The sequence below is a fragment of the Nicotiana sylvestris genome, chromosome 4, assembly GCF_000393655.2.
Source record: "Nicotiana sylvestris chromosome 4, ASM39365v2, whole genome shotgun sequence".
In the NCBI taxonomy this organism is placed as follows: Eukaryota; Viridiplantae; Streptophyta; class Magnoliopsida; order Solanales; family Solanaceae; genus Nicotiana; species Nicotiana sylvestris.
Window position 1 is genome coordinate 180103030 of NC_091060.1, and position 110147 is coordinate 180213176.

The 110147-nt window shown below is 37.5% G+C and overlaps 7 protein-coding genes across 10 annotated transcripts; 5 read left to right on the forward strand and 2 right to left on the reverse strand.

The window, feature by feature from the left end:
* Positions 1 to 1436: 1436 nt before the first annotated feature.
* Positions 1437 to 1925, forward strand: LOC138890607 (uncharacterized). The gene is made up of 2 exons (XM_070174007.1): positions 1437 to 1684; positions 1730 to 1925. The coding sequence occupies exons 1-2, from the start codon at positions 1437 to 1439 to the stop codon at positions 1923 to 1925; spliced, it is 444 nt and encodes a 147-aa protein (XP_070030108.1).
* Positions 1926 to 10124: 8199 nt separating this feature from the next.
* Positions 10125 to 20179, forward strand: LOC104247590 (uncharacterized). The gene is made up of 13 exons (XM_070172432.1): positions 10125 to 10629; positions 11614 to 12712; positions 14388 to 14603; positions 14691 to 14911; positions 15662 to 15736; positions 15891 to 15962; positions 16110 to 16208; positions 16603 to 16674; positions 16779 to 16893; positions 17314 to 17382; positions 17506 to 17806; positions 18745 to 18817; positions 19339 to 20179. Exons 1-13 carry the CDS (start codon positions 10510 to 10512, stop codon positions 19768 to 19770), a joined length of 2964 nt encoding a protein of 987 aa, XP_070028533.1. The 5' UTR covers positions 10125 to 10509; the 3' UTR covers positions 19771 to 20179.
* An 11731-nt stretch (positions 20180 to 31910) lies between these two features.
* LOC104223162 (uncharacterized) lies at positions 31911 to 32699 on the reverse strand. The gene has a single exon (XM_070174008.1). The coding sequence runs from the start codon at positions 32697 to 32699 to the stop codon at positions 31911 to 31913; it is 789 nt and encodes a 262-aa protein (XP_070030109.1).
* Positions 32700 to 55913: 23214 nt separating this feature from the next.
* On the forward strand, positions 55914 to 85811 carry LOC104243145 (uncharacterized protein At5g43822-like). 3 transcript variants are annotated; one of them, XR_011407019.1, is made up of 9 exons: positions 55914 to 56127; positions 56387 to 56538; positions 56632 to 56750; positions 57431 to 57610; positions 58108 to 58164; positions 58434 to 58501; positions 58869 to 59041; positions 59150 to 60087; positions 85327 to 85811. XR_011407019.1 is itself a non-coding variant. In XM_070172433.1 (7 exons), the coding sequence occupies exons 2-7, from the start codon at positions 56407 to 56409 to the stop codon at positions 85368 to 85370; spliced, it is 600 nt and encodes a 199-aa protein (XP_070028534.1). In that variant the 5' UTR covers positions 55917 to 56127; positions 56387 to 56406; the 3' UTR covers positions 85371 to 85811. The 3 variants fall into 3 exon arrangements, 1 of the variants encoding a protein (XP_070028534.1); XR_011407018.1 differs by having other exon boundaries at positions 58869 to 60087; XM_070172433.1 differs by lacking the exons at positions 58869 to 59041; positions 59150 to 60087 and having other exon boundaries at positions 55917 to 56127.
* Positions 85812 to 87117: 1306 nt separating this feature from the next.
* LOC104234470 (U-box domain-containing protein 44-like) lies at positions 87118 to 92912 on the forward strand. Its single transcript, XM_009788035.2, has 4 exons — positions 87118 to 87409; positions 88178 to 88745; positions 88873 to 89182; positions 91021 to 92912. Exons 2-4 carry the CDS (start codon positions 88191 to 88193, stop codon positions 92595 to 92597), a joined length of 2442 nt encoding a protein of 813 aa, XP_009786337.1. The 5' UTR covers positions 87118 to 87409; positions 88178 to 88190; the 3' UTR covers positions 92598 to 92912.
* A 307-nt stretch (positions 92913 to 93219) lies between these two features.
* Positions 93220 to 96286, reverse strand: LOC104234469 (F-box/kelch-repeat protein At5g42350-like). The gene is made up of 2 exons (XM_009788034.2): positions 95977 to 96286; positions 93220 to 95241 (listed from the first exon to the last, which is right to left on the reverse strand). Exon 2 carries the CDS (start codon positions 95230 to 95232, stop codon positions 93493 to 93495), a length of 1740 nt encoding a protein of 579 aa, XP_009786336.1. The 5' UTR covers positions 95233 to 95241; positions 95977 to 96286; the 3' UTR covers positions 93220 to 93492.
* A 4401-nt stretch (positions 96287 to 100687) lies between these two features.
* LOC104234468 (uncharacterized) lies at positions 100688 to 106267 on the forward strand. Of its 2 annotated transcripts, none has more exons than XM_009788033.2 (9): positions 100688 to 100860; positions 101203 to 101229; positions 102283 to 102362; positions 103472 to 103544; positions 103728 to 103785; positions 105314 to 105365; positions 105471 to 105495; positions 105621 to 105712; positions 105899 to 106267. In XM_009788033.2, exons 1-9 carry the CDS (start codon positions 100747 to 100749, stop codon positions 105948 to 105950), a joined length of 573 nt encoding a protein of 190 aa, XP_009786335.1. In that variant the 5' UTR covers positions 100688 to 100746; the 3' UTR covers positions 105951 to 106267. The 2 variants fall into 2 exon arrangements, with proteins under 2 accessions (XP_009786335.1, XP_009786333.1); XM_009788031.2 differs by having other exon boundaries at positions 100689 to 100860; positions 105896 to 106267.
* Positions 106268 to 110147: the final 3880 nt, after the last annotated feature.

Below are 110147 nucleotides of genomic sequence, written 5' to 3' on the forward strand. Positions count from 1 at the left end.
AATATTAATATTAAAATAAATATTAATATTAAATCCTCCAATCCGTTTTTCAGTTGTGTAACTAAAAATTAAACTACTCTCTTCAATTATCCCTCTTTATTGTTGAGTAAATAGCCATTTATGTAATGACATTTATGTTGTGGCCGTTTTGCATAAACAACCATTTGAAGAGTCGCACCTCTTCAGATTTAAGCCCAACTTTGGCCATAAATACAAGGCTATTCTGCTTAGAATTTCCATACGATTTTCTGAGTTTCTCCTCCTTCTTCTGCATAGTTTAAACATCAAACAAAGCAATAGTAAGTGTGATTTGCTACCGAACTTTGTGTTCGCTAAAACACTGGGGTTTGAAGTACCACTACACCAATGTGTAATTCGTTCTATCCAGAGAGGAAATAATCCATAACATTGGGTATTAGGAGGGGATTAAATTCCTTAAGGAAACACTGTGAATTCAGTGGGCTCGGATTAAAATTCTGTTTCTGTTTTTCATTTATGTTTATGTTCATTTATATTTTCCAGAATTATTTTACAAATACAGTTTACTAACAAGCTTAAGGAATTTAATATATTTTCTGTATTTGTACTTACTGTTTCTGGAGAGTAAACCTTTGTGGTTTTGTACTCTATTAAAATCTACGTGATTTTAACGTTTGTGTCATTCTTTTACAGAAATGACTAATGATAATGTGAACCAAGTTGTTCCAATGGTGACTGCCAATGCCTTAACGAGCCGAACAACACCGGCAGCATTGGCATCGGCGGAGAAACCCGAAAAAAATTTCGGGACTAATTTCAAGCGCCGGCAGCAACAGATGTTCTTTTATTTGACTGCTCTAAGTCTCCGGAAGTTCATCGAGAAAGATGTTCCTGTGCTGTTCGATGAAACTCCAGAAACTGAACGCTTTCTCGTGATTGAGCCGTGGAAGCATTCAGATTTTTTGTGCAAGAATTATATTCTAAGCGGGCTGGAAGATGCTCTGTATAACATCTACAGTGGCGTGGAAACGTCAAAGGAACTGTGGACTGCGCTTGAAAAGAAATACAAAATCGAAGATGCCGGGTTGAAGAAGCTCGTTGCTGCAAAATTTTTGGACTAAAAAATGGTAGATAGCAAGTCTGTTATTACCCAAGTTCAAGAATTGCAAGTGATTATTCACGATCTCCTTGCTGAAGGTATAAATCAAATTAATACTAATATTGAAAGTAGTAATCTTAGTATTTTTACTAACATAAATTTCATTGAAAGTCTTGTCATCAATGAAGCATTCCAAGTAGCAACAATGATTGAGAAGTTGTCTCCATTGTGGAAGGACTTCAAAAACTACTTGAAACACAAACGCAAGGAGATGTCCCTTGAAGATCTCATTGTTCGGTTGAGAATCGAAGAGGACAACAAAGCTGTTAAAAAGAGAGGCCGTGGAAACTCAACAATAATGGGAGCAAATATTGTTGAAGAGAACAAAAAGAGAAAGAAGGCTTCTGGACCAAAATATAATCCAAGTAAGAACCGGTTCAGTGGAAATTGCTACAACTATGGAAAAGCTGGACACAAATATATGGAATGTCGTGCTCCGAAGAAAGACAAGAAGAAGGGTCAAGTAAACATGGTTGAAAAGCATGATGATGTTGATGACTTATGTGCCATGCTTTCTGAGTGCAACTTGGTGGGCAATCCAAAAGAGTGATGGATTGATTGTGGAGTCACTCGTCATGTTTGTGCTGTTAGAAAAACTTTTGCTACTTATGCTCTTGTTGGACCCGATGGGACGATTTCTATGGGAAATGCTGCAAAGGCCAAAATTGAAGGATGTGGGAAGATATTTCTCAAAATAACTTCTGGCAAAGTGGTGACTTTGAATAACGTCATTCATGTTCCCGAGATTGTAAGAGGCTGTTGTTTGATGAATAATTCCATATTCTAAACATATTTGTTCAAAAGGAGATTCATATTCATCATCCCTATCACTTCTTTTCATTTTGATTTTCTTGTTAAATTGTGTTTCAACTCCATTTTTTTATTGCTTGAATGCGTCTATTGCTTCATCTTTACTATTAAGTAAGTAAACATAGCAATATCAAGTACTATCGTCAATAAAAGTTATGAAATACTTCTTTCCACCACGGGATGGTATTGACTTCATGTCACAAATATCTGTATGAATTAAGTCTAAAGGATTTGAATTCCTTTCAACTGACTTATAAGGATGTTTAACATACTTAGATTCCACACATACTTGACATTTTGATTTGTCACATTCAAACTTAGGCAATACTTCCAAATTAATCATTTTCCGCAAGGTTTTATAATTGACATGACCCAAACGTATATGCCATAATTCATTTGACTCAAGTAAGTAAGACGAAACTGAAATTTTATTATTATTTTCAACAACCATTACAATCAGCTTGAAAAGGCCCTCAGTAAGGTAACATTTTTCCTACAAATAACTCGTTCTTACTTATTACAACCTTATCGGATACAAATACACATTTAAAACCATTTTTAACAAGAAGTCCAGTAGAGACTAAATTCTTTCTAATCTCGGGAACATAAAGGACGTTATTCAAAGTCACCATTTTGCCGGAAGTCATTTTGAGAAATATCTTCCCACATGCTTCAATCTTGGCCTTTGCAGCATTTCTCATAGAAATCGTCTCATCGGGTCCAACAGGAGCATAAGTAGCAAAAGCTTCTCTAACAGCACAAACATGACGAGTGGCTCCAGAATCAACCCATCACTTTTTAGGATTGCCCACCAAGTTGCACTCGAAAAGCATGGCACACAAGTCATCAACATCATCATGTTTTTCAACCATGTTTGCTTGACCCTTTTTCTTGTCTTTCTTCGGAGCACGACACTCTGTAGATTTGTGTCCGGATTTTCCACAGTTGTAGCAATTTCCATTGAACCGCTTCTTGCTTGGATTATATTTCGGTCCAAAAACCTTCTTCCTTTTTTTGTCCTCTTCAACAATATTTGCTCCCATTATTGTTGAGTTTCCACAGCCTCTCTTTTCAGCAGCTTTGTTGTCCTCTTCGATTCTCAACCGAACAATGAGATCTTCAAGGGACATCTCCTTGCGTTTGTGTTTTAAGTAGTTTTTGAAGTCCTTCCACAATGGAGACAACTTCTCAATCATCGCTGCTACTTGGAATGCTTCATTGATGACAAGACCTTCAATGAAATTTTTGTTAGTAAAAATACTAAGATTACTACTTTCAACATCAGTATTAATTTGATTTATACCTTCAGCAAGGAGATCGTGAATAATCACTTGCAATTCTTGGACTTGGGTAATAACAGACTTGCTATCTACCATTTTGTAGTCCAAAAACTTTGCAGCAACGAACTTCTTCAACCCAGCATCTTTGGTTTTGTATTTCTTTTCAAGCGTAGTCCACAGTTCCTTTGACGTTTTCACGCCATTGTAGACGTTATACAAAGTATCCTCCAGCCCACTTAGAATATAATTCTTGCACAAAAAATCTGAATGCTTCTACGCCTCAATCACGAGAAAGCATTCAGTTTCTGGAGTTTCATCGGATAGAACAGGAACATCTTTCTTGATGAACTTCTGGAGACTTAGAGTAGTCAAATAGAAGAACATCTTTTGCTGCCAGCGCTTGAAATCAGTCCCAGAAAAGTTTTCGGGTTTCTCCGCCAGTGCCAATGTTGCCGGTGTTGTTCGGCTCGTTGAGGCATTGACAGTCACCATTGGAACAACTTGGTTCACATTATCATTAGTCATTTCTGTAAAAGAATGACACAAATGTTACAATCACGTAGATTTTAATAGAGTACAAAACCACAAAGGTTTTACTCTCCAGAAACAGTGAGTACAAATACAAAAAATATATTAAATTCCTTAAGCTTGTTAGTAAACTGTATTTGTAAAATAATTCTGGAAAATATAAATGAACATAAACATAAATGAAAAACAGAAACAGAATTTTAATCTGAGCCCACTGAATTCACAATATTTCCTTAAGGAATTTAATCCCATCCTAGTATCCAAGGTTATGAATTATTTCCTCCCAAAATAGAACGAATTACACATTGGTGTAGTGATACTTCCAACCCCAGTGTTTCAGCGAACACAAAGTTCGGTAGCAAATCACACTTACTATTGTTTTGTTTGATGTTTAAATTATGCAGAAGAAGGAGGAGAAACTCAGAAAATCATATAAAAATTCTGAGCAGAATAGCCTTGTATTTATAGCCAAAGTTGGGCTGAAATCTGAAGAGGTATAACTCTTCAGAATGGCTGTTTATACAAAATGGCCACAACATAAATGTCATTACATAAATGGCTATTTACTCAACAATAAAGAGGGAAAATTGAAGAGGATAATTTAATTTTCAGTTACACAACTGAAAAATGGATTAAAGGATTTAATATTAATATTCTGTTATTAAAACAAATATTTAATACCATTTCTGTTAATGTTTTACTATTAATAAATAAATTTGGTCCAAAAAATTAATCAAACGATCAGTTGACCAAATCTGAAGCCGAAGCCGAAGTCGAGCCGAGCGACAACGACGGCGGCGCGAGGTTTGCCTTCTTCTCAACTCTTTAAGAGCTATAAGAAGAGCAATTGCTTATATACCCATAAAAAACCTCTTCCTCTTCCAATATGGGACAATGTTCCTTCATCAAGGAGGGAATCTCAAATGAAACTCAAATGATACTCGCCAAAGCCAACCACTCACTTCTCCTTACTGGGGCATTCGGGCTTCTTCTCTGCATGTGCCCGAACCATCTGAGTTTAGCTTCCCGCATCTTGTCATCCATCAGAGTCACACCCACCTTCTCCGAAATATTTTTATTCCTAATTTTATCCATCCTAGTGTACCCGCACATCAACCTCAACATCCTCATTTCTGCTACTTTCATCTTCTGGATATGAGAGTTTTTAACCGGCCAACACTCTACCCCATACAACATGGTTGTTCTAACTACCGCTCTATAGAACTTACATTTGAGCATCAGTGGTACTTTTTTGTCACATAGGACTCCAGATGTTAAGCTCCACTTCATCCACCCCACCCCTATATGGTGCGCGACATCCTCGTCGATCTCCCTACCCCCTGGATAACTGACCCAAGATACTTAAAACTGTTTCTCTTGGAGATGACCTTTGATTTAAGGCTCACGTCTACGCCCGCTTTCCTCGACTCGGCGCTGAATTTGCACTCCAGGTATTCTGTCTTGGTCTTGATCAACTTGAAACCCTTAGACTTAAGGGCCTATATCCAAACCTTCAGCCTCTCGTTAACGCCACCTCGCGCCTCATCAATCAGAACAATGTAAGCGCATATCCTTGGTGCAACCTCATAACAACCAGAAAATGCTCTGAGTCGCCTCTTACTGTCCTAACCCGAGTCTTAGCTCCATCATACATGTCCTTAATCGCCCTAATGTAAGCAACCCGCACGCCTTTCGCCTCCAGACATCTCCAAAAAACCTCCCTAGGTACCTTGTCATACGCTTTCTCCAGGTCAATAAACACTATTTGCAGACCCTTCTTCCTATTCGTGTACTGTTCCACCAACCTCCTAATAAGGTGGATAACTTCCGTAGTTGAACTACCCGGCATGAACCCGAACTGGTTATCGGACATAGACACAGTCCTCCTCACTCTCACTTTCACCACCCTCTCCCAAACTTTCATGGTATAACTTAGTAACTTGATACCCTATAGTTGTTACAACTCTGATATCACCTTTGTTTTTCTCGTATGAATATATATGGATTATATGACTTTTAGAAGTACAATAATTTGAGTTGAACAATCTATTGCGCTATCACAAGTAACTTATTTCTTCCTAATTTTTTCATATACGAGCAAAAATCAACTAGTTCACTTTGAGAAAAAGTTGATAACTCCCTTTTATTTTGTTGTCCGTAATCTCATTTATTATTTTTTCTTCGAATGTGTTTTCTCTTTTGTAGTATAATTGTTTTTCTCTCGTTTGTTAGATGTTGAAAATATTATTTTGAAAATAATACAATAAAACTTAGAAGATAATACTAGCATATGTCAATGGATTCTCACTTACACCACCAATGTACATAGTTCAAATTAATCATTTTAATACCTTACTAAATAACTAGACTTAGGGTACGCACTTTGCGCGTGTTTTCCATGTCAATGAGTAGATATTTTTTAAAAAATAAGATAAGTATTGAATAATGTATTTAAATTAAAAAATAAAATAACTATTAAGTGTTTGCAAACTGCGAGGGAATTTTACTCATTTAGAATATATTTTTACAATTATTGAGTAAATTTTACTCATTTAGAATATATTTTTATTTATATTGTACGTGATTTTTGAAGGTTGAAATAATTATTGACTATAGTCGTCAAATATTACACAAACAAATCAATAAATAAAACTTTAGTTGGTTTTAAAGCTCTAAATATTAAACATATTAACATTAAAGATGTTATAATTAGAAAAAAAAATAGACTACACTTTAATGGCATTAGTTTATTTTTCAAGAAAATAATTATATAAGATAATGTATATACGATAGTTTATTTATTTAATTTGAGAAAAAAAATGTATATTGGATGGAACTTTGAAATGCTTTATACAAATATGATATGTACATTCCTAATGTGTATCTACTTACAAAAAACAAAAAAAAAGTATGGAGGAAAAGAGCCGAAATAAGCAAAACCTCTTTTTTCAAAATTATTTGATTTATCTAAGATAAATTTTAGTGGATTTTGATATCCTGAATATTATGATTGATTTACTATGTAGTAATTCAAGTAAGAAAAAATTTAATAAGAAAAGTTTTAATTGATTTCAAAGTGATAAATATTAGGAAAATAATAAAATAACTATTTTATCCAATATAAACTCTATTTTAAAAAAGACGAACAACAGTTCGCTAAGGTATTGAATTTTAACTAATTAGTTAATTCACATACTTAATTATTTATTCTCAACGGTAAGAAAAGTATTGTTTTTTTCAATTCAAATACATAATATTAGTACATCACAAATTTCAAATTGTTTAACTACATCTACACTAATGTTTAATCGTAACTATACTTTTTTTGGTAATTAAACTGTAACTATACTTTTATGTAATAAGAATTTTATGTTCAAAAGATAGAAAAATCGGTTTGAGGTTCACTTGGAATTTTTTAGGTTAGTTTAAAGTCCTAATATTAGAAATATATTTTATATTCTTTTCAATGTAATCTATTTTAAACCATAAAAAATCAACCAACATTTGGTTATATTAAATTCCAAAAATTAATTATTTCTTTAATCATTTTATTAGAGTGTACAATTTTGAATTTTAATATATAAGAGTAAATACAAAATTGATAAGAATAATACAACAAAAAATAGAAACCTTAAGAGTCACAATGTCAGCATTTATATACGTTTGGGAAACTTTAAATATAGTTTAGAGTGTGATAATAATCCTAAATATTAGGATCTCTTACCTAGTTTAATAAGGAAAGATTTAGTAACAAAATATTTAATTGATTTTAAAGTTTTAGATGTTAGAAAAATAATATAAATTACAATTATGTTCAATGTGAAATATAGTTTTAAGGGGTAAAAAAGGCGAACTATATTTCGTTAAGGGCCTTCGTGCTTTTAATATATACTAGTTTTACCATCCGCGCATTGCGCGTGTTCTTCGTGTTAATAAAAATAAATTTTTAAATATAATATAAAAAAATTCAAAAGATGTATTTACATTATAATATAAAAATTAATAAAAATTTGCATGTTTCAAAGTGATAGATATTAATCATATTTAGGAGTTTGATCCACTCCATTCTATCCATACGTTTGTAATCATACTAGTTTTAGCGCACGCGCGTTGCGCGTGTACCTTTAATACTACATTTATTTTAAAAAATCTTACTTTCTTTAACCTACATATATATAGTGGTTTGAAGAACGGATAAGTTTGGACGTGGAAAGAGTTATATTGTGTCCTTCACATATCAAAGTTCCAAGAACAGTGTTTTCTTCTTTCAGAAAATGCAGATTCTTTTTTGTATTTTTTGTTATTAAATAATATTACATGAGTTTTAAATTGTTGACACTAAAGATGGTCATATTTTAAAAATTAATAATTAAACATCATATATATTTACGGACCTAGGGTTTGAAAATCTAAATTTTCTTGAATATGAAAGAGTGGTAACTGGTTTATCGACTTTAGTAATAGTTAGTTCTTACTTATTCTTTGTGGACTTTAATATTTTTGATCTCATTATATTTTGGCATTTTTTTTTTATAAAATTACTACTTTATACAATTCAACTAAGGAAAGATTTATATAAAATATTTATATTAGAAATATTTCAAATAAGAAGTATTTAATGCATAATATTTAGTTGATTTAAAACTTCTAAATGTTAGGAGGAAACTTAAACACAAGAAAATTTATTCAAAAGAAAATAGAACAAATAGTTCTAAGGTGTAGTCACTATATTTTTTCAATCGAGGGAGATAAGTACTTCAAATTAAAGTGGCAGAATCATAATATTACCTAGTTCTATCTCCTACGTATTAATTAGTTTAAAATCATCGATTAACTAAGAAATTATTTTTGATATCCAAAATCATAAAACAACTGTTTTAACTCTAACAAAATCAAATATAAACAAATACTTGTAGAGAAGAAATATTCTCAATTTAGAATTACGGTAAAATAAAGTTCATTAATTTAGAAGGTAAATTTTTTTATAGAAAGTAAATCTAACTTTATTTTAGTGTCCTAATTATTAGGACTTTTTAGGTGACAAATTAAATAAGGAAAATTCTGATGAACAAAGTTTTAGTTGATTTCAAAGTGTAAAAATATTAGGAAGATAACTTAAATTACTATTTTGTCCGGTATAAAAATATATTTTTAAGGTTAAAAAAGACGAACGACATTTCGCTAAGGGCCTTCGTGCTTTTAATATAGTATAGATAGGCATCCAACTCAATTATTATTAACAGTTCTTGTAAAGTATTAGCTCGATCGTTATTTTATACTACCCATAATTTCTTTCTAAAGTACTTCTTTTACTCGAGACAATTACATATATGCTTTGTTTTCCTATTCTTTTTCCTTTGTACGAAATAATAATCATTCTTTTATCGTTTATAATTGATTTTACATTTAAAAAAGACTATAATTTGATTATTTTTCAATATTTAAACAATAAAAGTGGACAAAGAATTTGAGCATGTTCAAAGAAAAAAGAACGTCCTAATTGCTCTTTAAAATCTAAATCCATGCCTCCATGTTACCTAAAATATGAATTATCGTTAATGCTTTCATATTTTATTAACCAAAATTATATTTATTTATGCACTTTTTTTAATGTTCCCTTTTAACTATTAGCATAAAATTGTAGGATCAGTTATTTACTCTATGATTATATCTAATAGTACTATTTATTGGAATGTAAAATTATTTTTGTAATACAAAAATATTGCAGGAATAATATTCGATTGAAGAGTAAAATGATCTTTGAAATTTTCATGGACATTTAGATCTATCAACTGATTCTTATAATCTTCTTACTTTGTATAATAGTAATTAAATAAATAGTGAATAAATTTCTTATTTTATCTTTTTTAAATAGTTCTTTTTTTACCATTTTCTCTAGATAGGTTGATGAGTTGGTGCTTTCTCTGTACGAGAAGTTAGAATTTCAGTTGGTGCCCTGATTCAATTGGAAAAGTGAAATTGTTTGTAAAATTGATAATTAACAAATTTATCAAATATAATATTCTAATTCCTAAGGATATAGAAGAAAAAAAAAAAGCAGAAAAGAGAAGGTGTGTAGGACAACTAAAATACTGCCGAATACAAATGTTTTGAAAAGTGCAATTAAATTTAATGTTATAATATTTTACATAATTCAAATAAGGAAAGATTTAATAATTAAAATTCTAGTTAATTTCAAACTCCTATATATTAGGAAAATAATTTAAATGACTATTTTGTCTAGTGTAAAATCTATTTTTAAGTGGTAAAAAAGACGAACGACATTTCGTTAAAGGTCTTCGTGCTTTTAGTATAGTATAGATATAAATATAGATAACGTAAATAACGAGAAAAACGGAAAAAAAAAAAACATGGGGTGGATCTGTAAAGTTTTGATTACTAAGGGAGTACATGGAACAAAATGTACAGTAATATTCTTCAATTTCCTAATCTGGAATTCTAGATCGGGTAAAACCTAGCATAGCAAAATCAGACCCGATTTCTACTCAATTTCACTCTATAGATCTCCAAAATTCTTCATAATTTTCACAAGCTATTCATGCTTAGCTTCATTTATACAGGATTTAATCTTATACCCGTCGAAAGAAATCCAAATTGAACAAAAAACACTATCATCAGTTTTTTTTTTTTTTTTTGAATCGAGGTTTTATTTGAGTCTTTGAAGCCTAATGTGTTGATCTGTGAGTTTTGTGTGTGATTGGATTGAAGAAAATAGCGCAAGGAGGACCAAATATGGACCAATTTGAAGCTTATTTTCGTAGAGCGGATTTGGATCAAGATGGAAGAATCAGTGGTGTTGAAGCCGTTGCCTTTTTAAAAGGATCTAATCTACCTCAACCTGTTCTAGCTCAGGTAGCCTCAATTTACTTGACTATGTACTTCTCTTTTTGCTGTTGCTATCTTAATGTTTATAGTTGTACTTGTGCTTGAATTGTGTATTGTAATGATCTCAAAGGACTCAAAACAGTTAAATAAATAGTCCGAGCGATATAAATGATCTCAAAGAATACAATTGAATCAATCGAGGGTAAAAAAAATACATTTACTTGGTAATGTTAATAATTGTAGCATGAATTATAAGGGATTCAGTTATTCACCTTATTATAAACCTCCTGACCACATTTAGACAGTAAACTAGTGGAAAAAATGATGTGCTGACTATGATGAAGACTCATGGCGGTTATTGGGTTCTTAGTTGACATGATAAGATGGACTTCGATCACCAATCACCAGCAGTGCGCCAGTGCCTCAATAGATTTTAAGAGATAAGTTACTGAAGGTAAGAAGAATGAGGAGAGAGGTCGAGAATGGGGGAAACAGAGATAGAATAGGAGAAAGGTGAAGAGAAGAACGGGAATTGGTTGGCATTCTTGATAAGTCATCCGACTTTTCGACTGTGGTGGTTGACTAGTTTTTGGTTTGTTAACTGTTTGCCAGGGGTTTAATTACTGTTTAATGGTAAGATTTCTGCAGCTGGTGTGTTTAGAATTGTAGGATATTCTAGACAAGTTCTTTCTAGGCAGTAGAGTTTTCTTTCAAGCTACTTTTAAGTTTTATGCTGTGATTATTCAGATTTGTTTCTTTGACAAACTTGCAGGAGGACTGGAAGTTTTACTTTGCAATCTCTATATTTCTATAAAATGTTAAGTTAATATATTTCCATTTCTCTCTTTTACTATGCTTTTCGAATGTGTCTTTGCATTCTGTAAATCTCACAAGTCTCCTTGGATAAGCTAGTTATGACTAGTTCTCTTTAAGTTTCTACAAATTTTACCTCTTCCATGGTAAATATCATTTCTTCAACTGTGCGTGCACATTGTGTTTCTTCGATTGCAGATATGGACACATGCTGACCAGAGCCGTACTGGGTTTCTTAGCCGACCAGAGTTTTATAATGCTCTTAAACTTGTAACAGTGGCACAGAGTAAACGAGATTTAACACCAGATATTGTGAAGGCGGCTTTATATGGTCCTGCTTCTGCTAAAATCCCTGCTCCACAGATTAACCTTGCAGCGATTGCTTCTCCCCAGTTAAATTCAGTTGGTGCTGCACCTGCACAGCAGATGGGTGCTGGAGTACCAACAGCTTCTCAAAATCACGGCATCAGAGGACAGCTACCTCCTACAACAGGTATGAACCAGCAATATCTCACTTCTCAAGCCAGCCACTCAGTGAGGCCACCTGTTCCAACTGCAGCTACTGCATCACGTCCCCAGCAATCTCTTACTGGTATGGATTTCCCCAGGGGTGGTAGTTTGACAGGTCCTGGTCTTCCAAACTCGAACATTTCACATGACTATCTAGGGACCAGACAAGCAGCAATATCTGCTGGACCTACTATGCAGCCTCCCAATAGAGGAATGAGCCCTTTGGTTCCTCCAGTTACGCAAACTCTTCAGGGATCTCTTTCACTACCTTCCATGACAGTAGCTAATACAAAAGCTACTGGAAGTTCTGGAAATGGTTTTGCTTCGGACACAATGTTTGGAGGTGAAACCTTCTCTGCAAGCCAATCTGTACCCAAGAAGTCATCGTCTACTCCAAACTTAAACTTTTCTGTGAATAGTGCACCAACCTCTTCAGCTATGGTTCCAGTAACCACTGAGTCTCAAACTTCATCCACGCCTGACCCCTTTGCTGCATTCAATACTATTACAAGGCAATCTCCTGCGAATCAGCAGCAAGTAACCCCATCTGTGTCCAAACCTAATCAACAGGTTTCTGGTCAGAATAGTTTGCCAGTTTCATCATCTGGAACTCCAGTGGGTTCTGTCCATCCAGCTCCTGAGCAGTCACAAGTTCCTTGGCCAAAAATGACAAGAGCAGGCGTTCAGAAGTATGCAAAAGTGTTTATGGAGGTGGATTCAGATAGAGATGGAAAAATATCCGGGCAACAAGCACGAGATTTATTCTTGAACTGGAGACTGCCAAGAGGTAAATGAACTTCTTTTTGCAGCCTTTACTGTCTTTTTTTGTTCTGCTGACAAGCTAGCTGTCATCAGAATTCTTTATTTCTTTTTCTTTTTCTTTTGACTTATGTACTTTCAAGGAATCTTACTCACAACTTCGCGGGTATAACTATGAGTACCTTCTGTCGTTTAGCTGAGCATCCGATTCATTCACTGAATTTCATCCTATAAACTCTACTACAAAGACTCAGGTTATTGACTTGAGGAGTATAGGATATTTTGTATGTTATAGGACTGTGTTTGATAAATTCATTCACTGGATTTCATCCTATAAACTCTATTACAAGACTCAGGTTACTGACTTGAGTAGAATAGGATATTTGTATGTTATAGAACTGTGTTTGATAAACTCACTAGGGAGGACATCCTGCTTGTAAAGACCCTCCACCTACCATAATGTTAGTGTTCGAGTCAACAAGGAAGCAAAGTGGGAAAGGGCCATTGTTGGGCTTCTGGGAAGTAGGGTCCGGAGGATGGTGTTTACCATATCAAAAACTAAAATTGTGAAAGTTTGAAAGAGTAATTTTTTTTCTCGCTTGGACAAAAAAAAAGTGGGAGTGGCCCCCATGGAGGACAAGATGCTGGAGTCGAGGCTGAGATGGTTTCGGGCACGTGGAGAAGAGAAGCACAAATGCTCATGTTAGGATGTGTGGCCATGACGGGTCTGAGAAGAGGTAGAGGTAGGATAAAGAAGTAGTGGGGAGAGGTGATTAGACAGGACATACCGCTACTTCAGCTCATTGAGGACATGACCCATTATAGGAGGGTGTGGAGGTTGAGAATTAGGGTAAAAGGCTAGTAGGTAAGCGAGAGTTCCCCTTCGATCTCTTCGTTTATCTTATTTCCCTGTTACTACTATTTAATGCTACTTTTTCTTTTTCGTCTTCCCCTTTTTCCTTATCGCCGTTTGTCTTCTTCTTCTTTCTTCTTTCTTCTTCCTCTTTCATCTTCTTTCCTTTTTCCTTTTTCACCTTTTCTTGAGCTGATGGTCTATCAGAAACAACCTCTCTACCTCACTAGGTAGGGGTAAGGTCTGCATACACTCTACCCTTCGCAGACTCCACTTGTGAGATTATATTGGGTATTATGTTGTTGTTGTTGTTGGACAAGTTTAAAACTTGAGAGAAGTCCATTTTTAAACTAATTCATGCAAATTTGGGGTCCAGAGATTCTTTTGTGTGTTCTAATCATTCTTTTTTACCACCTTGGTCATCTTTGATCTGTGAGGCACAACCACAATTGCAAACATCCTTATTCTTGGTTCACATGCTCTAAATCGGATTGCTGCCACAAATTTCATTGGAGAGTGATCAGAGATGTTTTATTTAGGTACCTCAGAACTTTTGGATTTTTTTTCCAAATTGTACATGTGATACTGATGAAGTGTCTACAAGGAAAGTTTCATTTTGGAGAATTCTCTAATTTTGAGGTTTTGGAATTTGGATGTCCTGACCTAGATACAAAATCATTTTCTATTTTCGCACTTACTTTTTTTGCTAGATTAATACTAGGACTCTAAATTATTTCCCCTAAAAGTATGTCAAACCGTGTACCTAGTTGTATTTTAAAGTGTCATTTGGAGCTTGTTGCACATTCGTAATGCTTCGTAAATTAGTAATATCATTTTTGGTCTCTGTCAGAGGTCTTGAAGCAGGTGTGGGACTTGGCTGATCAAGATAATGACAGCATGCTCTCTTTGAGGGAGTTTTGTATAGCTCTGTATTTAATGGAACGATATAGGGAAGGTCGCTCTCTTCCATCTACACTACCAAATAGCGTTATGCTTGATGAGACTTTGCTGGCCCTGGCAGGTCCGCCTGTTACTTATGGAAGCACTGGCTGGAGCCCTGCTTCTGGTACTACCTAAACAGATTTTGGATTGTTTTAAGTTGTCAACCACTTTGTTAGTATACTAAAACTTTCATCACTCATTTTATGTTCAGGCTTAAGACCACAAGGGTTGCCTGGTGTACAGCCAGGTGCACATCCTGGATTAAGGCCTCCTACACTGAGGGCATTCCCTCAGCCTGACCGATCGATGCAATTTAATCAGCAAAATGCTAGAGCAACATCAATGGATAATTCTCATATGGACCAACTAAGTAATGGGGAGCAGAATATGCTGGAGCCAAAGAGAGAAGATGCGGTAGCAGGAGAGGAAAAGGTATTATTTCCTTCATAAGGTAGTTCATCTCCTCTCTAGGTTTTTTCTGTAACTGGGTTGCAGTTATCTTGAGTTCTATTCCCCGATACAATTTATCATTACCTACTGAATGAAAGAAAGATACTGATTACAACTCCCTCACCTCGAGGGCATTGTTAAACTCAAGACTGTCCCGGAGTAAAATCCAGGCAGGTAGTGATTGCGTGCAGCTATATGGGAATAGTGATTCCACCTCACGAAAATAAAATCAAACTATTGACAGGAGTGCGGCCTCACCTAGTTTCCCCATGCCCAGAAACCAAAACGTCTCTAACAACTACTCCCTCCGGTCCACAATAAGTGGTCATTTTACCTTTGACACACCCATTAAGAAAATACGAACTCCTAGAGAAAAAAAGATGTACCTTGACACATTGGAATATGTAAATAAGGGCAAATTTTGGAAAAATAAAATGAATTCCTTCTTGATGACGTAAATGGACACTTATTTTGGACGAAAATAAAAAGGTAGTATGGTCACTTATTGTGGACCGGAGGGACTACTGTTAAGCTCTCACAATGCCATGTCATCTGATACATTTTCGAGATTTAGTTGATTTAATTGTTACAGATTTAGTCAGCTAATTAGCTATGAAGAAGTCTAGGACCTGGACATATCCAGGTTGGAAGCCGTTTGCATGATGAAAACTTGGATGCTATCTACTTCATGATACTGTTGATGTAGTAAACCTAATTCCTTTGTTTGATAAGGATGAAAGCAAGGACAATGTGCTTCTGGATTCCAGGGAGAAGCTTGAATTCTACCGCACAAAAATGCAGGATCTTGTGAGTAGTTGCCGCCTTTAATGTACAGCATTGTCGCATTTCTATTATTTCCAGTTGCTTTTGCTTCACTGTCACCTGCTCTTTACTTTATATTTTATCTGTATATTTTTTTCAATCTCATCCATTTTCTTTTGTTCATTGGGTTTTCCTCCAGGTTTTGTACAAAAGCAGATGTGATAATCGACTTAATGAAATCACTGAAAGGGCATTGGCTGATAAACGCGAGGTACCACTTTAGCTGTTTGATCTCTCTCTCTCTCTCTCTCTCTCTCTCTCTCTCTCACTCACTCACTCACTCACTCTTTGAAGTTCATAATTTGTTGCTTTCAATTTATTCCTTATTATGCACTTTTTCAATCGATGGGTCTCTTAGGCTGAGATGCTTGCCAAAAAATATGAAGAGAAATACAAGCAAGTTGCAGAAATTGCTTCTAAACTGACAATTGAAGAGGCATCATTTCGTGATACTCAGGTGAGATTTTGCTCCATATATTCTTTCGAATGTTTACTCTAGTTATATATCCAAGCTCTTTCAATTGTGTTCTCTAGTTATATATCCTAGCTCCTTCATAAATCAAAAGATTGAGTTTATCACTGTACGATGCTATACATAGGAATATAACCATTTTCTCCTTGCAACTCAATGAGTAGACTTCTTCCTGGTTTCTTCTAATAATCCAATGCTTTAATTGTAAAGCTGGCTTGTTTATGGGCCTTTTCTGGCTTCTCATTTGTTTTACATATTCCTCTATGGATTATGTATTCTTCGCTTCTTGCAAGTATTAGCGCTTGTTGATTTGTTGGATGCTGGAACCATATGAGTTTTCATTTTCTTTGAGATAAAAGAAAAAAGTTCCTTTATTCAGGAGAGGAAGCTGGAGTTACAACAGGCAATCATTAAAATGGAACAAGGTGGCAGCGCTGATGGTATTCTTCAGGTGAAGATAACAGAACTTATTAATTTGATTTCTCTGGAAAAATATAGCGAAATGTAAGTTTCGTTAGGAACTTATGCTATGTTTTTGCGCTTTTGGTTTTCTAGGTCCGTGCTGATCGCGTACAACATGATCTTGAGGAGCTACTGAAGGCCCTGGCCGATCGTTGCAAGAAACATGAGCTTAATATTAAGTCAACTGCTTTAATTGAACTACCCCCTGGTAAGTTGTTTTTGCCCTTGTTTTGCTGCGTCTTGTCAATTTGTTCCCTTTTGTTCTGTTTCTACTGTTCCCACCGAGTCACTTTTCTTCTCTGAACATCTGGGTAAGGAGTCAATCCAAATAATTTCATCTGCATATTGTGCAGAATGTCACTTGAATTTTTGAGGTCCATTTTCTGTGTTTCTTACTCAGAAAATACAATTGGAACTCATTCTTCCTCAAGTGCTGGAGTTATTACTGAAAATTGATTCGATTGAATATGTTTCAATGGGTTTTCGATTACTGTGTTAATGTTGTTTATAAAATCTTGTTCTTGGAAATTTGATGATAGCTGATTAATTTTAAATTATTTGCATCACAGTTTATTATATTTTCCATCTAACTTCTTTTACCTCTTTGGTCCGGTATGATCTTCTCAAGGCTGGCAACCTGGAATTCCGGAGATATCAGCTGTTTGGGATGAAGATTGGGATAAATTCGAAGATGAAGGTTTCCTTTCTTGAATATATCCCTCTGTCTTTTCCTGTTCTTCATCAGTTATCTTTCTGACACCATCGTTGAATAAGTTGCAAAATGTTTGATGTATGTGCATCCCTATGTCACTTTCTGCAGGATTTTCTTTTGATGTAGCTGCGCCTGCAAATTCCAAATCCACATCTAATCAGAAGGAAAGTTCTCCAATTCATGGAGATTCCCCTGATTCCCTGTCAAATGCTGATACCAAGTCAGAAAACTATTCTGCTAAAGGAAATAATAACAATTTTGAGACTGATTTGATGTATATGCATAGCGACGAGGAGTCAAAAAGTCCACAGGGAAGTCCAAGAGAACAGACAGCATTTGATAGTCCATCCGGTGAATACTCTGATAACCATTTCGGCAAGAGCTTTAAAACCGAATCTGAAACTGATAGGTATAATGTGGCTATTTCGTGCAATATCTTCCATCTGTATTTCTCTATTTCGATTAGTTCCAAGTTTTAATAGTTTATGAAACTTTTGGGACTTTGATGTCCAGCACAACACCCATTTAGATCCAGGGAGACATGCTTGATGGACATTTCACTAGGTCTGAATCTTTTGGCCAGTTTGTTTGACCACTGCTCACCAGTGTCCTCGATGGATGCTTAGATATGTCTTGCATCTGTCTCATTAGTTTGTAAGAGTTAAAAACAGATTATCGCATTTTATGTTCTGAAAAGTAAAGATGAAATGTACTGTTAATTAATCATACCTCCATCAAGATATAAGCTACGAATCTCACCTCCATTTTGGTTTTGAGTGTTAAATAAAGATCCTTGTTTTGTCTCTGTAATTTTCTTCATTCAGTGTATTTCCCATAAAATGATGTTCTCCAAAAAACAGATCCCATCCACGGTAAAATAGAAAAGCATCCCTAGCTTCTCTCATTCTTGTATCACCAGAGTTCCTTGGAAATAGAAAACAAAGTTAGGAAAATACTCAAGCCTTTATGATAGACAGATGATTGGCAATTTACCTTTTGCTTCTGTGTCCTTTTAAGGCTCAGAGAATGTTTTTGCTTTAGGGGAATAAACAACCATTTGCTTGTAATGGCATTTTACACACGAAAGTTGGCTCTTTAATTGGATTGTGTATATTAAAAAGGTGAAGATACCTACTAGTACAAACATGTTTCTTCAGTCCCCTGATTGAGTAATGTCCAGCAAACTTTTATTTTAAATCCTTCTGCATGTCCTTGCTCTTGTTGGACATGCTGTATCCCTACTTGTGCACAGGTCTATAGTTAGTTTTGATTAACGTTTTTTTTTGAGAATGAATAGTTAGTTTTGAATAATTAATGTCTTCTTCTTCCCTTTCATTGGATAAACAGATTTGATGAACCTGGCTGGGGTACGTTTGACAATAATGATGATGTGGATTCTGTTTGGGGTTTCAATGCTAAGGTTAGTCGGCAACCCCTTACTTTTACTCCTGTTCTAGTGTTATTAGATGTCGCCTGTCTTGTTATTTCAAGAATGTGCAAGTGTTGACTCTTCCACTGGAATAATCTGCTGTATAATCTGTGAGCTAAAATGTTGCTTAAAAGTTTATAGCAAAGTGGTAATGCTACCTCCTTTTACCATTCTGATGATAATTGATAACTTCATTACTGCTATTATGTGCAATGACATCATCCTTCAAATAAAACAAGATAATCCTCGTTTATCTTTTATACGGAACTTTTTCTTCCGTACCCTCTTATTATTTGTTTATTCTTGACTTTTCCAGTTCAATAGTTACATTTTGTATCTTGGTTGCGCAATTAAGAAAATTCCTGTGTCGCCCTTGTACAAACCCGATAATGATCTCAAGCGCACAGCTGGATTTTGCTTTTTAAATATTACCATATGTTGATGATGATAGAGTGCTAGTGTGCTCTATGTCGCAAAGTCTCCCTATACATTGACTAATTATTATCCTGCAGGAGTCGGATCATGTCAAACATGGAGAGAAGCATTTCTTTGACTCAACTGATTTTGGTGCAAGTCCTATAAGAACAGACTCTCCTGGGGCTGAAAGTAGATACCAGAAAAATAGCCCATTTGGCTTTGAGGATTCAGTTCCTGGGTCACCACTTTCAAGAGCAGGAAATTCTCCGAGGTATAGTGTAGGATCAAAGGATCCTTTCTTTGATAGTTTCTCAAGGTATGATTCCTTCAGTACACATGATCATGGATCTTCTCCACGAAAGGAGACTCTCACGAGGTTCGACTCCATAAGTAGTACCAGTGGTTTTGATCATAGTCGAGGATACTCGTTTGACGACTCTGATCCATTTGGTTCCAGCGGCCCATTTAAGGTCTCATCTGAGAGTCAGAATGCAAAAAAGAGTTCAGATCATTGGAGTTCTTTCTAGCTTGTGGCAATGATTTGCTATATTTGATTACCACTGGGCCATTATTCCTCAGTGTTTTTCGTGCCATCTATTTGCATTTATGTGTGTTGTATAGCCTAGGAGAGATAAAATCTTGGTAAGATACAGTTTGTATTGGTTTTGTTCCAAGAATCGCGGTGTAGTCTGGTCTTTATGACATAATTTATTTTTATTTTTTGGGGAATTTTCTTTCTTTCTTAGTCTATCTTCTTCTGCTTTTAGGGGAAGAGATAAAGGGAAAATGAGAAAGGGAAGGGGATGAATGGTTTGAGTTTTGCAATTCATTTTATGCTGCTGTACTGTAAAAAACTGCAACATATTTGTATCACAATTTTCGTCTGATATACTTACTGTATTAGATGTTTTGCCACTCAATAATTTTTTTACTGCTTATGGGTCGTAATGGGAATTTTGATTGTCATTCTTTTGTGTTTGGAATTGTTGTGTCCTTTATTTTGCAGCACTCCTGATTTAATGAGCCATTCGCAGTTTCACAGTCTGAATTTGTTCGTACTTACTGTTACGCAACGCCTTCCTGATGATCTTTGGAAGGGCAACGCAAGGCTAAGCAACCGATGTCAGTGCGGTTGCTGTCCGCCAATGAGGTCCTCGCCGCACGCTAGACTAGATTGTCAGTGCCGTGCGGGAAAACCAATGTCGTGAGCAATTGCGGAAGCTGAGAGAGAATTGGGTTTTGAATGCTGATGATGATTTTATTGATGACTGAAAATGATGATTACAATGATGTGGTGTCGAGGGGGAGAGACACCAGAAAATGCTGATTGAAATGTTTGATTGTTTGGTCCCCCTTAATAATGCTTAAAAAAAATAAACCAACATTACAAGACTAGTCCTAATAAAGCTGTAGAAGCACACTGAAATGAAAATGATGAAAACTAGTCTATGATTACAATGAAAAGGACTTAGATTATTACAAGGAAAAACTAAGTCCGATGGCAGCATCTTTGTCTTGCGGGTCTGCGCGCGCGTTGCTGTGGGCGCGCGCGACACTTGATGTGCTGGCCTGAGGCTGGGCACTGGTGCTTGGCATCAGGGTCTGTGCGCGAGGCGCTGCTGGAATGGGCCTGCAGCTGGGCGCTGGCGAGGCATCAGGATCTGCGCGCGCGACATTGTCAGGGAGCGCGGCGCTGTTGTCATTGGCCAGCCCTGGGCGCTGGCGAGAGGCATCGGTGGGGCGACAGAGGCACATGCGCGCTTGTCACTTGGCGCAGCCAAGACCACGGGGCCGACCATGGCGCTAGGCATTGTGAGGCTTGCTAGGCCGTCATGGGGCGCGGTCAAGGGGTCATGGGGCATGTCTGGAAAGCAGCCCATGACATTCACATGCATGGCTTAATCTTTGAGACAAGCATATGACTACTGGCAGGATCAACCAGGTAGCATTCCTTATTGACGCCGGCGTCGCATGAGCATGGCCGACCCAAAGGGCACCGCCAAGTCCAAGACGAGCACGACCATCATTTGTAAGGAGCATTCTTTGGGCAAATAGGAGCCAATGAAGACCCCATGCCTATTGCGTTTACCGAATCCGAGAGTCCGAGCATACTAGCCATGGACCAAGCCCCGCACGTCGAACGCGAGGGGCGAAAGGCGACCGATTGTGCTTTTAGGTATGCAACACAGAAAACCGACGCCAAACAAGCCTAATTTGCGCGTGTGCTATGACTGAGATGGCATGCGGGCTAGGATGTCGCTGCAAGTATATAATCTGCCTAATCCAATTATTGCTAAACCGATGACCTCCTTACTCCTTAGCAATCAAATGGATTGCACAAGCTTATAACTTCTTATTTTGTTTTTTCACGTTTCTCTATTAACCTTTTCTGACAAAGACACCAAATAAAATAGTACTGTACATCTTTTCTTTTTTAGGTTTGATAGGTCCTCATATTCATATCGGGCACAAGTTTTCAATAAGAGTTAAACTAAGAAGGCATGTAGTTAAAAGTACTTATATTTATCTTGTTGTGTTAAACTAAGGAAAATAATATATAATAAAATATTTTACGGTGAAAAAAATTTAATAAATAGTTCTTGACATGTTACACGATTATAGTTTGCACGTGTTTCTAGTTTCGTGAATTTTTAGCTAAAGATAAAATTATTAACAATGCAACTTAATTTGTTTTAACATATTATTCAATCTTTGGTCATCAGCACAAAGGCTCTGCTGGAGCCATATTTATAGTACGAAAACTTGCAAAAGGAAGTGTTCTAGTAAAGGTTGAGGGGTTGAAGTACACAAATAACCTTTAAAGTGGATGATGTTGAATTTTTATTCTCACATATTTCGTGACACAACTTAAAGTTTAATAAGTATTTTTACTCGCTTGTACACAATACCTTTAATTTTTGACCTTAAAGTTATCCTCATAGGACAGGCGGGGTCAAAAGTTAAAAGACAACCCAATAAAATGTTACATTTCTGCAATTTTTTAAAGGCCGGGTATCTTCTAAAAAACTTTCTTAATTTGTTGTAACCATATTCGAACCCGTTTGGATTGGTTGACCAGCTTTTAAGCACTTTTTAACTTTTGGAAGTGTTTGACAACCAAAAAAAAATAGCTTTAAAACTACTTAAAAAAAGGGAAAAATTAAAAAATAGCCAGATTTACAATTGGTCGTTCAAAAATAGTCCAGTTTCAAAAGTAATCGAAATTTAGCCACTTTTCATGTAAAGATAAATCTGAGCAAAAACACTGTTCAAAACCTGAAAAATACGCCAGTATATTATACTGGAGTTCCAGCATAAGTATGCTTGAACTCCAGCATATTATACTGGAGTTCCAGGATAAGTATGTTGGAACTCCAGCATAATATGATGGAGTTCCAACATAAGTACACTAAAACTCCAACATAATATACTGGAGTTCCAGCAAGTATAATTGTCCAGTATAATATACTGGAGTTTGGAGCACCGGTGCTCCAGTCTCCAGTATATTATACTGGAGTCAGCAAAGTATACCGGTCCAGCATAATATGCTGGAGTTCATACACAGGTGCACCAGACTCCAGTATATTATGTTGGATCGGTCTCTGTTGTAGCAAAATAGTGGCTATTTTTCATTGACTTCATAAACAATGGCTATTTTTGAATGACTAGTCCGAAACTGGCTATACCGTGCTATTTTTACTAAAAAAAAAAAAAAGCCAAAAGCAACAAGTTGGCTAACCTCAACTTTTTCGAAAGGAATTTTTACATTCCTATGTCATATAGTAAACTATTACCCTCCATGCTTAACTTTTAATATAATTACCTTCTATATACCTAATTACCATTTATGTACCATTTTAGGATTTTAATGGTATTAATTAGTCTCCTAATTTTACTCAATTGTATATTCCCACTCCCTCAAGTTTCTCTCTCCAAATCCCACCACCTCACTCACGTATCAAACCACACCCACGATTTCCTCTTCAATCACCCACGATTTCCTCTTCTAAAACCAACGAAAATCTGTAACCTCTCCACCATTGACAATCATTAAAAAGCTTTGAAGCTTTGAATTCGAATTTGGGTTTTCAAAAGACATTGTTTGTTTGGATTGGATGTTGTTGCAAAGAATTGAGAATTCTCTCTACGTCTCTCTCTATCTCTCAATCCCAAATTTCAGTAATATAAGAGGAAAGGAAACGAGAGCAGCAATTCCACCATTGACAGCCATTAATAAGCTTTGAAGCTTTGAATTCGAATTTGGGTTTTCAAAAATCATTATTTGTTTGGATTTAGTGTTGTTGCAAATAATTGGGAATATGGTTTGGAGTTTATATCTCAATTTTGAGAGGTTTTGGTGAAGATTAGACTTGGTTTTGGCTGAATTTCAGAGTGAAACTCGAAGAAGAAGAAGAAGACATGACGTACACTATATTGCAGAAATTGTAGAAAAAATGTATGTGTTGTTTATTTGTTTTTCTTTTATTCATTTAGCTATTGTATGAAAGTTGAAGAACATTGTATAAAAATTGTATTTAAGTGGTATTATATTGTAGTTGTATATAACTTAATAGAAATAATGTACGAAAATTGTAGATGATTTGTATAATATATAATTAGTTGTATGAAATTTATTTTTACTATGTATAAATCAGATACAAAATATACAAAAGACATATTGTATAAATTTTGTATAAAATTTGTATGTAAATTTTATGTTATTGTAGTTGTATTTAACTGGGTGAAAATAATGTGTAAAAATTGTAGATAAGTTGTGTTCGTCTATAACAGGAGATGTTGGCATATCAAGCAACTTTAGTGTTCCAGACAAACATGCATGAAAATAAAAATAAATTCTAGTATGACCAGTTTGTAGAAATTTTGTAGATATTGTGAAAATTCATACTGATATATATATTTACTCTGACATGTAGTTTATTTGTAGATAAAATGTAGATAAAGTGTAGGACATTTATATATAACCAGAATTTGATATAAAATGTAACAGCACAAACATGCAACTGTGTTCTCATTGGTGATACTCAATTCCATATTGAAATTGCGAACAATTATACATAGCGGATATGATCCTAAGTTTTTATTTTTTCAACTTTCATACAACAGTTAAATGAATACAAGAAAATACATAAACAACAGAATACAATTTTTCTACAATTTCTGCAATATAATGTATGTCATGTCTTCTTCTTCTTCTTCTTCTTCGAGTTTCAATATGAAATTCAGCCAAAACCAAGGCTAAGCTTCACCAAAACCTCTCAAAATTGAGATATAAACTCCAAACCATATTCTCAATTGTTTGCAACAATACCCAATCCAAACAAATAATAATATTTGAAAACCCAAATTCAAAATTCTCTAAATCTCCCATAGCTATCTCAATTCCCATTCAGTTGTAGCATAATTGGGATTTTGGACATAATTGCGTTTGTTGCAGAAGAATTGTAGAAGATTTAATCGTTTTTGATTTGTGAAATCAAAAAAAATGATGAAACATGAAGCGGGATCGTCCCATTTTTGTTTTCTAAGAAGTTAACTTGTCAAAGAGAATTAAGCTGTTGAAAAAACATTTAGAACTCAGCTAATATGTGAACTGGGATAACGAGAAAAACTTAGCACCTTAGCGATTCATGTGTCATTGAACACGTTTTTGGAAATTTGCAATGATTAGTTTAAGCAAAAATAACTCTGAAACTTTTCAAATTACACCATGAAAATCGAAATCTCGGCAACATTTGTGGTTTTGCGACTCTAGGTTTCTTGATAATTGATTTTGTTTGAAACTTTCAAACTCCATGAAGGAAGAAAAATAAGGAAGTGTACAGATACAATGATTCCTTATTTAATGAATTATTTATATTTTGTAAAAATACTATTAGCATGGCGGATAATATGTAAACTATGAACATATTTGGTAATATAGTTTCCTATACGAAAATTTTCCTTTTCGAAATTGGCTTAAAAGATATTTTGGTTTGACCAAAGATTTTACTTTTTTATCCATTATAATTTTTTTATTTTCGAAATTAGCCCTGAGTAAAAAAACCCTAAAACATACGATTTCTCCTCTTTTCTCCATTCTTTCAGCCACTCCTTTCTTCTTCCTCTTCTTCCATAACCTTCACCAATTAAATTATTCACAACTAATAATTTAATTGCCTGCATTTTCTGTACGATTCTCATGACTCTCATTAGGACGCCTACCACAAGATGTAACGAAATGGGAGCGGGTGATACGCCTACCACGAGATGTGAAAAGAAAGTGAAATCTGTCTTTGTTTTCCTTACTCTTGTTAGTGGTTGGATTTTGATTCCTTTATAGTTCTTGTGATAATTTGTTCTTACCTGTTATTCCCCGAAGCATGTTCCCCTCTCCCATCATTACTTGTTTATTTCTGCTTTACTGTCACAACCCATTTTCTAAACAAGCCGGGACCGACACTCGATCACTAAACATGACCGAGCGAACCATCTCTGCTTATCAAATCTATTATAACTCCAAACTTTATATGCAACAAGGCAATACTCTAACCAAATACTTTTGATTAATTTAAATATTTAAATAAATCAACTCCAAAACTTTATTCGTAGTAACTACTGAATTACTGCTAAGTTATTATAAAAAACATCTAAATCTTGACCCAACAACTATGTCTATGAAGCCTCTACTGATAAACTGACGCACTGCTCATGACTTGAGATTTCCTGGCCAGTTCTCTAAGTAAACAAAGAAATAGCTAAATAAAAATGACTATAGGAATACTCCACGAACAAAAGCGGAGCTCACCAATAGCACTGGAAGAGAGAAAGTCCTAACTCGTAGCCTGCTCGCCTACAAATCCGGTTCCTACGTTGTACCGCAGACTAACGTAGGTTCCCAAAAGAGAACGTCAGTACCATCTATTGTACTCAGTGAGTCTCAACAACAGGGGGCAAAACTTTAATAACATATACATTACGAGCAAAGGTTCTAAATGCATGTAAAATATAAAGCTTATAAGAATAATTCTAAAATAATTGCATAATAGCAGTTTATGAATATTCTAAAAGAAATTCTTTTCTTTTTCTTTCTTTAAAAAAATACTTCACTTTATACTTTGGGAGTTCCAACTATCCTGACTTAATTCTGTCTCAGTCACCGTGTGATCGGCACGGGTTCGATCCCAACCTGATCGAATAGGTCCAATCCACGAGGTGCCACTCGTTTCATGGTTCTCAGCGCTCATGTATCATCCCTTAGCATGACTAAGTAAATTCTCAGCAACGAGACCCTCGGCTCGTGTGCTCCCTACTCTGGCACAAGTAGTTTTAGGAAGTCAACGCCTTGGTCAGGACCCTCGGCTTGTACGATGACCCCATCTCAGAATAAAGGATACTCCCAAAAAAAATTTCTTTCTAAAACTTCTTTTTGTGACTTTTCAAGTCTAAATCTTTTATTTATAGAACAACATGTACATGCTTATGTTGGTGTCCTTAAATGTAAAGCATGACATAAGAATGAAATAAATATGTAAAAGTATTTCTAAAGATTCTTTCTTATTCATAAATTTTCAACATGAAAATAACATATAAGAATAACGCAAAAATCTGAAAATTTAAGCACACATATCATAATAAGTCATCTAAAAATCTGATCTTTGACTTCCTATGCAAAGCTTACCAAATAACAAACCATTTTGCCTGATTGAAATTTCAACAGAAACACTTGGAAATCCCTCTATTCTCCATGTAAAATAAGAGTACACTAAATTTATACTTACAAAACTAGAAGATGCAGCAGGAATGGACTTGCTGCCATTAGGCGCGAGAACACTAAATTTTGCTAGAACAATTCTAAGTTAATAAGTACTCACCCGCTCTAATTAAGTAAATATAAACTCCTTTAAGAAATTCATCAAACACCTTGTATGCGTGCTTTTGTGAGTTAAACCACTGTAGTAAAGGGTTATATCAACTCACCTCAAAACTTCTCGAGCCAATACGTAGGCCCCAGTCCAATTGACACCAGTTAAACAATCGATTCTACAACAACCAGTGCATTTCAATCAATTTTAAAGTACTACACCTAATTATGAAATTTATTGATGATATAGAGGAAGAAAGGAATTAGCTATTCAATTCTTACCTATTACTACTGTAGGGTAATTGACAATAGGGGATTTTACATACCTGAGTTCAAGAATAAGTGAGTTATGAAGAACCCTAGGATTTTTCTTTCCGTTGCCTACGTGCTCTATTTCGTGAGCGAACAGAACTTAGTGTTCTGTTTTTCGTCTAAGGCAAAAGCCTTCGCCTTTTTGAAGAATTAGAACGTGGGTTCTGTTTCTCTTTAAGGCTAAAAGCCTTTATTTTCCAATAGCCCTTTTATGGGTTTTTAGTCCCCTTTCCTTTTTTTAAACTAATAATTAATGATGCCCACATTTAATATAATAATAGTAAAATTATTAATATTTTTCTAATTGTATATCCAAATATATATATATATATATATATATATACACACACACACACACATACACACACACACACACACATCACTATAGGCAAGATAAAAATAATAAAAATAGTAATAATTTAGTTTTATAGTTAGCGTGTCTCTAAACTTTTATAAATTTGAGGTTTGAGGAGTATTACAATCTTCTCTCCTTAAAAACATTCGTCCTCGAATGTTGCTAGGGCCTTATTCTTAAGCTAACAATCATCCCTTAGGTCCTTGAACCTCTTAAATTTTTCTTAGCACTACTCACTCTTCCAACGGACTCAAAATTTTGGCTAACTCCCTAAATTTTCAAAAATTTCGGCAGCGTTTCCCTGTAAAGTGGACTATCCAAAAAAATATCCATGTCACAAATACCACGACTATGTCAACAACAACCAAATATACCATAACAGGCCATTCATAGGCACCATACGCAGCTCATAAATTAATTACTCACACTCTGGCAAGGAAGTACCACAATAACTAACAAGAATCTAAAGCACAACAACTTTAGCACAAGTAAATCACTTTATGAATTAAATATACTACGGCATAACTAAATTACTACAACAACTAAATATAATCTAGGAAGGACATAAATACTTGCTAACTTGTATTTAATAAATGAAATATAAATGTCAATCCAAACCTAGGTTCACATACCCTTTTCCTCAAATAAATATGGATATTTCTTTCTCATATCTTCCTCGATCTCCCACGTAGCTTCTTTTGAATCATGATTACTCCACAAAACTTTTACCGATGCTATATATTTTGTTCTCAACTTTCTTACTTGTCTATAGAGAATTTTTATAGGTACTTCTTCATAAGTCAGGCCTTCCTTAATTTCTATGGTATCGACAGGTATTATATGTGACTCATCATGGATGTACTTTCTAAGCATAGACACATGAAAGACAGGATGAACAGAGGACAACTCAATGGGTAGCGCTAGCTTATAAGCCACGTTTCCTTTCTTTTCTAGAATTTCATAAGGTCCGATAAATCTAGGGCTAAGTTTCCCTTTCTTACCAAACCTTATAACTCCTTTCATTGGTGAAATTTCAAAAACATCTTATCACCAACCATGAACTCTAACTCACGATGCCTCTTGTCAGAATAAGACTTTTGATGACTCTGAGCCGCTTTAAGTCTTTCTCTAATTAGCTGAACTTTCTCCAAGGCCTCACAAACAAACTCTGGACCAATCAACGGCACCTCTGCTAGTTCAAACCAGCCCACTGGAGACCTACATCTCCGCCCATACAATGCTTCATAAGGAGCCATACCAATGCTGGCCTGATAGTTGTTATTGTAAGCAAATTCTATAAGTGGCAAGTGATCATCCCAGTTACCTCTAAAATCTATAACACACGCACGCAGCATATCTTCGAGAGTCTGAATGATTCTTTCTGCCTGTCCATCGGTCTGTGGATGGAAAGTAGTGCTTAAATTGACCTTGGTACCTAATTTTTTCTGAAATGCCTGCCAAAAATTCGTTGTAAACTGAGGGCCTCTGTCGGATATGATTGAAACTGGAGTACCATGCAATCAGACTATTTCTTTGATATACAACTGCGCATACTGCTCTGCGAAATCTGTCGTCTTTACTGGTAGGAAATGCGCGGACTTTATCAGTCGGTCTACAATAACCCAAATTGAATAATGCTTATGGTACGCACGAGGTAGACCTACTACGAAATCCATATTAATCATCTCCCACTTCCACTGTGGTATCTTTATATCTTGAGTTAGGCCACCCGGCCTCTGATGCTCGGCTTTGACTTGCTGGCAATTCAAACATTTAGCCACATAATCTGCTACTTGTTTCTTCATTCCTTTCCACCAATACAACTCTTTCAAGTCTAGATACATTTTGGTAGCACCTGGATGGATAGAGTATCTCGAACTGTGAGTTTCTTCCATTATGGCCTTCCTAAGACCATCTACATCAGGCACACATAACCGATCATTCAACTTCAAAACTCTGTCACTTCCTAGAGTGAAGGCAGTGATTTCTTTATTTCTGACTCCTTCTTTTAACTTCAATAAGTACGAATCTTCATCTTGCTTAGCCTTAACATACGCAACAAGGGAGGATTGTGCTAAGGCATAAGCAGTTATATCTCCTTCTTCGGTCTCATCCAATCTAATTCCATCATTTGCTAATTTTTGAATTTCTCGACCCAAAAATCGCCTTTATACTACAAGATGGGCCAAGACACCCATTGATTTCCTACTAAGTGTATCTGCTACCACATTAGCTTTGCCCGGGTGATAAATGATATTGATGTTATAATCTTTCAATAGCTCGAGCCACCTTCTTTGTCTCAAATTTAGTTCTTTTTGCTTGAAAATATACTGGAGACTTTTGTGATCTGTAAACACTTCAGAATGCTCACCATAAAGGTAGTGTCGCCATATTTTTAATGCAAACACCACTACTGCAAGCTCCAAGTCATGTGTGGGGTAGTTTTTTTCATGATTCTTTAACTGCCTGGAAGCATAAGCAATAAATTTTTCATTTTGCATAAGAACACAACCAAGGCCCACTCTGGAGGCATCACAATACACTATGAACCCACCCGAACTTGTCGGCAAGGTTAACATAGGTGTAGTGGTCAACCTCTTCTTTAACTCTTGAAAACTCTGCTCACAAGAGTCTGACCATTGGAACTTAACTGCTTTATGAGTCAACTTAGTTAATGGAGCTGCAAGTAACGAAAACCCCTCTACAAACCTTCTATAGTAGCCAGCTAACCCCAAGAAGCTCCTGATTTCGGTTGGCGTTGTCGGCCTAGGCCAGTTCTTGACTGCTTCTGTCTTCTGAGGGTATACTTTTATTCCTTCGCTAGATACCACATGGCCTAAGAATGCCACTGACTGCAACCAGAACTCACATTTTGAAAACTTGGCATAAAGCTCATTCTCCTTCAAGGTCTGCAAGACTATTCTAAGGTGTTCTGCATGTTCTTCCTTGCTCTTGGAGTATACCAAAATATCGTCTATAAACACAATAATAAAGATATCCAGGAATTGCTTGAAAACTCTGTTCATGAGGTCCATGAATGCAGCTGGAGCATTTGTCAACCCGAAGGACATCACTAGAAATTCATAGTGCCCGTAGCGAGTCCTAAAGGCTGTTTTAGATATATCCTCTTTTCTGATTCTCAACTGATGGTACCCCGACCTCAAGTCTATTTTTGAAAAGTACTTTTCACCCTGGAGTTGATCAAATAAATCATCAATTCTTGGCAGTGGGTACTTGTTCTTAATGGTAACTTTATTCAACTGCCGATAGTCAACACACATTCTGAGAGACCCATCTTTCTTCTTGACAAACAGGACCGGGGCACCCCACGGTGAAACACTCGGTCTGATGAAACCCTTGTCAAGAAGGTCTTTCAACTGTTCTCTCAACTCATTAAGTTCTGCTAGAGCCATCCTATAAGGAGGTATAGATATGGGCTGAGTGCCTGGCATGAGATCAATGCCGAAGTCTATGATTCTTTCGGGAGGAAGTCCGGGAAGGTCATCTGGGAAAACTTCTGGAAATTCTCTAACAACTGGCACTGACTAAAGAGCTGGTGGTTCTGATTCTGGATTAATAATGTGAGCCAAATAGGCGAGACACCTTTTACTGATCATCCGTTGTGCCTTAAGGTAAGAAATAAACTTACCTACAAGAGATGTTGAGTTACCCTTCCACTCTAAGACTTCTTCATTTGGAAATTGGAACCTGACTATCTTGGCATGACAATCTAACATGGCATAACAGGAAGACAACCAATCCATACCCATGATCACATCAAAATCCATTATTTCTAACTCTATGAGATCGGCTTTGGTGTTGCGACCTTAGACCGAAACTAAACAACCTCTATAGACTCTGGTGACTTTCACTGACTCGCCAACTAGAGTAGATACTAGGAATGTCTCACTAAGTTGTTCAGGTTCTAGTCCGAGATTAATTGCAAAGTATGGAGTCACATATGAAAATGTTGAACCTGGATCCATTATGGCATAAACATTATATGAGCAGACTAAAAGTATACCTGTAATAACTTCTGCAGATACTTCTGCACTCTGACGATCAAGTGTAGCAAACAATTGGGGTTGTCCCCCTACCTGAGTAACTCGGTCTGCACCTCTACCTGCTCCATGCCCGGTCTAATTATGAGAACCACGAGCCTGAGGGGGTGCAACTGCAGTAGCTGAGGAACTAGAAGGACGAGTTGATACACCACTGAAATTACGTCGCAACTTTGGGCAGTTGGCCTTTATATGACCAATGTCTCCACAATGGTAGCAACCATGAAACCCGAGCTTACACTGACCTGCATGTTGTCGCTTACATGTTCCACAAAGACTTTGCTGGTGTGAATGTTGCTCAGTATGACTCTGGCTATGTGAGGATGATGTCCTAAAATTTTGATTCTGGCGAGACTGATTTCCATAACTCTGAGTACGTCTGAAGGAAGGCCCACCACATGACTGATGACTGGACTGAGCTGGTGCTAATGACTCCTTATTAGTGGAATCCCTTCCACTTCCACTGGATGTACCATTAAACTTGACCATTGTCCAGGCTTTCTTGTTATGCTCTTTTTCTTCTCTCCTTAGTTGTCTGTCTTTCTCTAAGTGCTTGGAAAATCCCACAACAGAGGAGAAGGCTTCCATCCCTACTGTTGTAGCTGATGTCATATCCTTAATGTGGTAAGCTAAACTGCCAACAAACTTGCGAATCTTTGCTTTTTCAGTCTTCACCATGTGAGGAGCATGCTTAGCTAACCTTATGAATTCCATGTAGTATTCTTGCACACTTTTATTCCCTTGCTTGAGCTGTTCGAACTCTGTAGCCTTAGCTTCTCTATCCTCTTCTGGGATAAAGTTCCATGAAGGCCTCTTCAAATCCCAAGTAGACAGACCATCATCTTCATCTCTTTCCTTTTCCCACATCTCAAACCAAGCGCCGACCACATCTCTAAGCTGGTAAGCAGCTAGCTCACAACTTCATCATCAAATGCTTTCATCACTCGGAGGGCTTTCTTAACACCCTCCATCCATAACATTGGATCTTCATCAACTACAGAACCATGGAACACTGGAGGACTCAACTTCAAAAATTCATTCACTCTTGATGACTCAGAATTGTTCTGTCTATTTGATTGAGGTGGAATCTCATCTCTTCTCTCGTTCTGGTTGGCCATAAAGGCTTTAAACATCTCCATAGCACTGTTGACTGCATTAAACATCTGACCCACATCCGGGGATACAGTTGTTTGAGTCGAAGCTGCTATTGGGGGTGGCGTTGGATCCTGAAGTACTTGCTCATCATGCTCCACCCCTTCTACATGTTCAACCTGGGGTACTTGAACACCCTTTGTGGATTTACCTCTCCTTTTCTGAGTTGAAGCCTTTTTAGTTCTGCCTTGAGCTACAATAGTAGCAATAGTTTCTTGAGCAGCATCCTGAGTGTCGGTGTCAGAGTTGCGAGTACGAGCCATTTCTGCGAGTTGTGGAGAACGAATACATTAGATAATTTCATAGAGGTATGATCTACTGCACGATCTAAAGTATGACAAAAAATGAGATTTTTCCTAAATGTTTGTAGCCTCCTGTTTATAAGTATGGTGCGCTTCATATCCATAAACAAGACTCTACTAACATGGCTTCATAGACCCCTAGGACTCCATAAACCTGAGGCTCTGATACCAAGTTTGTCACGACCCATTTTCTGAACAAGCCGGGAGCGACACTCAATCACTAAACATGACCGAGCGAACCATCTCTGCTTATCAAATCTATTATAACTCCAAACTTTACATGCAACAAGGCAATACTCTAACCAAATACTTTTGATTAATTTAAATAAATCAATTCCAAAACTTTATTCGTAGTAACTACTGAATTACTGCTAAGTTATTATAAAAAAAAACATCTGAATCTTGACCCAACAACTATGTCTATGAAGCCTCTACTGATAAACTGACACACTACTCAGGACTTGAGATTTCCTGGCTAGTTCTCTAAGTAAACAAAGAAATAGCTAAATAAAAATGACTATAAGGAATACTCCACGAACAAAAGCGGAGCTCACCAATAGCACTGGAATAGAGGAAGTCCTAACTCGTAGCCTACTCGCCTGCAAATTCGGTTCCTACATTGTACCACAGACCAACGTAGGTTCCCAAAAGAGAACGTCAGTACCATCCATTGTACTCAGTGAGTCTCAATAACATGGGGCAAAACTTTAATAACATATACTGTAGACATGTGATTTTTGACCCTCCCCAAGATTTTTTATATTTTAGCATGTAGATATTTAATTTAGGCCTAATATAGCTATTTTAATTAATTTGACTCTTTTACTTTATTTATTACAAGAAAATAAAAATTACAAAAAATAGTTTTATTAATATTTTTGTAGTCATTTTTAATCTTGAAAAACACAAAAAAAATAGTTTATTTTAATAGTCAGTCTTATTTTAACAGCTATTTTACTTAAGTAGGACTAATTAATAAACGAGGTCGTATTTTATTCTTGTTCGCGGAGAAAAGAATAAAACTTGGACTCAAGCAACTCATTTCTAGGCCTAATTTTGGACCTAGCCCATAATTTTCAAGCCCATAATTCCTAGGCCCATAACTCTAACCTAATCTCTACCCCTATATAATATTACCTAATGCCTAAATAGTGACCTACACCTAAAAACCTACACAAAAAAAAACTTGGATCCGCCGTTTTTTTGGGACTGAGACCCTCCCCCCCCCGGTTTTCTTTTCTTCTTCACAGACTTGAAGAAAGCTTCAGCGGCCATAAACGACCCCATCCCCACGTAGCTTCTTCATCTTCTTCATGACAAAGCCAACGAAAAAATCCAAACCACACCTTTAGAGAAGCTAGCGGCTGAACCTTCTCCAAACGACCACCACAGCCGCTACCAGAGTCCGCCAGAAAGCAGTAACAACCAACGTCATTCTCGACTAGCTCCATCGGCGCGGTTACTGTACCTCTCCCTCGTTACTGTCACACACCACCCCCTTCTTCTCACTCCCTTCACCTTACAGCCGCTGCTCTGTTTAAGCTTTCCGAGTTGGATCTGAGGTTTTTTCCGGCGAGTTTCGAGTGCGGTTTGGAGTCGAGGTTCGAAGCTCCGTCGAGGCTATTTGAACTCTATCCCGACGTCATGTCCGCCTTCAAGTTATAGCTGGCACCATCCTTCTGTAATTTGAACTTGGAAGAATTTTATATCAATAAACTAAAGAAAGTTTATTTCAAAAAGGTGTGTCCTGTTCTTCCTTAACAATTCGTCCGTTGATTTCCATGATGCCTCGTATGTCAATGTTTTAGTCATTTTATTTTTGATTTTAATGTTTTGTCCTATCTGATATGTTTATCCATGTTAGGAGAACTATTGTTTATTATTGTTATTTGTTTCATTAGAAATTTTGTCATTTTGCTTTTCTCGTTAGATTCATCTTAGGAGCCGTAGAATAATGGTACGAAGGAGCTAAGGTCAGATGATTGCTTTTTAGAGATTTTCTTATGCATGAAGTGTCACGGAAGCTAATGGTTCACGGAAGATTTTCTTGACTTAGAAATTTTCAGGTCAGATGTGTCACGGAAGATTCAGGGCGTGTTTTAAATAATGTTGAATCTTCCTAATAATTAATTAAAGCGGTTATAAAGTTAAAATTGAACCATAGGTTAAAACATGTATTAAAATTAGATAATAGACCGATTATAACGGTTGAGCGACCGTGCTAGAACCACGGAACTCGGGAATGCCTAATACCTTCTCCCGGATTAACAAAATTCCTTACCCGGATTTCTGTGTTCGCAGACTGATATACAGAGTCAATCTTTTCCTCGATTCGGGATTTGAACCGGTGACTTGGGACACCATAAATTATCCCAAGTGGCGACTCTGATTCTTAATAAATAATCCCGTTTCGATTGTCACTTTAAGTTGGAAAAAACTCCCTTATTATACACCCCTTCCGGGGTGTAGGAAAAAGAAGGTGTGACATATACATTACAAGCAAAGGTTCTAAATGCATGTAAAATATAAAGCTTATAAGAATAATTCTAAAATAATTGCATAATAGCATTTTATGAATATTCTAAAAGAAATTCTTTTTTTTTTCTTTCTTTAAAAAAATACTTCACTTTATACTTTGGGAGTTCCAACTATCCTGACTTAATTCTGTCTCAGTCACCGTGTGATCGGCACAGGTTCGATCCCAACCTGATCGAATAGGCCCAATCCACGAGGTGCCACTCGCTTTATGGTTCTTAGCGTTCATGTATCATACCTTAGCATGGCTAAGTAAATTCTCAGCAACGAGACCCTCGGCTTGTGTGCTCCCTACTTTGGCACAAGTAGTTTTAGGAAGTCAACGCCTTGGTCAGGACCCTCGGCCTGTACGATGACCCCATCTCAGAATAAAGGATACTCCCAAAAATCTTTTCTTTCTAAAACTTCTTTTTATGACTTTTCAAGTCTAAATCTTTTATTTATAGAACATCGTGTACATGCTCATGCTGGTGTCCTTAAATGTAAAGTATGACATAAGAATGAAATAAACATGTAAAAGTATTTCTAAAGATTCTTTCTTATTCATAAATTTTTAACATGAAAATAACATATAAGAATAACGCAAAAATCTGAAAATTTAAGCACACATATCATAATAAGTCATCTAAAAATTTGATCTTTGACTTCCTATGCAAAGCTTACCAAATAACAAACCATTCTGTCTGATTAAAATTTCAACAGAAACACTTGGAAATCCCTCTATTCTCCATGTAAAATAAGAGTACACTAAATTTATACTTACAGACTAGAAGATGCAGCAGGAATGGACTTGCTGCCATTAGGCGCGGGAACATTAAATTTTGCTAGAACAATTCTAAGTTAATAAGTACTCACCCGCTCCAATTAAGTAAATATAAACTCTTTTAAGAAATTCATCAAACACCTTGTATGTGTGCTTTTGTGAGTTAAACCACTTTAGTAAAGGGTTATATCAACTCACCTCAAAATTTCTCGAGCCAATACGTAGGCCCCAGTCCAATTGACATCAGTCAAACAATCGATTCTACAACAACCAGTGCATTTCAATCAATTTTAAAGTACTACACCTAGTTATGAAATTTTATTGATGATATAGAGGAAGAAGAGAATTAGCTATTCAATTCTTACCTATTACTACTGTAGGGTAATTGACAATAGGGGATTTTACATACCTGAGTTCAAGAATAAGTGAGTTATGATGAACCCTAGTATTTTTTTTTCATTGCCTACGTGCTCTGCTTCGTGAGCGAACAAAACTTAGTGTTCTGCTTTTCGTCTAAGGCAAAAGCCTTCGCCCTTTTTGAAGAATCAGAACGTGAGTTCTGTTTCTCTTTAAGGCTTAAAGCCTCTATTTTCTAATAACCCTTTTATGGGCTTTTAGTCCCCTTTTCTTTTTTTTTAAACTAATAATTAATGATGCCCACTTTTAATAATTAATAATAGTAAAATTATTAATATTTTTCTAATTGTATATCCAAATATACACACACACACACACACACACACATCACTATAGGCAAGATAAAAATAATAAAAATAGTAATAATTTAGTTCTACAGTTAGCGTGTCTCTAAACTTTTATAAATTTGAGGAGTATTACATTTACTTTCCGTTGTATATCATATAACTGCACAGGTTTATTTGGTAGTCTGGTCCTAACCTCGTCACTACTTAGCCGAGGTAAGGCTAGGCACTTACCAGCACATGAGGTCGGTTGTGCTGATACTATACTCTGCACTCTTTTGTGCAGACCCAGTGTTGTAGACTTCGGACCGTAGTGAGATTACTGAATCTTGTTCATCAGGCGACCCGAGGTAGCCCTGCAGGCGTTCGTAGGCCTTGGCGTCTCCTTCTATCTACCTTTCTGTTTCTTACATGTATTTCTAGAGACAATGTTGTATTTAATTCTTTCAAACCTTTATTTGTAGTATTCTTAGATCGTGTGTGAAACTGTGACACCAGTTCTGGGTAGTTGAGACTGAAACAGTTGTATTAGATATTCATGTTCAGATAGCTTATTGTTTCTTTCTTCCGCTCGTGTTAAATTCCGATGTTTAAATGTTATTATTTCGAAATTGTTAATCAATATAAAATGGGTAAAAAGGTAAATTGTGCAATTAATTGGCTTGCCTAGCTCGCACTAGTAGGCACTGTAAGCACGTGATTTTTGCCCTATATGAGAATTAATCCCAAAAAATTCAAAATCAAATGATTTTCCTTGGTGTGCAATTTTGTGAGATTTTGTGATATTTTCGGATAATTATTTGTAGTTGTCTGTGTTTGCTTATTTGTTAAATTAATAAAAAATACAAAAATATGTCGCATTTTGCATGTAGGATTTAATTCTACAATTGTTAGTAATTAAATTAGTTTTACAAAAATTAAAAATTACAAAAATAGGCATCTTTTGCATTTTTAGCATTTAATGTCCAAATGAACAATTTTATGCTTAATTATTACTTAATTGTGCGTTAATTGTTATTGGGAGTTAATTTGCGCTTTTATAACTTAATTTAGTTCTTAATAATAATTTAAGTATTTTTATAATTTAGTTTTAGAAAATAAAAGAAGAAAAGAGAACAAAAATACAAAGAAAAATCGGATTGGGCCACTTCTTCAATTTTCAAACCATAGGCCCAAATAATTGCCCAATCTTCCCCATGACCCAGTCCACTTCAGACCGGGTCGACCCGGTCCGCCCCATTAACCCATTAACCCAACACCCACTCTTCATTTTTGGCCTAACACAAAGCAAAACACAAAACAAAAACCTTAAAAAGACCTAAGCCTACCCGCCCCCCTCCATCTTCTTCCTCTCCAAACCTTCAAACTCTAAGCTCCCAACCATGGCTGCCCGTTCCCCCGTCATCGAACCTCCCTAGCTACACCAAACGACCCCTCCTTAGCTACACCAAACGACCTCTCACGCCTTCATCTTCTTCCTCACCTCCAAATGACCTCTCTAATCGCCGGAAAAACCAACTTCCCCCTCGCGTCTGCCATTGACGAGCAACCTGCTACTGCTTCTGCGTCGTCAACCACGAACCACTCTAAAGCCATCGCCATTCTTCTCCACTATTGGCACGCGTAACATTTCGTCGCAAGCACAAGAAGGAGTTGATAAGCCAACGTGCAAAGCTGGGAATGCGAGGAACCACTGGTGAATCCTGCGGTGGTAGTAACCACCAACATATCAGTCATACCAGCGCTGTCCGCCGTGAGGCACCACCGGACGGAGGGTTGGTTTTATCGCTGCAAGGAGAGCTGGTCGTTTCCATGGCCAAGCTGCTGCCGCTCTGCGTCGTCACTGTAGCAGCTGCTGCGTCCAGCCATAAATCGCCATCGCAGTTGTTGTATCTTCCTCGCACTGCTGCCACCATTTCGAGGGTGTCCCATCGCCTTCGCAATCGCCATCGCCAGCATTGTTTGGTCGAGCTCGTCGAGCGTCGTTTTGAGTTCGTCAAATTTAAAAGGTCGTTGAGCTCGTCGTTGAGTCCGGACAGATTCATTCCCATTCGAGGTTCGTCAAAATAGTCCGTACATATTTCTTTCGATCCGGTTAGTAGATTTTGAGTTTTATGTTTGTCCGTATTTCGTTTTGATATTTCTCGAATCTAAAATCGGTAGATATTTGATTTTTGGTTTTGTTCATGTTCATATGTTTTGTTAAATTAATTTTCAGATTTCAAAATGGAAGTTTAATTAGTTGTTTTTCATGTTTATTTCATGTTTGTATTATTGTTTAAGTGAATATTTGTTAGTTTAATGCTTGTTAGATTCAAATTGAAATTTAATTAATTATTTCTTCAATTTGTTTCATGTTGTTATGTATTTTCCAGAAATTATTAATGTTGTTTGAATCGTTTGAATCCGTCATGTTTGTTGTTTAAAAATAGATTTAGTTCATGTTCATCTTTGTTTGAAGTTCATGTTGAATCCAGTGATTTAATGTGAGTTTATGTTTGTTTTTGATTTGTTGATTTAGTTTGAATCATGTATTTTGTTGTTTCTTTGTTCATTCATTTTTTGGTCTAAGTTAACCAGGATTGGTTCCCGATATGGTTAATTTACTTCCATTAATTTTGAGTTGTGTTGTTCATCATGTTCGTGTAATTTGTTGTTGAAGATTGTTGAGAAATTGGTCATCTTGACTATATTTTGGTTAAGTTATGATTAATTGATTGTTTAGGGCTGATGGGGTAGTTTGGTAAATTGCAATCCGTTCGGGGGTAGAATGGTAATTGCAATAAGGTCGGAGGGGTATTTTGGTAATTGAACATTATTATAATCGTTTATGTAGGCATGGGAGACAAAATATAACGGGGTGGTGTTTGATATAATTGTTTAACATAATAGGACAAAACATAATGTAGTGGAGGGGAATATTGTATTTGTTTATGTTAGGCATGTGGGACAAATTATAATGGGTTGGGGTTGATGTATTTATTTAATGTAGGCATGGGGGACAAGGTTTAAAATAAAGAAAACATTAAGTAGTGGGTACAAAACATGCCATTGGGGGAATAATTTGGGGTTGGGAATTGAAGACTTGTCTTGCTATATATACAGGGTCATTTGACACAAAAAACTTAGACTTGAACATTGAGAGAAAAAGGGTGGAGATTATTGAGAGATTTTTACACTTGAGAGCGGACAGACTTGAAACATTTTGAGAGTAAAAGAGAAATGCAATTTTAACTTTCACTCGAATAAATTCAGTTTGCTTTTCTTCGAGTGTTATTCAAAAATCAGAAACTACTGCATCTTGTATCTTTTCTCTCCTCTGCTTTGATTGTGATTGCACTTTGGTATTGCTGAGTTTTCAATCTGTTACTGGGTTATTCTACTGGTTGTTACTGGTTTGCGGTGTTGCTGAATTTGCTGTTGCTGTGGTATTATTGCTGTGACTTCTCCTTCTTTTGTTCTTGTACTGCTGTTTTCAGGTACACATTTGTACAATCTCGGCTTGAAGCAAAATATGAAATATTAATCAGGCTTTGTTCCTGTTGAATTCCTCCTGTTTAGATTTGTGGTTGAATATAATTTTTCTTTCTTTGTATAAAGATGTAGTTGAATGATTAATGAGTAATGAGGTTGCATATGTATAATTTCTTCATCTAATAATGTTAGTTTAAATTAATCGGAGAATAATTAATCTGTTTTTGGTATTATTGTGTATCTATCTCATGTTATAGCATTAGTAAATAATAGAATGTAGAATTAAAGCAGTTTTTCTTGTACAAACGCGATCGCAATGTTCCGTTCACATTAGTCGTAACTTAATAACTAATAAGTTACGTTTTTTCAGCATGTAAATAATTTAAGAGATTTTCTTTTATTTTAGAGACGAACTTAATAGAAAACATAGTCATTGTAGGTTTATCCTTTTAAAGACAATGAGACGAGCCTCGCTAAATAAAAATGCAAATCGCGGGGCCCTCAATAATTAGTCATAATAAATACTTAGAATTTGGGATGGACTGTTTAGTGAATTTCACTGTCTTCCCCGAAGATAATAACGCGTTAGCCTCTTTAGACGCGATTTAATTAAATTACTTTCTTAAATTCGGGTGCACATTTATGTGACCCAAATCCAAATCTCAACGGAGTTGAAATGTGTCTCTGATCACGGGTACATTGATTGTGACGTGGTTCGAGATGCATGTCCACGGCGTTGCAAATTCCTTTTAAAAAAAATAAGAACGAGATGAGCCTCGCCGAATAAATATACAAAATTGCGGGGCCCTCAGTAAATATTTACTTTAACATTGCTTAGACTTCGGGATGGACCGTTTAGCAAAATTCCACGGCCCTACTCAAAGTAAATGATACGCTAGTCGCTTTAGCCGCGCCTTTAATAATTTAATTTTCTTAAACTCGGGTGCACATTTATGTGACCTAAATCCAAATCTTAACATAGTTGAAATACGCCAACAACCACGGGCGCATTGATGTGACGTGGTTCGAGATGTGTTTCCACGATGTTGCAATTCTTGATAAAAATAACAGTAAATGATAAAAGCGGTTAAAAGTTAAATTTTTGCACATAGGTTCAACATGTATTAAATCAGATAATAAAGTCGAATATGACAGTTGAGCGACCGTGCTAGAACCACGGAACTCGGGAATGCCTAATACCTTCTCCCGGGTTAACAGAATTCCTTATCCGGATTTCTGGTACGCAAACTGTAATATGGAGTCATTCTTTTCCTCGATTCGGAATTAAAATTGGTGACTTGGGACACCCTAAATCTCCCAAGTGGCGACTCTGAAATAAATAAACCAATCCTGTTTCGATTGTCCTTTAATTGGAAAAACTCCCTTGTACCCTCTCGGGTACGTAAAAAGGAGGTGTGACAGCTCTGGCGACTCTGCTGGGGAATAAAAGTTTGAACCCATAACCACTGGTTCAGGGTTAGAATTCGAGCTTAGATAAATTGTTATATTTGGTTTTATCTGATTTTTACATATTTGAGCCTAATGTGCTAAATGCTGCTTTTACCGCTTTGATATTATTTGAACTGTACATATAAACTGTGCCGAAACCTTTCTCTTCTTACCTCCGGGGAGAAGCTCGCTGGTCGAGGCTCCCTATTCTGTTAGTGTCAATACCTGAAATAAGAAAGAGGACGGATAAGTTACGAAGCCGGATGGCCTTTTGGTTCCCGGTAAGTTGCCCCCTCCTCGACTCGAGTTGTCCGCTCGGGTACACAGTCTAGAACATATACCCAGGTTATAAACCTAGTATAACGAAACCTCATGCCGGATCCCTAGTAGGAACGCTTATTTGCATCACGTTGCATTTGACTTAGGGGACTCAACACAGGGGTCGGGTCTGTCTAGGACAGGTGTACCAAAAATGAAAATGACCATCCTGATGCATCTTACTTGCTACTACTTGCGCATTTATTTGATTCGGACTTGCGTGTTGACTGACTTGTGAATATCAGGAATAATATTTTGAAATTGAAAAAAAACGAAATAGCGGTTAGGGAATTGATTGTTTATTTTTGAAAAGAAAACAAATGCCCAAATACTGTCAAAACTCTGCCGAAATTTTAAGAAAATGAAAAAAAATGTCTTATTAGTTTGTTTTATTAAAAGCTAAGAAAAGAAAAAAAGTCGTTGTTCTGTTTTGTTTTTCAAAAAAAAATATATAGTTTGTCTTGCCTTGAAAATGAAAATGAAAAAGAGTCTTATTTTTAAAATAGTTTTTTATTTTTATTTTTATTATTTATTTGTTTATGAAAATGCAAAAAAAAATGCAAAAAATAAAAAAAGAGTCTTTCATTATTTGTCGCAAATATATATATATATATATATATATATATATATATATATATATATATATATATATAAATCCGAAAGTTTTTTTTTATTTCCAAAAAGATATATATATCTTTATTTGTTGCAAAGAGTATTTGTCTTGCCAAGAAAATTCAAAGTAAAATTCCGAAAAGATATGTCTTGCAAAAATATATATAAATATCTTTATTTTCCATTGTTGATAAAAAAAATGTTTTCTTTTAAAAAAAAACCAAAAATATTTTGATTCTTCTTTCAAAATTGAAAAGAAAATTCAAAATTCAAAAAAATATTTTTTAGAAGCATTTCTTTCATTAAAGATAAAATTCCAAAAAAATATTTTCTTTTTTTCTTTAGAATAAGAAAAAAAAATGAAAATTCAGAAAAAAAAATATCTTCCTTTTACTTTTGAAATTCTCAAAGTTCAAATCAAAAGAAAAGGAATTCTTTGAAGTCTTTCTTTCAAAAAAATAAAATCAATAAAAAAATCCAAAAAAAAAGTACTTCCTTTATTCTGTTAAAGCAGTTCTTTCACGAATTCAAAAAAAGAATAATTTAAAATTAGTTTATTTACTTTATTCATGACCACCCGAACTACACGAGTTTGATTCTCACCGGATGTGAGATACGTAGGCAGCCCTCCTCGGGTCCAACCCACTCTTTTGCTAAAAAGCCAAAAACAAATAAATAATAATAAAAAGATGTGTCAAAATTTTAATTCTGTCATTAAGAAGTCGGGTGATGCTGTTTTGTCAAAACATAGCCGAATGTTCCCGAAAGGGATGCCAGAAGGCTAACCTTGCATAAGCAGCCACTCTTTGGGTCACGTTAAAGATTTGGTCCAGTTGACCCCCACAGCCTTAAAAATCTTCGCCCCCGAGACGTTGAAAGGCCGTGTTTGCAATATTGACTTTTCTAATTCGAAAAACAATAAATAAGTCAGGTGATGCTGTTTTGTCATAAATAGCCGAATGTTCTCGAAAGGGACGCCGGAAGGCTGACTTTGCATAAATAGCCACCTTCGGGTCATTTTTCAAGATTTGGTCCAGTTGACCCTCACAGCCTTAAAAATCTTCGTCCCTGAGGCGCTGAAGGGCCGTGTTTGCAACACCAGGTTTTTATTGTAATTTGAAAAAAAAAACAAAGAGTCAGCGGTCAGGCGAATACCGTTTGAATTTTTAGTCAAAAATAAGCCGAGCCAGCTTCGACAGTGTCTTAAACCGTTCTTGCCAAAATAGCCTTAGAGTATCTTTCAGTTGTCGAAAGGTTATTTTCGTAAAAGAACGGACAAGTTTGTAAAGTGTCGTAAAATAATCCTCCCCGGCCTCAAAATTCATGTGAGATTGGGAAGGGGTCACATTTGCAAAAATAGTCGTTTGGTTGCATTTGTCAAACGGGGAAAGGAAGCTGGCCATTTGTTTTGGAGTTTGTAAATCTTTTAATTAGAATATGTGGGTTGTTTGATTTTCAGTTTGTAGGTCATCTTCAAACCTTTGAAACCCAGTTTGTTTTAATATGAAAAATTGAAAAAAAAATGTTTAGTATTGCTTATCTTTTAGTGGTCCGAACTACGCAAGGTCTGATTCATGCGGGGGCATGATACGTAGACAATCTCCATAAGATTCGACCACAACAAAAAAAAAAAAAAGAAAAAAAGAAAAAAAAAGTGAATAAATAAAAAAGGCACAAAGAATAAATAAAAAAAGGGTGGAATGAAGGGTTTCACGCGGGAGGATGCACGCGATAGAAAAACAAACATGTTAGAAATGGTTAACTGCCTAAGAATATTGTGTTCCCCAACATGCAATTGCAATATCTGTTAAAACTTTAACGCTAACAAGTTTGTTGTTTGTCCAAATCCAAACAGTTAGTTGTTAAAACGTACTGGCACCATACCATTATCAAACAAGATCAAAAGGGATTATACCAGAAAGCATGACTGGCTCAGAAAATAGTGTTGAGTCGGAAGGGACGGCACATCAGATGCTGAAGGAGGCGATGGCCAATATAGAAAAAATGAGATTGGAAATGCATGAAATGCAGCTAGCCATGGCTAAGGCGCAAAAGGGGCCCGTACCACTCGTCACTCCTACTTCCCCATCGGGACACACACCGGAATACCCTTTACCCGGCCCTTCAACGAGCTTCCCTGTTGCCCAATACTACCAAGGGGATACTTCCTATAATCCCCAAGCTCCACCACCCAAACAAAACCCTCCTCCGCCAATCGTCCCCGTCATCGGGGCACCTCCGCCAGCCACGTTGCAAAGATCCTCCAGCGAGCCGTTGTTTCAGGCTCACGATACGCAATACTATCCCCCTGAGCCCACATTTTATGCCCTCGAACCACATGCCTACAATCCGCACTTGGAGGTACCGGCAGAGATTGAAAAGCCGGTTAAAGCCCCTGAACAGGATGAGGTATTGAGGAAGTTCAAAAGCCTGGAGCAGTCCTTCAGGAACCTGCACGGATTGGGCAACCAAGTCAGCGTGGCTTACAAAGATCTATGCCCTTTCCCGGACGTCCAACTCCCGGCTGGGTTCAAGATGCCTAAGTTTGATTTATATGAAGGGCACGGTGATCCCATGGCACATTTGCGGGGATTCTGTAGCAAAATGAGAGGGGCAGGCGGCAAAGATGAGCTGCTGATAGCTTATTTCGGCCAAAGTCTGAGCGGATCTGCACTAGAATGGTATACCAGGCAGGATTCCAGCAGATGGTACACTTGGGATGATCTGGCGCAGGCTTTCGCGGGTCATTTCCAATACAATCTCGAGATAGTCCCTGACCGTCTCACATTATTGAGGACCGGGAAGAAACCCGGGGAAAGTTTTCGCGAGTTCGGGTTCCGCTGGAGAGAGCAAGCGGCCAGAGTCGATCCTCCCATGAGAGAGGGAGAGATGGTGGACTATTTCTTGCAAACATTGGATCCAACCTACTTTGGTCACTTGGTGACGACGGTTGGAAAATCCTTCAACGAGGTGGTGAAGATAGGGGTCATGATAGAAGAGGGTCTAAGGTCTGACAAAATCCTGAATTACTCAGCACTCAAAGCAACGACCCAGGCTATTCAAAACAGCACGGGAGGTGCGCTGAGAAGAAAGAAAGAAGAAATTGCCACGATCGAGGCATGCAGTTGGTCCGGGTCTGGCAAGCCACACTACAACCAACCCAGACCTCACAGGCCAAACTACCCATACAACCCACCACATCACTACTATCCACCCCAAGAACCACACTTCTCCGTGCACCAAGCCCAAACATACACTCAGCCTCCGGTTCGCCCGCAATGGCGAGCGCCGGCTCCCTAGAACACACATACACCATCGCAAAACACCTATCCACCGCCAAGAGCTTACAGGAACCCTCAAGGGGCAGGTTTCCGGGGAAATCAGGCTTTCAGAAATGAAAGAATACAAAGAACATTCACTGAGTTGGGAGAAACCTATACTGCCGTGTTCCACAAATTAAGGCAGTTAGGCTTGTTGAGTCCTGTTGAGCCCAGATTGCCAAATCCCCTTCCCAAAAATATGGACCACTCGGTAAGCTGTGAGTATTGTTCGGGGGCTCCCGGACATGATACCGAGAAGTGTTGGAAGTTGAAACATGCAGTACGAAATCTTATTGACACCAACAAGATTGAGGTTCAGACACCAGAGGCGCCCAACATCAATCAGAACCCGTTGCCGGCACACCTTGAAACCCACATGATTGAGCTAGTGCATGAAGGAGGGGAGCTAAAGAAACCCTCACAAACAGAGATGATAATCCGTGTCGGTTCAAAAGAAATGTTAACCAGTGGAAAAGCGGTGGTATAGTTGGAAAAGGTGGATGACAAGCCAGTTATGGTGTTGGAAAAGGGTCCAACGAGGCAGATGTGCAGTTTGTGGGGTTGAAAGCAAAAATCAACAATTGAATGGCTACTCCTCTTCCTATACGAAGGGAGTCTTGGTAGTGGGCTCTGATTTTCTTTTTTGTTGTCTGGATTATTCCAGGGTTGTAATCCAGATCTTTTCTTGTGCTCGCCAAAGTGTGAAACCTTGTTATCCCGTATTTTAATAAAGTGAAAGTTTTTTTTCCTCATTCCTTATTTTGTTTTAATTTTTCTTCTTATTTTTCTCTTCTGAACAGTTCTCTTTATACTGGTTCTAATGACATGGCATGCACGACGGATCTTCAACCTAGTCTAAAAAAATCAATCTGATTTCGAACTTATAGTACAAGATTGTGATGATAAGTCGGAATACGATAAGGATGAAGCCTCCGAAGAAATTAACAGAGAGTTGAGCCAATTTGAATTTGAAAAAAGAGCCCAACTGACACGGAAGCTGTCAATCTAGGGGATGCGGATGACATCAGGGAAGCTAAGATAAGCGTCCATATGGAACCAAACATCAGGGAAGAACTAATCAAAGCACTTACTGAATTCAAAACATTTTGCATGGTCATACGACGACATGCCGGGTTGAAGCACCAATTTAGTGGTTCAAAAATTGCCCACTGACCCGGCATTTCCCCCCGTCAAGCAAAATTGAGGAAGTTCAAAACCGACGTAAGTGTGAAGATTAAGGAAGAAGTAACCAAACAGCTGAATGCTAAGTTTATTCGGGTCGCTCGATATCCTGATTGGTTGGCTAATGTGGTGCTAGTGTAAAAAAAAAAGGGAGATGGAAAATCCGGGTGTGTGTTGATTATTGCAATCTAAACAGAGCAAGCCCAATGATGCTTTGTGATCAACAAATATCGAAGGGAACTGCGTCGACATGGCTATCAATTCTGACGCAGTTAAGAGATATTATGTATGATTGTAATTGTTGTTTGTTTGTATTTAGCATTTATCAGAGAATGAAATGACGGAGGCAATTCTTTCTTCTATCCAAACACTTTAACCTTTGCTTCCCCTTTTGAGCCTTATTTATTCTTTCATGCCCCTCTTTTGGAATCAGTAATGAAAATGAAAGAAAAAGAGAAGAAAAAAAATTAATGATAATAAGAACAAAAGAAAAGTCACAAAAAAAACAAAAAAAAACAAAGGAATTGGGAACTACGTTTGACCTGAATCCTCAAAGAAGGATACGTAGGCGCCTCACGGCTCGGTCATAGTGTAACAAAAAAAAATCCCCAAGCAAGAAAAACTGGGGCAGAAGTTGATTCCGAGAGTTGTAATGTTTTACCCATCAAAATCATTTTGAACCTCTTGTTACCCCTTTTCTTTTAACCCATATTGACGTCCAAAAAAGACCTCCCGATCAGTATCCGAGAAGTGTTAAATCAATGTAAATGGAAGTCGGGAATAACACTTTGATCCCCAGCAGGGAAGAAGATCATAAGCTGGAAATGAATTGATAGCCGAAAGAATCCCCAGCAGAGAGAGTCATATCGGCAGCACTCCAATCCCCAGCTGGAAAATAAAATGAGAGAGTCTTATCGGTGAAAACCTTCACAGGCACCATAAGGCGGTGAAAGATGAGAGAAAATAAAATGAGAGAGTCTTATCGGTGAAAACCTTCACAGGCACCATAAGGCGACGAAAGATGAGAAAAATAAAATGAGAAAGTCTTATTAGCGAAAACCCCTCGAAGGGCACTATGAGGTGAGAAGACAAGATTGACGGAAAGAATCTGCATTTGGCAAAGAGTTGAGTACCTGTTTATCCCCAGCAACATGAGGCCGTCCAAAAGGTTGATTGATATAAATAGACTGGGTTGATTAATCCGGAATGCGCGACATGATCGTTGGGATCAGTTATATCATTCAGATAAGTTCTTTTCTTTCCTTTTCCCCAGCATTTGTTCAGGAAGATTTTTTTTGTTTTTCTATTTTTTGAAATCATCACTTTTTCATTTTTTGGTTTAAAGACTTTACCTCCCCAGCAGTTTGTTTTTGAAAAGGACTTTCAGAGCTTACTACCAGTTGCCAAAATGATGCAAAGCAAAATGCGAATAGGACAGGCTAAAGATAAGGCGATAAAAAGAAAAGAAGTTGGTCGCAAGACCAAATGTTGAATGGGTCTAGATCCCAAGAGGACCAAATTTCCAAGGGAAGTTGGAGAAAAACAGGAAAACAACAGTTGAGAAAAATTGTGGACCTAATTCCAAGAGGGTCCCCAACAGATCATCAAGATGTGGGGAAGGAAAATAAAAAAAAAAGGAAAATTCATTCCCAGCAAAATAATCCCCAGCAAGTTTTGATAGCGTAATGAAGCACAGAGCGGGGAAGAGGGAAAAGGAAAAACCATCCCCAGCAGGAGTGGCACGACCACTCACCATGTGTTAAAACTAACAAATTTTCTTTGATTTGAAGCAGGAAAAGAAAATCTTGTTATTGGCGAAAAAACATGCCACAAGGAAAAGCACCAAAACTGGGGCAGAAAATTTTCTGCCATTTGTCGAAAATTTTCTCGAAGGAACGAGGAAATCAATTCAAGTTTTAAGAGATAGCAAGACAACACGATTCTAAGAAAGACAGTCGGAGGTAAGACAATTCCAAGTTTTTGAAGATGGGTTCATCCGCCCTCGAATAGGATATTCTGGGTTCATCCGCCCTCGAATAGGATATTCTGGGTTCATCCGCCCTCGAATAGGATATTTTGGGTTCATCCGCCCTCGAATAGGATATTTGGGTTCATCCGCCCTCGAATAGGATATTTTGGGTTCATCCGCCCTCGAATAGGATATTTTGGGTTCATCCGCCCTCGAATAGGATATTTTGGGTTCATGCGCACTCGAGTAGGATATTTTGGGTTCATCCGCCCTCGAGTAGGATCTTTTGGGTTCATCCGCCCTCGAGTAGGATATTTTGGGTTCATCCGCCCTCGAGTAGGATATTTTGGATTCATCCGCCCTCGAGTAGGATATTTTGGGTTCATCCGCCCTCGAATAGGATATTTTGGGTTCATCCGCCCTCGAATAGGATATTTTGGGTTCATCCGCCCTCGAATAGGATATTTTGGGTTCATCCGCCCTCGAATAGGATATTTTGGGTTCATCCGCCCTCGAATAAGATCTTTTGGGTTCATCCGCCCTCGAATAAGATCTTTTGGGTTCATCCGCCCTCGAATAGGATATTTTGGGTTCATCCGCCCTCGAATAGGATATTTTGGGTTCATCCGCCCTCGAATAGGATATTTTGGGTTCATCCGCCCTCGAATAGGATATTTTGGGTTCATCCGCCCTCGAATAGGATATTTTGGGTTCATCCGCCCTCGAATAAGATTTTATTTTCTAAATTGTTGTTGAAGACAGGCGCCCACCTGAATAACGAGAGGAATACTTTTTGTCTGTTCATTTCATATATTAGGCGCCCACCTGTATAACAAGGGAATACATTCCACGTCTTTACCAATAGGAGACACACTTCCTAAGTTTAGTTTTACCCATAAGAAAGGCATTTCCTCCTAAGTTGTTGTTTGAAGCCAGGCGCCCACCTGTATAACGAGAGGAATACATTCGGTCTTTACTTTCAAGCATTGAAGTTGGGAGCCCGCCCAGATAACAGAGGCATACATTTCAGTCTTTATTTTTCAAGTGTTGAAGTTGGGAGCCCGCCCATAGAACAGAGGCATACATTTCGAGATCAAGTCAGAAGACAATAAAACAGAGGGTTCCAACAGGAATCCCCAGCAGTAAACAATAAAATCCCCAGCACCGGGAAACAGAAAGGTTGCAACAGGAGGTCCCAGCACAAATTCAGGCGCATGAGTCAAAAGGAAGAAAAGACGCGTCTTGAAAGAAGCAGCTGGCGAACATTAAATCATGCCCAGCATAACAAGTCTGATGAAGAGAGCCGTACCCACCAGAGGAACCGCCGAAAAGCTTGATGAAGAAAGCCATGTCCCTAGCGGACCGAGCAAAATGATGAAAACTGGTGTTCAGAAAAGCAAAGGGCCAGTGTCATTCCCAAATCCATGAAAGAAAAGCACCGAAAGAAACGCAAGCAGACAAGAAAGCAAGGCAACAAGAACAAGTTACAGTGTAGCCTAGCTTCTTGTTTTCTTTTAAACGCGGTGTAACAAAGAGATCGGTACGCAGTGATAACAGCATGCAACAGCAGTAACATTGCAGTCCCACGGTAGTCCCAGCTACCAAAACTTCCCGAACTACATTAACCTGATTCCCCTTTAGCCAGGGATATGTAGGAAACCTTTGAAGCAAAGGTTCGGTTAAATCTTTTTCAAAAAAATGCTTCACACGGAGTACTCGGATGGGTAAAAATCGCTCGCTTTATCTTTGCACGAAAACCCTTCGTGTCTTTGGGCAAAGAGGGGCAGCTGTAAGCACGTGATTTTTGCCCTATATGAGAATTAATCCCAAAAAATTCAAAATCAAATGATTTTCCTTGGTGTGCAATTTTGTGAGATTTTGTGATATTTTCGGATAATTATTTGTAGTTGTCTGTGTTTGCTTATTTGTTAAATTAATAAAAAATACAAAAATATATCGCATTTTGCATGTAGGATTTAATTCTACAATTGTTAGTAATTAAATTAGTTTTACAAAAATTAAAAATTACAAAAATATACATCTTTTGCATTTTTAGCATTTAATGTCCAAATGAACAATTTTATGCTTAATTATTACTTAATTGTGCGTTAATTGTTATTGGGAGTTAATTTGCGCTTCTATAACTTAATTTAGTTCTTAATAATAATTTAAGTATTTTTATAATTTAGTTTTAGAAATAAAAGAAGAAAATAGAACAAAAATACAAAGAAAAATCGGATTGGGTCACTTCTTCAATTTTCAAACCATAGGCCCAAATAATTGCTCAATCTTCCCCATGACCCAGTCCACTTCAGACTGGGTCGACCCGGTCCGCCCCATTAACCCATTAACCCAACACCCACTCTTCATTTTTGGCCTAACACAAAGCAAAACACAAAACAAAAACCCTAAAAAGACCTAAGCCTACCCGCCCCCCTCCATCTTCTTCCTCTCCAAACCTTCAAACTCTAAGCTCCCAACCATGGCTGCCCGTTCCCCCGTCATCGAACCTCCCTAGCTACACCAAACGACCCCTCCTTAGCTACACCAAACGACCTCTCACGCCTTCATCTTCTTCCTCACCTCCAAATGATCTCTCCAATCGCCGGAAAAACCAACTTCCCCCTCGCGTCTGCCATTGACGAGCAACCTGCTACTGCTTCTGCGTCGTCAACCACGAACCACTCTAAAGCCATCGCCATTCTTCTCCACTATTGGCACGCGTAACATTTCGTCGCAAGCACAAGAAGGAGTTGATAAGCCAACGTGCAAAGCTGGGAATGCGAGGAACCACTGGTGAATCCTGCGGTGGTAGTAACCACCAACATATCAGTCATACCAGCGCTGTCCGCCGTGAGGCACCACCGGGACGGAGGGTTGGTTTTATCGCTGCAAGGAGAGCTGGTCGCTTCCATGGCCAAGCTGCTGCCGCTCTGCGTCGTCACTGTAGCAGCTGCTGCGTCCAGCCATAAATTGCCATCGCAGTTGCTGTATCTTCCTCGCACTGCTGCCACCATTTCGAGGGTGTCCCATCGCCTTCGCAATCGCCATCGCCAGCATTGTTTGGTCGAGTTTTAGTCGAGCTCGTCGAGCGTCGTTTTGAGTTCGTCAAATTTAAAAGGGAGTTGAGCTCGTCGTTGAGTTCGTCGTTGAGTCCGGACAGATTCATTCCCATTCGAGGTTCGTCAAAACAGTCCGTACATATTTCTTTCGATCCGGTTAGTAGATTTTGAGTTTTATGTTTGTCCGTATTTCGTTTTGATATTTCTCGAATCTAAAATCGGTAGATATTTGATTTTTGGTTTTGTTCATGTTCATATGTTTTGTTAAATTAATTTTCAGATTTCAAAATGGAAGTTTAATTAGTTGTTTTTCATATTTATTTCATGTTTGTATTATTGTTTAAGTGAATATTTGTTAGTTTAATGCTTGTTAGATTCAAATTGAAATTTAATTAATTATTTCTTCAATTTGTTTCTTGTTGTTATGTATTTTCCAGAAATTATTAATGTTGTTTGAATCGTTTGAATCCGTCATGTTTGTTGTTTAAAAATAGATTTAGTTCATGTTCATCTTTGTTTGAAGTTCATGTTGAATCCAGTGATTTAATGTGAGTTTATGTTTGTTTTTGATTTGTTGATTTAGTTTGAATCATGTATTTTGTTGTTTCTTTGTTCATTCATTTTTTGGTCTAAGTTAACCAGGATTGGTTCCCGATATGGTTAATTTACTTCCATTAATTTTGAGTTGTGTTGTTCATCATGTTCGTGTAATTTGTTGTTGAAGATTGTTGAGAAATTGGTCATCTTGACTATATTTTGGTTAAGTTATGATTAATTGATTGTTTAGGGCTGATGGGGTAGTTTGGTAAATTGCAATCCGTTCGGGGGTAGAATGGTAATTGCAATAAGGTCGGAGGGGTATTTTGATAATTGAACATTATTATAATCGTTTATGTAGGCATGAAAAACAAAATATAACGGGGTGGTGTTTGATATAATTGTTTAACATAATAGGACAAAACATAATGTAGTGGAGGGGAATATTGTATTTGTTTATGTTAGGCATGTGGGACAAATTATAATGGGTTGGGGTTGATGTATTTATTTAATGTAGGCATGGGGGACAAGGTTTAAAATAAAGAAAACATTAAGTAGTGGGGACAAAGCATGCCATTGGGGGAATAATTTGGGGTTGGGAATTGAAGACTTGTCTTGCTATATATACAGGGTCATTTGACACAAAAAACTTAGACTTGAACATTGAGAGAAAAAGGGTGGAGATTATTGAGAGATTTTTACACTTGAGAGCGGACAAACTTGAAACATTTTGAGAGTAAAAGAGAAATGCAATTTGAACTTTCACTCGAATAAATTCCGTTTGCTTTTCTTCGAGTGTTATTCAAAAATCAGAAACTACTGCATCTTGTATCTTTTCTCTCCTCTGCTTTGATTATGATTGCACTTTGGTATTGTTGAGTTTTCAATCTGTTACTGGGTTATTCTACTGGCTGTACTGGTTTGCGATGTTGCTGAATCTGCTGTTGCTGTGTTATTACTGCTGCTGACTTCTCCTTCTTTTGTTCTTGTACTGCTGTTTCCAGGTACACATTTGTACAATCTCGGCTTGAAGCAAAAAATGAAATATTAATCAGGCTTTGTTCCTGTTGAATTCCTCCTGTTTAGATTTGTGGTTGAATATAATTTTTCTTTCTTTGTATAAAGATGTAGTTGAATGATTAATGAGTAATGAGGTTGCATATGTATAATTTCTTCATCTAATAATGTTAGTTTAAATTAATCGGAGAATAATTAATCTGTTTTTGGTATTATTGTGTATCTATCTCATGTTATAGCATTAGTAAATAATAGAATGTAGAATTAAAGCAGTTTTCCTTGTACAAACGCGATCGCAATGTTCCGTTCACATTAGTCGTAACTTAATAACTAATAAGTTACGTTTTTTCAGCATGTAAATAATTTAAGAGATTTTCTTTTATTTTAGAGACGAACTTAATAGAAAACATAGTCATTGTAGGTTTATCCTTTTAAAGACAATGAGACGAGCCTCGCTAAATAAAAATGCAAATCGCGGGGCCCTCAATAATTAGTCATAATAAATACTTAGAATTTGGGATGGACTGTTTAGTGAATTTCACTGTCTTCCCCGAAGATAATAACGCGTTAGCCTCTTTAGACGCGATTTAATTAAATTACTTTCTTAAATTCGGGTGCGCATTTATGTGACCCAAATCCAAATCTCAGCGGAGTTGAAATGTGTCTCTGATCACGGGTACATTGATTGTGACGTGGTTCGAGATGCATGTCCACGACGTTGCAAATTCCTTTTTAAAAAAATAAGAACGAGATGAGCCTCGCCGAATAAATATACAAAATTGCGGGGCCCTCAGTAAATATTTACTTTAACATTGCTTAGACTTCGGGATGGACCGTTTAGCAAAATTCCACGGCCCTACCCAAAGTAAATGATACGCTAGTCGCTTTAGCCGCGCCTTTAATAATTTAATTTTCTTAAACTCGGGTGCACATTTATGTGACCCAAATCCAAATCTCAACATAGTTGAAATACGCCAACAACCACGGGCGCATTGATGTGACGTGGTTCGAGATGTGTTTCCACGATGTTGCAATTCTTGATAAAAATAACAGTAAATGATAAAAGCGGTTAAAAGTTAAATTTTTGCACATAGGTTCAACATGTATTAAATCAGATAATAAAGTCGAATATAACAGTTGAGCGACCGTGCTAGAACCACGGAACTCGGGAATGCCTAACACCTTCTCCCGGGTTAACATAATTCCTTATCCGGATTTCTGGTACGCAGACTGTAATATGGAGTCATTCTTTTCCTCGATTCGGGATTAAAATTGGTGACTTGGGACACCCTAAATCTCCCAAGTGGCGACTCTGAAATAAATAAACCAATCCCGTTTCGATTGTCCTTTAATTGGAAAAACTCCCTTGTACCCTCTCGGGTACGTAAAAAGGAGGTGTGACAGGAACCATCACGACTCCCGAGGGTGGGAATCGGGGTCGTGACATCGTTTGGATTGGTTGACCAGCTTTTAAGCACTTTTAAACTTTTGAAAGTTTTTGACAACAAAAAAAGATAGCTTAAAAACTACTTAAAAATTCAAAAGTAACAAGTTAGCTCACCCTAACTTTTTCCAAATTGACTTAAAAGCTATTTTGATTCGACCAAAGATTTTACTTTCTTATCCCTAATAGTTTTTCTTATTTCCGAAATTTCCCTTACTAAAAAACCCTAAAACATAGGATTTCTACTCTTTTCTCCAATTATTTCAGCCACTCCTTTCTTCTTCCTCTTCCATAACCTTCCCCAATTAAATTATTCACAACTAATAATTTAATCGCGTGCGTTTTCTGTACGATTCTCATGACTCTCATTAGGACCCTTTGTTCATCTTCAATTTCTATTTGTTTACGTGAGATTCATTTAGCATATGTACGTCAAGAGGGATTTGCTAGGTGAATAGGTACAAATTCAAAATATCCCAATATATTTGGAATATCTAGAGGAAAATCTGTTTACTTCTCTCTTGTTGTAATCTAGTAGTGTTAAAAGATCAGCTTAGAACATATTACAGTGGATTAATTTGGAATTAAATATATTCTAGTAATCCGTTCATTTATAATGTTAACAACTTTACGCATATCTCTCTTTCTCTCTCTCTTATCTTTATTTATGAACGTCTCAGCTGATGTTTTTAATGGTTTTTGATTTATTATTGATAGTCTTTAGGTAAATTGGAGATATGGAAAGTATAGTCAAAAAGTATCAGCAGAGATTCAGGAAAGTGAAGGAAGAAATGGACACGTGGAATGATCTTCAATCTCGATTGCTTTCTCAGTTCACTAATGCTTCTTCTATCATTCAGAGATTACAGGTAAGTTACCCAGCTCTTTGTTTTACTACGTTCAAATGGGCTTTTGAAATTCGCTTATTTTTGCCCTTTATAAGGTACCTTTTTTTTGTGCAGGTTCTTCAAGATTCTAAGAATTATGGTGCCCTGAGATGTGTTGAAGGCATTGAAGAAGCTATTTTGCTTAAACAAATGGATTCTCTTCAAACTATCTTGCTTTCTATGAATCAAACTCTGTGCGTCTCTTTTTTTTTTTAATCTTTGTATTTCATGATTCTTAACTAGTTGGGGTCGGCTACATGAATCCTTTTAATTCGGGCTCATTTCATTCTAATACCAAATATTAGTCTTTTAAGTTAAACTAGAGGTTATTTGAAATACTTATATGCAAGTCTCTAACTACAGAAAAGATAACTAGTGCAAACACACACTTTCCTCACTGAAGAGGCGGACCCAGGATTTGAAGGTCGCTGGTGTTCTTTTTGATTAAACCAATATTTGCTTTGTATATAGTGTGCCCACTATTAATATATCACTATTTTCTAAAGACATATACATGTATACATGTAATTTTTGCCGAACTTTACCGGTGCAAGTGACTCCTCTACCTATTGCATAGGTCCGCCTCTATTCCTTAGTTATAAAGTCAAATATTTGTCATTGCCCTTTCGAATTTTTTGTTTTGTTTTTTTGTTGATAATTGATTATGTTAGCAAAAGTAGGCATTATTTTCCTTGTTTTTGACTTTCTTAAAACTGTGGGATGAGTTTTGTTGTACTCCTTTGTAATGTTATAGAGCAGTAAGTGAATTGCTTCTGCAGTATACTTGTGCGTTTAGTTATTGGAGCTAGATGTTGATTATCAACTAAGAGGGTTATTCTTTTTTTCCCCTCTTTCTGTTTGGTTCAAAATCTAGGGAAAAATTTCGTTCTGTCGTGTTATCGCTTGAGAAGATGGTTCGTGATGGTAGACAGCTCGTAAAAGGGGGATCCACTCAGGTAACTGTGAAACAGCTGCAGCAACATGTTGGGATAAAACCAAGTATTGCTGATTGCTTGGATGGGCTAAAACTTCTCTGTGAGATGCACCAATCCGAGTATGCATAGCTAAGAAAATATTTTTTTTCTTGTTTCACTTTCCTGCCTTGTTTATCTTAAGTAGGAAGTTTATTGTCTTTTGTCACTAGTAAATTCCATTGTTGAGCCTTTATTAGCAGAGAATATGTTGTTTCCTAGTAATATAGCTGTACTTTGGTCTTTCTTCCTATGAATTAGATATTCATATAGTTATCCACAAAAAGAAAAATGCTATATAATCACGCAATCCACTATCACCTCCTTAGTTTCATTAAGTTCACTTCCTGCATCAGGGGCTTTTTCTCTTTACTATGAAAATGATATAGCTGTGCTATTTGCTATGGTAGGTTAACACGAACAAAAGTTTGAAATCAAGTTACCTCTTTCTTCTCTTTCATCCAGGTCACCTTGAATGGATTTGATATAGGTTTCTTTTGCTATAGGAACTAGTTCTTATCCTTGCATTATTATGCATCGAACACTTTATGTTACTGATTCCCTCAGTACATTATTTCAGGTACCGTCTTAAATTATCGGTCATATCAGCAATATCAGCAGTTGCCTTAAAACCCAGGTATCATATGACACAGTTTTTTGCCTCTTATTTTCCTCTGTATATCTCACTGGCAGATCTAGGGTATAGGTGGTCAATGTCCTGTCAATTTTTTTTTTCCTGTTTTGTTGCCTTAATCTCCATTTCTGAGTCAAAAATCAAGCTCATGTTGTTTCGTTTTGTGAAGAGCATTGGGATATCCTGGGATTTCATTCTAGTCTTATCATTAGGTTCCGTTTCTCTTTCTTTCTAAAAATTTATGCACATATTGAAGCTTGACTTCCCTGCAGTGCAACTGATGATTTAGGTGCGCTTCAGCAACTGTTGGTTGATCAGCCTAACATCCCCAAAGAGGAAGGTGAGTAAAAATGAATGTAGTAAAGCAATTCAAGTAACTTGCTAATCCCTATGGCATATGGTGGGGGTTTGAATTTGTGCAAGTCGCAATGTGAACGAAACTATCCATCTTTATTCATCCTAAAAAAAAACTAGAACGATAAAAGCGGTGTCAGTATGAATCAAATAGTCTATCAGACAGTTATTCTTTCCTGTGAAATGAACATCTTGTTATCAGAACAAACTGTTATAGCATGGCAGTTGTAGCTTTGCACTTTTATGAAGAGAAGAACTGAAAATGTATTTTGGTTTTGTCGAAGAGAATTTTGTATTAGAAGGACCAATATGTGGGTATACCATTCTGACATGAGTCAATAATATTCTGTCAGACACGAGTCTAGGACAACCTGAAATCGGAAGACAGACATTCTTTTGGTGCAGCCTGAAATAAAGAGATGGATGTTGACTTGATAATGCATGGAAAGTTTGTTATGGAAGAAGAAGAAAAAGTTATATATTGCCTTGGATTACAAACCTCTACGTTTACAGTCAAACCTATAACGTAGGAGTTACTTATGAGATTATAAACATTGAATTGCATCAAAGCATACAATTTCAGGGATTCAACTTTTTGGTCAAGAAGCTAAAGTTAGTTCAATGTTTTTTGCAGAATTTCTACTCTAGTCTAGTAGAAGAGTAGATTATCGGTTACATCTTCAGCATGTCTAAGACGTACACGAGGTTAATTACTATTTTACTTCTCAACTGGTAAAAGACCCAAGTCCTTCAAACCTTCAGCCTGTTTAAAACATAGATCAAAGCTAACTGCTACTAGGATTTGGCACCTGCTTGGTGCCAACTGTAAAATATTAACGTCCTTCAACTTTTAATATGTAGAAACATCAAATATATATATTAAAATGTGACTAGGCCTTTTCTCCTGCTTTTTTCTCCCTGCGGCTATGTTTATTTGTGGTGTCTTAGTGCATTTTTGTGTTACTGCCAACCTTGTCAAAAGGAGAAGTCGGTGTATGTGGTTTTTGAGCACTGTCTTGGAAAGTTAATGTTGTATATACAGACCATATCCTGCATCAACTTACCTCTTACAAATGATCCTGGCAATGTTCTTAATCTTGTTTGTTCATGTTGCATATGCTTGATTATACTTCTCTGCTTTATTTTCTGGATTTTAAGAAATTTGCATTACTAATTTGTGACAGTAGTTATATATTTTGAAAAAGAGGTGCTGATAGTATATAGATAACATCCCTCCTTCTTCGTACATAGATGGAGTTTACATAGCATTGGGGTGTTGATTACTTTATTATTATCTTTTTGACCACTCTTTCGTTTTATAGTGCCAGGTCTATTTACTGGTTACTGCTATTGCTTTCATCTATTTTCTGGCTTTATGTTGCTGTTATTATTCCTTTGGTTTCTGTTGATAATACTGATATATTTCTCTTCTCGTTTTATTGAGCCGATGGTCTTTCGGAAACAACTTCTCTACTCCCTCGGGGTAGGGGTAAGGTCTGCGTACACACTACCCTCCCGAGACCCCACTAGTAGGATTCTACTGGGTCGTTGCTGTTGTTGTTGTAGTCTCAGGCATGTAGTTTTTCATGATTCCTCCTCTTTCCTTTGCGGTTTAGTTATTAAGGCAGCTGTTACTCACCGTAATGTTGTTTAAGTTACTAATGATGTGTAACTTCTTGCTAATGATGTTACTCACCGTAATGACAAAAATTCTAATCCTATAAACTTTTTCTCTCTCTCTTGGGAAACGTGAAAATTTTGAAATATTTTCCGATGGTTACCTCCGATGACCCTTTCTGTTAAATTTCTCTTTCTTCATGGAAAAGAAATTGTTCTTTTTAGCTGGAGAAATTTTTTTTGAACTCTTAGACATTAGTGAGAATGTTAACAGATGGTTTCTCCTGATTGAAAGGGGACGTCGTTTTACAAGTAGACTGAAGATTGACGAAATCTTCCTCAGATGGGTTTGCGAGCAGCTTCAACATGCTTCTCTGGGATCTGGAGACCTTTGCAGGAAATGGGGGAGAAAAATACAGGCATATACATATTGGGTGTACCAGAATTTCAATGGCTATGGTCGATTCGTGCGGATAGAATCGTGGATAGGAGACAACAAGAAGGCTTCAATCATTATCCCAGAATTTGGATATAATACAGGATGGAGAGATATTGCTGGGAGAATTCTTCAGTTCCTAGGCAAACCACAAATCATTTTGCGACGCACCACGCCAGAGTTATCATATACAAATGCCGCAATGATACAAGAATGGCCGGAAAGCGGTCTAAATGTTGCAAAGGTGGTGGATAAAATGGTCAGAGTTAATCCAGATGCAAACAACAACAGCTCAGGTTTCCTTTCTAACTGTTTGATTGGGACCTTTAACGACCCATTCAGTGCATCACCAAAACCAAAAGTGATTCAAAGCTGGTTCACAAAAAGATGGCAAGTCACAGCCGGTCTCAGAGTTACACATCTCTCTCACAATCAATTCCTCTTCCATCTTCCTTCAAAACAAGAGGCCACAAGGATTAAAGAAGGTGAATGGTTCTGGAATGGGAGAAGACTTTCACTGGGATGGTGGTCTCCGGTGTCCGGCACGCAGATGAACAAGGTGAACTCAGAACATGTATGGATTAGAGCCTTGGGTGTTCCTCTTCACGCATGGTCAGAAGGTACTTTCAAAGCCATCAGAGATCTTTGTGGTGGGTTTGTTGGAGTGGATGTTGAAACGAAAAACAAATTGAATCTGTTTTGGGCTAGAATATGCGTTAAAGTCTCTCTCTCAGAACCTCCTTCTAGGGTGGAGGTAGAAGTTGGAGATTGGAAATATTGGGTCTCAATTGTGCCAGATGATTTTTGTAAAATTAGCAGAAATGGGGTCGCCGGAGTTCCAAAGACGGTGGATACAGAGGTGGGTACCTCGATGTGCAAAAAGCCAGTTGTAGTTGATGATAGACACGTGAGAGGCCACGTAGGTGTCACTCGAAACCTAAATTTTGAATTAGGTCAGAGAACCGGTCCTTTAGTCAACCAACCCCGGTCCAATTGCAAATTAAAAAGGATAGTTCTGGACCCTCTAAAACAAAGAACATGGATTGGGCCTATTACTCTAAAAAGCCCAAATGTTTTAAGAGGGAGCAAAGGAATGAAAAACAGGCCCAAATTAAACAAGGCAAGCAAATCTGGAAGGCAAAGGGCCCTTTTAATTCTAAACCCATCACTGCTATGCCTTCCCTGAACATTAATACGAGGCATGACCAGCCAGCAACCTCTGTCACACCTCCTTTTTCCGCCCCCGCTGGGGTACAAGGAATTTTTTCCAATTAAAGGACAATCGAAACGGGATTTGTTTGTTTATTTCAGAGTCGCCACTTGGGAGATTTAGGGTGTCCCAAGTCACCAATTTAATCCCGAATCGAGGAAAAGAATGACTCCATATTACAGTCCGCAAACCAGAAATCCGGATAAGGAATTCTGTTAACCCGGGAGAAGGTGTTAGGCATTCCCGAGTTCCGTGGTTCTAGCACGGTCGCTCAACTATCATATTTGGCTTGTTTATCTGATTTTATACCATTATGCGCTCATGTGCAATTTTAACTCTTTACCGCTTTTATTATTAGATTTTTTTTAAAAAAAAAAAAGAATGTGAACATCATTTAAAACATGTCTTTGGATTACGTCACATGAAATGCACCCGCAATTTGGAACACATTTTTATTCAATGTTTTGGGATTTAGATTTGGGTCGCATGAAATGCGCACCCGAATTTAAGAAGGTAATTTTATTAGAATTGCGTCTAAAGTGTCTAATGCGTCATTATCTTTTGGGAAGGCCGCGAAATTCGCTAAACGGCCCGTCCCGAATTTCTAAGTATTTCGATAACCAATTATTGAGGGCCCCGCATTTTGTGTTTTCCCGAGCGAGGCTCGTCTCATTTTTATTTTAAAGGAATCATCCTGTAGTAACTATGTTTTTCTATTTCCGTTCGTCTCTAAAATGAAAGAATATAATCCTAATTAATTACATACTTGAAAAGGTTATCACTTAGTAGTTATTAGCTTGAGACAAATGTTAGTGAGAAAGAATATTACTAAAATTGAAATCACAAATAAAATATGGAATTGACAAGTATTATCAAAAGGAAACCAATTATCCTATAACTAATCTAATTCACATTGTTAGATGAGTTGAACCATTGAAATAAAACTTTTACAAATAACTAAAATCAACAATCAACCTTGATTACTGATGCTTGCTAAGGTTTACTAGACTTAATCATTAACTCAACTCGTTTGAACCCAAATTGTGTCTATTGGATTAATGACTTCAGTGATTAGTACCACGATCGTAACTTAAAATGTAGTGTGTCTACAGATTCTATGGAATTACTAACCATTTTTTTTTTAAAGATTTGGCAGAACTAGACCAACCAAACCCCTTTTCAACAAATAAACTGCCTAAAAGCCTAATTCACAAAAAATTAGTTCAAACCCATGCCTTATCTTCATATTTAAGACTAATCTACCTTTTCAGATACCATCTCCAACTATGATTACTTAAACTTGTTCAAATCCAACAATTCAATATACTTACAACGAAAAGAAATTCTAAATACCATGTATTTTTTAAACAACTAATAATTTACAAATTTGCAGTTTACGAACAAAAGATTAATGATTAAGTCTAGTAAACCTTAGCAAGCATCAGTAATCAAGGTTGATTGTTGATTTTAGTTATTTGTAAATTTTTTATTTCAATGGTTCAACTCATCTAACAATGTGAATTAGATTAGTTATAGGATAATTGGTTTCCTTTTGATAATACTTGTCAATTCCATATTTTATTTGTGATTTCAATTTTAGTAATATTCTTTCTCACTAACATTTGTCTCAAACTAATAACTACTAAGTGATAACCTTTTCAAGTATGTAATTAATTAGGATTATATTCTTTCATTTTAGAGACGGACGGAAATAGAAAAACATAGTTACTACAGGATGATTCCTTTAAAATAAAAATGAGACGAGTCTCGCTCAGGAAAACACAAAATGCGGGGCCCTCAATAATTGGTTATCGAAATACTTAGAAATTCGGGACGGGCCGTTTAGCGAATTTCGCGGCCTTCCCAAAAGATAATGACGCTTTAGACGCGATTCTAATAAAATTACCTTCTTAAATTCGGGTGCGCATTTCATACAAACATTTGTTGAAATACAAATAGACTAGGATTTTCAAACCAAACTAACACAACACAGAACTCAACGGAATCATTGAAACTGAATCATAATCACATGTATGCAGGGATTAAACTAACACAATTCTAAGTCAAACCTATACAAGAATGCAGGATCATTGTCAGCATATTGACAATGCCCTGAAGCTAAGTGCCTAAAGATCAGTACATACAACATTCGACCTCAAACCTTTGATGACATTTATGCAATCGACTATACAAATTATAACATATAATAGTCAACAACAAGCAAACAGAATAAAAATAAACCAACAAGGTGATTCGAGTTGTTTTTGACAGAAAACAAGAAGCTTAAGGAAACTAATTAATCGACGAATCTACTTACGTTGATTATATAATTTACAACATATACTTAACGATGAACAGAAGAGAGCTCAACCAAATAAAAGGGTCTGATTTGAGAAGAAACAGAATAGTCGACAAAAATCGAAAACAATTCAAAATAACGAAATAACAGATATTAATAATCCAAGAAAAAATAAAAAGAAAAAAGAAAGGAAAATTACCTCTGAAATTAAAATTCAGACGAACTCAGGACCAAACTCGGACTTGGACTCGAACTTTTGGGGTTGAACGGACTTTAATCGCGTGTTCTCTACTGAGAACACTTCGACTAAGGTCAGTTAAAACCCCAAATTCCTCTTAATCTCGGACGAAACCTCAATTTTGGTTTTACAGGGTTCTATGGTTCTAATTGGGATTCGAACGGCTCTAAAGTGATTCCAACCAAGCTAAGGGTGTTTTGGGTTTGGGCGGAGGTCAGGGGGTGGTGTGGTGTGAGTCTGGGGGGGATTGGGTTTGGTGCCGCCACCAGGGAATTTTGTGGCGGCGCTAGGGTTCTTGGATTGAAATTAAGATTTGATGGATTCCAGGTTGGTTCGAAGGAAGCTGGTAATGGTTTGGGTATGAGGGTGGTCTAGGGGTCAACTGGCGTTGATTTGGTGGTCATCGGAGAAGGTGAGGTTTCTGGCTAATCTTCGATTTAAGATTCGAAGAATTCTGGGGTGATTCGAGGTAAGCTATGATGATAGTTGGAACGGGGAGGTTGAGAGGAGTTAAGGCGCTCAAATCAAAATTGTGGTGCACAGATATGTACATTAAAATAACCTTGGACACATTGATGAAATAAAATATCAGTGTTATCCCCAGCATTTTTCAGAGGAATAAAACACCAATTTTGAAGGAAAATTGTTGAAGTTAGGAGCCCGCCTGGAGAATGGAGGTGATAAAATTTAAGAAGTTATTGAAGTCAGGAGCCCGCCTGGAGAATAGAGGTGATAAAATTTAAGAAGTTATTGAAGTCAGGAGCCCGCCTGGAGAATGGAGGCTGAATTATTTTAAGTTGTTGAAGTCAGGAGCCCGCCTGGAGAATGAAGGCTGATTTATTTTTCAAAGTTAGAGAAGTCAGGAGCCCGCCTGGAGAATGGAGGCTGATTTATTTTTCAAAGTTAGAGAAGTCAGGAGCCCGCCTGGAGAATGGAGGATGAATTATTTTAAGCAGTTGTTGAAGTCAGGAGCCCGCCTGTAGAACGGAGGTTGCTATATTTTAAGTGGGAGAAGTCAGGAGCCCGCCTGTAGAGTAGAGGTTGTTATATTTTAAGTTAAAGAAGTCAGGAGCCCGCCTGGAGAATGGAGGTGTTAAAATTTAAGAAATTATCGAAGTCAGGAACCCGCCTGGAGAATAGAGGTGATAAAATTTAAGAAGTTATTGAAGTCAGGAGCCTGCCTGGAGAATGGAGGCTGAATTATTTTGAGGAAGATGTTGAAGTCAAGAGCCCGCCTGTAGAGGTTGCTATATTTTAAGTGGGAGAAGTCAGGAGCCCGCCTGTAGAATAGAGGTTGTTATATTTTAAGTTAAAGAAGTCAGGAGCCCGCCTGGAGAATGGAGGTGTTAAAATTTAAGAAATTATTGAAGTCAGGAGCCCGCCTGGAGAATGGAGGCTGGATTATTTTGGGAAGTTGAAGAAATCAGGAGCCCGCCTGGAGAATGAAGGTCTTAGAATTTTGAGGAAGATGTTGAAGTCAGGAGCCCGCCTGCAGAACAAAGGAATACATTTCCAGATCAAACAGAAATCGATAATCAGGAGGAGTACAACGAAGATCCCCAGCATAACAAGCTTTAATATAAGAAACAGTTGTCCGCAGCAGACAAAACGGAATAATAAAGCTTATGCTCAAAAGGCAAAAGGCCAGTGTCGCCCCCAGTAGTTTTCGAAAGAAAGGCACCAGGGGAAAACACAAGCCGACAAGAGTGAGGCAACCAGAGCAAAGGGAAGACAGATAAGATTTTGTAATTCCTAGCTTAGTCTAGCTTTTTATTTTTCTTTTGACACGGTGTAATAAGGAGATCGGGAGGCAGTAGCAACAACAAGCAACACCAGTAAAAGCAGTCCCATGGTAGTCCTAGCTACCAAAATTTCCCGAACTACATTAACCTGATTCCTTTTTAGCCAGGGATATGTAGGAAACCTTCGAAGCAAAGGTTCGGTTAAACCTTTTCGAAAAAAAAAATGCTTCACACGGAGTATTCCAACGGGCAAAAATCGCTCATATCCGCTCACTTTATCTTTGCACGAAAACTCTTTGTGTTTTCGGACAAAGAGGGGCAGCTGTGAGCACGTGATTTTTGCTTCACGAAAACTACTCCAAAAGAAATCGGAATAAAACAAATTTCTCTTGATGTACAATTTTTAGGATTTGCGTGGCAGTTTTTGATAATTATTTTTGTTTTTGTCCGTAAATGTCTACCTTTTTGTAGTTAATTGAAAAATACAAAAATACATGTTGCATGCATATTTAGGATTTAATTATGCATTTAGGAATTAATTAAACCGTCATTTGGCTCTAAAAGGAAAATCACAAAAAATAATATATATGCGTTTTTCTATTTGTTGTCATTTTGTGATTTTATTTTAAAGTTTTAATTTGTGTGTTAATTATTATAAGTTTCAATTAATGTTTGTGTGGTTTTATTTTATTTTATTTTATTTTATTTTATTTTATTTTTATTTTACAAATTAATTAGGGATTGTGTTTAAATTAGAAAATTTAAAAAGGAAAAGGAAAAGGGTTCAAAAATGTGAAGAAATGCGGATTGGGTCAGTTTTAAAAGAAAATCAGGCCCAAAATCACAGCCCATACCCGCCCCAATCCAGTCCAACTCAGGGGTAAACCAAACGACGTCGTTTGGTCACTTTTCATCCAGGCCGTTGGATTAAATCAATCTAACGGTTGAGATTCAATATCCTTACCCGTAACCCCCTACCCGACCCATTACCCGGTTCAGCCCGACCCCAACACTAAACCAAACGACACCGTCTTATTAAGAACTTTGATCCTATCCGTAGATTTTAATCGATCCAACGGCCGGGATTAAATCCCTCACACCGTATATATTCCTAAAAACCTACCCCAGCCCCCCTCAAAGCCATACCCCCCCTTCCCACCTTCGTCTCTGATATTCAGAGACCGGATGAACCCCGCCTGCAACCACCGTCAACCACCCACCGGAAATCGCCTCACGGCGGTTCCGGTGGTCCAAATGACTCCATTTTAACACCCTTAACTCCTCTCAACCTCCCCGTTCCAACTATCATCATAGCTTACCTCGAATCACCCCAGAATTCTTCGAATCTTAAATCAAAGATTAGCCAGAAACCTCACCTTCTCCGATGACCACCAAATCAACGCCAGTTGACCCCTAGACCACCCTCATACCCAAACCATTACCAGCTTCCTTCGAACCAACCTGGAATCCATCGAATCTTAATTTCAATCCAAGAACCCTAGGGCCGCCACAAAATCCCCTGGTGGCGGCACCAAACCCAATCCACCCCAGACTCACACCACACCACCCCCTGACCTCCGCCCAAACCCAAAACACCCTTAGCTTGGTTGGAATCACTTTGGAGCCGTTCGAATCCCAATTAGAACCATAGAACCTTGTAAAACCAAAATTGAGGTTTCGTCCGAGATTAAGAGGAATTTGGGGTTTTAACTGACCTTAGTCGAAGCTTACCTCGAATCAATAGGCCATGGTTTAAAGTGTCACAGGATAATTGGTTCGACAATTTGGACATCCATGTCTGCCGCTAATCGCAAACCCAAAATGCATGCCTCATACTCAGCCATGTTGTTGGTACAATAGAAACGCAGTTGAGCTGTAACAGGATAATGATGTCCTGTTTCAGAAATAAGCACTGCTCCTATTCCAACTCCCTTCGCATTTGCGGCTCCATCAAAGAAAAGCTTCCAACCTGGTTCCTCAGGTAAGTCCAACTCATCTATATTTATTACTTCCTCGTCAGGAAAATACGTCCTCAACGGCTCGTATTCTTCATCAACAGGATTCTCAGCCAAGTGATCTGCCAACGCTTGGGCCTTCATGGCTGTCCTCGTCACATAGACGATGTCAAACTCCGTGAGTAATATTTGCCATTTTGCTAACCTTCCTGTGGGCATAGGCTTCTGGAAAACATACTTTAACGGATCCAACCGGGAAATGAGATAAGTAGTATATGAGAATAAATAATGTTTCAACTTCTGAGCCACCCAGGTTAGGGCGCAACATGTCTTCTCGAGTTGAGTGTACTTAACCTCACATACTGTAAACTTCTTGCTGAGATAATAGATGACTTGCTCTTTTCTTCCTGTAATGTCGTGTTGCCCCAACACGCAACCAAAAGAATTCTCCAAGACCGTTAGATAAAGAATTAATGGTCTTTCCGTCTCAGGGGGAACCAATACAGGTGAATTTGATAAATATTCTTTGATCTGGTCGAATGCCTCCTGACAATCCGCCGTCCATCCTATTGCAGCATCCTTTTTTAACAGCCGAAAAATGGGTTCACAGGTTGCTGTGAGTTGAGCAATAAATCTGCTGATGTAATTCAATCTTCCCAACAGACTCATCACTTCTGTCTTGTTCTTTGGCGGTGGCAACTCTTGGATAGATTTGATCTTTGATGGATCCAGTTCAATACCTCGCTGACTGACGATGAATCCCAAAAGCTTCCCAGATGGAACACCAAATGCACATTTGGCCGGGTTGAGCTTAATATCATACCTTCGAAGTCTTTGGAAGAACTTCCTTAAGTCTGCTACGTGGTCTTCCTGATGCTTGGTCTTTATGATCACATCGTCTACGTACACCTCAATTTCTTTGTGAATCATGTCATGAAACACAGTGGTCATTGCTCTCATGTACGTTGCCCCAACATTCTTCAAACCAAATGGCATTACCCGGTAACAATAAGTTCCCCACGGCGTAATGAAGGCTGTCTTTTCCGCATCTTCTTCATCCATCAGAATCTGATGATACCCAGCATAGCAATCCACAAAAGATCCGATCTCATGTCCGGCACAATTGTCGATCAAGATATGGATGTTGGGTAAAGGAAAGTTGTCTTTAGGGCTTGCCCTATTCAGATTGCGGTAATCGACACACACCCTGATCTTTCCATCTTTCTTTGGTACCGGCACCACATTAGCCAACCAATCAGGATATCGAGTGACACGAATAACCTTTGCTTGCAGCTGCTTGGTTACTTCTTCTTTAATCTTCACACTCATATCTGTTTTGAACTTCCTCAATTTTTGCTTGACGGGAGGGCATGCCGGGTCAGTGGGCAATTTATGAACCACTAAATCTGTGCTTAACCCCGGCATGTCATCATATGACCATGCAAAAACATCTTTGAATTCAATAAGTGTTTTGATCAATTCCTCCCTGATATTTGGTGCAATGTGGATGCTTATTTTAGTTTCTCTGATATCGCCGGCATCCCCTAAATTGATGGCTTCTGTGTCATTTAAGTTGGGTTTGTATTTTTCTTCAAACTGGCTTAACTCCCTGTTTACCTCCTCGAATGCTTCATCCTTATCGTATTCCGATTCATTATCATAATCGACCTCTTGTATGGTTAGCTCAGAATCAGATTGATCTTTTAGACTAGGTTGAAGATCCGTTGTGCATGCCATGTCATTAGAACCAGTATGAAAAGAACTGTTCAGAAAAAGAAACGAAAGAAACAAAATTAAATAATAGAAAAATAAGATAAAAAATAAAGAAGAAACTTTTCGTTTTATTTATGGGATAACAAGGCTTCACACTGTATTCGATATAATAAAAAGAAATCTGGATTACAGCCCTGGAATAATCCAGAAAACAGAAAAGGAAAATCAGAATCAACTACCAAGACTCCCTCCAAGTAGGAAGAGGAGTAGCCATCTAATTGTTGACCTTGACTTTGGGACCCACAAACTGTATGTCTGCCTTACTGGTGCCCTCTCCAGCTTCTATCATGTTGACGTCGGCAAACACTCTTCCAAATCTCCGTTTGGCCCCATCAGAGGTCCAAGAACTTCCGGGACTGGCAACTTTCTGCATCCTGCTTTGACAAATGATCTGGACAGGCGTGGGACTGGTTTAGGAAGGACCCAAACTCTTTTCTTCAATTTGCGGGCTCGCTTCACATCCGCTGCGGTAGGCTTGAATCCTAACCCAAAAGTTTCCAGGTTCTTGGGCAAAGAAACTGGCTGGATCATTCCCTGCAAATCAACCCCCAGACCTTTCCCTGGTACAAACCCATTATTCAACATTTCTGCTGCTATCATGAAGGCTGCAGCTGTGATTCTGGGAAGTGGAAGGTCCTCGCCCTCAGGAATTTTGTCTACCGAGACTGCATCAAAAACCTGATAAACCCACGGGCCCTTATCATCATCGGTTTCTATGAAGGGCACAATAGCATCACTGATGGCGTGTGTGCCATCATCCCCGTGTATCACAATCTCTTGTCTATCCCATTCAAATTTGACCACTTGATGCAGTGTAGAAGGCACTGCCTTAGCTGCATGGATCCATGGTCGCCCCAACAAAAGATTGTACGACACTGCCACATCTATTACTTGAAATTCCATGGTGAACTCGACTGGGCCAATGGTTAGTTCCAGTACGATATCACCTACTGTGTTAATGCCGCCCCCATCAAAACCTCGGACACAGACACTGTTCTGGTGGATCCTGTCATCAGCAACCTTTAGCCTTTTGAGAGTAGCCAAAAGACAGATATTAGCACTTGACCCGTTATCAATTAATGCTCGAGTGACCACTGATTCTTCGCATTTTACCGTCAGATAGAGTGCTTTGTTGTGCTCAGTACCCTCTACCGGTAACTCATCATCAGAGAATGTCACTCGGTTTACTTCAAAGATCTTGTGCGCTACCTTCTCTAAATGGTTTACTGAGAGTTTGTCCGGGACATAGGCCTCGTTCAGAATCTTCATTAAGGCCTGACAGTGATCGTTTGAATGTATTAACAAGGATAGCAACGAAATCTGGGCTGGGGTCTTTCTCAATTGCTCTATAATTGAGTAATCCTGCGCCTTCATCTTCTTCAAAAATTCCTCTGCTTCCTCCTCTGTTACAGGTTTCTTTATTGTTTCAGGATTGACCCTTCTCAACTCTGCGGGAGCAAAACACCTTCCCGATCGAGTTAACCCTTGTGCCTCGCATACGTCTTCTACAACCTCCTTCCCCTTATGCGTCACCGTCACTTGACTGTAGCTTCACGGCACAGCCTTCTCACTTGTTATTGGCAACTGTATGACAGGCTTGATAACAACTGGTCCCACATGGACCCCTTTTACTACCAACCTTGGTTTGTTTGCTACTCCCTGCAGCACTGCTCTGACCGACTCTGGCCTTTTCGCAGTAATAGATGGCCCTTTCCCTGCTATCACAAAGGGCTTGTCATATACCTTTCCCGACTGTACCACTGCCTTTCCACTGGTCTAATCTTCATTAGTACTGGCGCGAATCATCATTACCGTTTGTGAGGGTGTTTTTGGTTTCCCTCCCTCGTGCACTAATTCGATCATGTGGGCTTCATGGTGCACCGGTAACGGATTTTCATTGATGTTGGGGGCCCCTGGTGCCTGAATCTCGATCCTATTTGTGTCAATAAGATCTTGTATGGCAGTCTTCAACTTCCAACATTTCTCAGTATCATGCCCGGGAGCACCCGAACAATATTCGCAGCTTACAGAATGGTCCAGATTTCTGGGAAGGGGATTTGGCAATTTGGTTTCAACAGGACTTAGTAGGCCTATCTGCTTCAACTTGTGAAACAGAGTAGTATAGGTTTCTCCCAACGGAGTAAATGTCCTTGGCTTCTGCATCCTTTCGTTTCTGAAAGCCTGATTTCCGCGGAAGCTTGGCCCTAAAGGATTCCTGTAAGCCCTCGGTGGCGGATATGTGTTTTGGGGAGGTAGATATGTATGTTGGGGAGCAGGTACACGCCATTGCGGACGAGCCGGAGGCTGGGTGTAAGTTTGGGCGTGATGTATGGAAAAATGTTGTTCTTGTGGTGGGTAGTAGGGTTGTGGAGGGTTGTATGGATTGTGTGGGTAGTTTAGATGATGGGGTTTGGGTTGGTAATGAGGGGAAGGGCCTTTAGATCTGGACCAATTGCCCGCCTCTATTGTCGTGACCTCCTCTCTCCTTTTCTTTCCGAGCGCACCTCCCGTGCCGCTCTGAATGGCCTGAGTTGTTGCCTTAATTGCCGAGTAACTCAGGATCTTATTGGACTTAAGTCCCTCTTCTATCATACTTCCCATTTTCACCACTAATTGAAGGATTTGCCAACTGACCGAAGTAAGTCGGCTCTAGAGTTTGTAGAAAGTAATCTACCATTTCTCCTTCTCTCATTGGAGGATCAACTCTGGCTGCCTGCTCTCTCCATCGGAACCCGAATTCCCTAAAGCTTTCTCCGGATTTCTTCTCAAGCTTTAGCAATGTGAGACGGTCTGGGACTATCTCAAGGTTGTATTGGAATTGTCCTGCGAAAGCCTGTGCCAAGTCATCCCAGGTGTACCACCTGCTCGGATCTTGTCTTGTATACCACTCCAGTGCCGACCCGCTCAAACTCTGGCCAAAGTAAGCTATCAGCAGCTCATCTTTTCCCTCCGCTCCCCTCATTTTGCTACAAAAGCCCCGTAGATGTGCCATAGGATCGCCATGCCCTTCGTATAAATCGAACTTGGGCATTTTGAACCCTGCTGGTAATTGAACGTCAGGGAAAGGGCATAGATCCTTGTAGGCTACGCTGACCTGGTTGCCTAACCCGTGTATGTTCCTGAAGGACTGCTCCAGGCTTTTAAATTTCCGCATCACCTCGTCCTGCTCTGGGCTCTTAGCCGGCTTTTCAATCTCCGCCGGGACCTCAAAGTGGGGATTATAGGTATGTGGCTCGGGTGCTTTGAATGTGAGTTCAGGGGGGTAATATTGTGTATCGTGAGCCTGAAATAGTGGCTCACTAGATGATCTGTGCAATGGGGCTGGGGGAGGTGCCACAAAGACGGGAACATTTGGTGGAGGAGGGTTTTGAGTGGGTCGTGGAGCTTGGGGATCATAAGCCTCTCTTCCCTGATAATAGTGATGGCTTGGGAAACTTGTTGAAGGACCGGGAGAGGGGTATTCTGACGTGTGTCCTGGTTGGAGAGTAGGAGTAACAGGTAGTTCCTGCCCCTTTTGGGCTCTAGCCAAGGCTATCTGCATTTCATTCATTTCCAGCCTCATTTTTTCCATCGCCTCCTTCAGCATCTGATGTGCCGTCTTTTCCGACTCAACACTGTTGTCTGATCCAGTCATGCTTTCTGGTATAGGACCTTTCGATCTTGTTTGATAATGGTACGGTGCCAGTACGCTCTAACAACTAACTGATATTGATTGGAAAAACAACAAACTTGTTAGTGTTAGAGTCTTAACAGATATTGTAATTGCACGTTGGGGGATGCAATGCTCTTAGGCAGTTAATCATTTCTAACATGCTTTTGCTCTGACCGCATGCATCATCCCGGCTTATTTTGTTCTGACAGATATATATATATATATATATTATATTTATTTTTTTCATACTACGGTCGAATCCTATAGAGATTGCCTACGTATCGTGACCCCGCACGAATCAGACCAAGCGTAGTTCGTGCCATAAAAATAAAGACTCAATTTTAACTTTTATTATTACAAATATGCTATTACAAGCCATCATTAAAAAAAAAATACAGACTCCATACTTTTCTTTTTAAGAACGTTTGAAGAGAACATAAGGGTAGCCAACTAAGTTTCCTAAGTACTTAGAATAATGTCTAAGAAACTTAGTTGGGTTACTAGACATTGTTCCAAGAGGGGACATTATAAGGGCGCTAATCTCATTCTGGGACCCAGCACACAATGTATTTCATTTCTCAGACTTTGAGCTCACACCGACACTGGAAGAGCTGACAGGGTACATCGGGAGTCCCTATGAGAGAGCAGTATCTTATCGCACCAAGGACCGGGACCATACACAAATTTTTAGACACCGTGAAGGTCCGCAAAGTTATACACAACCCAGAATTATCTGAAGGTTTTTGTAGTTTTGCATTCTTGTACGACAAATACGGTCATTTTGGAGGGTTCAACAATCCCGAGGGAAAGATCTGCAGCGGGGAAAACCAGCTGAAATGGGAAGGACATAGGTGTATTGCTTTCATGGTAGCCTTTCTGGGCCTTCTGGTATTCCCTAGAAAAGACGCGAAAATTAACATACAAGTCGCTGGGGTCGTCGGCACTTTGCTCAAGCAAAACAACAGCACTCTGGCGCCAATGATTATAGCAGACATCTTCCGCGCTCTCACTGTTTGCAAAATCGGAGGAGGTTTCTTTGAGGGTTGCAATGTACTACTGCAAATGTGGATGATAGAACACCTATGTCATCGCCCTCAGTTCCTGAAATATGAGTCGTCACAAAAGACTTGTATAGAAGAGTTTTCCACAAGGGTCAATGGGTTTAGCCTGCCAGAAGGGGTCGCCGAATGGGTCACTTTGTTGCGTTCAGTCTCAGCAAACCAGATAGAATGGGCATTTGGGTGGCTACCCATAGATGAAGTCGTACACATGTCAGCCACCGAATCTCATTTGTTGTTGATGGGCCTCCAAAGTATCCAGCCTTACGCACCATACAGAGTGTTGAGACAGTTGGGGCGATACCAAATAGTCCCAAAGGAAGAGGATCTCAGTGGCCAGGTAATCGAAATCGGGCCTGGTGGGCAGTTCCCTGAAGCAGTCGTTCGGAGAATCTGGAATGAATGTCAAACCCTGAAAGTAGATACTCGTGTACAAGACCGGGCCAAAGGCGAAGTATCGCCAAAATACCTCACATGGTACAGAGGAGAGCTTGAGCACCAGAGACAGACTAAGAGAGCTCACGTCCAAGACTTTGTAGAATCATCGCGAGCACAATGGGGTTGGCTAGCAAAAGAGAAGGAATATCGGGTCGAGATTGGCAAGTTAAAACAGCAAATTGAGGGGCTAAAATACCAAAATAGCTTTCAAATTGATGCTGATACAGGAGAGAAAAGCAAGTTGATTCAAGAGAACAAGGCCTTGAGAGCCCGAAATCTCCAAGTCAGAAAGAATGTCGGTAACCAACAGAAAAGTCGGTCCAATGAAAGGTTGATAGCAGAGTTGAGGAGTCAGGTCAACAAAAGCCAAGAGGATTTGGAGAGATCCGAGGCTTGTATAGCAAGAATGCGGGTCAGGTGGGCAAAAGTTACAGCAGCGCGGAGAGAGCACCTATGGCAAGCAAAAAGGGACTACGAAATGAGTGTCGCAACATTGAGAGAAATAAACTCCATTCTCAATAATCGGGTCCTTAAACAAACCCGGGATGCTAGAACAGATAGAGAACGCTGCTATGAGTCGATAGCCCGGATGGAAGAACAAATGGAGAGGTTCCAAGATCAGCTCATTGACAATACTCGAATATTGGGACTAAAGAATCAACGGATAGAACAACTGTGCATAGAGAGGGATAGAATCAGAGGTAGGATCAATGAGATAGGGCGCTATATCACCACGAAGTGCCTAACATGTGAAGAGATGCCCCGTGATATCCTTTTTGCCTCAGTCATGGGTTATGTCCACCGGATCATGGAGGAACTAAAAAGCTTGCAAAGAGGACTGGCACCAAAGCCCGCGGAAAGGCGAACGATGCCTCGCGGACACCAAAATTCAAAGCTTTAATGTATCCCTAGCTCAATCTTGCATTTGTTTGAGTCGGTTGTCTACCCTTATGTTCTCTTCAAACGTTCTTAAAAAGAAAAGTATGGAGTCTGTATTTTTTTTTAATGATGGCTTGTAATAGCATATTTGTAATAATAAAAGTTAAAATTGAGTCTTTATTTTTATGGCACGAACTACGCTTGGTCTGATTCGTGCGGGGTCACGATACGTAGGCAATCTCTATAGGATTCGACCGTAGTATGAAAAAAAAAAATATAATATATATATATATATCTGTCAGAACAAAATAAGCCGGGATGATGCATGCGGTCAGAGCAAAAGCATGTTAGAAATGATTAACTGCCTAAGAGCATTGCATCCCCCCAACGTGCAATTACAATATCTGTTAAGACTCTAACACTAACAAGTTTGTTGTTTTTCCAATCAATATTAGTTAGTTGTTAGAGCGTACTGGCACCGTACCATTATCAAACAAGATCGAAAGGTCCTATACCAGAAAGCATGACTGGATCAGACAACAGTGTTGAGTCGGAAAAGACGGCACATCAGATGCTGAAGGAGGCGATGGAAAAAATGAGGCTGAAAATGAATGAAATGCAGATAGCCTTGGCTAGAGCCCAAAAGGGCAGGAACTACCTGTTACTCCTACTCTCCAACCAGGACACACGTCAGAATACCCCTCTCCCGGTCCTTCAACAAGTTTCCCAAGCCATCACTATTATCAGGAAGAGAGGCTTATGATCCCCAAGCTCCACGACCCACTCAAAACCCTCCTCCACCAAATGTTCCCGTCTTTGTGGCACCTCCCCCGGCCCCATTGCACATATCATCCAGTGAGCCACTATTTCAGGCTCACGACACACAATATTACCCCCCTGAACTCACATTCAAAGCACCCGAGCCACATACTTATAATCCCCACTTTGAGGTCCCGGCGGAGATTGAAAAGCCGGTTAAGAGCCCAGAGCAGGACGAGGTGATGCGGAAATTTAAAAGCCTGGAGCAGTCCTTCAGGAACATACACGGGTTAGGCAACCAGGTCAGCGTAGCCTACAAGGATCTATGCCCTTTCCCTGACGTTCAATTACCAGCAGGGTTCAAAATGCCCAAGTTCGATTTGTACGAAGGGCATGGCGATCCTATGGCACATCTACGGGGCTTTTGTAGCAAAATGAGGGGAGCGGAGGGAAAAGATGAGCTGCTGATAGCTTACTTTGGCCAGAGTTTGAGCGGGTCGGCACTGGAGTGGTATACAAGACAAGATCCGAGCAGGTGGTACACCTGGGATGACTTGGCACAGGCTTTCGCTGGACACTTCCAATACAACCTTGAGATAGTCCCAGACCGTCTCACATTGCTAAAGCTTGAGAAGAAATCCGGAGAAAGCTTCAGGGAATTCGGGTTCCGATGGAGAGAGCAGGCAGCCAGAGTTGATCCTCCAATGAGAGAAGGAGAAATGGTAGATTACTTTCTACAAACTCTAGAGCCGACTTACTTCGGTCAGTTGGCAAATCCTTCAATGAAGTGGTGAAAATGGGAAGTATGATAGAAGAGGGACTTAAGTCCAATAAGATCCTGAGTTATTCGGCAATTAAGGCAACAACTCAGGCCATTCAGAGCGGCACGGGAGGTGCGCTCGGAAAGAGGAGGTCACGACAATAGAGGCGGGCAATTGGTCCAGATCTAAAGGCCCTTCCCCTCATTACCAACCCAAACCCCATCATCTAAACTACCCACACAATCCATACAACCCTCCACAACCCTACTACCCACCACAAGAACAACATTTTTCCATACATCACGCCCAAACTTACACCCAGCCTCCGGCTCGTCCGCAATGGCGTGTACCTGCTCCCCAACATACATATCTACCTCCCCAAAACACATATCCGCCACCGAGGGCTTACAGGAATCCTTTAGGGCCAAGCTTCCGCGGAAATCAGGCTTTCAGAAACGAAAGGATGCAGAAGCCAAGGACATTTACTCCGTTGGGAGAAACCTATACTACTCTGTTTCACAAGTTGAAGCAGATAGGCCTACTAAGTCCTGTTGAAACCAAATCCCCTTCCCAAAAATCTGGACCATTCAGTAAGCTGCGAATATTGTTTGGGTGCTCCCGGGCATGATACTGAGAAATGTTGGAAGTTGAAGACTGCCATACAAGATATTATTGACACAAATAGGATCGAGGTTCAGGCACCAGGGGCCACCCAACATCAATGAAAATCCGTTACCGGTGCACCATGAAGCCCACATGATCGAATTAGTGCACGAGGGAGGAAACCAAAAACACCCTCACAAACGGTAATGATGATTCGCGCCAGTACTAATGAAGATTCGACTAGTGGAAAGGCAGTGGTACAGTCGGGAAAGGTATATGACAAGCCCTTTGTGATAGCAGGGAAAGGGCCATCTATTACCGCGAAAAGGCCAGAGTCAGTCAGAGCAGTGCTGCAGGGAGTAGCAAACAAACCAAGGTTGGTAGTAAAAGGGGTCCATGTGGGACCAGTTGTTATCAAGCCGGTTATACAGTTGCCAATAACAAGTGAGAAGGCAGTGCCGTGAAGCTACAGTCAAGTGACGGTGACGCATAAGGGGAAGGAGGTTGTAGAAGACGTATGCGAGGCACAAGGGTTAACTCGATCGGGAAGGTGTTTTTCTCCCGCAGAGTTGAGAAGGGTCAATCCTGAAACAATAAAGAAACCTGTAACAGAGGAGGAAGCAGAGGAATTTTTGAAGAAGATGAAGGCGCAGGATTACTCAATTATAAAGCAATTGAGAAAGACCCCAGCCCAGATTTCGTTGCTATCCTTGTTAATACATTCAAACGATCACTGTCAGGCCTTAATGAAGATTCTGAACGAGGCCTATGTCCCGGACAAACTCTCAGTGAACCATTTGGAGAAGGTAGCGCACAATATCTTTGAAGTAAACCGAGTGACATTCTCTGATGATGAGTTACCGGTAGAGGGTACTGAGCACAACAAAACACTCTATCTGACGGTAAAATGCGAAGAATCGGTGGTCACTCGAGCATTAATTGATAACGGGTCAAGTGCTAATATCTGTCTTTTGGCTACTCTCAAAAGGCTAAAGGTTGCTGATGACAGGATCCACCAGAACAGTGTCTGTGTCCGAGGTTTTGATGGGGGCGGCATTAACACAGTAGGTGATATCGTACTGGAACTAACCATTGGCCCAGTCGAGTTCACCATGGAATTTCAAGTAATAGATGTGGCAGTGTCGTACAATCTTTTGTTGGGGCGACCATGGATCCATGCAGCTAAGGCAGTGCCTTCTACACTGCATCAAGTGGTCAAATTTGAATGGGATAGACAAGAGATTGTGATACACGGGGATGATGGCACACACACCATCAGTGATGCTATTGTGCCCTTCATAGAAACCGACGATGATAAGGGCCCGTGGGTTTATCAGGTTTTTGATGCAGTCTCGGTAGACAAAATTCCTCAGGGCGAGGGCCTTCCACTTCCCAGAATCACAGCTGCAGCCTTCATGATAGCAGCAGAAATGTTGAATAATGGGTTTGTACCAGGGAAAGGTCTGGGGGTTGATTTGCAGGGAATGATCCAGCCAGTTTCTTTGCCCAAGAACCTGGAAACTTTTGGGTTAGGATTCAAGCCTACCGCAGCGGATGTGAAGCGAGCCCGCAAATTGAAGAAAAGAGTTTGGGTCCTTCCTAAACCAGTCCCACGCCTCTCCAGATCATTTGTCAAAGCAGGATGCAGAAAGTTGCCAGTCCCGGAAGTTCTTGGACCTCTGATGGGGCCAAACGGAGATTTGGAAGAGTGTTTGCCGACGTCAACATGATAGAAGCTGGAGAGGGCACCAGTAAGGTAGACATACAGTTTGTGGGTCCCAAAGTCAAGGTCAACAATTAGATGGCTACTCCTCTTCCTACTTGGAAGGAGTCTTGGTAGTTGATTCTGTTTTCTGGATTATTCCAGGGCTGTAATCCAGATTTCTTTTTATTATATCGAATACAGTGTGAAGCCTTGTTATCCCATAAATAAAACGAAAAGTTTCTTCTTTATTTTTTATCTTATTTTTCTATTATTTAATTTTGTTTCTTTTTCTGAACAGTTCTTTTCATACTGGTTCTAATGACATGGCATGCACAACGGATCTTCAACCTAGTCTAAAAGATCAATCTGATTCCGAGCTAACCATACAAGAGGTCGATTATGATAATGAATCGGAATACGATGAGGATGAAGCATTCGAGGAGATAAACAGGGAGTTAAACCAGTTTGAAGAAAAATACAAACCCAACTTAAATGACAGATAAGCCATCAATTTAGGGGATGCCGGCGATATCAGAGAAACTAAAATAAGCATCCACTTGGGAGATTTAGGGTGTCGTCACTTGGGAGATTTAGGGTGTCTCAAGTCACCAATTTAATCCCGAATCGAGGAAAAGAATGACTCCATATTACAGTCCGCAAACCAGAAATCCGGATAAGGAATTCTGTTAACCTGGGAGAAGGTGTTAGGCATTCCCGAGTTCCGTGGTTCTAGCACGGTCGCTCAACTATCATATTTGGCTTGTTTATCTGATTTTATACCATTATGCGCTCATGTGCAATTTTAACTCTTTACCGCTTTTATTATTAGATTTAAAAAAAGAAAAAAAGAATGTGAACATCGTTTAAAACATGTCTTTTGGATTACGTCACATGAAATGCACCCGCAATCCGGAACACATTTTTATTCAATGTTTTGGGATTTAGATTTGGGTCGCATGAAATGCGCACCCGAATTTAAGAAGGTAATTTTATTAGAATCGCGTCTAAAGTGTCTAATGCGTCATTATCTTTTGGGAAGGCCGCGAAATTCGCTAAACGGCCTGTCCCGAATTTCTAAGTATTTCGATAACCAATTATTGAGGGCCTCGCATTTTGTGTTTTCCTGAGCGAGGCTCGTCTCATTTTTATTTTAAAGGAATCATCCTGTAGTAACTATGTTTTTCTATTTCCGTCCGTTTCTAAAATGAAAGAATATAATCCTAATTAATTACATACTTGAAAAGGTTATCACTTAGTAGTTATTAGCTTGAGACAAATGTTAGTGAGAAAGAATATTACTAAAATTGAAATCACAAATAAAATATGGAATTGACAAGTATTATCAAAAGGAAACCAATTATCCTATAACTAATCTAATTCACATTGTTGGATGAGTTGAACCATTGAAATAAAACTTTTACAAATAACTAAAATCAACAATCAACCTTGATTACTGATGCTTGCTAAGGTTTACTAGACTTAATCATTAACTCAACTCGTTTGAACCCAAATTGTGTCTATTGGATTAATGACTTCAGTGATTAGTACCACGATCTTAACTTAAAATGTAGTGTGTCTACAGATTCTATGGAATTACTAACCATTTTTTTTTTCAAAAGGTTGGTATCCTTGGTGAATTATGATGAGGAAAAAAGAAGAACAAGGGGAGGAAATACCAATCTTTTTCTGGATGAAAACAAAAATCCTCAGTTGGAATGTGAATGGGTTGAATGACAACAGGAAGTGGGATATTATCAAATCATTAGTAAGAGATTGGAAGCCGGATATTCTTTGTTTGCAAGAAACAAAGATTGAAGATTGGAATGGAATTCTAGCAAGGCAATTTTGGGGCAACAGATGGGTTGAATGGGCAGAACTCAAAGCCAGTGGCACTAAGGGAGGGATAGTTACGATGTGGGACAAAAGACAGTGGAACTGCATTGAAATCCAACAGGGAACTCACTCCATATCAAGTATGCTTGAGAACACACAGGAGAATTTCAGATTTTGTTTCACATGAGTGTATGGTCCACACACAAACTGGGAAAGGGAAGAACTATGGCATGAATTGGGAGCTGTTAGAGGATTATGGGATGAACAATAGGTGATTGGAGGTGATTTCAACGTTTGTAGATTTGAAAGTGAAAGACACAATTGTGTGAGAAGATCACGAGCCATGAGGGGATTCTCTGATGTCATCCAGGATCTATGCTTAGTAGATTTACCATTATAGGGAGCTTACTCACCTGGTCTAGAGGGGAGGTTAATATCCAAGCCTCAAGATTAGACAGGTTCCTTATATCATCTGAGTGGAATGATATATTTCGAAAGATTAATCAAATTGCTCTTCCTAAAGTTATATCAGATCACAACCCTATCATGCTGGAGAGTGGGGATTGGGACTTTAACCCATCCTACTTTAAATTTGAAAACATGTGGCTCAATACAGAAGGTTTCTTGGAAAAGATCAAGATATGGTAGCAAAGTTATGATGTCAATGACACTCCTGACTTTATTTTGGTGCAAAAATTGAAGCTCCTGAAGAAAGACCTTACTATCTGGAATAGATAAGAATTTGGCAACATTGCAGTGAAAAGGGGAAAAGCATTAGAGGAGCTTTCTCTCTTGCAACAACAAACAGAAGGAAAAGCTCAATCCAGGAAGAAAAAGCCAATATTATGAAACTCCAAGTGGAAATTCAGCAACTGGCTAAAGCAGAAGAAGTATCTTGGAGACAAAAATCTCGATGCTTGTGGCTCAAAGAAAGGGACAGAAACACCAAATTCTTCCATAAGGTGGCCAATTCCAACAGAAGAACTAATTGTATTGATAAACTCAAAGTTGGGGATGACATCACTGAAGATAAAGATCTAATTAGGGGTGAGATTTTAGAATTTTATCAACAGCTCTACATTGAGAATGAAAGCTGGAGACCTACTACAAGACTGGAAGATGTAGCAACATTAAATGGGGAAGAGAAAATATGGCTAGAAAGGCCATTTGAAGAGGCAGAGGTTTTGGTTGTAATTATGAATTGTGCACCTGATAAAGCTCCAGGTCCGGACGGATACACTATGGCATTCTATCAGAAAGCATGGGAGGTGATCAAGTATGATATCATGGGAGCCCTTCAGCACTTTCACCAGAATGACAACCTAGTTAGATCATGCAATGCCACTATTATAGCACTAATCCCGAAGAAGAAAGGAGCCACTGAGTTGAGAGATTACAGGTCAATTAGTTTGATTGGTAGTGTTTACAAAATTGCCTCCAAACTCTTAGCAGAAAGGTTAAAAGGGGTGATAGGAAAATTGGTGTCTAGTCATCAAAATGCTTTCATAAAAAATAGGCAGATCACAGATGCAGCTCTTATAGCTAATGAGATATTGGATTGGAAGATGAAGTCTGGGCAACCTGGTCTACTTTTCAAACTTGACATAGAAAAGGCATTTGATCAACTTAATTGGACCTATCTGATAAATACACTAAGAAGGATGCGATTTGGTGAATGTTGGATTAGATGGATCAGATTTTGTATCACTACAGTGAAGTACTCAATCCTGATCAATGGTGGACCAGTTGGATTCTTTTCTCCCCAAAAAGGCGTCAGACAGGGAGATCCTCTGTCTCCTTTCTTATTCATCCTTGCTATGGAAGGGCTTAGCAAAATGTTAGATAAAGCAAACCAGCTTCATTGGCTAGATGGTTTCAAGGTGGGAAGTGCAGATGGCAACTCTGTTACAGTCTCCCATCTGCTCTATGCAGATGATACTTTGATTTTTTGTGGAGCTGAAAAATCACAGGTCTTATACCTCAATCTTACACTTATGATCTTTGAAGCTATCTCAGGCCTACACATGAACATGTTGAAGAGCATCATCTACCCAGTCAATTCAGTTCCAAACTTGGAAGAGCTTGCGGAAGTAATGTGTTGTAAGGTGGGCTCTTTCCCTACAACATATCTGGGTCTTCCTCTGGGAGCTAGATACAAAGCTCTAGGTATCTGGAATGGAGTAATTGAAAAATTTGAAAAAAAGTTAGCTTCCCGGAAAATGCAGTATCTTTCTTTGGGTGGTAGAATTACACTCATCAATAGTGTGTTGGATAGCATTCCTACCTACTTCTTGTTCCTGTTTCCAATCCCAGCTAAGGTCCAAAGGAGACTTACATCAACTAAGGAAAGATTTTCTATGGGAAGGAAATAGTCAAACTCACAAATTCCATTTGGTTAAATGGCCAAGAGTTATTCTCCCCAAAGTGCATGGAGGGCTAGGAATAAAAGATCTCACTTTACACAACAAGAGTTTGTTAATGAAATGGCACTGGCGGTACAACATGGAGAACCCTGGGCTGTGGAAAGTTGTAATACAAGCAAAATATGGGGTGACAAACAACTGGTGTACTAGACAGAGTAGACTGCCTCATGGTTCTGGGCCATGGAAACACATTTCAAAGTTATGGGGTGACTTTCAACTCAAGTCATCACTAAAGCTTGGGAATGGAACTCATATTTCTTTCTGGAAAGATAGATGGTTAGGGTCAGAGATCCTGAAAGACGAACACCCAAGTTTATTTCTTTTGGCTAGCAACAAGGATTCCACTATTGAGCACTATTGGCAATATAACTCATGGGCCTTGCAGTTCAGAAGAGATATCCAAGACTGAGAACTAAATGACTTGCTGAGATTGCTTTCAAAACTATCAGATTTTAAGGTCAATCCTCAGGTGAAGGACAAGCTGGAATGGGGAGATTCCAAAGATAAAACCTATACTGTCAAAAGAGGATATGACAATCTATGCTCCAATAAAGAGCTGATTGACAAATGGCCGTGGAAGCTCATATGGAGAACCAAACTCCCTATAAAAGTAATTGGTTTTATCTGGACAAGCCTGCATGAAGCATGCCTTACTCAAGACAACCTCAGTAGAAGAAGCATTCCGGCAGTGAATAGATGTTTTATGTGCCAGTCTGAGAGTGTGAGACATTTGTTTCTTCATTGCACAGTAGCAGCTGACATATGGAACATGTTTTTATCAGTTTTTAGACTTGCTTGGGTCATGCCTTGCAGTATCAAGGATGCTTACGAGAGCTGGAGCTCATGGAGAGTTGGGAAATCCATCAAAAAAACTTGGCAAATGGTGCCTGCTACTATTTTTTGGTGCATCTGGAATGAGAGAAATCGCAGATGTTTTGATGGGATTTCAACTCCTAATCACTCTCTTAAAGCAACTTGTCTAATCAATTTATTTACTTGGTTCAACCAGGCCCCTGTAACTAGCTTTGAATCTTTTTGGGATTGTGTCTGCTCCTTAGTTATGTAAGTTTTTGTTTATGTGCAGCCACACTTTTGTTGTATATTTTTGCTATGCATCTTCTTGATGCCATTTAATGAAATTATCTTACTTCATCAAAAAAAAAACTTCTTGCTAATTATCCCATCAAGTTACCTAATGCCTGTAGATTATAGCTCCTCGGAAATGTACAAGGTAAGATCAACCATATGAAGCCTCTTGACAATGCAGTTTTGCTTATGGAATTAAGTGTTATGGCAGTAAGGTTTCGTTTGCTCGTGTTGAACTTCAACTGTGCTAAAAAAAGAAGCTTTTAAGGCATTCTCTGAAGTCCACACATATAATGTTGTTATTGAATCCATACTTCTACATTCTAATTGCTTCTCTTCTGCAGTGCAATTCATTTTTGATATCATATTTGCGGAAGAGTTGGCTTGATGTCCTTCTCACATGGATTTTTGGACTGATGAAGTGATTTCTGAACTGGTGAAATCTGTTTTTAAGTTCAGACTGAAGAAATTGAGGCTTTTCCCTGACCAAAGAGAACATAGTCGTCGATATTGGAGTCCCATCCAGTGGATATTGTTTTCACTTGGCTAAAGCAGTGAATTATTTTGATCACTCCAGGTGGAAGGTGTTGGAACCTGGAAATAGAAGAGGTTCTTAATATAGATATCACTGTAAACTTAAGCTGCTTTGTATATTTATTTCATTTATTTACATTTTCTATAGACAGCTATTTGTTCTATTAGTCCTTAGTTGCTGGTAACATAGTTGTGATCAAATATGAAACATCTTAACTAGTGATCTTTTTTGCAAGGGTATCCAAATTCTGATTGTTGAGATTAAAGAAATAACATAGATCCTTGTCCTTTGAAAGGTACTTGTCCTAATTGATACTAGGTTAATTTTTATATATATATATTTTGGTTGAAGGGATGATTATATATATTAGCAACTAAAGGTAAATAGATACATTGTTTTCAAGGGTATGAAGTAACTTATCCCAATATAACTTATACCGGTATAAATCGTATTCCAATCAAACGACCCCTAAATTTGTTCCACAATATTAATATTACAGTCCAAATAAAGGCTAAGTTATATCTTGCACAATGGCAATGTCACTTTGCTTTCTTGAGCCTATTTAAAGGGAGTAAATGTATATATGTAAACGACAACAATTACTACGCCTAAATTCCAAACAATCATTGGTCTGTATTTGAATTTTTATTGTTTGTGTTTGTGATCAGAACTCTAATCTCTTAACAATACTATTTTATTTTGTTTATACTCCGCCATTACTTTGTGTTATTTGATGTTTAGATTGTCATTATATCGTCCCTTTTTTCCCTACTTTTGTTGCCTAGTCGAGAAAAAAGCTTACAAATGTTGCTAAAAAATGATAAATTGAAGAAAATGTGCATGTCAGTATCAAGGAAAAAAAAAAAACGAAAAGTGCATGTATCTTGAAAAAAACGAATAGCTTTTACACTAATGGAAAAGGATAGGGGAAAACAGTGAGAAGCAACAAAGAAAGAAAAATATTTAGTACAATTAACTACACCGAAAACGTCTCTATTTAATCAAATTTGGATTGAGTCGATTGACTATAGGAATTATTTGTGTCTATTCTCTTCTATTTATACTCGTTTTTCATTCTTCACTAATTTAAGACAAATTAAAGATTCTCTTAATGTTTCTACTCCAATATACAAATGGCAAAGATCACTTTTAGTCCGCGGCTAAAATTATTTACATTCGATAGCTGTAAAAATATATAAAATTTATAATCTTATTTATATATATATATATATACACACACTATTTTTTTCCAGCTATTAATTTAGAGTGATTATACAGTATCATTTTTCCAATTTTAACTTTGTTTTAAGTGGATTAAGATTCTTGGCAAATATTGGATTTAATGTAAGTACATCAACATAACAAAATCTCAAACATAACTAATTGGGATAGCTTGTATATCTCTTTTGTTTTCTTTATATTTAGATATAAGTAACTAAATTATTTAATTTGTGACTAAAAAGACAAAAAAATTAATTTAAATTTACTAAATATGGTCTGCGAAAAAAAAAATACTGCTAGTAAATATTGAAAATAACAAAAGTTTTACTCCATTGCTAGTTGCTACTCACAATGTAGAAATGAAGGCCGGTTTTCTGAAGTTGCAGAGCGAAGACTCTGTGTTTTATGAGTCAACCCAAGAATTTAAGTATTTAAATATTTTCCCCAACTACAGAAATAAAAAATCATAATTTGTTGTATTCATTCATCAACATCAACTCCTGCTGCCAGCTCTTTCCCTTCCTTCTTCCTCTCCAACATGGCCCCATTCAAACCCTAAATTCAAGATTCATGGAACAATATGAATTTTGCTCAATTTCATCTTTGGACTTTGTTGCTGAGTTGATTTCATAGTCTTGGCAGTTGAGCTAACAGAGTCTTTTTCCATAAAGGTATGAGCTTTTTTGGTTAACTGATGTATTTTTCAATTCAATTCTAGTTTTTTTAACTGTCCCAAGTAAAGGGTGTTACTTTTTTTTTTTTCCAATTGAAATTGGGGTACAACTAGTTTTCCTTTATATTGACTTCTTTTTGGTCATAGTGAATTGTTAATTTTACTATTTGTAATTTGTTTGGATCATTGTAATTTTGATCTTTGATTATAGGGCTACTAGTTAATTTTGATCATTGTAATTGTAGTTGGATCATAGGGATTTTACTGGGTTATTGTTGTTGTTGTTGTTGATTATAGGGCTACTAGTTGTATCCCACCCAAGTCATTTCTCTTTTGGGATCTTCTGTTACAAGTTCCTCTTGTTTAGTTTTGGTCACATTTTCAAAGATAGAATTTTGTATATCATTAAAGCAGAGTAATGACAATAATTGAATAGAAGAGAAATGCTGATGGCTTGATTAAAAACATAAGCTTGGTTAAAAGAATTCCTATAAGTGGACACTTAGCATTGTGTAGCATTTCATGAAGCCTCTCTGCTTTCTATTTCTTGTTTTGCTTTCATCTCTAGAATTGAAGGCTAGGAAAATGGACAAGGGACAATATTGCTTCACAAGTTTAGTTTTTATTTTTCCATCACATCATGGAAATAGTAGCATTTCATAATAGTAGGAGCAAACTCTTGCTCAAGAGGTCGGCTTATGCGTGAGCTGCCATTTGTTTGAGATTTTTGTGTTAGGATTTGAAGTTATGTTAGATGCGTTGACAGGTACAAAGCTATAATGGCTGAAAGCTGGGATGGGAATCATGATCCTGGTAGCCCGTCCGAGGAGAGTTACCATCTCGAGAGACTGCACATAGAACCAATTTATGATGCATTTATATGTCCCTTGACAAAACAAGTAATGCAGGATCCTGTTACCCTGGAAAATGGCATGACTTTTGAGAGGGAAGCTATTGAGAAATGGTTCAAGGAATGTAGGGATAGTGGAAGAAAGCCTGTGTGCCCTTTAACGCATAGAGATCTGAATAGCACGGAGCTGAATCCAAGTATAGCTCTACGAAATACCATTGAAGAATGGAATGCAAGGAATGAAGCTGCACAAATAGATATGGCTCGCAGATCATTATCTCTGGGTAGTGGGGAGGGTGATATTATGCAGGCTTTGAAGTTTGTCCAGCACCTTTGCCAAAAAAGTCGCTCAAACAAACATGTTATTCGAAATGCGGAGCTCATACCCATGATTGTAGAAATGTTAAGAAGTAGCAGTCGCAGGGTTCGATGTAAAGCTCTTGAAACGCTTCTAGTTGTGGTAGAGGACGACATTGATAATAAGGTTGTAGAACTTTGGTAAAAAAGTACTTATGTTGTTACCAAAGTTGTTTTTATGAAGTTGATTGTTCCTATTATTTATGTTTTTCCAATTTTAATTTCTTTTATCATATGCCCTGCTCTTTCCTCAGGAAATAATGGCTGAGGGCGACAATGTACGGACAATAGTGAAGTTCTTATCACATGAACAATCAAAAGAAAGAGAGGCAGCCATTTCTTTGCTGTACGAGCTGTCGAAATCTAAGACTATATGCGAAAAAATTGGTTCAGTTAATGGGGCAATTCTGATTCTGGTTGGAATGGCTAGCAGCAAGTCGGAGAATCTTGTGACTGTTGAGAAGGCTGAGAATACTCTGGAGAACCTGGAAAAGTGTGAGATTAATGTAAAACAAATGGCTGAAAATGGTCGGCTGCGGCCCCTCTTAAATCTACTACTTGAAGGTACTTTACTTGATGTCTGAATCTCCATCTCTTGTGCCTCTTTGTATATACTTTAAATGTTTATTTGTTCCGCTTGATGGCTTTGGAGGATGACGGCTTGCTTGTTGTTTATTTGTTTGTTCTTTCTCTCTCTCTGTTGCCTTTTATTGTTGAAACAACAACCTCAAATTAATTAAGTCTAAAGAATAAACCGTTTCAGTTTGGAGAGCAAGTTGGCATATGTAGGATAATTAACAAATAAATCTAAGCACCTTTTTTCTTTGTCAGTATATTTTAGTTATTCGTACGATTCTAATAGTTATTGTAAGTCATACGCCATGAGGAGTTTTGAAATGTGAGAGCGTCAGAGATATGTTTAAACTGTATTTTATTGATAGAAAATGAAGGGAAAAACTTACTCTAGAAGTTCTATACAGAGATATAAAGGCCAAAAGACAAAATATCATTAATAATAATGGTTGAATGAATTACAAAGTTGAAATACAGTTCTATTTATAGGAAAAAGGACTAACAATCCTCATCCTAAACAATCTAGGACTCCTAATTGTTCTGAATCGAGAAACTGATGCAAAGGTACTAAAAATGACATTTTTAAGACAAGGGAACAACTAATAAAAAAGTTACTGAAAATAAATATGACCTAACTAATAACCCCAATCCTAAAGAACTGCTACAGGACTTATCACAATAGCAAATTTACTACGGTGACAATGAACAGCAAACTCTTAAAGTAAAAGTGCTTTCATGAAAGTTTCATTTATTTCCTTGGGTGGAAAAGAACTTGTCTCAAGTTTGGCTTCCGTCGATCAGTAAAATGTCCATGCAATCGTTACATCCTTTCTTTCTTTCTTTTCCTTTGCCCAGCCAACTGAAGTTTCTTCATGTGCCGCTCTCTTAATTTGCATCGCTTTCCATCCTTGTCGTATAATTCACTTCCTTATTTAGCATATAAGTTGATTCTCGTTTGCATCTTTTGCATCGCTGTCTCGTTTATACCTTTGTTCTTCTTTTTTCTTTTTTTTGGGGTATGTTGTTGCGGGGTCTCATACTGACTATATAGTCTTGATTATACAAATAATACAAGTTTCACTCCCTCACTCACATGGGGGGAAGGGGGGGGGGGTTTAAGGAGAGAGTTCCTTATCAAGAATGTAATCAGTGGTTTTCAAACTATATAGCCACTGCCTAATTTGGTAGGTTAGCATGATTGCTTTTATGTACAAGATCTTCTCTTGGTATAGGTAATAAATCCTCTGGTAAGAGATCTAGTAGTGACAGGCTGACGCCTTATCACTTTAATTTCTCAGAGACTTCCACATGCACATGTGAGGACACACTCACTAGACATATATTTGTGTGTGCGCGACTACTTTTGTGTTTAGTGGTTCTTTTTGGTGGTGGGTCGGCTGGAAACTATGTTGCCCGGACTCTCCAAAATGCTGCCGCACCCATGTCGGATCCTTCAAAAGTACACTACTTTTGCATCCGGCAACATTTTTGGAGAGTCCGAGCAACATAAGCTGGAAATTTGGAGGGGAGCTGGAGCATAACCCCTTCTGATGTCTTTTAAGTTAACCAAAAAATCACATACTGTTGCCTGTTTCCATTCTAAATTTTTTTTTTTCAGACTTCTATACTTACTAAAACTGATTGCTTCATGCTCATTGTGTTTGAGGTAAGTAGATACACACAAACTCATCAACCATGGATATATGGCAGCAACGTCCCAGATTGACCATACTTTCTCATTATACTGGTTACATCTCTCTAAGCAAAATTATGTGCTTTTTCATTCAACATCTTCCAAGTTAATTTTATTGTCCCATCAATTGTTACAGGAGCGCCAGAAACCAAACTTTCCATGGCTGCTTTCCTTGGTGAGCTGGTTCTCAATAATGATGTGAAAGTATTGGTGGCAAGGACTGTTGGTTCATCACTGATCAACATCATGAAACATGGTAACATGTCATCAAGGGAGGCTGCTTTAAAATCTCTAAATCAAATCTCGTCTTACGAGTCTAGTGCCAAGATCCTCATAGACGCAGGTATACTTCCCCCTCTTGTGAAGGATCTCTTCTTTGTTGGGGCTAACCAACTGCCCATGCGACTGAAAGAAGTTTCTGCAACAATCCTTGCAAATATCGTCAACTCAGGCTATGACTTTGATTCAGTTCCGGTTGGCTCTGAATATCAGACGCTTGTCTCAGAGGACATAGTTCACAATTTTCTACATCTTATTAGCAACACCGGTCCTGCAATAGAATGCAAGCTTCTCCAAGTTCTTGTTGGTTTAACCAGTTCTCCCACAACTGTTTTTAATGTTGTTTCTGCCATTAAAAGCTCGGCTGCGACTATTAGTTTGGTTCAGTTTATCGAGGCTCCACAGAAAGATCTTCGGGTAGCTTCGATAAAGCTTCTGCGGAACCTCTCTCCTCATATGGGTCAAGAACTCGCTCGTTGCTTACGTGGTACATCAGGTCAGCTTGGTAGTCTAATTAAAGTCATATCAGAGAATACTGGTATAACCGAAGAGCAAGCTGCGGCAGTTGGTCTTTTAGCTGATCTCCCTGAAAGGGATAGGGGACTTACTAGGCAAATGCTTGACGAAGGTGTCTTCCCGCTGGTAATCTCGAGGGTAGTTAGTATCCGACAGGGAGAGACAAGAGGGAGTCGCTTTGTTACGCCATATCTAGAAGGGCTCGTGAAAGTTCTCTCAAGGATCACATTTGTTTTGACTGATGAGCCTGATGCCGTTGCACTTTGTCGGGAACAGAATGTTGCCGCACTCTTCATTGAACTTCTGCAGACCAATGGGCTTGATAATGTGCAGATGGTCTCCGCCATGGCTTTGGAGAACTTATCTCAAGAATCCAAGAACTTGACCAAATTGCCTGAGCTGCCGAAGCCAGGTTTTTGTGTCTCGATCTTCCCTTGTTTGAGCAAGCCACCTGTTATAACGGGATTGTGTAAGGTTCATCGTGGGACATGTTCTCTGAGAGACACCTTCTGTCTCTTGGAAGGACAAGCCGTGGACAAGTTGGTTGCACTTCTAGACCACACAAATGAAAAGGTTGTTGAGGCATCACTTGCAGCTGTATGCACTTTGTTAGATGATGGAGTTGATATCGAAGAAGGTGTCCAGATTTTGTGTGAGACTGAAGGAATCAAACCTATTCTTGATGTATTACTTGAGAAGCGTACTGAAACTCTGCGCAGAAGAGCAGTTTGGGCAGCTGAAAGACTACTGCGTACAGAGGATATAGCTCTTGAAGTCGCTGGTGATCCGAACGTGAGCACAGCTCTCGTTGATGCTTTCCAACATGGTGATTATAGGACACGACAGATTGCTGAGCGGGCACTGAAGCATGTTGACAGAATTCCGAACTTTTCTGGGGTATTTCCTAACACGGGCTAATCTTCGTCGAGGTGTTTACTTCACCATTGATGAAATTGTGGCCATTTCCACTGCTGAGTTTCTTAGATGAATCAGAGTGTTTTCTTGTTGTAACTTGTATGATGCAGGTACATAGTATTTTCTATTTTTTTTTTCTTTATGGAGGGGTTTTGTATTTCCTTCTTCTCCTAGTCCACCTTTCTGGTGTTCATTCTTTTTCATGTCTATTCATTCTATTTTCTTCAAAAGATTATTGTCCTCTTAGATGTTGTAAGGTTTTATTGTTGTAAAATGCATTATTATTCAATTTTTACGAGTTTTGCTGAACCATAAAAACACGTGCTCCATGATCTGATTCAGTTGATTTGAAGCTTCTAAGGGGCAGCCCGGTGAAGCGCCGGACCACAAAGGTTTATTGTACTCAGCCTTACCTTGCATTTATGTAAGAGGTTGTTTCAACGGCTTGAACCCATGACCTCTTGGTCACATGGCAGCAAGGTTCCCCTTCTTGAAAATCTTCAGTCGATTCCAAATACTTCTTTTGTGCCAAAATTGTTGTCAGAGAGTACACTGACTTGAATTATTTTTAAGTTCTTTTTCTCATTTATATGTAGAAAAAAGATTGAAAAGGAAGAAGAGCTGCTGAACCATAAAAAACCGGAGTTTATTATTCCTATGCTCAAAAACAAATTACAGAACAAATGAATGACTTGCATCAACAGAACTAATTCGAATAATAATGAAATAAACAAGAATATATAGATTAGTTAAACAGCATCAAACGTCCAACAAATGGTAAAAACTGGCCATAACAAAAGAATATGATCAACACTGCACATATTTTCACTAGTTGGCATTCAGAAGATCTGAAGCTGAGCTGAGGAAACAGATGTTATCGTAGATCTTCTTTGATCCGTCACAAGTGTAGCACTGCCATGGATTTAGTCAAGCAAGAAGCAGCATCCAATTCATGGGGTAGACGGTTCCTTGAGATATGGCTCCAGCTTGTTCCAGCACCGGATACTTCTCCAACAGTCAAGAAGTCTAGCACCTGCCCGAATATTTTGAACATTTCAACTCCAAATATAAAGTTTTTATCAGCAATAAACGCAGCGTTCCAATCCATTGGGGCATCAGGATGTGTTGAAACTTCTGTCCAAGTGAGATACATAAGATCAAGCTCCCAAAGCTTTCTTACTGCTTTGTTTCTCCTGCCAATCTGACCTTCTCCTTCACACCACGAGACAGAAAGCATAAATAACCGTCCATTGCAGCATATAAGTTTAGGGTGGTATTCATGAACTCGGGGAGGGAATGGACTGGTTTGGATTCTAACCCAATAGCCCTTCTCAATGTCATATGCTGCTACCTTATCACTTTCTGAATAAACATAAAACATCCCACTGCACACAACCCCCGAACAAGCTACTCCAAAATCTACAGGCAGCCTCTGGATCTCTGTCCATTTATTTGACATGGAATCATAAATTTCCCCAGAATCAAGAGGCTCATCCCAGCATCCAAGACCCCCTACAGCAAACAAGAGAAAGCGTCTTTGATCTTTATTTGAATGTTCGCCTTTTTGTTTGACAAACTTATACGGTTTCACACTTGGCAAGGACGTAAGTTCGTTCTCATCCAGAGAATATCGAAATTGGCGTCTTACTGAAAGTCTATGAGGATCCTCATAAACATCAGATACCCCACCAACTCTTGGACGGTAAAATCTTCTGTCTCCTCGAGTTTGTTGATTCCTAATAATTAAACAATCTGAACTGATCTCATAAGCTCCTAAAATAGGGGATGATCTTGCATGCTTCATTGGTGCAGCTTTACGCCACGTTCTCATCAAGGGACTAAAAACGAGCACGCTTTTATGTGTCTTGAATGAGCTCTTATCAACTTTCCCAAAGTTAGTAAGGCTAGAACAGCCTCCAACAACATAAACATCATCATGGATACCGGCAACAGAAAATAAAAACCTTCCTTTCAGAATTTCAGAGTTAATTTTGTGCCATTGGTTGAAGGAAACATCCAATGCATGTATTTCTGCAGAACAACAACCGTCTTTTACAATCCCAAAGAGAAAAACCCATGGATTCTGAAACGAACCTTCTTGCCTCATTCGCCAGAAACGAGGTGTCATTGTCAAGTTTCTCCATTTCTTGCACACCAGCCTAGCATTCATGACACTTATAAAAGGAAGCCTTAATAAGCACATTTCAAGGATGTCATCCGGCAAAAACACATTCATGTTTTTGTTCTGTAGTGCTGCTTCAAGTTCTAGAGATTTCCTATTAGTCCTCCTCCAGAATTTTTCCCTCATTCCATAAGCGAAGCAATCTACTGTGGTTTCTTCATTTCCACATATTGGGGCGTAGCCTTTGCCTTCCTCACTTGCATTTGACCTTCTTCTACCACATGAATCCCATAACTCATCGCCAGTGTCAGCACCTACTTTGCACCCACCCCCTCTGCTGTATAGGGTTAGACATCTCAAGGAGACGCCCCTGTCGTCATCCTCTTCTCCCCCTCCGCTTCTATGGTTCTTCTTTTTCAATTTTTGACTCACACTTCTGACTAGCTTTTTCGACACGCTTAAAGACTCCAAATCCTGTTGAATAGATTCTTCTCCTGTTAACCTTTCTGATGTCATCTTAGTATCCTACAATTGTGTTAAAAAAAGGAATTATCTTACTATCCATTGTATAATGACTATGTGGCATGTTTATCACATAAATCAAATAGTTGTTGGAAAACCAAGTCTTAGATGTTTCAACGAGACCTGAAATGCCAATCCCCCCAATTATTAAACACCATCCATCTTCTATCTTGTTTTCAGACAAACTTTTTTCGACATCAATGACAATAATGTTACTCCATAAACCTACATACTCAAAGAAGAGAAGCACAAAGCCCTGACAAATGTGCCAATTAGCTAATAAACAAATGAATGCAGTTTCCTCTTTCAAGAGTGATTGAGATATTTGACATATTCTTACACTAAAACACTAGGAATTAAAGGGTGTCTTCCTATATACTCAAAAGACACAACTTTTTAGGTAGAAATGAAGTTGATGCTCTAACTTTATTAATTTTTCCTTGAAAGCAAGATTCATATATATTTTTCTTCCTGAAACATCTTCAGATATCCATCCCTATACCTAAAAAATCAATTGAATCTCCAAATAATCAGCTTAAATGAGCTAAAATAGAAAATATAAATGAAAAGCTTAGACAACACAAAGACAAAATAAGCTCAGGAACATTTAGGTTGCCAAAATGAGCTAAAAGCATACAATTTTTTTTACAAGATCAAAACTTTATCCAGAACAAATCTTGAAACAAGAGAAATAATTACATAAAAACATGTAAAATTCAAGAAATAAAAAAAGCAAACCTCATAAATCAAGTCATCTGAAAAGCTCCATAAACCTGGATCCAAAATCAAAGATTCATCTTTGATAAGAAAAGCAGAACCCCAAATGAGATCTCATAGCTATAGATTAAAAGAAAGCATCTTTGAGTTCAGTGAAGAAAGAATCAATCAAAAAAAGTAATGGGGTATTCTCATGTGAAAAAACAAGAAAGAATGTTGAAAAAGAAAACCCCACAAATCGTAATCAAAATAGGTAAGAACCTAATTTTAATTCCAAGTGAGGAGTAGTAGTAGTGTACTTTTTTTTATTTTTTTATTTTGATATTATTATAGTGGTGTTGGTTGGGAATGAAATTAGTAAAGTTAGCAGGAGAAGCTCAGAGCGACGTCTCTCTTTTTCCACATTCACTGCTCTATCTGCCTTTTGTTTTTTTCTTTATTGTTTTTAATTATTACTAGTACTATTATTTTTCCTTTTTTCTTTCCCTTTTTCTGATTTATTTAGATTAAGCAATTCTCAATAAAATGCAGTTCCAACATATTCCAATCTACAGTTGTTGGCTCGAGACGCTATTTATAAAATAAAGTCCCGTTTGGTTATATATATATATTTTGCATGTTATGTACAAAAAAATATAGTATATAACTTTTATACCTTATTACGGCTATCGAATATGAATAATTTCAGTCACGGGCTAAATGTAATTTTTGACTTCTATAAAGTCCCGTTTGGTTAAAAAAAATATTTTGAGAAACTTAAGAAAAAAATTGAGAACAAAAAAAAAGTTTCTTAAAATAACAATATCGTATACCTTTTTCCTTGCATAAACTTTTCCGAATATTTTCTCAAAATTCTTTTTCCAAAACTCTGTTCAAATGGGGCCTAGAAATATTGTACATCAATATATTAATTATTAATAGTGACTATTGACCATGACTTGGTACAAGTAATCAAAATTTTGAAGGGGAAAGAAAATTGAGTTTTATTGGATAAGAGTATGCAATAATTTATGAGGAATTATGGAAGTAAAAAAGGGTACTTGAATAAATAAAAAAATAAAAAAAACTCCATTGAATGGGATGAGTAAATGCAATTGTCAATTATTAGCAGGGTATGTTGTCACTTGTCACCTTCTCATTTTACTACTTTTTAATTGTATGCACCTACCGAAAAATAGTGTATGAAATATTAGAATTTTCAATACTTTTAATCCAATATATTTTTCCTTCTTTTAGGATTTGAGTTTTTCTTTTCATTTCAATTTTAGGTAGCAAATGATTAGGACCATAAGCCAATATATTATTAGCAGTACCATCAAAGGATGTGGTGCAGTGATAGGGCTACTCCCCCTTTAACCGGAGGTCTCGAGTTCGAGTTCTTGGTATAGAAAAATCATTGGTAGGGAGCGCTATCCCCCGAATGGAGCTTTACTCGAAGCGAATCCGGATATAGTCGGGCTACAATACGGGTACCGAACACCGGATGAAAAACAAAAATATATATATATATATATTATTAGTAGTGGCTAGTTAATCTGAATGGGTAGTATGGGATCCTTAATTTGCGGCAATGGAAGTGCCTGGCCAGTAACTAATTGAATATTTTTCCCCTCTTTTTTTAATTATAAAAAAAGAATTTAATTCTTGAATTGTTCATTAAAAATTGCCAAAGATCTTTGAGCAATAGATCCGGTTAGCTTGGTGTTTGTTTGAACAATTTTTTACTAGAAGTGTTGTAAGATATATATTTTTGTTATTATTGTTTTAAGAGTAAAAATTACTCGCATCAATTATTTATACCAAATCAATTAATATAATTTATATAAGGTTAAGTAATATGTATTTTTATTTTGATTCGTTGATCCTTGCAGTTAATTATTTAGTTATGTTGAACCTTCGACGCGAATAAGTATTTATCATCAGAGGTGGATTCAGGATATCAACTTTATGTGTTCTGGATTTTGAACGACGGCATCAAGTGTTAATGGCTGAATTTTAAATTTAATATTTATTTATATATATATTTAATAAATTTCTTAATATAAAATATACCGTTAAGCGAAAAAAAAAACGAATTCAGTCGAACTCGTAGCTGGACTTTTATCTCCGCCCTTATTTATCATGTTTTAAAGCATATTTTTACACATAAACTTAGAGAGGAATAAAATTGCTTAAAATAACAAATATACATCAAGGCACGTTGTCACCTTCTCGTTTTATTGGTTTATATCAATGCACCAACCAAAAAAACGTTTTATTTTTATTTATATATAAATCCAATCTCTTGTTTTTTCTGGGTTTTGGGTTTATCTTGTCAATTCGTTTAGGTGTCGAGTGATTAGGACCCTTAACCAATAAAGACTAATAGTAGGGGAGAAATTTAAAAATAACTAGATTTACAACTGATCATTCAAAAATAGTTCAATTTTAAAAGTAATCGAAATTTAGCCACTTTTCATATAAAGATAAATCTGAGCGAAAACACTGTCCAAAACCCGGAAAATACGCCCGTATATTATACTGGAGTTCCAGCATAAGTATGCAGCATATTATACGGGAGTTCCAGGATAACTATGCTGGAACTCCAGCATAATATGTTAGAGTTCCAGCATAAGTACACTAGAACACCGGCATAATATACTGGAGTTCCATCAAGTATAAATGTCCAGTATAATATACTGGAGTTTGGAGCACCGATGTTCCAGGCTCCCGTATATTATACAGGAGTCAGCAAAGTATATCGGTCCAACATAATATGCTGGAGTTCGTACACAGATGCACCGAACTCCCGTATATTATGCGGGACCGGTATCTGTTGCAGCAAAATAGTGGCTATTTTTCATTGACTTCGTAAATGGTGGCTATTTTTGAATGACCAGTCCGAAAACTGGCTATACCGTGCTATTTTAACTAATAGTAACCTTGTAGGGGAGCCCACTTAATCATAAATGAGTAGTACAAGATTAAATTAAAGGTAGATGAACAGCTGGCATCCACGTGGTAGGAACATTACACTAGGATCCTAAATGCGCGGCACTATAAATTAATGAAACAATATTTTCACCATTTTGTTTATAAATGGGATTTAATTCTTGATTTCTTCATTTAAAGATGGCCAAATTTATTTAACATCGTTGCAGCTAGGGCTGTTCATTCGGATCGGATATTTAAAATCTGAACTAATCCATTCAATTTCGAATTGTGTTTATTAAAATTCGAATTTCGGATCGGATTCGGATTGGTATATTTTAATCCGATTCGAAATTATTCGGCAATGTATAAATACTACACTTCAATTTCAGATAGTCAGTACTTCATTTACATCTTCCTCCAAGTTATTACCTTTACAATTATTAGATTTAGCTATATTCGCACCATATTATTCTCATAATTGTATAAACATGAATTTTTCTTAATGTATTGTCACTTTTATAAAGAAAATATACATATCAGTTGCAACTTTGAGGCATAATACAATCCGAAATTCGATCCGATCCAAACTTTAAAATTCGAATCCGATCCGATATAATTCGGATCGGATTCGGATTGCATTTTTTAAAATCCGAAATCCGAATCCGAATCTTAAATGTGCAAAATCCGATCCGATCCGATCCATGCACAACCCTAGTTGCAGCCAAGACCACTATGAGAATAATATGCTCCTAATTTTCAATTTATTTGAAAGGCTTGATTGTGTACGAAGTATAACAAAAAAAATATTTTTTTAAAATTAGTATACTTATTAAATAGACCACAAGATTGCTATGATTATAAAAACATATCATTGAGATAAAACAAAATTTAAAGCTAAATTATTTTCAATTAAAATATGTTATTTTTAAAACAGATTAATAAAAAAATAATCTCACATAATATGAAACAAATAAAATAATAAAAACTGCCCTGCGAGTAATAAGCAGTTAAATGACATGACGTGTCTCCTCTTATTCAATCAACTAGTATACGTACCCGCATGATGTGCGAATTATAAAAAAAAATATTAGCATAATAATATTGCTCTTAATTATTCGTGGAGAGATCCTCAAACCAATGAAATACGAAATTTTATATAAAGCAAATGCAATAATTATAAATAAATATTTTGGGATTATTTATTCACCATTATTATTGTTAATCATCCATCTTTGGCATTTATACAAATAAATATTAAAATTATCTACAATGTCAATGTAAGCAAATTAAACTCTATTCTTGAAAAGTTACCCCTCCCTACTATCACCTAGTCCACCTAAATCCAGTATAATTATATTGTATTTGTGGTAAAAGAAATATAGAATAATAAGATGAACGCGTAAAAGAAAATACTAGAATTTTTTTTTTAAAGTAATAAATTTCTTTTATGAGTTGTAAATGAATTGAAAGATCTGGTTTTTTAATCATAAATTATGCTACCACTAGATAAAGATGGAGGAATAATTTTAAATAATTTTTTTTCTAAAAGCTTTTGTGATAAATCCCTATAGGAATAATTTTCATAAATTTTTTTTGCTGCAACATACTCTAAACTCTAAGCAATTTGAAGAAATCTCTAAGCAAAAATAATTGAAGAAATCAGGAGAAAAAGCAAACGTGGCTATGGCAACGGGTTCAATCCGACGTGGCAATCAAATAAGAAAAAGGCAGACGTGGCTCATGTTTATTGGATAATGACACCAAAGGTACTCCGATGACGTGGACCGCCGTTCCCATTAAAAACAAATACTTCTCCGCCGTAGCTCCTTCGATTCTCCGGCACCGGGAAAAATTCACACGAAAAAGGAGAGAACGCAAATGGCGATTAAGCCATATATGAGATCGATTTTGATTGTTGCTATTGCTTTCTTATCTGTTTTACCAGCTACTCTCTGTATCGAAGATAAATGTGCTGCTTGTACTACCATTGCTGTAAGTATTCACATTCTCTTCTGCTCATTTCACGCCAATGCATATAGATGCATTCTACCTTATTTTGTTCATATGATCTAGCTTAGAAAATCTTTAATTCGGTTAAAGACAAATTATTTCACCTCAATTGATTATTTAAATAGTCTACTCCGACTAATTTGAGATTGCGATTTAATGTATTTGTTTATGTTGGTTATGAGTACATGATTCTGATAATGTTTAAGCTTTTTTGACATTTAATGATAGTGAAAATAGCCAAATGAGAATTTACATGTACTTGACAATTGATTCAAGTGTGGCACCTAATTTGGTTCTGACTCAATTATTTTTCATGACTGTCAGGAGGAGCTGGAGCATGGACTCTTGAAAGTAAGAATATAATGTCACTTTGTTGATCTTTATCTTTTGTGTTGTGCATTTACTTTGTAGAAATTGTCCTAGCTCAATCTATCGAGAAAATGAGAAGGAAGAAAAAGAAATCATCCTAGCTATCTGCCATGATGCTATCTCACCCAAGCTTTAAAATGGAGATATTAGGTTCTTCTAGCGTGATTTGCAAAATTGGTTACTTTTATATGACTGTGCAGTGAGAACTTCTTCTTACAAGGAAATGGAAATGTTTGAAGTTGTGTTAGTCAAGATTGATGGTTTTGAAAGACAGATGGGAATATCGAAGGAACTCGGCAAAATGACCCTGTAACTTTGGGAGAAGGGGTGCTCTCCTATCTTTTGATTAGGAAAGCGGCATATACCGGGGGTAGCGACTGTTTATTAAAATAATTGAAAGTGTCTTGTGTCCCAAGCTTGTGTTCATGTAAAAGCCTTTGATTTATACACAATGTAGTAAAACTTCTTATGTTGTGCCAAGGCCACACTTGATTCACTCATAGAGAAAGAGGCTTTAATAGTGGTCTCAATAGTCTCAGTATCTGATTTTAATACTAGAAAATCAAATTGCTAAAATGATATATAACTAGGACAATACATCTGAAGTAAAAGATCTTCAGTTCAAGTTGTATTTCATATTCTCATCTACTTAGGGGTCGTTTGGTATGAGGTATAAGAAGGTCTAGTGCTGGTATAAAATTTTAATACCATCTTAATACTTTGTTTGGTTAGCAAACCTGGTATAAGTTATCCCAGGATTAAAATTAGTACCGGGATAACTTATACCTTGTAGAGGGTGGGGTAATAAGTGGTGGGATAACTTATACCTTCTTTTTAGAAATTATGCAATTGTCATTTTTAATACAACATACCAAACAGTGGATAAAAAACAACACCAGGATAACTAATCCCAGCATAACTTATCCCGGCATAAGCCGTATTCAAACCAAACGACCCCTTAAAGTAATATAGTTCATGTCTATTCTTTGTCATTTTCTCTGACATTTCCTGCACTAATTTATGTGTATTTTATAGGAAAAACCAAGAAACCATTTAGACATGAGACACCGCCTGGATTCTAAAGGTCAGCGTGAAGGGAAACTTATTGATTACAGGTCTAATATTAATGATCACCTTATTGATTAGTTAAGGTCTTTGTTTATGTCAGTTCCTAATTGCTACTCTTTTTTTCGTTACAATTTTTAAATCTATTACCCAGTTGTAATTAAGAACCGAGCTTACTTCAAATTGATTTCTCTGATATCCTATTCCTATGGGCCTTCTGGTTAAAGAGTTAAAGCATATTTATTTTCTTCATCTGACAGAACTATATTATAGTTGTTTTCTTCCAGTTTGAACATGCTTTTCATTTCTCCGCTTTTCTGGAGTGACTTAGTTTTGTTATTTTTTCATTTCCTAGGAATGTGCTTCCATAAGGTTTATACTTTTGCCCCTCTTTCAATTTAGAAAAACTAGTAGTTTGAAAATATCATCTGAATCTTTTCCTCATTAAAAGCTTGTTACTTTAACAGGCAACAATGATCAATCAAATTATAATATAACCACTTTACAATAACTCATATTTTGCATGTTGGATTCTTAATAGAAACTGCAGTTTCTAACAGAAGGTAACCATCAGCTTGGTTTTCTAAAGAATAAAACTAAGAGAAGAGTGGTGTTTCACCTCAACTTTCACCACAATCTTTTTATGTTCTCAATAAGTAGTTAGTATTTTGTGCTCCAGGAAATAAGTAGGGGTGGGGAGGTTAGATAATATGGTGCGGTACCAGTTTGTCCTTATGAATTAAAAGCAAGTTGTTTTTCTTTTTGTTTTTGTTTTGATAAACATTAAAAGCAAGTTATTCTTGCTAGGCAATTATATTTTTCATGCATATTCTTCCTCTGTTTCCTTGGATCCAAATCAAAGGGTTTCATAATCCCTTTCTTTTTACTGTCTTCTTACTATTCTATATTATCAGATGTCATTGGTTTCTTTCCTCTTCTCTTTACCTGCCTACTTCTCATCCCTTCTTGTCCCAGTTTTAATAGCTCCTTCCCCCTGGTCACGAGATTACCTATGCTTTTAGGAGTAAGCAAGTGTTAGAATCCCATATTGCTTATGTGCAGTTACACAAATTTTTTCACCTCTTGTTGAGTTAACATGCATATAAAAGTTTAAACTTGTATGATTTTAGTAACCTCTTTTCTATATTTCTTCAAGCAGAGCCAGTGAGCTAAGAGTTGTTGAACTCCTAGAGGACCTCTGTGAAAAGATGCAAGATTATACTCTGGAGAAGGTAGCGTTTACTTGAAATCTTACTAGTTTCTCATTGCCATGTGTTATTTGTAAATCAACAGTATTAATAGACAAATTGGATAAATCCAAATTTGGGACAAAAGCTTTTTGTACAATTTATTCTGGCAATCACTTGAGTACAAAGTTACCTTAATGCTAACGCTGTTCTTTTTCTGCCTGCTAGGTGGATTCAAGCACAAAAACTTGGATTAAAGTAAACAATTGGGACCTTCTCAAGACTAGTACGTCTCATGACTTCATTTCTTCCACTTTGAATGCTTAATTGCTTCACATCTATAACTGCACTCCTAATGTTGCTAATATTGAGAGTTCGAAGTATAAGTTTCTTGAAAAAGTCATTCATCTAGTTTCTGCCAAACCTCAGCATGACCTTCACAAGCTATCTGCTTATCAAATTACCTTTTGGATATCTTGCCTCTTAAGAGTTGGATGTCAGTAAGCAACACAGTTTCTCTATATATGCAAGTCTTCTCTCTGGCCGAGTTGGACATAATCTTAATTGTTATGAACTTGAGTATTTGCCAGGGACATGCTCTTTTATTTTATCTCTCATACTCATTCTGTTTCGAAGCACAAACCTCATCCATACTCATTATAGTTCCAGCTGCCAAATTACATCATACATGGGGTATATTGATGTGAATAGCATCACACGTTGACATTGTGTTGCGGGAATGATCTAGCATTTTCTTAGCTGTCGAGTCAACGATCTTCCTTTAGTTAATTCTTTCCTTTCCTTTACACAGAGAGAGCTTGGGAATTTTTCTAACAGCTTGGAACTTGAGAACATGATTATGGTACTACCATTTATATTATGGCAATTTACTCGGTTTTCAGACATTACTAAGTGTTCCTGGAACTGGCTTCATACACTGTAACTGGAATTTTCGTGAAGTAAAGAGCACCCCAATGGAGGTAGCAATATGAAAGGAATTCAATCAAACCTACATTTTACTTAATCAAAAAAAGAAAAGAAAAAAGAAAAAGAGAGGAATTCAACTGAACTCCATGCTCTCCATATTCATGGGTTGGTTAGCAGGAGTTTGTTCGTTATAAAAAAGAAACGAGATAACTTATTCATGGGTTGGTTAGCAGGAATTTGTTCATTATAACAAGAAAAGATATAACTTACAGGCTATGCTGTACAAGAAACGCATTATCTTAACAAGTGATGTGCACCATATGAAGAGCGCCCAAGGGGAGGTATCAATTATGAGAGGAATTCAACTGAACCCCATGCTCTTTATGTTCATGAGTTGGTTACCATTATCTTAATGAGCTGTGTGCACCATATGGAGAAAATATTAAGTTTTGGAATGAAAATAACTTCTAAGTTTCTTGTATTTTTCCAATCAAAAGTTGAGTTAAGGAGATGACTAAGATAGATTAGATGAGGCAGATTGTTAGGCAAGTTTTGTGCCGAGAGCAAGCTAGTAAAGTGATGTTCATTGGACATGGACCTCAAAAATGTGGACTAACGAACACATATTACGATATGGGAAATATAATCCTGACGCTAAGTTGCTAACTGCATTTATGATTTAACTTTCTGAGAGTAAGCTAAACTTAACCATTTCTGATAGTCCTAACCAGCAAATGGATTCTCATAAAATGAGTGCGTTAGAGTAGAAATAATTTATCAGGGACACTAATCATGTGATTTCCTCAGTAAATCATCTCTGGTTATTATGTGTTAAAGTTTACATATAACTTGAATTTAATGTTTTGCTTTTCCTTTTTCCTTGACAGATAAGCAAGAAGCTCGAGCACATTCAAAAGCTATATCATCCTTCTGTGGAAGGTAAGAGAGTGACCATTTAAGCCTCTTAGCTACAGTGTATTCCTATTTCACTTCTGATTCCACTCTAAATTTTTGCACTTTTAACAATTTTTGTTATGCTGCCAGGTTACTTGAGCAAACTGAAGATGACGTAAGATGATTTTCCTACAACGATGACGTTTACTCCCTGATTCATAGCTCTTGATATTTTTTTCTGTTTATACCAGATTAATGATGATTATCACCGATTACACTGATGCTATCCATAAATTACAGTTCACAGAATTGATGAAGAAAGGATCTGTCCAAGTTGGAGATGTAAGCAAGGTATTATGTGAAGATCTCAGCAACTATTGCAATGGGAAAAGGTAATTAATTTTAGCAATAGCTCATGTTCTTCAATATTAATATAGTATTAACTACTCCAAACTGGGTTTATTAGGTACTGATAAACTATCTAACCAGAAGCGATCATATTATATATTAAAAATCTTCTTAGCATTTCACGTATGGACTGATTAATTTGTGTTGCACTCTCTACATTTGTGCAGTAGTTCCAATAAGACAATAGGTGATGAAAACGAAGATACAGATCGAGAACTTTGACCTAGTTAATCCTTTTCTTTTCCTGCTGGTTTTGATGGGTAGAGACAGAGAAGATTGTCTCTATTGTAACTCATGCAAGCAGATAACTTCAATAGAAGTAGCAGTTCTTTACGCCCTCCTATTTCCTTCTTCCGCTATCTTTTTGTAATACACCATACATGTTCATCCCTCCTTTTTGTTGGACCATGTATCAGTCGTTGTAAGTTGTACTCAAGATTAACTAACTTTATCGATGAACAACACCATTGTCATTCGTATCCTTTCTTGTTGTTGTATTATGCTACTTAATATTATACGTAATTTTCTTTTAATTCCAATTGTGACTTCTAGTCACATGATTTAACATTTCAATTTGACTTATTTGTGTGTTTGTTTAGGTCCAATTGAAAGTATCAAATTAGTGGTAAAACATTAGTTAATTGAAAAGAGTGCAGAACTGTTCAAATGTGTCTTTTTTATGTTCAAATTTGATTAGCTAAATGATATTAGAATCTTGAACTTGTGAAAGTTGTATAGAATGATGTTAAATCCTTTCAAGTAAGAGTGTTATGTGAATCAGAAGAAAGTAGTTTTTTCTTCATCCAAATTTAAAAATTACAATGCATTAGGAACTTTCGTCTTAAGGCTTTCTGTTTTGATCCGTTTCGAGAGCTTTACCTCTTTTCTTAATATAACATATTTGCCTTTTGTCCCTCCCCAGACTATGTTATTTTTGTTGTCATTAGTTGGGAAACTATCAGCTATGTCCGTTTATAAGTAGCTTACTATAAAAATTGGTCAATTCATAAAATATTACTAATATTAGTCAATTAGCTTTTTGTAGCCAAAAAGGGTCAAATTTTTGCTTTCTTTTAAGTGAGTGTTATTAGAATAGGAGGATGTTTGGATTGTCTTTTAATCTGGTCAAATCAGCTTTTAAGCTCTTTTTAGCTTTTTTCAATATTTGGCAAAGTTAAAAAGTACTTAAAATAAGTTAAAAACTGCTTAAAACAAGCCAAAAACAATAAGTTGGGCAATCCCAACTTACTGCTTTTTGGTTTACAAGCTATTTCTGCTAAAAAACTACTTTTTTTAAGCCAATCCAAACGGGTTCTAGATTGGGTACATCTTAAGGAGCTTGAATCTTAATTTTGGGATGATTTGGTGGAGTTTTGAGGTTGTTTGAAGTAGAAGACGAACATAAAAAAAATGACATGTGTATCCCACCGTGTATCATTTATGTATCACACATGTATCATATTTGTATCAAATGTGTATCACATATATATCTATGTATATCTGTGTATGAGATACATGCGTGATACATATTTGATAAGTACATGTTTCACAGAAGAAATTTTTGAACTCGATTTTAACTACAAATTTTGATACCAAATCAGTCCAAATCACCTCCAATCTTTCTCAAATTTCATATATTGACCCATCTATATGTTTTCAATGAATTTCAATCATACCTATTGAAAAATGTCTTTTTTGCTTAGATTTTTGGAATCTTGTATATATTTTTTTTGTATTTCATCACTTTATTTGCTACCTCATCCATGAAATTTTCTTTCCGTCTTGCATCTAATATTGTTAATCACGCTTAAAAATATAGGAGGAGATCTTTGCGTGTGATTTTTGGAGAGAAGGAATCTTATTTATTTGGATTTTCAATTTTTATGTGTTAGGTTAGTTTTGATAAGTATATGATTAATGGCTAGAGGTTGGTAAGTTGAGACTTTTTTGGGATATTTCTGTAAGATTCCCTATTTGTTTTTCAATATTTAAAAATAGAGTAATTCTAATTGGAATGCACGACCACTTGAATCCTACCGATGCTCAAAAAGTTGACGAACTTCGATTAATTTGAAATTTGGCGGGTCCATCGGAAATGGCCTAGTAACATCATTTTTTGGTATTTCGGGATCATGAAGTAGGAATTATTGATTATGTCAATTTTCTCGTGTGTTTATATACATGAAGATTTTTCTGAATTTGGTAGCCTAAAAAATAGTGGATCCATCATATACGGTTTTGTGAGCAATACTCATCATTAGGGGTGTACATGGACCGGGTTGGTTCGACTTTTATCAAAACTAAATCAAACCAATTATATCGGTTTGGATTGGTTCGGTTTTGTCAGTTTTTTCGGGTTTTCGGGTTTTTTTGGTTACATGAATATTATTTCAATCGTACTTTGTTAAAATTATAGATAAAACTTTGATAAGTGAATATATGTTTAGTAAATATGGAAAAAATTGACAAACATATGATCTATTAAAATATTCTAATGGGAGAATTTTTTAGTAATACATGATAGTTATTTTCTTAGTCATCTAACAATAATTTTTCGTTAATTTACGCTTTCAAGGTTAATACATGAGAGGATTCCAAATATTTCTACGTTTTCTAAAGAAAATTCACTATAAAGCCTTAAAAATATAAATAAAATTTATCTATTTATATGTCGGTTTGATTCAGATTTTTTTACTCAATACCAAACCAAGTCAAACCAAACCTAGTCGGGTTTTTTAATCGATTTGATTTGATTTTTCGGTTTGGTGCGATTTTTCGGTTCGGTTTGAACACCCCTACTCACCATGACTAACAATATTTTTTAGCATAAGAATACTATGCACGACCACATGATTAGGAACCGTTCAAGTGAGCTCAAGATAGAAAGAAAAGATTTTTAGACTTCTTATGGATAGGGTTTAATAGTGAGAGTCAAGGTCAATATCGAGCCATTGCCTAGCTAGACCAATAATTAAGAGTAGTGATATCGATATAAAATAGACTAATGATATTTTCTTATTTTTTCACAATTAAAAGGTGCATCTCGTGAATATACATTATAATATATATAAGTAAAATTTGTATTTTTCTTACATTGAATAAAATGGTGTCACGTAAAGTGAGAGGAAAGAGTATCAAGACTCATAATTTGTCCCATCCAATTATTATTTTCAAGAAAATGTGACGACATTTCCCTCCCTAGTCCTAGAGTTCCTTCCTAAGAAAATAAAATAAAAATAAAAATAAAAATAAAAATATAAAGAGAGACAATTATTTGATATTTTGACGCAAGTTGCAGAATGTTGATGTTGTAGCTGAAATAATTGTACGGATAAACAATAACTGAAATAATTATAGCCCCAACACATATAACAACAACAACAACAACTCAGTGTAATCTCACAAATGGAGTCTGGGGAGGGTAATATGTACGCAGACATTACCTCTACCCCGAGGGGTAGAGAGGCTGTTTCCAGGAGACCCTCGGCTCAAAGAGGCAACAAGAGACACTATATTAGTACTATCAATAGACTCATAATAAAACAACATAAAGTACCATAAAATCCATAACATAACATAAATACCATAAAAAACAAAGTAACAGCAATATAAGAGATATAGGAAATACGAGAAAGATGTAAGGTATTAATACACAGGAGATAAAGCCCATCATCAGTAGTTGATCAATAGCATCCTAAGACTACTTCCTAACTGGCTAGTCTCACTCTAGTGCGCTGTAACAAAGACATCACAATTTCCCTAACCTACCACCTTAATGCTCGATCTCCACAATTCCCTGTTTAGGGCCATGTCCTCAGTAACCCTAAGTCGCGCCATATCCTGCCTGATCACCTCTCCCCAATACTTCTTAGGTCTCCTCGTACCCACCACCGCCAGTCATTCACACCTTCTCACCGGTGCATCAGTGTTCCTCCTCTGAATGTGCCCGAACCATCTGAGTCTTGCTTCCCGCATCTTGTCCTCCATGTGGGCCACACCCACCTTCTCTCGAATATCTTCATTTCTAATCTTATCCTTCCTTGTATGCCCGCACATCCACCTCAACATCCTCATCTCTGCAACTTTCTTCCTCTGGATGTGTGAGATCTTCACCGGCTTAAAAAAAGAAAAAATGTCTTTATAGCCCCAACACATAAAGACTTAAAATTATTCCAAGCGACTTAAAAAAAGAAAAATTCCAAGCGGCTTTATTCGTTGCTTTATTCCAATTCACCAACCCTCTTCTTTATTTTCCATGGCAGCAGACGTGCCTGTGATTGGTCTACAACATAAATGAACGTGAAAAATACTCCCTTTTCAATTTAATTAAGTTAGTACAACTTTATTCTTTTATACCATTTATAGTGAAATAAATAAGATTCCTTAACCAAATATTTCGGGATTGAAATTTGAAAATTA

Coding starts and splice junctions, on each gene's coding strand:
- LOC138890607 (XM_070174007.1), top strand. CDS start 1,437: ATGGGAGCAAATATTGTTGAAGAGAACAAAAAGAGAAAGAAGGCTTCT. Junction 1,685..1,729: donor TTGGTGGGCAATCCAAAAGA/GTGATGGATTGA, acceptor TTGTGCTGTTAG/AAAAACTTTTGCTACTTATG.
- LOC104247590 (XM_070172432.1), top strand. CDS start 10,510: ATGGACCAATTTGAAGCTTATTTTCGTAGAGCGGATTTGGATCAAGAT. Junction 12,713..14,387: donor GAACTGGAGACTGCCAAGAG/GTAAATGAACTT, acceptor GGTCTCTGTCAG/AGGTCTTGAAGCAGGTGTGG. Junction 17,807..18,744: donor ACCGAATCTGAAACTGATAG/GTATAATGTGGC, acceptor TTGGATAAACAG/ATTTGATGAACCTGGCTGGG.
- LOC104223162 (XM_070174008.1), bottom strand. CDS start 32,699: ATGTGGGAAAAGGAAAGAGATGAAGATGATGGTCTGTCTACTTGGGAT.
- LOC104243145 (XM_070172433.1), top strand. CDS start 56,407: ATGGAAAGTATAGTCAAAAAGTATCAGCAGAGATTCAGGAAAGTGAAG. Junction 56,539..56,631: donor CTATCATTCAGAGATTACAG/GTAAGTTACCCA, acceptor TTTTTTGTGCAG/GTTCTTCAAGATTCTAAGAA. Junction 56,751..57,430: donor CTTTCTATGAATCAAACTCT/GTGCGTCTCTTT, acceptor TTCAAAATCTAG/GGAAAAATTTCGTTCTGTCG.
- LOC104234470 (XM_009788035.2), top strand. CDS start 88,191: ATGGCTGAAAGCTGGGATGGGAATCATGATCCTGGTAGCCCGTCCGAG. Junction 88,746..88,872: donor AGGACGACATTGATAATAAG/GTTGTAGAACTT, acceptor CTCTTTCCTCAG/GAAATAATGGCTGAGGGCGA. Junction 89,183..91,020: donor CTTAAATCTACTACTTGAAG/GTACTTTACTTG, acceptor CAATTGTTACAG/GAGCGCCAGAAACCAAACTT.
- LOC104234469 (XM_009788034.2), bottom strand. CDS start 95,232: ATGACATCAGAAAGGTTAACAGGAGAAGAATCTATTCAACAGGATTTG.
- LOC104234468 (XM_009788031.2), top strand. CDS start 100,747: ATGGCGATTAAGCCATATATGAGATCGATTTTGATTGTTGCTATTGCT. Junction 103,545..103,727: donor AAGATTATACTCTGGAGAAG/GTAGCGTTTACT, acceptor TCTGCCTGCTAG/GTGGATTCAAGCACAAAAAC. Junction 105,496..105,620: donor TTGAGCAAACTGAAGATGAC/GTAAGATGATTT, acceptor CATAAATTACAG/TTCACAGAATTGATGAAGAA.